The sequence below is a fragment of the Megalobrama amblycephala genome, linkage group LG14 (assembly GCF_018812025.1).
Source record: "Megalobrama amblycephala isolate DHTTF-2021 linkage group LG14, ASM1881202v1, whole genome shotgun sequence".
Taxonomy (NCBI): Eukaryota; Metazoa; Chordata; class Actinopteri; order Cypriniformes; family Xenocyprididae; genus Megalobrama; species Megalobrama amblycephala.
The window spans coordinates 33,215,089-33,343,670 of NC_063057.1; the positions used below are offsets into that span (position 1 = coordinate 33,215,089).

Below are 128,582 nucleotides of genomic sequence, written 5' to 3' on the forward strand. Positions count from 1 at the left end.
GACAGATTAAACATCAAAATGATCAACATGACTGATGGCAATCTGATGGCGACCACTTTGTCTAAAGGGGACAGAACACAAATGGGAGGGAGTGACTGGAACCAACAAATATCATGATTACAGTTCAGAAATAAAAAGCAGCATTATAGTACACTCCTGGGCAAAAAAAGGGCCAAGCCCAAAATGTCTAAACAGTAAGCTTTTTATTGTCTTAAAGGATTAGTTCACTTTAAAATTAAAAGCTTTACTCACCCTCAAGCCATCCTAGGTCTATATGACTTTCTTCTTTCTGATGAACACAATCAGAGTTATATTAATAAATATCCTGAGACGTCCAAGCTTTATATTGGCAGTGAATGGGACCAATAGAGTATGTAGAGCAGGGTTCCTTAAAAGGTAGCCCGCGGGCCGGAGAGAAAAAATGTTTGGCCCGTGCTCGAAGAGTGTTGTCAAGGTAAAGTCAGCATAAGAACATCGCTGGTGCGTGGAGCAAAACGACCATTCTCAGATCATTCCTATGAAAGTTGAGCTTCACGCTCGTGTATGAACGTGAAGCTCAACTTGCACAAGAATGAACTGAAAATGCTCGCTCTGCTCTACTCTCTCCACGCCAGTGGATATGCATCGCTCTCATAAGTGACGTCTGTGCGTCTCCACTCTTGAAAAGCACCACTTTCCACTGAAATGGGTTCAATTAAAAAGTGCCCATACTTAAAGGCACTCCCATAAAGAAACAAAAATACTTTCATGCCCACTTACTAGTTGAAACATTAGCCTTCGGTCGTCCCTGTTGTGGCTTAAAGAAATGTCCTTTGGGGCTTCGGGTCAAAGAAAGAACAAACTTCTGTCTTTTTCCCTTTGAGGAAGGATGACTGCATTTTCAGTGCTATTTCCTAAACTTTCAGCGAGAGCGCCCTCATATAGCTTATTCATTTCACATACCTTTAGCTTTCTTTTCTGCAGCATTTATTTCTATATAAAATGCAATATATTGCAGGGGTGTGAGAAGATTAAATCTGACTCACTCAATCCACTATCCATTATAATGAAGATGAAGTCCATTCAAGGCCAGCAGATCTGTAGCTTGCTTCCTTAAGAGCTGACTAACATGTTTGTGAAATCAGTAGAGCCTTCTGACCTCAAAGTCAACCCTATAAATGTGTTGTATTCCTATATAAAATTCATAAACACCCTAACTAGGCTGACTCAGAGACCTTTCCATATGAACTGCCCTAATTGGACAGTCCATGTGTGTAATTTTCACATGATACCTCCTACATGCAGTATGTGGTTTCCGTAACATCCCTTTCGGGAGTACACTTTCCCAGTGTTATCCAGAATGTCTCATTGTATGGAGCAGCAGTGCCAGACACTTCTCTGTCTAAGCCCTTTCCTTCATCTGCCTCAGCAGGTGCAGAGGGATTTGGTGGCTTATGCAGGGCACTGGAAGGTGCTGAATTCGTAACTATGGCGTGCTCGCTTCATTTTTCCTCGTGTGACTGATGTATGTGTTTTGCGCATGAGCCGCACACACCTCAAAACTAATCACTCTAATGATGACCTTGCTTAATTGACCATCGGTAAGTTTTATCGATTCAATTATTATCAACAATTAAATGATTGTCAATTAATCGTTAGCACCCCCAGTCTTAACCACAAATTATTGGTCAGGAAATTAGCAAAATATTTGAAAAACTGCTTGCTTCCCACAATTGAAAAGTTGTTATCTACAGAGGAATGATGAGACGTTATTTTTCAACAAGACAATGCCCAAATTGCAAAAACAACCAAGAAGTGGTTTGAGAACAAGTCCATCAGGCTCATGGTTTGGCCTGGTCAGAATACAGATTTGAATCCTATAGTAAATATTTGGTCTCAATTTAAAGTCAAACGAACTGGGAGACATTTTTCAACTACTTATAAACGTTTGAAGCCATCAACATTGAGTGGAACAACACTGACTCTTCTTCCTGTAAAAAGCTGTCTGCAAGTTTACACACACAGCATAAACATTTTAAGAAAACAAAGGGGAATGCTCTTCCAAGTTACTTAATCAATAGTATTTGTGCAATTCTTGCTAATTTCATGACCAGCGATTTGTGGTTAAAATGGTTAAGACAAATAAAAGACCATAAATATTTAGCATTTTCTGGCTTGGCCAAATTATTATTTTATTTATTTATGTATTTTTTTGTGCCCAGGAGTGTATATATTTTGTCATTGATAAGTGACGTCTGTGCATCTCCACTCTTGAAAAGCACCACTTTCCACTGAAATGGGTTCAATTAAAAAGTGCCCATACTTGAAGGCACTCCCATAAAGAAACAAAAAAAACCAATTACTAGTTGAAACATTAAAAGAAATGTCCTTTAAATTCTGTCATGACTGCATTTTCAGTGCTATTTCCTAAACTTTTCATATAGCTTATTCATTTCACATACCTTTAGGCAGCATTTATTTCTATATAAAATGCAATATATTGCACTGACTCACTCAATCCACTATCCATTATAATGAAGATGAAGTCCATTCAAGGCCAGCAGATCTGTAGCTTGAAGAGCTGACTGAAATCAGTTTCTGACCTCATATAAACCTATATAAAATTCATAAACGGACTCAGTTGAAACGGCGAAGGAAGCCAGGGCAGGACTCAGACATTTGACTTGAAAGCAAAACGATTTTGACATTGAACCTGATCAACAAACTTCACCCCATCTCTTTCTTACAGCAGACAGAAATGTAGGCTAGTGATTTCTGGTTGTTGTACAAACAAGAACTGCAGAAAGAGACACAGAAATTATAGTTGTTATAGCTTTGAAAAATCCACTAGTTAATTTTCTAATAGCTCCATTTTCTAAGTAAATTTAATTCAAAATAAAAGGGGTATTTTTAATTTTACCTTTGTCTTGAAAAATAGCATTAGGCCAACTACTTTCAGTTTTTATTTTATATATAATTATTTTATATTAACCATAAAAATATTTGACGGACATATATTGCCATATGTATATAGTGTAAGCAGTTTCATACAACATCTAAGCCAATAATGAAAGCCAAGTTGGTGCAAGACCACTTCAAGTACAAATGAAACTATCCCAAAATCAAATGAAGGACTACTGGATTTGAACACTTTCCAGGGAGATTTTGGCTGCATTTCAATCTAATTTAAAAGGGATCTTCAGAGCTCTTTGGTTCAGTTAACAGAAAGGTTTCCATGTCATCCAGTTAAGTGCTGGATGGGGAAGCATACAGACAGGATTATGTGCAGATATGATAAAGTTCAAGTTTGGAGTCCTCTCAGCACCTTGCAGCCTTGTGTTGTATTTGCAATGCTCATCAACTCTCAGAGGCCTGGTGTGGACTCACCCAGATCATCTCACACACTCATGCACTGATTCAACACTGAACTGATTTCAGCTGAATGGTCAGACTCCTTGGTCAGACTCCTTGTGCATACAGAAATCTTGCTGGATTATTACAATTGAAGGAAAAGTAATGATTGGAAACATAAACTGACATTTCCTACTGACACACTACAGCAAAAGATACAAATAACTGGCTTAAAGGTGCCCTAGATTGTTTTTTTACAAGATGTAATATAAGTCCTAGGTGTCCCTGAATGTGTCTGTGAAGTTTCAGCTCAAAATACCCCATAGATTATTTTTAATTAATTTTTTTAACTGCCTATTTTGGGGCATCATTAACTATGCACAGATTTTTTCAGCACGGCCCCTTTAAGAGATGCGCTCCCTCTGCCCCACGAGCTCTCGACTATATATACATCGCATAAACCTAGTTCACACAGCTAATATAACCCTCAAATGGATCTTTACAAGATGTTCGTCATGCATGCTGTATGCATGCTTCGAATTATGTGAGTAAAGTATTTATTTAGATGGTTACGTTTGATTCTGTGTGAGTTTGAGGCTATGCTCTGTGGCTAAAGCTAACATTACACACTGTTGGAGAGATTTATAAAGAATGAAGTTGTGTTTATGCATTATACAGACTGCACGTGTTTAAAAATGAAAATAGCAACGACTCTCGTCTCCGTGAATACAGTAAGAAACGATGGTAACTTTAACCACATTTAACAGTATATTAGCAACATGCTAATGAAACATTTAGAAAGACAATTTACAAATATCACTAAAAATATCATGATATCATGGATCATGTCAGTTATTATTGCTCCATCTGCCATTTTTCGCTGTTGTTCTTGCTTGCTTACCTTGTCTGTGCACAGATCCAGCCGTTAATACTGCCTTTCCTTGTCTAATGCGTCGAATGGGCTGGCATTATGCAAATATTGGGGTCATACATATTAATGATCCCGACTGTTACGTAACAGTCGGTGTTATGTTGAGATCCGAGTGTTTTCCGGAAGTCTTTTAAACAAATGAGATTTACATAAGGAGGAGGAAACAATGGGGTTTGAAACTCAATGTATGTCTTTTCCATGTACTGAACTCTTGTTATTCAACTATGCCGAGGTAAATTCAAATTCTGATTCTAGGGCACCTTTAAATTTTTTGTGTGTGTGTGAAAACACTAACATGCCTAAGACTTTTGCACAGTACTGTATATGATATATATAATGTTACAGTAACAATTTAAGTCTTAAATTGTTGCCATAATCTATTGCCATCTCTTTAAGTTAGTGCTAGGGATTAAGTCTTCTAAATCTTAAAAACAATAAAATATGCAATATTGGTTGATATGATTTTTAAAAACTCCAAAACTCCAAATGTTTGGAATATTCCTTGCATCAAATATATATATATGTAATATATATATATATATATATATGTAAAAAATATACTACTGTTCTAAAGTTTGGGTCTTTAAGATCTTTTGATGTAAGATCTTTTAATTTTGGACCTTGAACCTGTGACCACATAGCAGTTGAATTCTTTCAAGTTCTTGGGTAACTGCTGACAGTTCACAATTAGACTAATGAACTACATTACTTGGCAGAAGAAATGTTTATTGTGATTTATTATTTAGATGTTGGGGGTATTACACTCATTTCTGGATGTGTACACATCCAGCTGTCTAAAATAAGACAGCGGCTGGCGAATATGCATCAATGTCAAAATACCGTCGAATGAACCCCCTGCTGTCTGCCACAAGTGATTGGAGGCATGTGGCAGCAGAGCCGTCTGTGAGTCAATAAGGATAAGCCTTAAACCAGCCATGACAATACCTGCATAGAAAGCCCATGACACAATCATCATTCAAACAGCCGAGAGCAGAACGTGTCACAGCCTCGGCCCAATTAAACAGTGTGAGCCGCATGCCCACGGACACCACAAACAAATTTTTAAAATCGCTGACTCCATAGGTATGGGGGTTGATTGATTTTGATATAGATAGGTCCTGAGACCCTGACAGGAGCCACAGCGTTCAAATGGCTTTCAACAGCGTGAGACGAGGCTGATTATACGGGAGCCATGAGCATGTTTTGTCAGGACATTCATTCCTACAACCATCTCGAGGCGTTCCTGGAAACTTCCACATTCTGCAGCCGTGATGGCGTGGCAGTCACGGTCCAGAGAAAGAGAGGGGTGAGTCACCCTGAAGTAAACTCCCCTTTATTACCACAGCCACCCACACCTCGTTCTCCCATATCTCCTCACTAGAGCTCTGCAATGACAGCAACCGGTCCTGCAAAAGCCCCATGGGGGATTGTAGGTAATGAGAGAGTGCACTCAGTGTAACACTGAACCCCGGTGTACCACGGTGCCACGGGCACACCTCCAGCTTAAACAAAGACTAAGCAGCCAGTCGTTCATGACAGATCCTCAAAGCATGTAGTCTGTAGATCAGTCATGCCTGTGGCTTCTTTATAATGGGCTTGATTATTGGCGTAATCCTGTCAAAGCAATGTCAATGACAACCAAAATCGTACCGGAATATCATTAGATGTGAAAAATAGACCAGCTTTGAGAGCTGAAGTGTTACTCAGGCTTAAAGCATGAAAGATCAAATAACTCCTCCACTTCTTCACAGTTTATCAATATAAAGGACTGGAAATTATTCATCGCTGAGGTTCAATGATCACACAGGAAACACTCAAAGCGAGTCCACAGGGCGATCTCTGGCTGACCTTGGAGGGATGCTGTTGCTGCTACATCCTTTGATATTTTGATGCTTGAGGTTTGGAGTTTCTCATTTTTGAGTTTTATCTAAAAGTGCAGTTTATACTCTGGATTTAATCATTTTCTGTGAGGGTTCCATAATCCATGTATGATTATTTTATAAATTAGAGCGATTAATTGGTTGATTGAGTACATATTGCGCATATTAAATAAAATAAATATTTAAATATCTACATTTATTTTTATATATATCAGTGGCGTAGCCAGAATTTTATTTTTGGGGGGGCCCATCTAAAAATGAGGGGGCCGCTACACTAATAATGACTACAATGACACTAATAATTCTTAATTTCAAAATCAATCGGTAGTTATTAATAGAATAACGAGACACAAACTTTACATTCAATTGCGTTTGGTCCCATTTATTTTTGATCACAGTGCATACTAGCTATATATACAAACTTTTACTCTCAAAGTGCGTACATTTGTAGAAATACACGTTTACCTCAGATTTCATTAGATAGAATTTATAGAACATGTACGCAGAGTTTCATAATTACAGAGGTAGTTTGTTAGGGGGTACGGGGGCATGCTCCCCCGAGAAAATTTAGATTTCCTTGGTGTAGTACATATGTGCATTTTTAAGACGTTAAGACCAACAAATTGGATAACAATAGCTTTAAAACCATGTCAACAAATACATGAGGCAGCTTTAATCGCATGTTTGGCCATTTCATTTTCAAACGACGGTCATTGCTCGTAGTTTCTATTGCGCTTTATTTAAGCTATAATAAAGTAATTACGCAACGCGCGCCGGCGCATTTGCGCATGCAATTCTTGAGTGCGCGCCACGAGCACAGTATAATGACTGATTTGACAGTTTTAGCGACATAGCCTAACAATATCTCATCTGACCGCAGTTCACTGTTGTTCAACTGAAGCTCCCTCGTCGTCACTTAACGTTACCTTTTCCGCGCTCGTTTGACTTGTGCCTGGCACTGAGGTGAAGTCAGAATGCGCGTCTGAACAGTGTCCCATTTGTTGTGTCATAAAGAGACAGTTCTATATAAACGCATCGTTTTACTTGGCGATGTTTTAAAAAAACGATTTTTATTTTTGGTATTTTATATGCTCTGTTGGTGGTTTGTGGAGTAGCATCACCCGGGAGGGATATTTTTTTTATCCCCACCAGGGATAAAAAATAATTCAGCAGAGGCAGGGATACATAGACCAGACCATAAACCATTTATAAATTAATTTTAAACAATAAAATTTTGTCATAACCTAAAGTAAATTATCCCTACATATTTTGTTTGATTGTGTAATTTGCTTTTTGAATCGTGGAAAAACCGTTATTTCTATTCTAAAAACTACAGATTATCCAGACTCATAACTATTTTGATTACACTCATGCTGATATTGTACTATTTGATGATCAGTAGTGGTTTGCTAAATATAATAATTCAATAAGCATTTAGGCTACAATAAACACAACTTTAAATATATAACTTTAAAAATATATATTAAATAGATAATAAAAATATCTAGATAGCTGGCTGACTAATGATATAATTTGTACATGGAGTTATTATATAAAAAGATACTTAATTTCTTTACAATTTATAGGTGTTATTTTAACAGTCAGTTATGTAAGTTTGATAATTAATAGCTTCTAGAAACATTAAATCCAGGAGAGAAGACAATTCTAGAGAAAAAGCATGTTTGATTTACATATAACAAAGTTTGAGCGCGCACAGCCACACACACAATATCTGAGCGAGAGAAAATAACGCCACGTAAACTGCCTCAAATTAACTATAATGACGAGAAGAAAGCTGTGTGCGCTGCAGTCAGAGGTTCTTGATTCTCTAACGACTTTTTATTGGTTAAAATGAATGGAGAGTTAGGAGCTCGAGCTTCCACCGGATTTCACTGCATTGAGATGCGCGTCCTGGAAACGGGAAGCCTCAGGTGCCGCTTCACATTGCCACTCACCGCATAATAACGAACTCTCACGCGCAAAGATAATAACAGCAGAGGCTACGCGCAACACGTGAAATAATCAAACCAATAAGTCTAAAAACAGCTGTTGCATTTACCGCGCAGCATATGCATCAGTGTAACAAATCAACATGAAAATTTAAAAAAATCGCTCAGAAATCTAGGGGAAACCCCCTCAGGCCCCCCGTGGCTACGCCACTGATATATTGATATATATATATATATATATATATATATATATATATATATATATTGATATATATATATATATATATATATATATATATATATTGATATATATATAAAACATTTGAACCTGGAGCCGTTCTCGTGCGCGCGAGCTCTCTCTGTCTTCAAAGTAAGCACCGTCTTTGCACTCTCTCTACCTCACACATAATAATCTAAATCAACTGACACAATGCTAAAAGTTCGTAAGACCGAATCCATGTTTCACGAGGCGCATTCAGAGAATGTTTTTCCTGAATAACCGCTGTGTGTGAATAGTGCTCAAAATAACGTCACCTCATCTTCTCTGACAGGCGCCCTGCACGTGCAGCTGACATAAATCACACTTTCAGTAAACAAAAAGAAAATCCTATCCAGTGGTGAAGTGTTTTCTGTGTTGACAAATCTTTTGCAATGTCCTAATAACAGTCGCGATTCACACGCAACGCGTCAGCGTCCGCTAATGTCCAATTCGCGACCTAATGACTCATTTGAACAGATTCATTTTAATGAATCATGACAACAACTGATTCTTCCACACGGTCTATAATGAATTATTTACTCAAACAACTCTGAAGTGAGAACACAAGTGTGCTTACTCCATTTAGCAAGAGTGGTTAGTAAAATTAGCCTTAATAATCCACAGTGTTTTCAGGTTTAAATGACAATGAGTAGTATATTAGGCCTACCTATAAAATCAGTTAATTTAGACTGGAGTGAGGTGAAACCAGAACAAAGCAAGTTGTTGTTAGCTAGGTTCATTCAATTGTATATGGTAGAAAATTATATTATTAGTTAATATAACTTCTAAATGCTACTTTTTAATACTTTTCAGGTTTAGCAAAAAAGCATCTTCTCTTACAAAGCTATAAAATCTTTTTTTTTTTTCTTCTTTTTTTTTCTTTTTTTTTTTTTTTTTTCAAAGAGTGCAAGAAAGAATTAAAGTGAGAGTGACGGGTACTTTATTGTCAGTATCGGGCTCGTAGATCTCGTGGGTAGGGCACTTTTTACTGTTTGTGTGGATGACCATGTCTGTCACCACCAAAGACCATTTTTGACCCAGGAAAAACCCTGCATTGATTAATTTGAATTGAAATATTTAATACTTTCACAGCAAAAATTATGTATGAGATTAATTTAGATTAATTAATCACAGAGTATGTAATTAATTATATTAAAATTTTTAATCGATTGACAGCCCTAATATATATATATCTCAGAGGTTGCGTTAGACTTTAACATTGTCCATACGGACAAGGTTGTAAAAATTCCGTCAAAAATCTATTATTACCCATCATTTTAATTTTTATATTTTAATAATAATAACATATATAATTGCTTTTATTTTTGTTCACATTTTCATTTTTAATTATGAACCTACAGGACGATATTGTCACATGTCTTGTGTTTCTGTTTCCCCTGTGACCCAGTTTTCCCCAGTCTGATTAGTTCATTTGATCCACCTGTGTCTAGTTAATTAGCTCATCACCTTGTTTAGTTCCTTTTGTTGGTCTCTTGTATATCTACCCAGTATTCTTCTTCACTCCTAGTCCATTCTCGTTTGTGTGTACATGCCGTCTCTTCCCTGTTGGAATCTCCTGTGTTTTATTAAAGTATTACTCGTATACTCATCTTTGTCGTGCGTTGATATACAGCTACTGTAACAGAAGAACGGACCAAAGCAGTGGGTTTTTGTTTTGTTTTTTTGCTGCGTTTTTCCTCAGTTTTTTGTTTCTTTTTTCCCCTCATGGCTCTACCTACTGTCCAGCTTCTTTGCCTGGAGCAGGGAGACCGCTTGCTGGAACTACACACCAGTGACTTTCTTCAGCTTGCGTGCCAGACTAACTTCCTGGACCGCTCGCTCTGTGTATTTTATCACACCGGCCTGAGCGGTCCAAGGCACGCATTCCAGCGGGCAGTCCAACGGAGGACTTTACCACATACGTGGAGTGGGTGCTGGTGAACAACAACTCTCCGTTCACCATCTGCCCTGCTGAGGATGACACCAGCACCGCTCAACATCCAGAGACCAGCTACCCGCCACAGACTACGTGCACGATGGAGAGACGAGAGCCCACCGCAGACCGTGGAATTCAACCTGCCGGGACGAACAAGATCGAACCTGAGGAGAGGACGGAAGGAGTCGTCACCCCGGGGTGTAAACCACAAGGTGTGTCTGACCAGGTGCGTGAGCCCGTTACATCGTGTGCTGCCGAGGGAGTGTTAGTGGAGTTCGAGGGCTGGGAGGAGAGCCCTGCCCACAACCTCACCGCGGTGGATGGGATCGCTATGGCCACGGAAACTTTTTTCGAGTTATTGGATGTGTTTGAGGAGGTTAATTCCCTAAGTCTCCTTTCCCCGCTGGTTCCGTCCAGCCCTGAACTGCCCGTCTCCCTGCTGGTTCTGTCCAGCCCTGAACTGCCCGTCTCCCCGCTGGTTCTGTCCAGCCCTGAACTGCCCGTCTCCCCGCTGGTTCCGTCCAGCCTGTGTCTCGTATGTTCCCTCCCAGCCTCCCTCTCCCGCCTCCTCAAACTGCCTGATCATCATTTCAGCCTCCTCTGGTACCCTTCAGTCCCTCTTCAGCTCCATCACTCAAGTGTATGGACCCGATTTGAAGCTTCAGGCCACCAGCGCCACCTAGGCCAGAGGATCTCCTGGCTCCGCCTCCAGCCTTCGAACCCAACACTCCACCATGGCCTGTCGATGCGTCGCTTCCGCTGTGGCTCCTCCGGAAACCCTCAGCCTCAAAACTCCACCGGGCTCCCTCGTCCCACAGGCTCCGTCTTGGTCAGTCGTCATCCAGATGGCACCTTCGGTTGCACCTGGCTCCTTCTTCCCCCCGTCTCCTCCTTCATCCTCTGTCGCACCGCCTCTGTCTCAGTCTTCAGGTTCCCGGACTCCACCCTGGATGCTCGTCGTCCCGGCTCCATCTCGGTCTCCAGATCCAGCAGTGTCGGTTGGGCTCTCCGGCATGCCAGCTCCACCTGGATCTCCATCGTCGGTGGCGTCTCCATCGGCTGTCCCCAGGGTGGCGCCTCTCAACTCTCCACTATGGCGTCTCCTGTTCTCGACTCCACCCTGGGGCCTCATCATGGTTGGTCTCTGGACTAACATCTGGCTCCTCCCGCTCCAGGTTTCCCCTTGGCTTCTCCCACCCTCCACTCCCCCTTGGACTATTTTTGTTATTGTTGTGGACTTTTGTTTTTGTTCCTCCGCCCTTCGCCCTCCTCCAGAGCCGCCCCCCTCAAATATAGCAGAACATATAATCATGACATGGAGGCACAGGCGCGATCTCTGGCGCGTGAACTGGAGCGCGTCTTACAGGCTTAAATGAACCGAAAACTCAGCGGCTGCTTGCCTCAGAGACGTGAGAAATATATCTATAGAAAGCCTGAAATATCTACTTTAATGAAATAATTCAAAATGAAAAGAAATAGGCTACTCAGAGTAGCCTATGTAGCCTAAACTGAATGAAATGTGCATTCTCTCTCTAGGCGTGTCCACTGTGAGGAGATGATGAGAGTCAATGTCAACTTCATCTTTGCAGCTGATACTGATTCAGAAAACATTACTTTATTAATAAACAATTAAAATTTCTCCTTGCTGTTTTAGTCACATTCATAAGACCAATATCGATTCGTAAATCCCAGTCGATGTTTTGGCTATATGCTGTTTTCAGTTAATGAATAAACAGTAGGCTACATAGTGAGCCTCCCATCCAATAAATCGCAATCGTCTTAAAGATTTGTGTTGCTTTTGGATATGGAACAAAGTCCAGATTCTGTCCATTTCATTAAGAAATTCAAGCAATAAATACCGTTTTGGCGCTCTTTGAATGTGGCGTGGTAGATCGTTAGCTTCTGGGCACTTGCCTGTGCGTTAGTTTAATTTTTGTTCTGGATCCAGTGCTCTGCTGCTACATTGGAGCTCACTCGCCACCAACTGGACAGAATTACGGTTACAATTTACAATAGATCACCCTCAGTGTAATCTGTCAACGTGATGGACAGCCTTCCGATTTTTCCTTCATTGATAAAAAAAAATTCCGTCAATGACGGATCAATTTTCAGTTAACGTGACCTCTGATATATATATATATATATATATATATATATATATATATATATATATATATATATATATATATATATATACACACACACACACACACACACACAGGGGTTGGACAATGAAACTGAAACCTGGTTTTAGACCACAATAATTTATTGGTATGGTGTAGGCCCTCCTTTTGTGGCCAATACAGCATCACTTTGTCTTGGGAATGACAGATACAAGTCCTGCACAGTGGCTAGAGGGATTTTGTGCCATTCCTCTTCCAGAACAGTGGCCAGGTCACTATGTGATGCTGGTGGAGGAAAAGGTTTTCTGACTTGCTCCTTCAAAATACCTAAAAAATATTAGATCTGGTTGACTGTGCAGACCAGGAGAGATGTTCAACTTCACTTTCATGTTCATTAAATCATTCTGTCACAAGTCTTGCTGTGTGTATTGGTGCATTATCATGCTGAAACATGGCACCTCCTTCAGGGTACAATGTTTGAACCATTAGGTGCACATGGTCCTCCAGAATGGTTCAGTAGTCCTTGGCAGTGATGCACCCATCAAGCACAGTAGGGAATGCCATGATATTGCAGCCAAAACCATCACTGATCCACTCCTGTGCTTCACTCTGGGTAGCAACAGTCAGGATGTTAAGCGTCTTTGGGGTTTCTCCACACTGTAACTCCCACGGATGAGGGAAAGACATTGAAAATGGACTCATCAGAGAACAATACATGTTTCACATTGGTCCACAGCCCGACCATGAATATTGACTCTGTGAAGCTCCCGACAAACAGTTTTGGTGGAGAATCGAGGTGCGCATTTAATTCTGAAGGAGTTTATGTTTTTTGGATACAACCCGGGTTAGTACCCAGACATCTCTTTTAGACAGCTTCCTCTTGCATTAACAGTTACCCCTGTTGGATGTGGTTTGTGGTGGTATGCCGACATTACCCTGATACCATAGCTCTCGATACACCACAAAGACATGGGAAAATTACGTCGGTTAGAGGTTCTGAATTTCGGTTTCGATTACTACAATATGAGAATGTTCCTGTGTCAACCTAGACACTATTGCAAAACGAATAACCATTGACTGTAGCCCAGTGATTAAGTTTAATGAAATGGAACAAATATATTTTAAAAAGTTTTTGTAATGTCTGTTTACTCATTATTTACTCACTCCCTCAATTATGTAATATCTTAAATTGACTTAATTTGTATATTTATCAGTCGAACCAAAGGATAGGTTTAAACTTGTGGGAACGATCAGATGCATCTAATATTGTATGAATCTTCTGATGTCAACAGTTTTGTTCATAGAGCAGGTGGAACAGTGTGAGCTTGCCCATACTGTCTATCACACTGGGCTCCAGCCCTCCCTCAGGGACATCATTCTCTCTCTACCATTGATCATCACATAGTCTTCTCAGTCAAATCAACCATGTCGCCTGAAGCCATCCAGGAGAAACAGCCCTGAGCAAGTGAACAGCAGAACGGGGACTGCTACTTGCTGCTTATGCAGTTTGCTTCTTGGCCAGACACTTACTGACCCTATGTCATATTCATTAGCAGGAAAATCAAATTTCAGCAAAGTTTCGAACTTGAGGAAGGTGAAGCACGCATTATTGTGCGTTTAAAACAAAATTACACCTTTTAAGTGTTTCAGCTGGAAGACAGGATGCTTGTAAATGCCTAACAAGGTCTATAAAAAGTGCGCATCAACAGAGAACAAGAGCAAATGGGATGCAAACTTCCCCTGAATGACAATCCAAGGTCTCATCACAGCAAACATTAATTTAAGAGCATCTTCCCGCAAAAAACAAGGAAGAAAAAACAAGGAAGAAAAGACAGGACATCATCAAGCCAAGTACCCCATTCATGACCCGATTTCTTGATGTCATTATGACAGTTTAGCAAGTTAAATAAGCTACAAACTGGATTACAAGTGAGACCGCTTTAGGTGCATATGACAGAGAAATATGAATTCATAAATATTTATGCTTTTCAAGTGATTTTTCAAAATCTGAATAGAACCGACTAAGACATCAGCATATTAAATTAGTCTTCTACACAAGATATAATGGGCTTTCCATAGAAAAACAATGTTGGGAGATGGCATTAGAAAAACAAAGATGAGTGAGTGGCACACGCACACTATAAGGATGTGGAGATGCATTTTAAAAAGTGGTCTGACATTTACAGTAAATGTTATTTGTAACAACAAATAGACACAGACAGATGTATCTGTCACAACTATGTTAAGATACACAGTGTTGCATTTATTTTATTTATTGATCGATCTATGAATGATTTATACAGTACCAAAAAACAAAAAAAAACAATGAATTAAATTTAGGAAAACTTTACTACGCAATTAAATTAAGACTTTCCCGGCAAGAAAAAATAATTTGTTTCAACAGCCCGCACCATCAATCACTGTTTCTTTGACAAAGTCCCTAATTTAACACAGGAAAAGGAAATATCTGTACATTATTTTTCTTATTTGATAATTTTGTGTCAAAACAACCAAATTTCAGAAACTTTCAGTTTTCGAACTTTGAAAATGAGTAAAATTCAACCATTTGTAAATGGAGCTACATTGAGATCCCCATATCTCTGGTTTAGAACCACAATCAAATCTTCTGGTTTTAGAACTACAATTAAAAAGGATACTGAGAAATCCCTAAGAGTCAGGCATGCGAACGTTGTCCCATTTTTGAACTGTCACTATTGACTACTAACTAACAAGGATTGCTAAAGTCATCAGATTTTACTAAAAACCTTACCAATATCTGTGCAAAAATAAAATAATGATGCTGCCATCATTGTAAAGCCATCCCACAACCCCAGACGCCCAATACTTCTTAATTTATGTATTTCTTTCACCAGAAAATTAAAACTTCTGGTTGAGTTGACACACAATACTCTTAATATATTACAATATATTATGTTCTGTTATATTTTTATTTAAACAGGTTTTACTAAAAAAAAAAAAAAAAAAAAAAAAAAAAGAGAGTGATAAAATATGCATTCTTACAACTAATCTAAAACAAAATATAAACATCATGAAGAGTTTGGACTTTGAACATGCAGTGCTCGCATTTCTTTAAATCATTGCTTTTGATATTTAAGGCTGTATTTATATATTTACCCAAATTTAAGACCTCTTAAATGAAAGCTAAGACTTGTGACATACCATTTAAGCAGGGGTGTAAAATATTTGAGTTTAAGTAATTTTACTTGATTACTATACTTACATATTTTTTTAACCATTTACTCGAGGTCAATTTAATCTGAATACTTGTACTTCTACTTAATTACATTTCCATACCTACTCCTTAGAATTTTATTTTGACCTGGAAAGTACTTGTTACATTTTTGAAGTGGTGTTTTAAGTTTTTTTTTTTTAACATCAAAACCCATTGGTCAGTAGTAACTGTCCACTACATTGCGAATGACAATAAATTCAGCAAGTTTTGATATTTAAAAAGTCATATTTTGATGGCCAATATTGAATGTTTATTTATTATGTGTTATAAATCAAAAAAAAAAAAATTAGCATTTATAAAATGTTACATTTTACTTTGCACTGAGAAAACAAGAAACTCTTCTCTCATTTTTATGCTAGGTTACTTCTATTTTTTAATACTTAATTACAATATAAAGCTGTACTTTTTACATTTACTTATAAGTAATTTAATTTAATTTAATTTAATTTAATTGAGTAAATTTTTAAAAACTCAGTATCCATAATTTCACTTAAGTATAATTTTAAAGTACTTTTTACACCTCTGCATTTAAGATATTTAAGACATTGTGATCTTAAATTTTATAAAAATGAATTTAGGACACCAGGGTCCATGGTATAGGATTACAATTATTATAATATAAACATTAATTTCAGATATCATGATGTATGCAATTTACATCCTTTAGGGCTTGTTCACACAGAACACATCTTTGCGTCTAAAAACGCAGCACTCAGGAATGGTTTTTAAAAAAGCACAGAATGCGAGGGTCTCGAGATGCGCTTTTGAGACGTGATGCAATAATGGCAATAATGAACAAATAAAACAGCTTGCCACATCCAACTCGCTACTGTAAACAGAAGCTAGCAACGCTTGCCCCACCTCCAAGTTCTTCTGATTGGTCCACTGTTTTCGTACTGAACATTAAAGAGCGGCGCTGCGTGTAAAAGTTGAAATTCTTTTAACTTGACATGGGATCTTAAAAACGCAGCGTTCATGCACGAGGCACTGCAAAAGACGCAAGACGTGAGCATAACGGTCATGCACGTCCGTCTAGTGCGTGTTTACATAGAAAAACAATGGAAAAGTAGCGCATTGGAATAGAAAAACGCATTCTGTGTGAACAGCCCCAGTGAACAAAACTCACCTTAACGGTTTGGTCCAGGGATGCGGTGGCAACACGGGCTTGTGGTCCCATCAGGCCACAGTGTATGTCAGTGATGGGGAGGGAGTGGCGGGAAAGAATGTGACGAGGTTCTGGTGTGCGGGACGAATCCAGCTGAACAACACTGAAACATAATACACAATCTTTCATTAACTCGCCATTATGAAGTCTTAATTATAAATGACACGCTCAGGACAACAATAATTAATTATGAGTGTCATCAATCCTATCACAAATTATGTGTGTGATGAGTTAATTAAAAATTGATAAATGTGAAATATTAAAATATGATATACTGGGTGTAAGTGTACTAATAAGATTGATATTCAAACACATCAATGACCTCACAAGCTTGTGGTGTGACCTTGCAAGTACTTGTTTATAACAACTCTCTACAATGCAAGTAAATCACTCACATATGTAACTAAATTTCACGCTAGGCGACAAAAAAGTTTAATTAACCAATGGCTAGTAAATTGTACGATTTCACTCGCCTGTGATTGAGTAAGAGGCAGAAAATAAGTTTAGAGCACATGTAATTTCATTGCCTACTGAGCTTTATGCAGTCGTTTGGCTGAGAGCACCCTCTGTCGCTTTAGAGATAGGCTTACACACGCCATGTAACGAGAATTGACACGCTAGATCTAAATACAGGGCTCAACAATAAGGACTGCCTGATGGCCAAGAGTTGATGGAACTGCCACTGTCCAGACCACGCCAGTGCTGCATCTACATGAAAGTTTATCATTTGCATGTGTTTTTAAGCCTTACCAATTTAAACATTCAAGCGCTTAATTTAACTTTAACTTAATTTGGTACTCGCCCAGAAAGCCACGTCTGACTGCACACGAATACTGAATTGAGTTCTCATTCAAGTCTTCTTTCGTTTGAGCGGACAAATTCACACAAAATTGTCTCAAAATGCCTGTCTTGGTGTGTATCCTAGTAAAGAGGAGAAAGACAACGCATGTGTGTGAACGGTATCAGTATATTGGATCCATGCATTATGTCACAGCAGCCTAATATATTTCTGCTGTCTATTTTTAATGTTAATCAAACAACAAAAGACTCACTGCAAAAAAAAAAAAAAAAAAAAAAAAAAAAAAAAAAATCACTCACTGCTCTTGACTGAATAACTTTTGTATCTTTAATAAGGATTCATCTATATTTAATTTACACAGTGAAGACTACGCAGTATTTAATTTCTGTACCTAATCTACCTAATCTTTATCTAATTACTGTTAGATCTACCTGAAAAACATGAAATGCACAATTTCTTTCATTTGTATCTTTGTTCTATTGTGTTTATTTGTGCGATTGCATGTAGTTTGATTATTTGTTCTTATTTAATTACAGACTGTTTACTTGTCTTTAATAATGTTTGAAATTTATATTTTATATTTATATTTTTATGATACAGATATATGTATATGTATTTACTTTTTTTCTTTTCTTTTTTTTTTTTTTCTCCATTGTTCTTGCATTCCATGTAAAAAGTCTGGCGAGTAAAATGGCGACTCGAGCTTCAGTGTGTCCGTAGAGGGTTGTTATAAAAAGATTCACATATAAAACTGGGGAAATTAATTAGCATATATAAAACATTTTAAGATTTATAGATTTCATGTTTTAATTAAAAATACAATACAATATAATATATATATATATATATATATATATATATATATATATATATATATATATATACATACATACACATACATACACATATATAAAATCAGTCAGCAATGTTAATTAAAGGGGTGGTTGATCAGCTATTTTCGAAGGCTTGATTGTGTTTATGGGGTGCACTGTAATGTGTTCATGCTTTGTTTTTAAAAAATGCATTATTTTTTCGCATATTTTAAAGGTGCCATTGAACGTTTTTTTTACAAGATGTAATATAAGTCTAAGGTTGTGGTTGTAATATAAGTATAAGTCCCCTGAATGTGTCTCTGCAATTGCAGCTCAAAATACCCCATAGATATTTTTTAATTAATTTTTTTAACTGCCTATTTTGAGGCATAATTAGAAATGCGCCGATTCATGCTGCGGCCCCTTTAATTGCTTGCGCTCTCCGCCCCCTCCCGAGCTCTCGACTCTATCATTGCATAAACAAAGTTCAAACAGCTAATATAACCCTCAAAATGGATCTTTACAAAGTGTTCGTCATGCAGCATGTCTAATCGCGTAAGTCTGGTATTTATTTGGATGTTTACATTTGATTCTGAATGAGTTTGATAGTATGCTCTGTGGCTAACGGCTAATGCTACATTGTTGGAGAGATTTATAAAGAATGAAGTTGTGGCACCTTTAACCTCTCCAATGAATTCGATGGCACCTTTAACTTTTTCTATACTGCTGTTTCCATAATAAAGCTTTAGTACAGCATAATACATGATTGCGTTGTAGCATTTTTGTATAATAATCATTTGAATAAGTGTTTGCCTATTAACAAATTTTAGTGTACTCACACACTATTTTTATAAAAAAAATAAACAAACTGAATTAGTGGATATTAAATCAGAAGACCACAGAAACAAAGCTTCATACGCGCAAAAAAAAATCCATGTATTTCATATAATTGTTCTAACAAATGATACTACATTCCTCGAAGGGATTATTTGATTACAGACTGCAGGATCTATAGTGATCGCTACTGACTATATAACACCATTAGTTTTGTCTTTATAGAACGAGTGTAGCCATATATCTGTCACCAGAACTATGAGCCCATTACGAAGACTAATCATGGCTTTACTACAGTAAACAACCATGTTTAGTGTGCATGTAGTCAAATGAACACTACATAAAAGCTCTAATCAAAAAATAATTTACAATGATCACATAAATGACAACAAACACCAACATTCGAAGTTCGCTGGTGGGATTAAAAAGAAGTTTGTAGGTGTTTGCAGGATAAATTTGAATTAGCAATTAGGTAACTGGCTAGCGGAGCCAAACAGTGCTTGTTTATGTCCATGCTACAACATAAAAATAACTATAGAAAATATTAATGGAAAACACATCAACAAAGTTTAAACACACTTACAGGTTGTGGGAACATGGTAACAACTAGTGTTGTCACGGTACCAAAATTCCAGTAGTCGGTACCGATACCATGAAAATTTTACGGTTCTCGGTACCAATTTCGGTACCACAGCAAAATCTGTTGGAATTATTTTACTATTTTATATAGCCTATTTTAAAAATATTAAATATGATTTGGAGTGTGTGTGTTTGTGTGTGTATATAGGCTACCTCAATTAAATACATTTTGAAATATAAAAAAAATAAATACATAAACGCTCAAACATCCATTTTGTACTGTTGAAAAAAACAGCATATGCTGGTAAGGTAGGTTTTGAAGCTGTATGCTGGTCAAATGCTGGTCCTAAACTGGTCCTGCTGGTCCATGCTAGTCCTAAACTGGTCCTGGACCAACATAAACCAGCTCAAATGGCCTATAGGCCTAAACGAGAAACGTTTATAATCCCCTGCCTGAGTGAAGATTTGGGAAAAGAAACAGATGTTCAGTGAAATAACTAATGGAATATTGTTAAATTCTCTGCTAATCAGGTGACCAGATCGCGATTCGGAAAACAGAATACGAAGCTTAAATGTATGGACTCACGTACCTCTCTCATTCGGCATTAACCAAAATGTTTCCATGGCTGCGATGTCACATTTAATTGTTAACCTATTATTTCTTCTGTAAACAAAGCTTTGTGCTTCACTCGTGTCATATTCACATAAATACTGGCACAGCCCTATCAGTGGGTACCGAATATACCCGGATTCTCGGTACTACCGGTACTACAGAAATGCTGGTATCGTCACATTTTCAAAATTTCAGTACCGACTTGGTACCGAAGTACCGGTACTTTTGACAACACTAGTAACAACACTCTACTACATCAAGTCTTCCTCTTCTTGTTGTGGTCCTTAAACAGCGAATTCTTTAGAAGAAAATATCTCCCTTTGCATTTAACTTTGAGCATAGTAACTTTGCAGATGTTGTTTATGCTCTAACAGCAACATTACACACTAAAGTAAGTAAAATGAGTCCAACATCAGCATAATCCAATAAACTGATCACGAGTTATTGCTCACGCAATTACGACACATAAAACCCCACAGGCGCACAGATGCTAACTAAAACTAAAATGTAGCTATAACTTGGCATTTCCACTTATAACTTCATGAAACATGCATAGATTGTAGGAAATGGCACATCATTACTTGCAGTGCATTCTCCCATTGAAATAATTCCAAGATCAACAAAATCCAATAAGCCGATCATGAGTTACTCCACGTGAAATAAGGATTTTAAAAATGCCCATCAGGGGGCACCAATGGATAAACAAAAAGGCTACATTGGTTCCAATTGCAGTTACTTTTGATTTCTTTATGGGATCACCACAAGATCCAGATACAGCGCACATATAGATGAACATCACCAAAAAAGAATTGTCCTCCTACCTTATTTCTTCTCTCTGAGTTATTGCACGTCAAATATGAAATATATGTAAAATGTCCCTTGAGCAAACTTTTATTTTGTCTTTATCAGCAGTTTCTCAGCATGAGAATGTCCAAATTTAATTTATTTAAAAACGTAAAAATTTTTCTTTCAAACGATACCAACCTTTTGACTCCTTGCTAGAGATTTGAAGTTATTAGTCATTATTTGTGTTCATGTCATTCAGAAAACAAACAAAAAAAAAATTAAAAATGCCTAACTTTGTTCCAAATGCTGTAACTTTTGATTTCTTCATGCAATCACCATAAAATTTGATCCAGGACACAGTTCACATATAGAGGAACATCACCAGAAATGAATGACCACACTACCTTATTTCCTTCATGAGATATTCCATTTTAAATTAGAAAGATATGTATATTTTTTTCTATTTTCTGCTTTTTACTGTTTATTTGCAGTTTCTCAGCATGAGAATGTCCAAATTTATTTAATTATTTATTTATTTATTTTAATTTAAAAAGTTTCCTTTCAAACAATACCAGCCTTTTGACTCTCCTTGCTATAGTTTTGGAGTTACGAGTCTTTGGAGTTACTTTTTTGTGTGTCACTCAGAAAAAAAACCTCTGTAAATACCCTCAGGATTTAAGAAAAAGTTGTAAAAAAAAGAAAAAAAAAAAGTTGTTGCTGTTTTTACTACCTCTAGTGTTCATTTCAGCTGTAAACTGCAGTGACTTATATGTACATATTTTGAGTAGGTAAAGCTACGCTTCTCCAATGAGCCTGTGTTGTTGTTGTTTTTTTCATTACTGATTTTAGCTTCTATCTGGTCAAATGATTAGCTTAAAGAAAAAGATGACTGACTGAATAAGAGAAATGGAGAGAAGAGAATGAGATCCAGATGGAAACACAAGAACAGAGTGATATAAGTGATATGAGACAGAATTGAACCCCATTCTGTCAGCACCACTGCATGACGCAGCACCACTGGGTAAACTCAGGGGCCGACCTGTCTTAAACAACATCTGTGATACTCATCTGAGTTTTTATGTGTGAGAGAGTGTGGACAACTGTACACGAGATGGAGCGGAATGCGGAAAATGAAGTATCCCAGGCCCTTAAAGCAACGTTTCTCGACCGGGTTACAAGGAGGTCACAGCATGAACTAAAATGATTTTATTATATTAAAAACATCTAACGTCATTAAATCTAAATGGATCCACATTTAAATATTTTTATTAAAGGGGACCTATTATGCAAAATTCACTTTTACACTTTTAAATGTGTCTCGGCAGTGTGACATCACAAAAGCTTAGGCCCCGCCCATGACTGCTGACAGACTCTTCCCTTAGCATAGACCCCGCCCTGAGTCAGCTGTACACAGTCCGCCAAGTTTATCTCCTCGCCAGAGCATTTAACAGCAGCATTCAAGTAAGAAATTCATTCTTATTAAAGCTGTGAAGTTATTCAGTCAAGAGCAGTGAGTGATTTTCTGTTTTTATTTTGTTGTTTGATTCATATTAACAGCTTATATAGAGGTAGATATTGTATATTACGCTCCTTTCACTTTAATACACAGATCTAATATACACATGCAATTTATTTACTTGCTGTTTACATTCACAGACATAACCATCTGTGTTTATGTGAACTTTGTGTGTATTTGATATAACCTTGTGTGTATCTTGACAGTTTACAAGCAATAAGATGTGAAAGAGAACTTAGTTTAATACTCACAGGACGTGCTGTCTAAAAGCCAGCTTTCTGTGCATGCGCTTCAGATGCGTGCACTCAGAAACCACATGTCAAAAGTTTAGACTGATATGGCTTTAAAACACATTGAGATAATAAAAGTTCTTATGATGATGAAGAGCTGGAATGTCATGTGAGCGTGACCGATATAGAGATGATAACCAAAACCAAACAGATCTTTTATTAGTTTTTGGCAGAGTATCTGCTTCTGGAAAGCGGGGTGGGGAGCAGCAGCTCATTTGCATTTACAGATACATGCATGAAAACAGCATGTTTTTCCTTCCACTCAAAAATGGCCATTTACAACATGGTATAATAAATGATCTGTGGGGTATTTTGAGCTGAAACCTCAGACACATTCTGGGGACACCTGAGACTTATATTACATCTTGTAAAAACGGGCATAATAGCCATAGTGAAAAAAAATCTATATATAAATCATAATGGCCACTGTGACTTAAGCAAGCAATACAGCACTAGCCTCGAGTACCTTATTGCTTTTATAAAACGGTTACCACACAATAAAAATATTAAAGCCAAAAATATGTATCAATGCAACTTTCCATGAAGTAAACTTTCAATAAAAGCCTTCTTTCCTCCGGAAAAAAATAGTCCCTGACTGTGAACAGCAACAGAAGTTACATTATTATGCCATTAGAATGGCAGCAAAGACTGTCTTTATGAGTGTGTCAGTCAGTAGCGAAGACTTTTCCATTGAAAAGACTGAATTGTTGTGAACACGGAACAAGACGCAACTGACAAATGCTTTGACTAGCGCTGTCAGTCACAGGAAAACCCCTTAACTGTTAAAAGGACAAGATAATACATCAGGACATTTATACATTTTTTTATTATGAACATAGGACTGACCTGAAAGAAAATGCTAAATGTGAATGCAGGTAATAAACTTGCTCACTCTATCTCTTTCTCGCAATACTCTTCTACATAATACAGTAAGCTTCAATGAACAATATCAATTGAGAACATACAGTTTACGTTCCTAAGAGTGGTTGCTAAGGGTGTTGTGTAGAGATACACAGAACTGTTGGGTGAAGCGGTCATAGCCTTGTTTTATCGGGAATAAAACAGCTATTGACTAATCAGAATCAAGGACATGAACTAACCATTTTATAAAGGATAATATGTCACAATGAAGGACAATAAGCCACCATGAAGGCCATTATATCATCATAATGGACATTATGACACCATAAAGTAACCTTGTGAGATGGTACAGTAATGATCAGTTTTTATAATGCATTTTTATATTTGTTAGAAATACATGCATTTTCAATTTTTTTTTTCTTCAAAAATTTGCAACAAGCTAGAAATTTTATCTATAATGTAACTATATTTTTATTATAAAGTAAGAGTTCATAAAGACTCAAACTCGAATCCCTTTGCTAAATGATCTCACTGAATCAGTTCAGTTACTGAATCAACTTTCTAAACTGAACGTTTTCTATAAAAAAATATGTATACTGTGATATTTTGTGTAGAAGATATAGTTATCATTAACATTTTTTTAAGAAAATCATGATATAATTACATAGCCTATATGCTCTGTATAGCACATATATTGTACATGGGCAAAATAAGCAAAAACATGATAATGAAAACAAAGATGTAAGATGCTCTGTGACTTTGGGTCGACATAACTTGTAAAAACTGAAAAAACAGGAAGAAGGTGTGAAAACTGCAATCACTTTAAGCTCTCTCACATCTGTCGGTGAGCCCGTGTGCCCCATCACACTTTAGATTCCCCTCGTTCTTCACAGCGCTTCATTCTTCATGCTGCGCTGCACTTGCCGTTGTTCACTCAGCAGCAAGGTCACAGACAACACAAATGGCACAATTCAACTTACAGCAGAAACCTGAGTGCAGAACAGGGGCGACGTTTACGGGCAAACACAATTAAGCTGGTGACAACACGGTCTTAAGGAATCAATAAGAGCCTTGACCAGTGTTGCTAAGAAAAAACATGAATGCCACCAGCAAACAACAAAACGTGATCCAAATGAAGTCATGTAGATCCAAAGATGCATGCGCCAGCTGAACAACTGCCATTGAGTGGGAGAAGCTCTTTCCAGGTAATAGGGTCAATGATATTTAAAGGTTGGGGTAAGCGATTTTCAAAAACGCTGTTGGACATTGTTGATATTTGAAATCAACTTAAACACCTCCTTAGAACACAGTCTAAGGGGCCGTTCACACAGAACGCGTCTTTGCGTCTAAAAACACGAGACGCAGCGCTCAGGAGTGGTTTTAAAAAAAGCACAGCATAGAACGCGAGAGTCTCGAGACGCGCCTTTGAGACGTGATGCAATAACGACAATAACGGAAATAATAGAAATAGGCAAACTGCAGAATTTACAGATACAAGTTTTGACATGGAAAAAAAAGAAAATAAGATAATAATGAGCGCGTCCTCCGCCATGTTGCCATTATATAAAACAGTTGTCATGCCAACTCGCAACGCTTGCCCCGCCTCCAAGTTCTTCTGATTGGTCCACTGTTTTGGAAACTGACATTGATGAGCGGCGCTGCGTGTAAAAGTTGAAATTCTTTTAACTTGACACGGCCGTCTTAAAAACGCGGCGCTCATGTGTGAGGCGCTGCAAAAGACGCGAAGACACGAGACGCGAGCGTAAACAGGTCATGCATGTCCGTCAAGCGCGTGTTTACATAGAAAAACAATGGGAAAGTAGCGCATTGGAATAGAAAAACGCGTTCTGTGTGAACGGCCCCTAAGACTTGCCCAGTCTTAAGCCGGGCACACATAGCTAAAACATTCTAAGGTGGCCGTTCACACAGAACGTGTTTTTCTGTTCCAATGCGCTACTTTCCCATTGTTTTTCTATGTAAACACGCGCTTGACGGACGTGCATGACCGTTACGCTCGCGTCTTTTGCAGCGCCTCACACGAGCGCCGCGTTTTTAAGACGCCGTGTCAAGTTAAAAGAATTTCAACTTTTACACGCAGCGCCACTCATCAATGTCAGTTCCAAAACAGTGGACCAATCAGAAGAACTTGGAGGCGGGGCAAGCGTTGCGAGTTGGCATGACAACTGTTTTATATAATGGCAACATGGCGGAGGAGGCGCTCATTATTATCTTATTTTCTTTTTTTCAATGTCAAAACTTGTATCTGTAAATTCTGCAGTTTGCCTATTTCTATTATTTCCGTTATTGTCGTTATTGCATCACGTCTCAAAGGCGCGTCTTGAGACTCTCGCGTTCTATGCTGCGCTTTTTTTAAAACCACTCCTGAACGTTTCTGTGTGAACGGCCCCTAAGACTGTTCTCAACACATAGCGATTGTTTCCTGCGACTGAAGCAGATTTAAATATAGCTGCAAGCAGCAATTACGGGGCCAAGCACAAAAACGGCACAAGAAGCAAGCCAACACGACTGGGAGCATCAGGCTAACTGCAGCAGTGAGCAATTAAAGACCTATTAAGATCATTTTAGGCAAAAGAGCTGAAAAATGATCAAAAATGAGGATTTACTGGTTCATCACTTTCGACCAATTGGTGGCGCTGTGTCCAAATTGTTGTGGTATGGTCAGAGTGAGGTGACAATGACACTTGCAAAGTTTGGTGTCAATATGTCAAAGCACTGAAGAGATACAGCTTCAAGTGTCGTTTTTGCATCATGCCTCAAATTCTTTGCTCTGTTATACAAAAACCGTTTGACATATCGACTTGAAATCCATAACTTTTTGTCGGCATGGTCTGAAGATGACACGGTTCAATTTTGGTGAAAATCGGAGCAACGGTCTAGGAGGAGTTCGAAAAAGTATGTTTTTAAAGAAAAACAATATGGTGGACAGGAAGTTCAGCTGACTATAGCAAATTTGATATCCGTGTTCTCGGCATGACCCAAGGAATCTACTGAGACCAGTTTCATTACAATTGATTAATATATTCAAACGTTATTAACATTTTTGTAAATTTCATAATAACTTTTGACCACAAGGTGGCGCTGGTCCGAAACTTCTCAGGCTCCTTCAGGGCATTGTGCTGATGACCCATACCAAGTTTCGTAACGATACTTGAATGCGTTCATAAAATACAGCATTTTAGCACAAAATTCAAAATGGCCGACGGCCAAAATGGTTGAAATGGGAAAATTGGATATCATTCGACTCGGCATGACTGCCCGAATCCAACGAGACCAAAGTTATGATTTTTGGACAAACCCATCGGAAGTTATAAGTGAAAATATCAATTTTTCATATTTCCGCACCAGTAGGTGGCGCTGCTCCGAAACACTGCATGATGCCTCAGGTCATGCTTGTGATGACATGTACCAAGTTTTTGTCTGAATAAGATAAAGCGTTGCGGAGATACAGCTTCAAGAGTGTGTTTTACATCATGCATCAAATTCATTGCTCCAGTATACAAAAACAGTTTTACATATCGACTTGAAATCCATAACTTTTTGTCGGCATGGTCTGAAGATGATACGGTTCGATTTTGGTGAAAATCGGAGCAATGGTCTAGGAGGAGTTCGAAAAAGTAGGTTTTTAAAGAAAAACAATATGGCGGACAGGAAGTTCAGCCAACTATGGCAAATTTGATATCTATGTTCTTGGCATGAACCAACGAATCAAATGAGACCAGTTTCATTACAATGAGTTAAAAAAGTTAAAAGTTATTAGCATTTTTGAAAATTTTGTTATAACTTTTGACCACAAGGTGGCGCTGTTCCGAAACTTTTCAGGCTCCTTCAGGGCATTGAGCTGATGAGCCATACCGAGTTTCGTAAAGATACGCTAATGCGTTCGTAAAATACAGCAGTTTAGCACAAAATTCAAAATGGCCGACGGACAAAATGGCTGATATGGGAAAATTTCAGTCGAATCGACATGATGCCCCGAATCTAACAAGACCAAATTTATGATTTTTGGACAAACCCATCAGAAAGTTATTAGCATTTTTGAAAATTTTGTTATAACTTTTGACCACAAGGTGGTGCTGTTCCGAAACTTTTCAGGCTCCTTCAGGGCATTGAGCTGATGAGCCATACCGAGTTTCGTAAAGATACGCTAATGCGTTCGTAAAATACAGCAGTTTAGCACAAAATTCAAAATGGCCGACGGACAAAATGGCTGATTTGGGAAGATTTGATATCAGTCGAATCGACATGATGCCCCGAATCTAACAAGACCAAATTTATGATTTTTGGACAAACCCATCAGAAGTTATAAGTAAAAATTACAATTTTTCATATCTCTGCACCAGTAGGTGGCGCTGTGCCGGAACACTGCATGATGCCTCAGGTCATGCTTGTGATAACATGTACCAAGTTTGGTCTGAATACGATAAAGCGTTGTGGAGATACAGCCTTATGTCTATTTTTGCAAGCGCTACGTACAATTCGTTCGCTTGTTTTATGAAAACGGTTTGAGGAATTGACTTGAATTCCATAACATTTTCTTGGCATGCTCTGAAGATGATCTGGTTAAATTTTCGTGAAAATCGGAGTAACGGCCTAGGAGGAGTTCGAAAAAGTACGTTTTTCAGAAAATTCAAAATGGCGGAAAAATTCTCATGACGGAAAATGACGTCATATAGTGCATTCGATTCGTCTTGAGCCAAGGACTCAGGGGAAAAAAGAATTTTGTTTCTAGCCCTTACGGTTCAAAAGTTATTAACATAAACATAAGTGCAACTTTGGACAGCTGGTGGCGCTAGAGGGATTGAGTTAGAGACTCCAAATTTGCTATGGACAAAGGTCAGACTGTCCTCTAACTGTGTGCCAAATTTCACAACTTTCCCGCAAGCGGTTCTATGGGCTGCCATAGACTTCAAGAGCGGAAGAAGAAGCGGAAGAATAATAAATATAGCTGCAAGCAGCAATTACGGGGCCAAGCACAAAAACGGCACAAGAAGCCAGCCAACATGGCTGGGAGCATCAGATCAACAGCAGCAGTGAGCAATTAGAAAAAAAAAGTTATTCGCATTTTTGTCAATTTTGTAATAACTTTTGACCACAAGGTGGCGCTGGTCCGAAACTTCTCAGGCTCCTTCAGTGCATTGTCCTGATGACCCATACCAAATTTATGAATATTGGTCAAACCCATCAGAAGTTATAAGCAAAAATAGCTATTTTTCATATCTCCACTCCAGTAGGTGGCACTGCGCCGAAACACTGTATGATGCCTCAGGTCATGCTTGTGATGACACGTACCAAGTTTGATCTGAATATGATAAAGCATTGCAGAGATACAGCTTCAAGAGTCATTTTTGCATCATGCCTCAAATTCATTGCTCCGTTATACGAAAACGGTTTGACTTATCGACTTGAAATCCATAACTTTTTGTCGGCATGGTGTGAAGATGATACGGTTAGATATTGGTCAAAATCGGAGCAACGGTCTAGGAGGAGTTCGAAAAAGTAGGTTTTTAAAGAAAAACAATATGGCGGACAGGAAGTTCAGCCAACTATGGCAAATTTGATATCTATGTTCTTGGCATGACCCAACGAATCAACTGAGACCAGTTTCATTACAATGAGTTAAAATAGTCAAAAGTTATTAGCATTTTTGTACATTTTGTTATAACTTTTGACCACAAGGTGGCGCTGTTCCGAAACTTCTTAGGCTCCTTCAGGACATTGTGCTGATGACCCATACCAAGTTTCATAATGATACGCTACTGCGTTCATAAAATACAGCATTTTAGCACAAAATTCAAAATGGCCGACAGCCAAAATGTCCGAAATGGGAAAATTGGATATTATTCGATTCGGCATGATGCCCCAAATCGAACAAGACCAAATTCATGATTTTTGGCCAAACCCATCAGAAGTTATAAGCAAAAACATAAATTTTTCATATCTCCGCACCACTAGGAGGCGCTGCGCTGAAACGTTGCATGTTGCCTCAGGTCATGCTTGTGATGACAGGTACCAAGTTTGGTCTGAATACGATAAAGTGTTGCGGAGATACAGCCTTATGTCTATTTTTACAAGCACTACGTACAATTCGTTCGCTTGTTTTACGAAAACTGTTTGAGTAATCAACTTGAATTCCATAACTTTTTGTCAGCATGGTCTGAAGATGATCTGGTTCAATTTTTGTGAAAATCGGAGTAACGGCCTAGGAGGAGTTCGAAAAAGTAGGTTTTTCAGAAAATTCAAAATGGCGGAAAAATTTTCATGACGGAAAATGACGTCATATGGTGCAGTCGAATCAGCTTGAACCAATGAATCAGAGGAAAAAAGAATTTTGTCTCTAGCCCTTATGGTTCAAAAGTTATTAGCATAAACATAAGTGCTACTTTGGACAGCTGGTGGCGCTAGAGGGATTGAGTTAGAGACTCCAAATTTGCTATGGACAAAGGTCATTCTGTCCTCTAACTGTGTGCCAAATTTCACAACTTTCCCGCAAGTGGTTCTATGGGCTGCCATAGACTTCAAGAGCGGAAGAAGAAGAAGAAGAAGAATAATAATAAGCGTACGGAACGCCAACAATAACAATAGGTGCCTAAGCACCTTCGGTGCTTGGCCCCTAATAAGCGTACGGAACGCCAACAATAACAATAGGTGCCTAAGCACCTTCGGTGCTTGGCCCCTAATAAATATAGCTGCAAGCAGCAATTACGGGGCCAAGCACAAAAACGGCACAAGAAGCCAGCCAACATGGCTGGGAGCATCAGACCAACAGCAGCAGTGAGCAATTAGAAAAAAAAGTTATTAGCATTTTTGTCAATTTTGTTATAACTTTTGACCACAAGGTGGCGCTGGTCCGAAACTTCTCAGGCTCCTTCAGGGCATTGTCCTGATGACCCATACCAAATTTATGAATTTTGGTCAAACCCATCAGAAGTTATAAGCAAAAATAGTTTTTTTTCATATCTCCACTCCAGTAGGTGGCACTGCGCCGAAACACTCTATGATGCTTCAGGTCATGTTTGTGATGACACATACCAAGTTTGATCTGAATATGATAAAGCATTGCAGAGATCAGTATCTTCAAGAGTATGTTTTGCATCATGCCTCAAATTCATTGCTCCGGTATACGAAAACGGTTTGACTTATCAACTTGAACTCCATAACTTTTTGTCGGCATGGTCTGAAAATGATATGGTTCAATTTTGGTGAAAATCGGAGCAACGGTCTAGGAGGAGTTCGAAAAAGTAGGTTTTTAAAGAAAAACAATATGGCGGACAGGAAGTTCAGCCGACTATGGCAAATTTGATATCTATGTTCTCAGCACGATCCACGGAATCCACTGAGACCAGTTTCATTACAATCGGTTAATAGAGTCAAAAGTTATTAGCATTTTTGTAAATTTTGTTATAACTTTTGACCACAAGGTGGCGCCGGTTCGAAACTTCTCAGGCTCCTTCAGGGCATTGTCCTGATGACTCATACCGAGTTTCGTAATGATACGCTAATGCGTTCGTAAAATACAGCATTTTAGCACAAAATTCAAAATGGCCGACGGCCAAAATGGCCGAAGTGGGAAAATTGGATATCATTCGACTCGGCATGATTCCCCGAATCCAACGAGACCAAATTTATGATTTTTGGCAAAACCCATCAGAAGTTATAAGTAAAAATACCCATTTTTCATATCTCCGCACCAGTAGGTGGCGCTGCTCCGAAACACTGCATGTTGCCTCAGGTCATGCTTCTGATGACAGGTACCAAGTTTGGTCTGAATACGATAAAGCGCTGCGGAGATACAGCCTTATGTCTATTTTCGCAAGCGCTACGTACAATTCGTTTGTGTGTTTTTCGAAAACGGTTTGAGGAATCAACTTGAATTCCATAACATTTTGTCGGCATGGTCTGAAAATGATCTGGTTCAATTTTCGTGAAAATCTGAGTAACGGCCTAGGAGGAGTTCGAAAAAGTACGTTTTTCAGAAAATTCAAAATGGCGGAAAAATTTTTATGACGGAAAATGACGTCATAGGGTGCAATCGTCTTGAGCCAAGGAATCAGAGGAAAAAAGAATTTTGTTTCAAGCCCTTATGGTTCAAATGTTATTAACATAAACATAAGTGCAACCTTCGGTGCTTGGCCCCTAATAATTAAAAAGAAAAAGAACGCCAACGGATACAATAGGTGCCTACGCACCTTCGGTGCTTGGCCCCTAATAAAAAGAAATCTAACAGATACAATAGGTGCCTAAGCACCTTCGGTGCTTGGCCCCTAATAATAAAAAAAAAAAGAACGCCAACAATAACAATAGGTGCCTCCGCACCTTCGGTGCTTGGGCCCTAAAAATAATAATAATAAAAAAAAAGAACGCCAACGGATAATTTCATAACTTTCCCGCAAGCGGTTCTATGGGCTGTCATAGACTTTCAGAGCGGAAGAATAATAATGATTAAAAAAAAAGAAAAAAAAAGAACGGCAACGGATACAATAGGTGCCTACGCACGTTCGGTGCTTGGCCCCTAATAAATATAGCTGCAAGCAGCAATTACGGGGCCAAGCACAAAAACAGCACAAGAAGCCAGCCAACATGGCTGTGAGCATCAGACCAACTGCAAAAGTGAGCAATTAAAGACCTATTAAGATAAGTTTAGGCAAAAGAGATGAAAAATGATAAAAAATGAGGATTTACTGTTTCATCACTTTCGACCAATAGGTGGCGCTGTGACCAAATTAATGTGGTATGCTCAGAGTGAGGTGACAATGACACTTGCAAAGTTTTGTGTCAAGATGTCAAAGCATTGTAGAGATACAGCTTCAAGAGTGGGTTTTGCATCATGCCTCAAATTCGTTGCTCCGGTATACGAAAATGATTTGACGTATCGACTTAAAATCCATAACTTTTTGTCTGCATGGTCTGAAGATGATACGGATCGATTTTGGTGAAAATCAGAGAAACGGTCTGGGAGGAGTTCGAAAAAGTAGGTTTTTAAAGAAAAACAATATGGCGGACAGGAAGTTCAGCTGACTATGGCAAATTTGATATCTATGTTCTCAGCATGACCCAAGGAATCTACTGAGACAATCGTTCAATATAGTCAAAAGTTATTAGCATTTTTGTAAATTTTGTTATAACTTTTGACCACAAGGTGGCGCAGTGCCGAATCTTCTCAGGCTCCTTCACGGCATTGTCCCGATGACCCATACCAAGTTTCGTAACGATACGTTAATGTGTTCGTAAAATACAGCATTTTGCCACAAACTTCAAAATGGCCAACAGCCAAAATGGTCGATATGGTAAAATTGGACATCATTTGAGTCGGCATGATGCCCTGAATCCAACGAGACCAAATTTATGATTTTTGGACAAACTCATCAGAAGTTACATGCGAAAATATCCATTTTTCATATTTCCATAAACATTAACATAAGCATAAGTGGAACTTTGGACAGCTGGTGGCGCTAGAGGGATTGAGTTAGAGACTCCAAGTTTCCTATGGACAAAGGTCAGACTGTCCTCTAACTGTGTGCCAAATTTCACAACTTTCCCGCAAGCGGTTCTATGGGCTGCCATAGACTTCAAGAGCGGAAGAAGAAGAAAAATAATAAGAGTACGGAACGCCAACGATTACAATAGGTGCCTAAGCACCTTCGGTGCTTGACCCCTAAAAAGAACGCCAACAGATACAATAGGTGCCTACGCACCTTCGCACCTTCGGTGCTTGGCCCCTAATAAAAAGAAATCTCACGATTACAATAGGTGCCTACGCACCTTCGGTGCTTGGCCCCTAAAAAGAACACCAACGGATACAATAGGTGCCTACGCACCTTCGGTGCTTGGCCCCTAAAAAGAACACCAACGGATACAATAGGTGCCTTCGCACCTTCGGTGCTTGGCCCCTAATAATCCCAAAGAAAACAATAAGGCTTCAGCTAGGGGTGTGATGAGATCTCAAATTTGACATAGTCGGCTGAACTTCTTGTCCGCCACATTGTTTTTCTTTAAAAACCTACTTTTTCAAACTCCTCCTAGACCGTTGCTCCAATTTTCACCAAAATCAAACCGTATCATCTTCAGACCATGCCGACATAAAGTTATGGATTTCAATTTGATATATCAAACCGTTTTCATATACCGGAGCAACGATTTTGAGGCATGATGCAAAACGTCTCGGTTACGTATGTAACCCTCATTCCCTGAAGGAGGGAACGGAGACGTACGTCAGTAGTGACCGACGAATTAGGATATCGCTAGAGAGCCCTATCAGCTTCGAGTGAACTAAAACAAGCCAATGGAATTGGCGTGCGACAGGTGTATATAAATAGGAAGCAGATGCAATCGCCCTCTGTTTTTCACTGAAGAGACAACTGGTGTCCGCGCAGCAGCGAGGGTACAGAAACTGTGGCGACGGGACGTACGGAACCCAGCCAACAGACAACATCAGTGACGGATGTTGGCCTGGCATCAGACACTCCGCAATGTCCGAGCCGAAGGGGGAGGTGGAGGAACTCGACAGGGTTCGCCAAGCGGGGAACGCGACTGGAGTCAAAGATGCACGTATCCGGCCCAGGGGGCGGGAATGGCATTGCAAGCCGACACTTAGAGCGGGCTCAACGCGTCTACCGGCTTGTGGAAGCGAGTACACGGGAAGATACCGACTCTACACGTAGGCTATAGAATCTAGCGAACGTGTTAGGTGTCGCCCAGCCAGCAGCTCTACAGATATCTGTCAGCGAGGCGCCATGAGCCAGCGCCCAGGAAGACGCCACTCCTCTGGTGGAGTGGGCTCTCAAACACAACAAGTGGGCAAGGCACGCCCTGGGATTCGTACGCCAGGGCGATGGCATCCACGATCCAGTGGGCCATCCTCTGCTTGGAGACAGCCTTTCCCTTCTGCTGGCCTCCGTAAAAGACGAAGAGCTGATCTGAGGTCCTGAAGCTTCTCGTTCTGTCTACGTACACACGCAGAGCGCGGACGGGACAGAGCAAAGCTAGGGCTGGGTCTGCCTCCTCCGAAGGCAGCGCTTGCAGGTTCACTACCTGGTCTCTGAAGGGAGTGGTAGGAACCTTGGGCACATATCCGGGCCGGGGTCTCAGGATGAGGTGAGAGTCACCGGGCCCGAATTCTAGGCACGATTCGTCGACCGAAAATGCGTGCAGATCCCCTTCCCTCTTAAGCGAAGCCAATGCAACCAGGAGGACGGTCTTAAGAGACAGTGCCTTTAACTCGACTGATTGCAAAGGTTCGAAGGGATGACCCCGGAGAGATGTAAGAACCAGGGTCAGATCCCAAGAGGGTATGGAGGGAGGGCGGAGAAGGATTTCATCTCCTCGCCCCCCTCAGGAACCTGACGATCAGATCGTGCTTCCCCAGGGACTTGCCATCAACTGCATGGTGATGTGCGGCGATAGCGGCAACATACACCTTGAGGGTGGAGGGAGACAGCCTTCGCTCCAAGCCCTCTTGCAGCAAGGAAAGCACAGATCTGACCGAGCATGATCGGGGGTCCTCTCGGTGAGAGGAGCACCATTCAATGAATAGGTTCCACTTCAACGCATAGAGGCTCCTCGTGGAAGGAGCTCTAGCGGAAGTGATGGTGTCTACAACCGCTTGTGGGAGATCACTCAGAACCTCCGCATCACGTCCAGGGACCACATGTGGAGGTTCCACAGGTCGGGACGCGGGTGCCATAGGGTGCTCCGTCTCTGAGTCAGGAGGTCAAGGAGGTCAATCGGCCAAGGAGGGGCTGTCGTGAGGAACATCAGGTCCGAAAACCAGGTCCGAGTGGGCCAATACGGAGCCACTAGCAAGACCTGCTCCTCGTCCTCCCTGACCTTGCACAGGAGCTGTGCAAGAAGGCTCACTGGGGGAAACACATATTTGCGTAGGCCCCGGGGCCAGCTGTGTGCCAGGGCATCCGTGCCGAGCGTGCCGCCAGTCAGGGAATAGAACCACTGGCAGTGGGCAGTTTCTGGAGAGGCAAACAGATCTATCTGGGCCTCGCCAAAGTGCTGCCAGATCAGCTGGACCACCTGGGGATGGAGCCGCCACTCGCCCACAAGTGGAGGCTGCTGTGAGAGCTCGTCGGCTGCATGGTTGAGCACACCTGGGACATGAATGGCACGAAGCGACCTCAGATGCTTCTGACTCCATAGGAAGAGATGGTGGATGAGTTGCGACATGCGACGGGAGCGTAGACCACCCTGATGGTTGATGTATGCAACGGCCGCAGTGCTGTCCGAGCGGACCAGTACGTGCTTGTCTGACAGCAGCTCCTTGAAGCGGCCCACTGCAAGACGTACTGCTAGCAACTCCAGGCAATTGATATGCCAATGCAGCTGAGGCCCCGTCCAAAGACCCGACACTGCATGCCCGTTGTACGTAGCCCCCCATCCGGTGGCAGAGACATCTGTGGAGACCACAGTGTGCCTGGACACCTGTTCGAGGGGCACTCCCACCCACAGGAATGAGGGGTCCGACCACCGGATGAGGGTGCGACGGCAGTTCGGTGTCACTGGGACACGGAGCGTACCGCGCTGCCACACCCATCTTGGGACCCGGCCGCGGAGCCAGTGTTGAAGCGGCCTCATATGGAGCAATCTGAGCGGCATGACCGCGGCTGCAGATGCCATATGCCCCAGGAGCCTCTGAAAGTCTTTCAGTGGGGCCGCTGTCCTGCACTTGAGCGTACTCAGGCAGGTCAACACAGACTGGACGGGCGACCGAGTCTAGCTCGAGACCGAGATAAGAGATCCTCTGCCCGGGGGCGAATTTGCTCTTGTCCCAGTTGACCCGAAGACCCAACTGGCTGAGGTGAGCTAGAACCATGTCAACTGATCTCGTGAGCTGGCCAGGATCAACCAGTCGTCGAGGTAGTTGAGGATGCGAACGCCCTGTTCCTTGAGGGGAACAATGGCCAGCTCCGCAACCTTCGTAAAGACGTGGGGCGACAGGGCCAGCCCGAAGGGTAGGACTTTGTACTGATATGCTCAACCCTCAAATGCAAACCGTAGGAAGGGTCTGTGGCGAGGCAGAATCGAGACATGAAAGTACGTGTCCTTCAGGTCAATCGCTGCAAACCAATCCTGGGGACGGACGCATTCGAAAATGCGCTTCTGCATGAGCATCTTGAACGGCAACTTGTGAAGATCCAGGATTGGCCGTAGCCCACCGCCCTTTTTTGGTACAATGAAGTAGGGGCTGTAGAACCCCAACTTCATATCGGTTTGCGGGACCGGCTCGATTACATCCTTTGCCAGGAGGACAGCAATCTCTGCCCGGAGAACAGGTGCATTGTCCAGTGACACCTGAGTGTAGCGGACAGCCCTGAAAACCGGGGGACGCCGGGCGAACTGAATCGCATATTCGAGTCTGATGGTGCGAATGAGCCAGCGGGACAGGCTGGGGAGCGCTATCCACGCTTCCAGACACCGAGCCAGCGGGATCAAAGGCACCACAGATGTACCGGGGGTGGGGCAGCGAGGCAGAGTACGGGGACCCGACTCGGACGGCATGGGAGCGGCCCGGAGTGTGGTCAGACTCTGCGAGGCAGCAGTGCATATGGGAGATGGCGCACGGGGCGCGGCCTGCACCATCACACTGCCACCTGCTGGCGAAGTGAGAGGGGGCTGGGAGCGGCAAGGCGGAGCCTCTGTGACCTGGAGTTTGGGGAAACTGCTCTTTTTGTGAGGAAGTGGGTACCGCTGGTCTCCGGAGCGCCAGCGGCGGCAGACATATTCACAAATTCCCCACGGCCCTCCTCCGGGGGTGGGAGAGATGGTGGAAAACTCTCCCGAAGAGCAGGATCCTTCCCCTCCAGGTCACCCGTCTCAGGGCCGTGACTTCCTCGACCGCTTACCACCTGGCTTGGTTGAGACGGGCTGGGCACCACGTCCGTCACCGGCACTCTGCTGTTTGGCTGGTGTTGGCTGCTACTTTGCCAACTTAGCAGAGGCGGAGGCCGACGCAGGCGCGGGCCTCGGCGACGAGCAGGCTGAGGCTGAGCCGCCGGCGGCAGGGTGGAGGCAGCAGCGGACCGCCGGGGCATGATGTGTTTGATAGCCTCAGCCTGCTTCTGTGCAGCGGAGAACTGTTTGGCAAAGCTCTCCACCGCGTCGCCGAAAAGGCCGATACGGGGACACAGGGGAGTCCAGGAACCGATGTTTGTTCGTTTCCCTCATGTCCGCCAAGGTTAGCCAGATGTGGCGTTGCTAGACTACCAAAGTAGACATCGCATGACCAACAGAGTGTGCTGTCACCTTAGTCGCCCGGAGGGCGAGGTCGGTGGCAGCACGCAGCTCCCCAAGCAGCTGCTGGTCAAGCCCTCCCTGGGGCATTTCCGATAGCGCTTTTGCCTGGTAAACCTGCAAAAGGGCCATGGCATGCAGGGCGGAGGCAGCTTGTCCACAGGCTCTGTAAGCTTTCTCTGTCAGTCCTAACGAGAATTTACAGGCCCGGGACGGGAGACGCGGTTCACCGCGCCAGCCAGTGGCCGTTGGACACAGCTGCATCGCAACGGACCGCTTGACTGGTGGGATCCTCGCGTATCCCCTAGCCTCTCCGCCATCCAGGGAGGTGAAGGCGGACGAGGGGCCAGACCTCGCACAAACGCTATACGGCGCCCGCCAAGATCTGGTCACCTCATCGTGCACCTCCGGGAAGAAAGGCATCGGGGTGGGACGCTGGGTTTGACCAGCGTGGCCCGCCCCGAGGTACCAATCATCAAGCAGAGAGGGCCCGGGGCAGGGTGGAGAGTTCCACATGAGCCTGACACTCTCGACCGCCCGGGAAAGCACAGCCGTCAACTCGGGATCGGCCTCGGGCAACGCTACAGTCCCAGAACTCTGTTAGTTCGGTTAGTTCATGGATTGCCTATTCTTCTTTAGCAGGCATTTGTGGACTAAAGGTGCACAGAGCGCCCTCCGGCTGCAAGTATGAATTGAAAACACAGTATCCAGCGTTCGTGATGACAATAAATCCTGAATAAATATTACTCCTCTGTATAGAAAATTGACATAAACATATGAGAATCCATCAATATTTCTCCAAATGTGCATGCTTTTAAGATAAAAGCCTATATGAAATACCATAGAGGTAACATAATTGTTCAGACACTTTGCATCACAGAAATACATTATATTTTAAAGTATATAATAGAATACCATTATTTTAAATTGTAATAATATTTCACAGTGTGGCTGTTTTTTCTGTATATTTGATTTACACCATCATGAGCTTTGAGACATGATCACAGAGGGTTTTTTCATAGCCTACCTGTCTGAAAGAGCTCTTTATGCGATTCTTTAGTCTTCTCAGGTGAGAATCACCCATTATTCATGATGATTCACGCCTCCACGCATACCGTGTTTCTTGACCAAAGATGTTTTAGAAAATTTAAATCTCTCTATTGTTTTATATGAAGTAGTAGGAAGGATAATTTTTACATCATTCTGAAGCAAAAACTCTAGTCTACAACCTCCAATACCCAGAAGTCTTGTGAACACATATATAATATTATTTTTTTGGCCTTATTTCAGTGACTTAAGTTTTTTGTTTTTTCAATAACCACGCATAAACGTTATTCCTTCAAAAATACAAACATGTACATACATGTTTCTCACATATTATTATAGCCTAGTTTGTGCTGAATACAGTATAATGACACTTTTTCCATTAATATGGTTATGAACAACTGAAAAAAGCACAAATGTCAGGGCATGTCAAAACTTCTCCAGGCCCCAAATCAGCCTCAGACTCCAGAGGGTTAAACTCATCGCGGAGCTCCGCGCTGAAACCGATCATATGCGCTCTCCGCGTGTATATCATAACAGTCATATTTTTCATGTGTTCGTATTCAAACTCCAGTTCTGACCGCATCGCGAGCAAAATACAAACAACACGTGCTGTTGTGCTGAAGAAAACATAGCCTACGGCTCGCGTGTTTGAACGCAGTTAGAGCAGGCAGAGGTGAATGAACAGCACTTTTGTGACATTTGAATTCTCCGCTGTAATGCGATCTCATGCGAACATATTTTCCATTTGTGCTGGTAGATTACAGTAAAACAATCCACATACACACAAACCTCTGCTCTGGTCGCGTAGCAGGAAAACACATTGTGTTGTAGCACTGAGGAAACGAACACCAACGATGTGTCTCTGAATGACAACAGACCGAGGTGAGAAAAGTGATACTTCCTCATGCATAATACCGCAATTATAATCTTATGCATACTACAGTGCAGTAATTGGATTAAATGAGCTTTATGTCATGAATATATGCTCAAAACGGTCTACATCAGCATATTCGACCATGCCCATACTTGGGCCGAAAGTACACGATTATGTCAGATTTTGTGACTCAGCTTTTCAAACCGGTAGACAGAAATCGCTCTGAAAAATGCAAAAATAACTATTTTTCACTTATGAATAACATTAATGAGTACCTTTAGTGTTTTCAATGATGTGTAGCCTATACATATCTGTTTACATCTCAAAAAAGTGTTTTGGGGTTTCATGACCCTTTAAGAACCAATTGGAGATGATTCAATATCATTTTAAACAATAAGAATAAAATGTATACTGTGACAGAAATTAGTCTTTGATAATCTCTTAATATATACATTCAATAATACTAACTAAAAATTATCTTTAGCAGTTAAAAATGGTATACGTCCAGATGAATATATCTTAAGGTCTTTTAAGTTATTATTAACAAAATTATTAAACTAATTATATAAAACTATATAGTCAGTGCACTACAAATAAACTAGTTCTATGCCTTTATTTTGTTATACAAATTTATAGAAGAGAAGACCTAAGAGATTTCCTATCCTATAATGCAGTCAAAAGGACACAGCAATGAAAAAGTTAAACCTGCAAGACTCTAAAACGCACACACACACACACACACACACACACACACACACACACACACACACAGGGAGAGAGAGAGAGACAGAGACAGAGAAACACACAAACACACACACACAGACACTTGTTTATGTGGTTTACGGGGACTTTCCATTAACGTAATGGTTTTTATACTGTAAAAACTGTATATTCTATCCCCCTACACTACCCCTATCCCTAAACCTACCCACCACAGAAAACTGCCTGCATTTTTTTAATTTAAAAAAAACACCATTAGTATGTTTTTAAGCCATTTGTTTTATGAGGACACACGAAGTATACAAGAACACACACACACAAATACATGCTATGGGTTTCATGAGAGGAGCCATATACACTGTTTTACCTGGCCTCTGTAGTAGTTCTCCATGGCCTCAATCTCATCTTGGTATTTGCGGTAGTTTTCCTGAAGAAGTTCTTTACTGTGTGCACGCTGCTCTCTCAGATGAGCCTTCTGCAGTTCCAATCCTTCTTCAAAGATCTGCTTGAGCTTCTGAATAAAGACACATTTTTTTCTGTTTATTAAATCATTTGCAGGCCAATCTCTTATCAAAGCAAGAAAAATGTGCATATATTGTGCTAAAAACAACCAGACAGTAAAGACTCATTTTATTCAATCCAAGATGGCCAGTGTGTGGCAGGCAGTCTGCGTCTAAGAGTGTTTTTGTTGATTTTAATTTCAAACATCTCAACTATTCTAATCTATGATCACCAAACCCTTCTAAAATATTCAGTGCACCTGGCTTGGACTTGAGAAATGCATGTATCCCCCCATCCCCCCTCCCATGTTGTTGTCTATACCGGCTTATCTCTGATCAACTTTTCCCTTTTCTGAACTTGTACCTCTTGACTATAAATACTACTTGACTATGGGAGGCTTCACAATGAATTTAAAGAAAAAAATTAGCTGCTATGTTGAAATGAAGGATACCTACCAGTTTTGAAATGCAAGTTTTAAAGATGCAGTACAGGTGCTGGTCATATAATTAGAATATCGTGAAAAACCTTTCATATATTCTAGATTCCCTACATGTAAAGTAAAACATTTCAAAAATTTTTTTTTACATTTTGATGATTAGAGCATACAGCTCATGAAAGTCCAAAATCCAGTATCTCAAAATATTAGAATATTTCCTAAGATCAATCAAAAAATGGATTTTCAAAACAGAAAAGTTCAAGTTCTTTAAAGTATGTTTATTTGTGCACTCAATACTTGGTCGGCAGCACATATTACAGCAAATGACTTGCTCCTAGCACAAATTACAGCATCAGTGAAGTGTGACATGGAAGTGATCAGCCTGTGGCACTGCTGAGGCACTATTGAGCCTTCAGATCATCTATATATTGTTGGATCGACTGTTTCTCATCTTTCTCTTGAAAATATCCCATAGATTCAGGGGTCAGGCATGTTGGCTGGCCAATAAAACACAGTAATATCATGGTCAGCAAACCACTTGAAAGTGGTTTTTGCACTGTGGGCAGGTGCTAAATTCCTGCTGGAAAAGGAAATCAGCAACTCCATAAAGCTTGTCAGCAGATGGAAGCATAAAGTGCTCCAAAATCTCCTGGAAGATGGCTGCATTGACTTTGCACTTGATAAACACAATGGACCGACACCAGCAGACATCATGGCCTAAAAAAAAATGAACTTTTTCACGATATTCTAATTATATGACCAGCACCTGTAGGTGTTGTGGGAAAATAAAAACATTAGCTTGCTAGCATTGTGTATGTCCCACCAGGGGCAGTTCTAGGCCATTTTTAGGTGGGCTTTAGCCCCTCATCTCTCATCTCATCCCCCCTAAAACTATAATCACCTATGAGAATGATCGGACTAGTGCTGCTTCCTCAAGAAAGTTTATCGTTTTCACGTGTTTATCATTTGAAAGAAAACTTGTGCGCTGTGTGTGTCATTATAACGGATCTGTACATTAGGCGTTAAAGTGACAGCAGCATCATATACCTTCTGTTTCAATAATGTTAATCAAACACCAAAAGAAAAATAAATAATTACTCACTGCTCTACTAAGTAATTTCTGTAGCTTTCATAGTATATGTATTACATACAGAAATTTGAGGGCTAAATTTCTGAGGGCTCACTGAGGGCTAAGCCCCTTGAAAATCAAATCCTAGAACCACCCTTCATCCCACCCACCCTGAAAATCACCGTCCAAAGCCATGCCTCCTCGAAAACACATGAACGTGCACAGACCAGAAGCAAGATGACCAGATACATTATTGGATTACATCATGTGTCATTCACCGGTGATAAAAATTTACAGTGCAATGAGTATCAATACAAATCACTATAATAATGAATGTAAACAACTTTTTAAAAATGGAATTAGATGCAGCACATGGATATATTGGACATTTCTTACAGATTTGAACACAAAATAAACAACTTCACTGTCTTTATAACCAGAAAGAAGATAGAATTTCAGCAAAACTACAATATAAACATTGTCAGAATATAAAGCGAAGGAACAACACTAAATTTAAGCTACAAGCAGCGAATGAAAGGACCCTCGCTACCCATTGGCCTTAGAAAAACAGTGAACAGTGGGCGACATGCATGTAAGCGAGTAAATACAGTATAATTATGGCAAAGTCATTTCAAAGTGTCACACTTCCTGCTGCCAATGGGTGGGGCTTTGACTATAACTGAATATTGCCATGTTGATGTCTTCAGGCCAGGACTATTATCAAACATATGAAGTTTGGAGCAGATCGGACATTGTATGCCTGAGTTACAAAAACTTCCTGTTTTGTGACATTAATCGCATACATTAGCACTCAGCCAAGTGTTGCATAATTTAAAATGTTTCTAGTATGTTTGGTACTTCTTGGAATATTAAAATGTGTTTCAGGGAGTGAATTACAGTGTAAAGCATGCCATTTCCTGTTGCCAGCAGGTGGCACTATGACTAACTGAATATTGGCATATGAATGTCTTTAGGCCAGGACTCTTATTACACATGTGAAGTTTAGGGCAGATCAGACACTGTATGCTTGATTTACAACAACTTCCTGTTTCATGATGATAATAGCATGCTTTAACAGTCAGCTAGGTGTTGCTAGAAAGATTTAGAATATTTGTAGCATGTTTAGTAAATGTATTTTAGTATGTTGCCAGTAGTGTACTACTGTATATCAGGTACAGTACATGGCAAATTTTCTGTTGTTACAGGGTAAGTAGTTAATAAAATGCAAACAATCTGATATCTGACTCCGAAACCTTTATTTGAAAAACAACTTTATTAAAAACAGGTCTACAACACTTATTATTATTTTTTTAAATCAACTTTTCATTTCAAATTCTAAAGTCCTGAGAGAAAGTAACAAGGTTGTCCGTTTTTTGGTTGTTGTTGTTTCTTGCTTGGCTTCCTACTCCTCTTGTTTCTCAACTGATGAATCTTAAGAAGGAATCCCATTGCTATTCTGTATTATAAGAAAATACAGTATACCCAGAAATGTTCTCATGGTTTAGGCTATTTATCTTTTCGCTTCTGACCAACTGTCACCAGCACCAGCATGAGAGTCGACTTCGCGTTCGACGAAGCACATTAAATTGAACAACGTGAAGCTTTCTCGTGCGAGATTCATGTGAAACTCACGCGAGAACTGCCGTCTCTGTTATTCTGTCGTTTGTTTCTCATTCTCATTATCTGTTATTCTGTGTATTTTGTTGTGAGCATTAATAAAAAAATAATTTATAAAAAAATTGACGGCATCCAACATCTGCATAAGTTTCTTGGCACGCTTACGTCACGCTTCAAGTTACATCAAGAATGAACTCTCAACCCTCTCATGCACGCACAGAAGACAGTTGGTCAAAAGTTTTAAAAATATTTGTTATTTTTCTTACAATTACGTATCGTTTCACTTCAGAAGACATTGATTCATCCATTGGGGTCGTATGGATTACTGTAGTTATTGCTGTTTGTGCTGTTTGATGCTTCGACTTTTAGGAACACATGAGCTTGCAATATAAAGCGTTCCCAGATGATTTATTTTTCCTAAAAACCTTTTTTGTGTTCATCTTGAGAAGGAAAGTCGTATACATCTCAGATGGCATGAGGGTAAAAAATGAGTAAACGGTGAGCACATTTCCGGCTGTACTGTATTTTCTTTTAATACAGAATAGCAAATGACATGGGATTCTCTCTTAAGATTAATCGGTGGAAAGAAAGAAGAAGAGGAACCAGAGGAGGAGGTAGCCAAGCAAGAGAAACGAATAAGAAGTGTTGTAACTTTAAATCTGTTTTGAAATAAGTTGTTTTTCAAATAAAGGTTTCCAAGTGATATGACTGTTTGAGTTTTTTGTTAATTGCTTACCCTGTAACTACATGAAATAAGAGGGTAACAAGCTCCACTTTAATTTACGGCCCATAATGTCATACTTACCCTGTAACCAGGGATGGACTGGGACCAAAAATCGGCCCTGGCATTTTGGCCCAGACCGGCCCACCAGCACATAAGATCACAAATACCACCCGTCCTTCCACTTTATCTATCTATCTATCTATCTATCTATCTATATATATATATATATATATATATATATATATCTATATCTATATATATATATATATATATATATATATATATATATATATATATATATAAAAACATTTGTGTCAATTTGACGTTGCACATTGTGCAAACTTTCTTAATCAGAATTGTAGCTTTTATATATATTTTAGAAGGGTTTGATTTCATTCCCCTATATTTACAGGTACTTACTGTATAGTTACACTATAATTATCGAAAGGGTCCCACTTTATATTAAGTGCCCTTAACTACTATGTACTTACATCACAAAATAAGTACAATGTACTTATTGGGTTCATATTGAATTGCAAAACACTTTTGCAGCTATTGAGGTGGGATACGGGTAAGGTTAGGGGAAGCTTTGGTGGTATGGGTAGGTTTAAGGGTGGGGGTAAGGTGTAAGGGATGGGTCAACAGTGTAATTATAAATGTAATTACAGAAATTAATTACAGATGTAATTACATGCAGGTGTTTTTAAAATATAAGTACAATGTAAAAACATGTATGAACACAATAAGTGCATTGTAACAAATTATTAATTTAAATGTAAGTACATAGTAGTTAAGGCCACTTAATATAAAGTGGGTCCAAGTTATAATAGGCCTACTAACTTTAAAATTATTTGTACTCCAATTCATTTTTTGAAATATAAACATTTAAATGGTGGCTGTCAACACCATTTACCATGACAGATTTATTAAAATCTATTGAATTGAATGGCTATTGAAGAACATTAAAAATTATAATTATTATATAATATGATGCATATATTTAGCTAAATGCTCCTCTCTAGAATTCATTTTCTAGCTGACTAACGAGTTTATGGTCACTGTTCTGAGGTAAATGTGACATTACGTGACATTGTTTACAAGCTGTTTACGCGATTACACTGATTACGCGAATGCACAAGACATGATACAGATTTCGTTACGTTATACTGTATCTTTTAACATATCTTGTTAATATGTTCATTCATGTTTATTTCACACTGTAACTGGTATTAAAGTGGAGGAGAGGATCAGTTCACGTGCGCTTCACGTTGCCGCATCTCTTGAACTGATGAGGTGCTACAGCTGTCACGACACATTAAAGAGCACCAAAACAGTTTTTTTATTTAGTAGTAAAATGGGCAGAATTGGAAATATGAGACTTTGTTTCATGTCAAAAGCAACAAACCACAAATCTTATTGTGATTTCTTGGTTGGTTACGTATCCTCACGCTTTTTTAACCCTTTAAGACCTGAAGGCTTTTTTAGAGTTTTTTTTTTTTTTTTTCTGAGCGACACACACAAAAGTAAAGACTCATAACTCCAAAACTGTAGCAATGTTTCATTTGATAGAACACTTTTTAAAGAAAATATAACAGAACACTTTTTAAGAAAATATAAATTACATTACATTACATAAAATAAATGACAAAAAATATATACAATTTTTTAAAATAATTTTTCTTTTTTTATTATTTGACATGGAATAACTCAGGAACACAATAAGATCAGATACAAATTCTTTTTTGGTGATGCTCTAGTACATGTGATCTGCATCTGGTTCAAATTTCGTGGTGACAGTATAAAGTTTTTATTTTAATAAATTGCTATTAATTTTTTCCGCAGCCAGGTGGCGCCAACGGGCGGTAAACTCCGGTTTAGAGGCACTTCTCAGCACTTGTTAGGAGTTTTTCAAAATGGTTTAAAATGCATTAAAAAGATGAGATTCTAAGCTTTAAAATGATATCTATTTTGTGTTATTCCACGTTAGAAAACGAACATGGATGGGTCCGGGAACATTGGATACACACTGCATCCTGGAGAGATGAGAGACATGTTTTTAGCCAAGTATGTTAAATCATTCTGTGAGTAATATCTTGTGATCAACACATTATATTATGTTAGGTTCATTCTAATCGTGAGAATCTGCTTTAAATATTGATGTGCCATTTTCTATGATCTGTGCAATTTTAATGAAGTTATGAGCACGTGTAATATACATATTTGTATTCAGTTAGCCACTGTGCTATCTTTGCTTTAAATGCATATTACTCAGACTCATTAGAGGGTGAAAACAATGCAACAGAAGCATGTTGGAGGCTTGATATGAAAGTTTAAAGTCTCTGGTTTTGTATGCAAAAAGAATTTTTGTGCTACCTATATGGATTCAATTTTTATTGGCTCTTAAAGAGAGACACGCAAATGGGAGTGCCGACGCTCCATCCGGTCTTAAAGGTCCCATGGCATGAAAATTTCATTTTTTTTAGGTTTTTTAACATTAATAAGAGTTCCCCTAACCTGCATATGGTGCCCCAGTGGCTAGAAAAGGCGATGGATGTAAACCGAGCCCTGGGTAAATTGAGAAAATGAAAGCTCAGACATTCCAATCTGGAATCTTCCCTATATGTCGTCATACGGGGAAAGGTTACCCCCCTTTCTCTGCTTTGCCCGCCCATGAGAAAATGAGCTACTAAAGTGAGATTCGAGCACAATATTTTTTTTTCCTTGAGAGACATCATGCCTTGTAAATGAGCGAAGCATGGCAGTTGCTCAGTGTTTGGATGTACAAATGAACACCTTAGTATTTTAGTTCCTTCATCCGAGCCAATGAAGAAACAGGACAATTTTATTTTCTCTGGTAATGCGCCGATACAACCTCCCATAGTTTAGTATGTCTGCGCCACACATTTCACCAACGACTGTTTCCTTAATGTGGGCCAATTCAGCCCAGTTACTGTGGCTAATGTAAAGGTAGATAGCATCAAGTGTGTGTGTGAATACATGTGTGTTGTACATTTCTTTGTTGTTTGGATAACCGTTCTGCTGTTGGCGCATGTGATATCCACATTTCCAGATTACAGAGCTTGATGTAATTGTAATAAAATTGTAAAAACTTTTAAGATTTATGAAATATAAAATATGTAAAGAAATAAATGATGAAATAAATGACTAATTTAGTAGCGCTAGTTAGTGTCTATAGCTGTCAGGGTTCATGGATTCACTTACTCGCCCTCGTGTGTTTGTTGTGGGTGTGTGTGTGTGAGTGAATGATTATGTGGGCGTCACCCAATATGGTCCGATTGCGATCTGTTGCCAGCCGTGTCTTGTTAGTGTTTGCTATATATTGTGCGTGTCTTTATGTGGTCTTTGTCAGTTCATTGCAGGCTGTCCCTGTGTCGTGCACTCTGTTTGTCTCTTCCTGGTTCCTGGATTCCTGGATTGTCGTCGTGTGCCCTGCTTTCTGGGTTGGATTATCTCTGGTCTCTGATACCCGCTGTAGCCCTGCGTCACCCTGCTCTGATCACTCTGCACGCCACTGACTCTGCACGCTTCAGTCTCTGCATCGACTGTCCATTTGGAGTGAAGTTATTGTACAGCGCATTCTGTCAATAAATATTGTTATACTTGCAGTTGGATCCTCTGTCTGTGTTCTTTTCCTGACAGAACGAACTGACCAAGAATGGATCCAGCACGGGACGGGAGGCCGCTCGCAAGCTCGTGGATCTGCGACAGGGAGTTCGACCAGTTTCTGACTACGCCATCGAATTCCGCACCCTGGCGGCGGAATGTAACTGGAACGAGGAGGCGCAGTGGGATATGTTCCTGCATGGGTTGGCCGACCGTGTTCATCAGGAGATCTACCCGTTGGATTTGCCCACCAGTCTCAATGGACTTATTGAGCTCGCGCTACGATTTGATGGCCGTTTACAGGAACGCGCTGAGCGTAAGAGGCCAGTAGCACGCGTTGAAGAACTGGATGACGTGGGAATCAGCGGAGGTAACACGGTCGGTCCCCCGTTCGATCCTGAACCCATGCAGGTGGGTAGAGCTCGGCTCTCCCGGGAGGAGAGGACACACCGGATGCAGAAGGGACTGTGTTTGTACTGTGGTGGAGCTGGACACTTTCTAAAGGAATGTCCCGTAAAAGGCAGAGCCCGACAGTAGGACCGAGGTTACTGTCGGGTGGTCTTTCCTTGGAGAAATCCTCATCTGCGACACTCCTCCCGGTGAGACTACAGTGGGTATCGGGGCATCACATCTGCCAGGCTCTGATCGACTCGGGGGCAGAGGGTAACATCATGGACTACGGTCTGGCCGCGCGGCTGCACATACCCATTCGCCCCTTGGAACATGCCATTACTGTTCTTGCCCTTAACGGACAGAGACTACCCACCATCACACACGCCACGGAGATATTAACCGTCATCACATCCGGTAACCATACTGAACAGTTGTCATTTTACATTTCCAGATCAATACTCCATCCTTTTGTTTTTGGACATCCGTGGCTGGTGGAACACAAGCCCAGGATCGAGTGGGGCCAGGGATCCATGGCGGAGTGGAGTCAGCGCTGTCATGCGTCTTGTTTGTTGTCTGCTTGTTCTTCTGTTTCTCGTTCTGTGTTACAGGAGGAGTCGGTGAATCTGTCAAAGTGCCTGAGGAGTACCTCGACCTGAAGGAAGTGTTCAGTAAGTCCCGGGCTGCTTCTCTCCCTCCGCATCATCCCTACGACTGTGCTATAGACTTAAAGCCAGGGTGTTCTCCGCCTAAAGGCAAGTTATATTCACTTTCTAATCCGGAAAGGGAGGTCATGGAGAAATACATTTCTAATTCTCTGGCAGCTGGGATCATCCGCTGTTCTTCGTCTCCCGCAGGGGCAGGTTGTTTTTTTTCGTGGGTAAGAAGGACGGGTCACTGCGGCCATGCATTGATTACAGAGGACTGAACAACATCACGGTAAAGAATACTTATCCTTTGCCGTTGATGTCTTCTGCCTTTGAACGGCTGCAGGGCGCATCTCTTTTCACGAAATTGGACCTGCGCAACGCTTTTCATTTGGTCCGCATTAGGGAGGGGGATGAGTGGAAGATGGCTTTTAACACCCCTAGAGGGCACTTTGAGTAACTTGGTTATGCCTTTCGGCCTTTCCAACTCGCCCACCGTGTTCAATGACGTGTTGAGAGACATGGTCGATCAGTTAATTTATGTCTACCTGGACGACATATTGATATTTTCTTCTTCTCTCCAGGACATGTGCAACATGTCAGGCAAGTGCTCCAGAGGCTGCTAGAGAATGGGGTTTTTGTCAAGGCGGAGAAGTGCATTTTTCATGCATAGTCAGTTCCTTTTTTGGTATCGAGTCGTCCGAGGGGGTGCGCATGGATCCTGACAAGGTTAAAGCTGTGGTGGATTGGCCAATCTCAGATTCCCGCAAGGCCCTGCAGAGGTTTTTGGGATTCGCCAATTTTTACCGGCGTTTTATTCGCAATTTCAGCCAACTGACAAAGCTCCTCTGACCACCTTGACCTCCCCCGCAACGGCGTTCAGGTGGTCGGATGCAGCCAAGGCTGCATTCTCCAACCTCAAGAGCCGCTTCGTTTCGGCTCCCATTCTCATCGCCCCTGATCCGTCACGTCAGTTTGTGGTGGAGGTTGATGCGTCAGAGGTGGGGGTAGGTGCAGTTCTATCCCAGCGTGCCGCCGCAGATGATAAGATGCATCCTTGCGCGTTTTTTTCCCATCATTTATCTGCTGCCGAACGCAATTACGACATTGGTAACAGGGAGCTGCTGGCAGTCAAACTAGCTTTGGAAGAGTGGCGTCACTGGTTGGAGGGTTCGGGGGTACCTTTCATCGTCTGGACTGATCATAAGAACTTAGAGTACATCAGATCCGCTAAATGACTAAACTCTAGGCAGGCTCGGTGGGCTCTGTGTTTTGGTCATTTTTGATTTTATCTTATCGTCCCGGGTCTAAAAACATCAAACCCGATGCTTTATCTCGCGTTTTTGATCGTTCCGAGCGCCCTTCCACTCCCGAGTGTATTCTACCTTAGAGACTCATTGTCTCTTCACTCACATGGGAGGTCGAGTCGAAGGTCTGCACGGCCTTAGAAAGGGTAACGCCTCCGCCCGGGTGCCCGCCGAGTCGATTATTTGTGCCAGAGAGGTTACGTTCAGACGTTATCCGATTGGGGCCATGATTCCAATCCGGCTTGTCATCCATGGGTTAGTCATACCAATTTTTTGGTTAAGCAACGGTTCTGGTGGCCCTGCATGGCTTGCAACGTTCGCAATTTTGTTTTGGCTTGCTCTGTCTGCGCTCGTGGTAAGACTTCCAATCGTTCCCCAGAGGGGCTTCTTCAACCGCTGTCTGTCCCTTCAAGACCCTGGTCCCACATAGTGCTAGATTTCGTTACAGGCCTCCCTCCTTCACAGGGCAATATGGTGATTTTGACCGTAGTGGACCGGTTCTCGAAGGCGGCACATTTCATCCCCTTGCCTAAATTACCTACTGCCAAGGAGACAGTGGTTACTGTCATCAATCACGTCTTCCGCATTCATGGCCTCCCAGTAGACGTGGTTTCTGACAGGGGGTCCCAATTTACCTCCAAATTCTGGAAGGAATTTTGTGCATTCCAGTGAATTATTAATGGGATATATTGTAAATTATATAGAGATTATATAGAGAGAACAGACCACAAATGTGCAGCATATCTTGTCCTTTTTCATACTATTACAGCGGTATGCAAAGAGACAAAATAAAATAATCGGGAGGATAGAAAGCAGCTGCTGAAAAGAGCTCTTGCCATAGATATTCTTGTTATAACGTTATGTTACAATACCAAGCGTTACGTAATTCTCATGATGTCTGAAAATATAACATGAAAGAAAAATTGACAGCTCGTTCAGTCAAGCTGACAGATAAGATATATTTGTAGGGCAACCTTCTGATTTGAAATGATCATGTTTTTTTGAATGGAAGTTCCCAAAACCGGAAGTGGAACCCATAATTCAGAACGCAGTAGGCTAGTCAGGAATAAGGTCAATAATCCTCACACTTCTCTTCATGTTTTTTGACCTCCCTGAGCTGTTGTTTGTGTATCAATCTTATGCACCAAAAGCATGCTTTCATTTAATTTTAATATGTGTGGTTAGGGTTAGGCCCTATTGTTTTCTTTAGGATTATTATTAGGGCCAAAGCCCTAAGGGCTGAAGGCCCTTTTGTTTTCTTTAGGATTATTATTATTATTAGGGCCAAAGCCCAAAGGGCTGAAGACCCTATTGTTTTTTTAGGGCCTGAGCACCGATGGTGTGAGGACCCTATTGGAATTGCTCCGTTTATTAGGGCCCGAGCACTGATGGTGTGAGGACCCTATTGTAATTGCTCAGCCAATTATTCTTCTTCTCCAAAATGAATCGCATTTTTGAGGGCCTAAACGTTCTCAAAAACTCATGAAACTTTGCACACGCGTCAGAAGTGGTGAAAATTTACATCTGATATGGGTTTCAGAGTTAGGTGTGGAAAAATGGCTCGATAGCGCCACCTACAAAATTTCAATTAAGCGCCCTTCGTGCTACGTTTCACATACAGTTATGAAATTCGGTAGACAGATGTAACAGCCCAATACCAACAAAAAAGCCCCTGGGTGCAAAGTTTGTAAACCCAACAGGAAGTGAGATATTTTGAATTTTCTCTACAAAATCTTGAGTGATTTTGAGGCTCTTAACATGCTTCAAATTGCATGAAACTCGACACACACATCAATATTGTCAACCAGTAGACATGGATAAAGCCATAAAAATGGGCGTGGTGGAGGGGCTCAGTAGCGCCACCTTTTGACAAAAGTGGGTGTCACAGACACGTCAGGTTCCAACATCCACCAATCACAGTGCACTCCATCCCCAGAGTACTGATCACCGCCACCTGCACCTCATCATTGCACTCATCAACAGCACTATAAAGAGCACACACACACAGCACTCCATGTCCGGTCTCGTTTGCAGATATTCACGTAAATGCTTACCTCAAGGACTCCCTGCTTCATACCTACCAGTCTCCAGCGTGTCTCCTTCCCTCTGTGTTCCTCGTCTCCTGTGTGTGAGTGCTCTACCTGTCTCCAGCGATCTCCAGCTCCAGCGTGTTCACAGACTTCCATACCTGAAAAGGAAAAGGACAGTAACTATCTCCATTCTACTCATATATCCATCTACTATTCCATCTCTGCTTACCTGCTTACTGCATTCTGCTCAACTGGTGTCAATAAACTCACATTACCTGTTTACGTCTGTGTCGGACTCCTGTGTACCGTAACAGAAGACCGGACCAATACCGCAGACCCAGTATGAGCCAGCCTGACCCTTTCCAAGCCCTGGTGGATGCGCTTCAGCGAACTCTTACCACCAATCCACCGTCACCATCTCCAGCCACTTCTTCACCTGCACCAGCGAGCACCTCAGTCAGCACCGCCAGCTCTCCTTCACCTCCGTTGTACGCCAGTCCCATGGCCAAACCAGCGCCCTACTCAGGATCGGCGGAGGACTACAGCGGGGATTCCTGCTGCAGTGCGAACTGGTCTTGGAGATGCAGCCGCATCTGTACCCGAGCGATACTTCCAAAATAGCGTTCCTCATCTCCCAGTTAAGCGGCAAAGCATTAAAGTGGGCCGATTCCATCTGGTCACAACACGGTGCAGTCACGCAATCATACCCTGCGTTTATTTCCCATTTCCGGGAGGTGTTCGGAAAGCCGATCACAGATTCGTCTGCTGGTGAGAAACTCTACAATCTTATACAAGGGTCTATGTCTATTTACGATTATGCTTTGCAATTCAGGACGCTTGCTGCTGTTAGCGGATGGAACGAACAAGCTCTGATAACCACATATCGTCAAGGATTGGAACCTCGGGTACGGCTGCATCTCGCTGCATACGAGGATTCCATCGGCCTCGAGAAGTTCATCCAGCTTTCCATCCGCTGCGCCACTCGTATGCAGGCATGCCTCCAAGAGCACCAGGACCAGTCTCTTCCCAACATACTCCTCTGCCGGTCCGAACCCATCAGCTCCCCAGAACCAGCCAACGTACCTATGGATGTAGAAAACTCTCGTTTAACCCCTTCTGAGCGCCATCGTTGGCTGACCCTGAACCTGTGCTTGTATTGTGGCGCTCCCGGGCATGCGATTGCGGCGTGCCCCACACAACCTCCTCGACCCATGGTGAGTGCCATCATCCCTTCTATTCAGAAAATGAAACCACTCACCACTGTCGTCAATCTGATTGCCGCTGATATCTCCCTTACAGTGGTTGCGCTCCTCGACTCAGGGTCAGCCGGCAACTTCGTTTCCGGCGCCCTCTGCTGGCAGCTTCATCTCAAGACCTCTCCGTCTCCGACGATCTACCAGATCAACTCCATAACTGGCAAGCCTCTCAGCTGTAAGCACGTCCGTACAGTGGCAGGACCTCTCAAGTTGCAAGTCGGTCTTCTACATCAAGAGGAATTACATCTGGTGGTTCTGGAGGATTCCACCGCTGACGTGGTTCTGGGGCGCCCCTGGTTGGAGCAGCACAATCCCACCATCTCCTGGAAAACGGGCGAAATCCTGAAGTGAGGCGAAACCTGTTTCTCTCAATGTCTGGCTGAACTTCCTGTACCACGAACTCCACCTTCTAATCTCTCCCTCTGTGCAACATCCACCGAGAGCCCTGTTGAGAAACGCTCCATCGACATTCCCAAATGTTACGCCCCCTTCAGCAATGTCTTCTGCCCACAAAGGGCTTCCAAGCTGCCTCCACACTGGCCATGGGACTGTGCCATCGATCTGCTTCCGGGTGAACCAGTGCCAAAGGGTAAGATCTACCCATTATCCATCCCGGAGAAGAAGGCCATGGAGGATTACATCAAGGAGGCCCACGCTCAAGGATACATCCGGCCGTCTACTTCCCCTGCTGCTTCCAGCTTCTTCTTCATGGCTAAAAAGGACGGAGGCTTGCGGCCCTGTATCGACTATCGCTCACTCAACAAGATCACAGTAAAATTCAGATATCCCCTTCCTCTCGTCCCAGCGGCCCTGGAACATCTCCGTGGTGCCACTGTGTTCACGAAGTTGGACCTCCGCAGCGCGTATAACCTCATCCGGATACGTGAGGAGGATGAGTGGAAGACCGCCTTCATTACTCCTACTGGCCACTATGAGTACCTCGTGATGCCGTATGGCCTGGTCAACGCCCCCTCTGTATTCCAGGACTTCATTCATGAGGTGCTCCGGGAGTTTCTCCATAGTATACATCAACGACATACTCATCTACTCCCGGAGCAAGGCCGAACATCGCCGACACGTTGCGGAGGTCCTTACCCGCCTTCGTCAATTCCACCTGTTCCTCAAAGTGGAAAAGTGTTCCTTCCATCAGCCTACAGTGTCGTTTCCTGGGATACATCATCGACCAGAGTGGCATCCGGATGGACGAGAGGAAGGTGGAATCCATCACAACCTGGCCAGAACCCTCAACCATTAAAGAATTACAACGCTTCCTTGGATTCGCAAACTTCTATCGCCGGTTTATCAAAGACTACAGCTCCATCACCCATCCTCTCACCAGTCTCCTCAGAAACAAGCCCAAGTCTCTGTCCTGGAATCCAGCAGCCACCAACGCCTTCAACCGCCTCAAGGAAGCCTTCACCACCGCTCCCTTACTCGTCCACCCCGATCCAGAGCTGCCCTTTATCGTAGAGGTGGACGCCTCTACCACCGGAGTGGGAGCGGTGTTGTCACAGCAGCAGGGGACGCCAAGTAGACTCCACCCATGCGCCTTCTTCTCCCGCAAGCTCAGCCCGGCGGAAGTCAACTATGACATCGGTGACAGGGAACTCCTTGCTGTGAAACTTGCTCTGGAAGAGTGGAGGCATTGGCTGGAGGGAGCCAAACATGCATTCCTGGTTCTAACAGATCACAGAAACCTAGAATATCTCCGTGCTGCCAAAAGTTTGAATCCAAGACAAGCTCGTTGGGCCATGTTCTTCTCCCGGTTTAACTACACCATCTCCTATCGACCTGGCTCAAAGAATACAAAAGCGGATGCTCTCTCCCATCTCCATGCTCCTGAAGAGAAAACGGAAGAACCTGAGTCAATCATCCCGAGCTCACTCATCGTAAGCCCCATCACTTGGTAAGAAGAGACCATTCCCTCCTCCAATGCCTCCACAAACCCTCCGCCGGGCTGTCCACCTGGCTTGCTTTACATCACCCGGACACGACGCACTCCAACCATCCACTCAGCTCACACGTCAGCTTACACGTCAATAATTTACATTCATTAGCTCCGACCAACAGGAAGTCAGCTATTTTGGTTTGAATGTAATTTTTTTGAAAAAACAGGCTATGAATTTTATAATACTACTCCAACAAGGTTTATACAATTTACACCAAACTTTTTTAACTTGGTGGTAACACATTGAAGTTGTTTCATTGCAAACGGATTTTGGATATCTCAAACGGTTTGGCCGTGGCAAGGCAATGAATTTATAGTAAGAAAAGGGAAACAAAGTGTTATAACTTCTGCATACATTAATTGATTTTGATGAATCTTCAGCTGTGTGTCTGTTGTACAAGGCTGATCACATAGATGTGACTATTGTGAGTTAAAGTTATAGCGCCACAAACTGGCAGCAGGAAATGTGTTACTTTCAGCATGCTTTGAGATCACCATCTTATTTTTACCCTATTTGCTTCAAACTTCATTTAAATAATGTCAAAACATGACAGATGTAGACCTTTGAAAAGAATTGTGATATCTCAAACACAGTTGCCTTGGCAACGCATCAAACTTTAATATTCGTTTTGAATGCTTTTGAGACTCTTAGCATGCTTCAAACTGTTTGAAACTCCACACACACATCAGGATTGTTAGCCAGTAGACATGGGCAAAGCCTTAGAAACGGGCAGGGAGGAGGGGCTCTATAGCACCACCTTATAGTGCAGTAAATGTGGTGTGAATTTGACATAGTCCTTTTATGCTTAACTGTTTTAAATGCCCATTGTCCGCTGTGCACAGTTGCCCTGAAGCCACCGGGGTGGCGGTGCCACAGGGCTTTGGCCCGTCATCGCTGCTCGCAGCTATATTTATTATTATTATTATTATTATTTTCTACGTTTTTGGGGTTTTTGGGGCCCTTAACATGCTCAAAAACTCTTGAACTTTTGCACACTGGTCAGAATCCGCGGCCATCAGGGCCGGGTATTTTGTGTTTATAAAGCAAAATACAGTTGTATTTTTTTTTTTGAAAATGACAGAACGTGTCCATAGATAAGTCCCTTATTCCTCGTCTGGTATCGTTTAAAGCCCTTTGAAGCTGCACTGAAACTGTAATTTTGACCTTCAACTGTTTTGAGGCCCTTGAAGTCTACAATAAGGAGAATAATCATGGAATGTTTCATCACAAATCTTAATTTCTTTTTGACTGATGAAAGAAAGACAAGAACATCTTGGATGACATGGGGGTGGGTAAATGATCAGGAAATGATTATTTAAAAGTGGACTAATCCTTTAACACTCTGAGGTCTGAAAACGCGCCGGCGCGTTTTGCAGGTTTTTTTTCACATTGCAGCAAAACAGACTTAAAATACTCCATTTTTTGTCATAGAGACATAAGTAATATATCAATTGAAACTATAGAATATCTTCTTTTATTTGTATACACTCAGAGTAAAAACAAAATGTTGTGCTTTTTGTAAAATAAAGAAAACTAACATGATGCATGATTTCTCCTCTCCCTCTGAACGAAGTCCAATCTGATAGTTCTCAGAAAATGAACTGTAACTTAGTGAATACTAATCACAGAAAAATTAAACTTATGTCTAAAAAAACTTTAAGATGTCAGGTTTTAAATCATGTAAGTCAAATCGAAAACAAACCTTCTGTGTTTATGTAATCTGTATGAAAAGAGAGCCATGTCAGAAGTCCGTGATTCAGCTCATTATCTGCTAATGCGGCCACGCCCACGGAGCCAGCGCTATTCAGACGCAAATTCAGAGGCAATACATGCATTCATCGTCTCAATCGTGTATTTATTGTCTTGAAAAGTGTTTATCTGGATGTAAAAGTCATGGTTAGCGAGCTCTAGAAGACATGCAGTTAGTTCCTGTTTTCTTTTCTTCTATAGATGAATTTTAGATGAGTTTTTGTTTCTTTAGCGCCCTCCAGCTGCAGTATGAATTGGAAACTCCATTCATGGAATAGCCTCTTCTTCTTTTAGATGAATTTGTGGACTAAAAATGCACAGAGAGCGCCCTCCGACTTCAAGTATGAATTGAAAACACCAGCGCTCATAGTAATGACAATGAATATTAAATAAATATAACTCCTCTGTATAGAAAATTGACATAAGCATATGAGAATCCAATATTTCTCCAAATGTGCATGCTTTTAAACTAAAAGCCTATATTCAGACTCTTTGCATCACAGAAATACATTGTATTTTAAAGTATAATATAAAACCATTACTTTATATTGTAATAATATTTTTCTGTATGTTTCATATATCATGATGAGTTTGAGACATCACAGAAGGTTTTTTTCACAGCCTACCTGACTGAAATGCCTCATTAATATGCAAGTCATTTCAGCTCATTACTATGCAATTCTTTTGTCTTTTCAGGTGAGAATGGCCCATTATTCAGTGGTGATTCACGCCTCCACGCATACTGTGTTTCTTGGCAAAAAGTGTCTTACAAAAACTAAATCAATATATTGTTTTATATGAAGGAGTAGGCAGCATAATTTTTACATAATTTTGAAGCAAAAACTCTAGTTTACAACCTCCAATACCCTAAAGTATTGTAAACACAGATTTACTATACTTTTTTTGGCCTTATTTCAGTGACTTAAGTTTTTTGTTTTTTCAATAACCACGCATAAATGTTATTCCTTCAAAAACACAAACATGTACATACATGTTCCTCACATATTATTGTAGCCTAGTTTGTGCTGAATACAGTGTAATGACACTTTTTCCATTAATATGTTTATGAACAACTGAAAAAAGCACAAATGTCAGGGCATGTCAAAACTTCTCCAGGCCCCAAATCAGCCTCAGACTCCAGAGGGTTAAGGCTGGATTAGATTTCTCAGAGCACAGTGGATTTTGCACAAATAATAATATATAATTTGCTTTTACCATGGCAGTCTCTGTACTATGCAATGGCCGAAAGCCAGACTGGAATTTTTCAAACAAGCTATTTTTTTAAGAGGTGAGCGTGAACCTGAGATGCAACAACCTTTTCCAAGATTTCTGAAAGAAAAGGTAGATTGGAAATTGGACGAAAGTTGGAAAAGTTATTAGGATCAGCACCCGGTTTCTTGAGTCTTGGAGTTATAACAGCAACTTTAAAAGATGAAGGAACAACCCCAGAAGTTAGAAAAGAATATATAATATCAGTTACTATACCAGATAAGGTGGATAAGCAGGCTTTAACCAAGTGAGTAGGGAGTGGATCTAACTGACAGGTGGAAGACTTAGATTGTCGTCATGGTAAAGCAGAAACGACAGATCACATGCCATCTTATTTTGAGGAGTCAATTGTTGATGGATATTGTCAAATTTAGTAATAAAATCAGTCATAAATTTGTGATTTACACAAATCACTAGAGTATAGGTGGGAAGGAAGGGTATCAGGAGGCCATAAGATGTTATTTACTGTGGTAAACAAAGATCTAGTGTTCCCTTCCTCTGACCTGATTATAATAGAATAGTAATCAGATTTAACGATCAAAAGAGCATTCTTGTAAGAGAGCATGTGATATGCATACATATCTTTATGAACAGTAAGTCCAGTTTTAAAGCATAGAAATTCCAAGCCACATCCCTTAGTTTTAAGTTGCCTCAGTTCAGGTGTAAACTAAGGTGCAGAATGAGAAAAATATACAGTCTGACTTTTTAGAGGTGCAAGTGTATCAAACACACTATGCAGTCCCTCATTATAATAGGAAAACAGGTCATCCGAAGTAGAAAAGACATCTCTCATGAAGAAATGATCAAGTCCATCAGAAAGAGCAGATAGATCAATGTTCTTAACATTCTGAAATGAGATGGAACAACCCATGTTGATTTTTTTCTACCATTAAGTTAACACTGAATGATATTAACTTGTGATCTGATATGGGCAAGTCCAATGCAAGACAGTTAGAAGGGGTTACACCAGAGCAGCAAATAAGGTCAAAAATGTGACCTTTACAGTGGGTTGGAAAATCAACAAACTATTGTATTCCAAAACTATCAAGACATTATATAAAATCTCTGGTGAGAACATTATTGACATTATCCATGTGTATATTAAAATCGCTCGATATAATAACATTGTGAGATGCGGCACACAGTAAAGTTAAAAATAAAGAAAAATCTCTTTACAAATTTGTATTGCTCCTAGGTGGACGATAAACAGTAGCTACAACAGTAGGAACCGTTAATTTGTAAAACAGTGGACTCAAATGATTCATACAGAGGCACAGTTATGGGAGAGACTTCCCACTTCACATTATAAAGTATCACAAGCCCTCCTCCTCGGCCAGAGGCACAGGATTTACAGGTGTAAACAAAGCCAGGAGGAACCGTTTGATTAAGTTGCGAGAAATCATGAAGTTGTTGCCATGTTTCAGTCAAACAGAGGAAATCAAACTTATTATCAGGAGCTCATAAATAAGAGGTCCTTTCTTTGTTAACGAGTGAATGTTGAATAAACCAAAAGTTAGTTTGTTCATACTGGATTTGGTACTAGTTGTCCTGGCTATGTTGGCTGTCTGTCTTGATTTGATTTCTTTGATGGATGTAAGGTGGATGACCAAAATGATTGTATTGGACCTGCGTCATCATAGATATAATTCTGTTGTGACCCGCGATGGATGTACTTCTGCCGAGGATAGTATATAATATCCTGGTGAGATTGAAGGGTCAGCTGTGGTTGGGTGACACAAAATCGCAATGAGCAAAGTATCGATGTCACAGGATGGTAGATGAAATAAGGTATAATCCACATGAGAAGTCGGCTGATCCACATTGTTGCAAACAAACTCCGGGATAGCTCCTTGAGAAGGAAGCGATGCCAGAGGCCGTGATAAAAAGCGGCGGACGAGTCAGATACACGTTAGAAGTTACTGAATAGAATTGACTTTGTTTCTTGGTAGCATCTGATATGAATTAACTAACGTTACACGTTGAATGTAGCAAATTTGTCAAAAACAACATATCTGCGGTAAAACATAATATAGCTTAATAAAAGTGCCATGTAAGACAGAACATTCTCTAATATGTATAATATAAAACCTATTTATAGGTAATGTAGCAATTCATTCTTTTATACACTCATGTATTTTAAACACGCTTCACGTGGTGGTGGTGGGAGGGGTCTCGTACCTGTGGTAGTGTGTGATATCCGCCATGTTTGTGTGAATTGGAGCAGACGCAAGCAAAACAATGGATTATTTACCAAGAGATATTAATGTATGGGGTCATTTCGACAAAATAGTTCTGGAGAGCATCGACGCATATTTACATTTGTAGCATTTTTACTTAGCAGACGCTTATTAAGGAACTTGCTAAAGGTTAACTTCACGTGACTGCTGCGAACGTGGCTTTCTTGCCTTTCCTGAAAACTTTCAGTATGCCACTTCCGGACGAAATGGACAAAATCTTTTTCATCTTTGATCTAAGCATTGTTATGTGGATCTCGATAGTTTACGCTGCACTAAACTTTGACGAGCAACACTCCGATCTGCAAACAAAGAGCTGAGGAAGAGGATGATGACGGTCCTGCATACACAAGGAGAAAGAGCAGGTTTGTTTGTTTGTTTTTAGTTTCCAAGCTCATATATTTTTATAAATGCAATTGTAATAAGCAAAAGTTGTTTTATTCCATGTTTCTTCAAGAGGGTGAGTGAAGAGGATTTGTTTATACTGTCACAGAAGATCATTGTTTTCAAATAACCTCAATTAACTAAATACATAGGCTAGTTACATAAGCTAGTTTCACTGAAAAATTCATTTTTGTTATGATGAGAATGTACTGTAATCCTATGCATTAGTATGTCTGAGATCATCTTCAGTTGCTAAATGTATACAGATTTTACATGCTCATGACTGCTAAAACATGTACAACACAAACACAGCATCACAGCTATTGTTGCTACTAGCTGCTTCTTCACTCAGCATGTTAAGACACACAGGAATAAGTGATTCCCTTTCGATACTTCACTCGTACTGCGTATGGGGAAAAGTCTCCCTTTTTCCCCGCTACTGAAGCCTTTTCAATAACGCAGTGTAACTGCACCGTCATTGGTTAACTCATAGACAAGTTGTCGAACCAATGACAGCGTGGCATAGCTGCGCGGCCTATGGCGACAAAGCGCGCAAACTTTCCCGCCGAAAGGGGCGGGGTAAAGCCCTATATAAGTGAACATTTCGCCATAGGCCATCAGTCCTTTCTCCTTCAGCGACGACAATGCATCTCTTCGCTGATCCCCGCTGAAGCCTGCTGGAAAGAAGCTCGCCGCCTAGGAAGAAGCTTGCCGTCGTCGAAAAGGGTCCTGCAGCGGACCCAGCTGAGCCGCCGGTTCGAGCTAGCGCCCGCACCCTCGTCGATTGTCGCCTGGAGCGCCGTCTACGAGATGCCCGCCTCCCGCTTCCGGCCGCCTTCTCAGCGTGTCTCCTGCAGCCATCCGGCGCACTTAGAAGAGCTTTTTCCCATGGTTTATTTAACCGCTTTAAGAGCAAATTTCCAGCGGTTCTACCGCTCTAAAAGAGCTTTCCGCGGCCCTCACCGCTCTAAAAGAGCCCCTCAATCGCCGTTTTAACGGCAGCGGCGTTTGTCAAAATGCCGCGCCACTCGTGTGGCACGTGCAGAGCCCCTCTGCATGAGAACGCCAGGCACGACGAGTGCGTTGGATGCCTGGGCAGTTTTACTGCTCATGCTGAAGGCATGCTCGCCGGGGCCTCATGCCCGCACTGCGAGTGCATGAGGCCGCCTTCTTCAGGGAAGGCAACCCCACCGCTTGCGCCCTCCCGTCTCTTTCCTCCCGCGAGCCGGCTAGCTCGGAGTCGTGCGAGCTCACGTCGGCCCAGCACCCGCGTGCCTCGCCTTCTCCCACCAGAGAACAGTCCCCCGTCATGTTCTCTCACCCGGAGCAACGTCCCTCTGCGGATGCGAGTGACCTTGTTTCCTTCGGCGGATCGGATGAAGAGCCGCTCGACGACTCCATGTCTCTCGCGGCCTCTGAGATGGAAGGATGGGTTGGCGAGTCGGACGACCCCACCCCCTGCCTCTTATGGAGCCCATTGATCACGGCGCGGGCATGGACGCCGAGCTTTTCCGCGTCCTGTCTAAAGCAGTGGAGGATTTAGACCTCGAGTGGGCCCCGCCGGAGGAGCCATCGCGAAGCTGCGTGGACAAATGGTTCCTGCCAGGTCGTCGTCAAGCCCCTCGCCAGCGCACCGCCCCGTTTTTTCCTGAGGTGCACGAGGAGCTTACCAAGTCGACCCACCGCTCAGCCCTCACCACTGTAGACGGCTCGGAAGAGAAGGGTTATGAGCACTTGCCGCCCCTGGATGAAGCAGTGGCTGCTCACCTCTGTCCCCCCGTGGCTGTGGGTTGGAAGAAAAGAGGGCCCTCCTGTCTAAGCCCTGCAGGACCACCTCCGCCCTGGCTGGAAGAGCTTACTCGTCTGCGGGCCAAGCCGCCTCAGCGCTCCACTCCATGGCGATCTTCCAAGTATTTCAGGCCAAACTTCTCCGCTCCCTGGACGAGTCTGGTATTGATGCGCCCACCTTTAGGGATCCCTGCAGCGCCACCGACCTAGCCCTGCGGGCCACTAAGTCCACGGCCCAGGCGATTGGAAGATCCATGGCCAGCCTGGTGGTTCTTGAGTGCCACCTGTGGCTCAACCTGACCGAAATCAAAGACCAGGATAAGACGGCCTTCCTGGACACCCCGGTCTCCCCGTCAGGTCTCTTTGGGCCAGTGGTAGAGGGTTTCACTGAGCGTTTTACTGCAGTGCAGAAGTCATCTCAGGCGATGAGACACTTTTTGCCCAAACGCTCCAGCTCCGCATCTGCTTCAAGCCCATAAATGCTGCGTCCTCACAAACAGTTGTGACCAATTTTTTACTTACCAATTTTTTTATTTTTTACTAAAAGGGCAAATTTCTTCTTCCACTCAACTCGGTGTATGGCTCCCTTCCCGACAGCCCGTCATTCGACATCATTCTACCCCTTGCCACTCAGGCCGAGGCTTGGCAGGCCATCCCCGGGGTGTCAAGTTGGATTCTAGGGACCATAAGTCGGGGCTACTCACTCCAGTTTGCCTTCGGCGGGGTGCTTCAAACCTCTGTAAATTTGGATGATGCTCATGTCCTCTGAGTCGAGGTCATGACTTTGTTGGGGAAAGGGGCTATAAAAATAGTTCCCTTCCCGGAGAGCAAGTCAGGTTTTTACAGCTGCTACTTCCTGGAAAGATGGCGGTCTCAGACCCATCCTGGACCTCAGGCTCTTGAACCATTCCCTCATGAAACGGAAGTTCAAGATGCTAACGCTGAAGCAGATCCTCGCACAGATATGTCACGAGGACTGGTTTTGCTCACTGGATCTGAAAGACGCATACTTTCACATCCAGATAGCCCCCCATCACAGCCGATGCTTGAGATTCGCATTCGAGGGTGTGGCATACCAATATACGGTCCTTCCCTTCGGGCTGTCTCTGGCTCCTCGCACTTTTACCAAGTGCATGAACGCGGCGCTTTCCCCTCTGAGACAGAAGGGAATCCGGGTTCTGAATTATCTTGACGACTGGCTCATTCTGGCCAGTTCGCAAGCAGAGCTGGAACACCACAGATCCGTTCTCCTCAGCCACCTAGAGTGCCTAGGTCTCAGGATCAACCTAGCCAAGAGCTCACTGCTTTCCACTCAGCATATCTCGTTCCTGGGTGCAGTCTTCGACTCAGTCCGCATGACGGCAGTAGTCTCGCCAGAGCGCGCTCTGGCCATTCAGCAGCTTGCGGCTTCCGTCAGGAACAAAGCCCTCCCTATCTCCCTCTGAAGCTTTTCCAGAGATTGCTAGGGCTGATGGCTTCTGCTTCCCCAGTTCTTCAGCTCGGCCTTCTTCGCATGCGGCCTCTGCAGTACTGGCTGAAGTTTCGGGTCCCTCCTTACGCTTGGCGGCGTGGCTGCCTGCGTCTCAAGGTCAATCAGGCTTCCCTGGTTGGTTCAGTCTTGGGGTACCCCTACAGGCAGTTTCGCGGAGGACGGTGCTTTCAACAGATGAGTCCAACTCGGGTTGGGGCGCTCTGTGCGAGGGCAGACCGGCCTTCAGCTCATGGTCCCGCGAGGAAAGCCATCTACACATCAACTGCCTCGAAATGCTGGCAGTGATGCGAGCCCTTCACTCGTTTCACGCTCATCTGACGGGACGCCACGTCTTAGTCCAATCGGACAGTATGACAGTGGTGTCATACATAAATCGCCAGGGAGGTCTTTCGTCCAGCCGCTTATGCGCTCTGGCGAAGCGTCTCCTGGAATGGGCATTACCAAGGATTCAGTCGCTCAGGGCGACGCATATACCTGGGAAGAACAATCTGGGAGCAGATATGCTATCTCGGAGCAATGTCCCCTCGGACGGGTGGATGCTCCACCCCCAGGACAGTTCTCAAGATATGGGAGACCTTTGGGAAGGCAGAGGTAGACCTCTTTCCCTCGAAGACAACTCTCATTGCCCAACTTATTTTTCGAAGGAGGATGATGTGTTGGCCCACGTTTGGCCCAACACCCTCCTTTACGCTTTTCCCCGATCGCTCTGATCCCGCAGGTCATCAGACAAATCAGGGAAGACAGACACAGAGTCCTCGTAGTGGCCCCGCTCTGGAGGAGCCAAGTTTGGACCTCAGAGCTGTTGGCCCAGGCAGGACCTCTTGTCTCAGGCGAACAGGACAATCTGGCACCCGCAGCCAGAGCTTTGGGCTCTGCACCTGTGGTCCCTCGATGGGAGCCAGTTGACCTCCCCAGGGACGTGCTAGATACCATTTCTCAAGCAAGAGCTCCGTCCACGAGACACCTCTACGCTCAGAAGTGGTCGGTCTTTGTTGACTGGTGTTCTACACATAACATAGACCCGATGGAGTGCGACGTATCTCCGATACTGTCTTTCCTCCAGGAGCGTCTGGATTTGGGGCGAGCCCCTTCCACGCTTAAAGTCTACGTAGCAGCCATCACAGCGTTTCATTCTCCTATCGCTGGCCAGTCAGTGGGACGAAATAGCCTTATAGTGCGTTTTCTGAGGGGTTCTAGGCGATTGAATCCACCTCGTCCCCTCACCGTTCCTGCCTGGGACCTCTCACTGGTCCTCAGAGCCCTCAAAGGACCTCCCTTTGAGCCACTGCGCTTAGCGGATCTCAGGCCCCTGTGATTGCAGCCTTTCCGGCAGTCAGATCAGCTCTTTGTTTGTTTTGGTGGCTGCACCAAAGGGTCTTCGGTTTCAAAACAGCGTCTCTCGCGTTGGATAGTCGACGCCATTGCTCTCTGCTACACCTCTGTGGGCATGGATTGCCCCATTGGAGTTAGAGCCCACTCCACTAGAGGAATGGCTTCATCTTGGGCCTGGTCCAGTGGGGTTTCGATTAAAGACACCTGTGAGGTGGCCGGCTGGTCCTCGCCGTCCACTTTTGTCAGGTTTTATCAGTTGGACGTTCCGACCTTGCAAGCTCGGGTATTTTCGGTGTGACTTTGCGGCCTCCATAGAGCTCCGCTTCTCGCACAATCAGGAGTTTCTCCACTTGTAGTGTAACAGGGTTCGGCGGCTCCGGCCTTCTTATTTGTCCTCTGGGCCCCTTATGGCGCCCGGACAAGTCCAGTCGTTCCCAGCCGTGGCACGGCGCGGTTGAATTCGTTCCCCATACGCAGTACAAGTGAAGTATCAAAAGGGAACGTACTCGGTTACTAATGTAACCTCGGTTCCCTGAGATACGGAACGAGTACTGCGTTACTTGTCGTGCCACGAGGCTGCGGCTTCAGTGTCATCGCTTCAGTCGATATTGCCTGATGGCCTATGGCGAAATGCTCACTTATATAGGGCTTTACCCCGCCCCTTTCGGCGGGAAAGTTTGCACGCTTTGTCGCCATAGGCCGCGCAGCTATGTCACGCCGTCATTGGTTCAACAACTTGTCTATGAGTGAAACAATGACGGTGCAGTTACACTGCGTTATTGAAAAGGCTTCAGTAGCAGGGAAAAAGGGAGACTTTTCCCTATACGCAGTACTCGTTCCGTATCTCAGGGAACCGAGGTTACGTTAGTAACAGAGTACGTTATTTCTCGTAACATAAACTGATTTTAATATTTCTCTGTTTTGTAGTAATCAAGAGAAGTGTTATCATCGCTGGAGAAATGGCAGATTTTAATCCCCAGACTGAAGAAATAAGACCATAGATATCATCTTTATTATACTTCTCTGACCGAACTAGCAAAGAGCTGTTGCAGCCAATGAGAAAGCTGGTAAGTTCAAGTAAAGTTTGGCAAATTGAGTTAGACCATGTTACCTTTATTAATAAATACTTGTATACTATTTGCTCTTTACAGGTGGAATGTAAACCTGAGTAAACACATCTACTTTAATGATTATTTCTAAGTTTACTGAGCAATGTAAACTGCTGTCATCCACATCACATCATTGCCCTAACTGACGTTACCAGAAGAATCCTTTCAGCGTGGCAGATATTGGAGCAAACTTATGTAAGTAAACCAAAACATTTCTGATTTTTTTTTTTCTTTTCTTATTTGCTTTTGTATTTGCTGTCACAAAGCTCTGTCTATAATGTTCATTTCCACTAGATGTCGGTTGTGTACTATTCTAATTTTGTATATTTTGACAGTTTATATGTTTTTATGTGTTTATTGTGATTTCTATACTGAACTGTTGTTTATTTGTGCAAGATCTATTCTTTCTGAGAGTGTTTTCGTTGTGTTTTGTTTGGTTCCCATCATGCTTTTGTATGTCACTTCCTGTTTTGTCGTCCACATGAAGAGATGAAAGGATGTAATCATCGCAAAGTTAGGCATTTCTCTCTATAATCCTGAGCCATCCAACCAATAATTTTCAAGATATAACCCCCTCTCTTAGCTCACAAGCAGGCAAAAGTGGTATGTGAATATATTTTTTGTGTATTTGCTAGTTTAATGTGACATCTTTGTTTTCCATGTAACTGAATGTGTGACTGATGTTATGTTGTATATTTCATTTTTTTACTCCGTTCTATGGTGTTGGTGTTGGTGTTGATGTCTATATTGGTGTCTGAGTGCATTAAACATCTGTGAAAAAGGAACCTCAGCCTTCGCATTGTGATTAAGGGCGGCATAGTAGAACACTTCACTGCGTCTGTGAAGGCCAAGAACATCAGATGGTAACGCACACAAGGAAGTCGGCCAACAAGAGGCGCTACATATCGGATACGGGAAGTACACCTTTTAAAGATTGCAATTGACAGACTGAAGAAGCCAGTGGCCAAGTAAAGGCTGAACAAGCAAGCACTTTTAAGTTAGTGACTTGGTAGCAGCACAAAGTCTTGTGAACTGTGCTAAAGTTTCAGTTGCACTGGTATTTCCATCACCTTAATTCCAAGAAAAAGTTGGATATTTTTCTATTATTGGTTGGCTTATTAGGAAACTAAAGGACTAAACAAATAAGCAGTTGTGCTGTATTATTGAAAAAAATTGACTAAAGTTAACATTAAACATTAATTGATCGCAAGAACTTGCCAGCCCAGGAAAAGCTCTTCTTTCTTCGCAAGTATGTGAGTGGTCAAGCCAAGAGAGCTATTGAAGGACACTTCCTGGTTGGAACAGAGACCGCTTACATGGCTGCTTGAAACATACCTGATGACAGGTTTGGCAATCCGTTTGTAGTTGGCAAGTTGTATTGTGACAAAATACAGTCATGGCACAAGATTGCTACCAAAGAAACCAAAGATCTCCGTGAATTTGTAGATTTCCTGAGCAGTGTTGAATTGGCCATGCCTTATGTTCAAGGTTTACAAGCTCTAAATGACTGTGTTGAAAATCAAAGGATCTCAGCCAAATTGCCAGAATGGTTGAGTTTACGTTGGAATAGAGCAGCAACCAAGTTCCAAGATGAATTCAGAAGATTCCCTGATTTCAAGTACTTTAAGAAATTCAACAAAGAAGCTAGAATCGCATGCAACCCTATCACCTCACTGCAAGCAATAAAGCCAGCAGAGCAAGAAAGAACCAAGCACAATGATCAAGATAATAAGTTTCAACGGAATCGCAACTCAACTGCCAAGACATTCACCACTAGTTCCAGTGAAAGGACTAGTATTATGTGTGTCTTTTGTAAGAGATATGGCCATACTCTTCATAAGTGTCACAAGATTATGGAAAGACCAATTGAAGAAAGATTGAAGTTTGTACAGTTGGAGAAGTTGTGCTTTGGTTGTCTTAAGACTGGTCATAACTCAAAGGGCTGCACCTCTAGGAGTGTGTGTGAAAAATATGAGAAGTGTCACCCAACGTGCCTACATCAGGATCGTGTAAATAAATACTCAGGACAAAGAGCTAGAACCAATCAAGATCAGTCAAAGGTCAGTCATGGATCTGCAGACAGAACAGCTGAATCCCAGAAGGTACGAGAGTCTAAGCCTGTGACTTCAAACAGAGTAGTTCAAGAAAGGAATGGCATTCATACGTCATTGATCATTCCAGTATATGTCTCAACAACAGCTGAACCAAAGAAGGAGATTTTAGTGTACGACACTACTTTCATTTTAAAGGATACAGCTGAGACACTTGATATCAAGAAAGAACCAGATTTCTACAATAACTTCCAAAACAAAGGTTGTCCAGTCACAAATTGAATGGACTACAAGTAAGAGGTAGTAAGTCAGAAGTGAAAATCAAACTTCCAACGACCTACACTAGAGACTACATACCTGTCAATAGATCTCATATACCCACATGTGAAACCACCAAAAACTGGCCTCATCTAGAACATCTGGCAGATGAAATGGCTCCTGCACTTGACTGTGAAGTAGGTTTGTTAATAGGCTATAACTCAATTGTCCTCAAGCCTTACTCCCCAGAGATGTTCTCAGTGGTAATGAAGATCAGCTGTTTGCACAAAGATCTGTGTTGGGTTGAAGTACCATTGGATACAACCACTGCGACAGAGACTATGAAGATGAAATCGGTGTGAGTCATAGGATTATCCTGAAGCAAGTTCTTTCAGCTGGTGAACCATCTCACAAACTCAGGTCGGAAGTTTGCTTCATACACAGGAACAAGGTTAAGGAGATGATCACTCCAGCAGAGATACTGAAGGTTTTTTGAGTCTGACTTTGTTGAAAGGAATAATAAGGAAGTCTCTACATCGCAAGAAGACTTAAGGTTTTTGGCAAAGTTAAACAAGGGCATTAAGCAAATTCAAGACGGGCACTATCAGATGTCATTGCCGTTTAAGGGCGAGACCAGACTTGCCAAATAACAAAGCGTGTGCAGAGCATCGACTCAAATCCTTAGAGAAGCGTTTAAAGAGGGATGAGCAATACCACAAGGACTACCTGGCTTTCATGAAAGACATAATAGCAAGAGGTGATGCTGAAAAGGTCCCAGAGATGGAGTTAAGCAATCAGCCAGCATGGTATATTGAATGAGCATGTACTGACTGTGCCTGACCTCACAAACACCCTTGTTGGGGTCTTGTGTCGTTTCCACAAAGGGCAAGTTGCCATTATGTGTGATGTGGTGCATATGTTCCACCAGTTTTATGTTGCTCCTAAGGATCGGGACTACCTCAGGTTCTTATGGTGGGAGGAAGGCAACATGGAAACCCCACCAGCAGTTTTTCGGATGAAGGTCCACTTGTTCGGAGCTGCCTCCTCACCTGGATGTGCAAACTTCGGGCTCAAGTACATTGCTGCACAAGGTGAAGTCAAGTTTAATCAAGCCACAGTGAAGTTTATACAACATAATTTTTATGTTGACGATGGCTTAGCAAGTGTGGACACCAAAGCAGAAGCAATCCAGCTTGTAAAGGAAGACAGGGATCTCTGCAATACCGGGAAGCTCCGCTTGCACAAATTCATCACCAACAGCAAGAAGGTGACTGCCACAATTCCAAAGGAGGAATGTACTGAAAGTGCGACTGACTTTGACTTTGCCCTAGGAGAACCTAAAGTAGAGAGGGCGCTTGGTATTCAATGGTGCGTAGCTTCAGATGAGTTTCATTTCAGAGTGCTAGTAAAAGAAAAACCTTTTACTAGAAGAGGAGTTCTGTCTACAGTTGCTTCCATCTTTGATCCTCTTGGATTCGTTGCTCCCTTTATTTTAGTTGGGAATATAATCCTACAAAGGATGTGTCAAGACAAGACAGGCTGGGACGAACCACTTTCTGATGACCTCAAGCCACATTGGGAAGCTTGGCTGCGATACCTTCATAACCTGTCTTCGATAAAGAGAGCACGTTGCTATGTACCATCAACATTCAAGGATGTTCAACAATATGAGCTACACCATTTCTCTGACGCCAGTGTGTCAGGCTATGGAGGATGTTCATACTCAGATCTGTGACCAAGTCTGGAAAAGTCTACTGCACTATCATTATGGGTAAAGCTAGGGTTGCTCCAACAAAGGTAACAACAATCCCCAGACTGGAGCTCTCAGCTGCTGTTGTCGCCACAAGAACTGGTGATCTGCTCAAAAGAGAACTAGAATTGGATGGCATTCATGAATACTATTGGACCGACTATAAGGTTGTCCTTGGTTATATTAACAACGATGCACAGCGGTTCCATGTATTTGTAGCCAACCGAATTCAGCAGATCAGAACAAGCACTGAGCCTAGTCAATGGAGATACGTTGCTTCAGATCAAAATCCAGCTGACCACGCCTCTCGGGGGCTCACTGTAAGGGAACTCATGGAATCGAACTGGTTTCCTAGCCCAAGTTTCTTGTGGCAAAGAGAACTTCCTAAGGAGGACATTATAGTAAGAGAGGTTGACGATGGAGACCCAGAGCTCAAAAGGGCACAGGTTCTTATGACCAAGGCAAAGGAAGAGTGGTCTCTTTCAGATCGCCTGCAAAGGTTCTCAGATTGGAAGAGAGCAGTGAAAGGCGTAGCGATACTCAAACGTTATGCAAGGATGGTGAAAGGTTTGGTAGAAAGATCGAACAAATCCACAACTCTTGAAGAAAGGAAGGATGCTGAACAATTCATCATTCGTACAGTCCAAGAAGAAGTGTTCAGTGACGAAATTAAGTCTCTAAGACAAGGGAAAGAAGTTAATTCAAATCAGTTTAACAAGCTGTACAAGTTAAGTCCGTTTATTGACGATCATGATATCCTATGGGTTGGAGGAAGATTGACGCAGGCAGAACTTCACCCTCATATCAATCATCCAGCCATTCTTCCTAAAGGGCATCATGTATATCGTCTACTCATAAAACACTTCCATGAGAAGGTGCAACATCAAGGTTGTGGCATGACCATCAATGAAATCCGCTCCAATGGTGTTTGGATCCTGGGATGCAGTAGTGAAGTGTCATCTCTCATCTACAAATGCATTAAGTGCAGGAAGTTAAGGAAATGCAATCAGGAGCAAAGGATGGCTGACCTGCCACCAGAAAGGATGGAAGCTACCCCTCCATTTACTTATAGTGGCATGGGCTGCTTCGGACCGTTCTATGTTAAAGAGGGAAGGAGAGAGTTGAAGAGATACGGACTCTTATTCACCTGCATGTGTTCACGTGCTGTTCATCTTGAGGTGCTAGATGATCTTAGCACTGATGCCTTTCTTAACGCACTGTGTAGCTTTATTGCTATACGTGGCAATGTAAGTCAACTTCACAGTGATCAAGGTACCAACTTTATTGGATGGACCAAGAACGTGTGAAAGAGTTAGGCTGTACCTTCGTCATGAACCCACCTGCTTCCAGTCACATGGGTGGTGTCTGGGAGAGACAGATCCGGACTGTAAGGAGTGTATTGACGTCCATCCTAGACCAGTTTGCAGCGAGACTAGACAGTTATTCCTTGAGAACATTCATGTATGAAGTAATGGCGATCGTAAATAGTCGACCATTGACCTCAGAACACATCAATGATCCTGTGGGACCAGAACCGTCGACACCAAATCATATATTAACAATGAAGCCTACTATCATTGCATCACCACCTGGAGAGTTTGTAAGGGAGGATCTCTATCTTCAGAAGAGATGGAAAAGAGTTCAGTTTCTGGCAAATGAGTTTTGGACCAGGTGGAGAAAAGAATATCTGTTGAGTTTGCAGCAGAGATGTAAGTGGAGTAAGAGCAGGAGAAACGCCAAGATAAATGATATTGTTCTGCTCCAAGATGACTTGGCACCACGAAATCAATGGAAGCTAGCCAAAGTGGTAGAAGTCTTCCCAGGAACTGATGGAAGGGTGAGAAGACTTAAACTTCTTGTTAGTGATGCAACACTAGATAGCAAGGGTGCACGCACAAGTAAGTCAGTCTATCTAGAAAGACCCATACACAAAACAGTGTTACTACTTGAAGCTGATTAAAGGGTTAAGTTTGACAAGAATGTTTAACTGTGTATGCTTAATGTGTATAAAATACTTACCCTTAATGTTTATAAGTTCATGCTGAGTTACTTGAGTATTTACAACTTCAATTAAGAATCACACATTGTGTGATGGTGGGAGTGTATTTGCTGTCACAAAGCTCTCTGTCTATAATGCTCATTTCCACTAGATGTCACTTGTGTACTTCAGCACTCATTTACTAAAGCTACTTTTGACTATTCTAATTTTGTATATTTTGACAGTTTATGTTTTTATGTGTTTATTGTGATTTCTATACTGAACTCTTGTTTATTTGTGCACGATTTATTCTTTCTGAGAGTGTTCTCGTTGTGTTTTGTTTGGTTCCCATCATGCTTTTATATGTCACTTCCTGTTTTGTCATCCACACGAAGAGATGAAAGGATGTAATCATCGCAAAGTTAGGCATTTCTCTCTATGATCCTGAGCCATCTCACCAATAATTTTCAAGATATAACCCCCTCTCTTAGCTCACAAGCAGGCAAAAGTGGTATGTGAATATATTTTTTGTGTATTTGCTAGTTTAATGTGATATCTTTGTTTTCCATGTAATTGAATGTGTGACTGATGTTATGTTGTATATTTCGTCCTTTTACTCAGTTCTACGGTGTTGGTGTTGATGTCTATATTGCCTTCGCATTGTGACTAAGGGCGGCATAGCTTTTGTAAGGATATCTTAATGAAGAAAATGTATGGCAACAATGTTAACGTTAGCTAGCATTTTTTTTTTTCGTCATCACAGTCGTACATTTTATAAGTGTGTTGCTGCTTTTTGCTAAGCGCACTGATCTGAGAAATGTGATTTTATTCCTACATTCATGTGAATAAACTAACAGTAGCTTTATATACAATTAGTAAACATTTACAATCTTTCTTTACTTGCAGTCTGAACTGGAGGGTAACTGAAAAGTGAGCTTCAACACTTAAGGTAAATTCAATTGAGTTGAAATGCAAGTTGTGTGATGTCTCCTCAGATAACTGGACACAGACTTTCTCTTTTCTTCATCCACTGTTGGTTATACACTTGTGTGTTTTTGTACAAAGTTACACCATATCACTGAAAACGGCACACATCAACAAGATTTCAGAGACTCTGCGTGACATATTAAATGTTTATGATCTTCGGGTGAGTTGAAATTTGTCAACACTAACTACCTCCATCACTGTCTTCACTGTATATAAAATAAAGTTGGCTTGCTTGACTTTGAAGGGTGTGCATGATGTCAACATGAAATGCACTGCAGCCTTCCATGCTCCTCAGTGTACCTGTGAGGAGGACCCACAATTATTCAAGACTTGAAATGTAAGTATTCAATGCATTAACAGAATTGCTAGTATCAGTGAATGTATCTGTCTACTTTTAGTCTACTAAGTGAAACTTACAGTTGGGCCCTCTATGCTTATTTCAGGAGGTGTTAGAAGAGCCACACATCACTGATTTTGTCACTGTGGTCAACGAAAGAACAAGTCCTTCAAGCACTGCAGTTGTTATAGAAGATGATCTTCAGTTTTAGCATGTTCAGATTCAGAAGCACTTGTTCACACAGTCACAGGGTTTTAAAAATAAAAGACTGATCTTCATAAAAAATCTTCAATTGTACAGCTGAGGGTTTATTTATTTATTTTATTTTTTTTTAAGGTTTTGTTGTTGTTGTTTGTTTTTTGAGTTAGTACTTTTATGTAATGAAGTATTGCAGAGGTGCCTGATCCTGTTCCTGGAGATCTACCTGCCTGCAGAGTTCAGCTAAGTTATTGAGCTAATTATTTTGCTAAGTACAAAATGTGTTTAACAGCAAAACTTTTTCAATTTGTGTTTAAAATATTTTTTAAAGTTTGTCTATACTATTTAAATTTTACAGTCTGTGTAAAAGTAAATACTGGTGTATAATTTTTAAAAATGTGGTAAATATTTCATTTACAATAATTGTATAACAACTGCTGTTATTTGATGTAATATAGTTTTGTAATTGTTTTGTAAATAAAATGCCTTCATGCCAATCAGATCGAGTTCTTTACAAATGGACATATAATTGCTTTCATAATAATGTTATGTTTGTATATGTCACTGTTCCCTTGTTTCCCGGACTCCATTTCCCATGATTCTCCTGTCTCCACACCTGCACTCACTTCCCTCGTCATCTCCCCATCTTCACGCATCAGCTGCACCTGTTCCTGATCATCTGCACTCCCTATATTATGGACTCACTCCCTTCACTCCTTATCTGTTCTTAATGTTGTTTAATATGTGTATGTGGTATTAAACATCTCCTTCGTTGTCATTAAATACCCATCATTGTGAATCTCCATGTACGCATTATCTCTTCACACCGCTACACCGTAACAGTATAGATTTAAGTAATGTTATTTATGTAATATAATTTATGTAATTAAAATGTAAGTAAATGTTTTGGCTTGGTATCAAATTTAAATGAAAAATGTAAGAACAGTATGGTAGATATTTAAACAGGGCTGGGCCGTGTCTGGTGCGCTGTGCCCATTTGCGATGGGCCGATACCAGCTTGATTGCAGCGGTGTCGGCAAGGTAATGGCTACCGCATCTGGCCCAATTAATTCGGGCTGGAATCGGGCAGTGAGTACACAAGCATCCGGCCCGATCGCAGCAGACAGAAGCGGGCCGAGTGGTAAGAACTGGGCAGAGTGTATTTTGCTATCTGGGATTTTTCTAAACTTATTAGATGTATGCATAACCTTTTAGGTCAAATTCTAACATTCAAATTAAATTATATTAGAAAAATAGCACAGTATAGGGATTTTATTACCAATCAAATAAAATCATTACAAACAAAATCCATCTTTGCAATGCAGATTGAATTGCAGATTGATCCCATGTATCTTGAATTTTGAGGGCATATAACTGCCATACATCATGCAATGAAAGCGTGAGTGACAAACTCAATGTCAGCTCGTACATCGTTAAAACATATAATTACGAGATCATCACAGACAACACTTATCACACAACCCTACGCACATAAAGAATGAACTTACAATGGTTATTGAACTTACATTTACTCATTTTCTTCTGCTCTCTTCCTTTCGCTTACAGGAGACAGTACATTATAAGCTGTTGTAAATGCCGTGAGGCCTGCCAATTGTCACATGAACAAGCAAATCCACAAAGAAAAATAAAAGAAAAATAATATGTACGCTAATTAGATAGTCTTAATTTAATAAATGACTTAGATATGTCTGTCAAATTGTCATCTGAAATTTCAGACCTCTCATAAGTAAAGACTTTTTAAGACTTTTTATGGCCTTTAATGGCCTTTTATGGCTTTTAAAATTTTAAAAAGTCTTAAATTAGATTTTTAAAATTTAAGGATCGGAGGGAACCCTGATAATATAAATAATATTAACATGAGCAGTACTGCAGGATTCTGAACAGCCTCCTGAGTCGTAGCTGGGCGCACCGGTGTGTTTTACCTAGCATTCGTATTAGTGCGTGTGGATTTGGCACTTACTCGCTCTTCTTGTGTCTTTGCTTGCATCAGTCTGGAACGTAGCTGGACGTGATAGATGCTGTAGTATTTTTTAGCACGAGCAAACTGTTGACGCTGTTCTCGTAGCTTATTCTGAGCAAACTTCTGCTGTTGGATCCTCTCCCTGAACTCTCTCTGAAACATAAGATTCAGATTCATTGAGAACTTTTAATTTTGTGTGATTTTGTCTTTATGTGTCTTTATTATGTGTTTGCTCTTACCAGGCGACGATTGTGTTCCTGTTCTTTGCGGATGAACTGCACCAGCATGTCATGTCTTTTCTGAGCTTCGTCCAGCTACAAATACAAATAAAGTAAACCCACTGCATTCAGTGCTGAAACCTGTGAACCTGGGCACACTGATCAGAAGTGGTCAGCTGAGACATATCATTTTAAATCGAACATACGTTAATATGTTATCTTTCGCCACAACATTATCCCATTGTAAGGCTTCAGAAGACTTGAAATATAGTGCCATATGAACTATTATATTGCTTTTCCTTGACAACCTTAGTATTCTTTCACCATATGAAAGAGAGTACTCCTTTTAGATATTACTACTAAAACTGAACTGAAGAAAAAGTCACAGTTTTGAAAAAACATTGGGGAGTAAATGACAGAATTCATTCAATTTAATTTTTCATGAACTATCATTTTAAAAACATTGGTTGTCCAACAACAAAACAGTAAAGATGAATGAATTTTTTTTTTTTTTTACATTTAGACATTTTTTATTTTGATATTACACCAATCAGGCATAACATTATGACATCCACATGGCAGGACCCAAGGTTTCCCAGCAGAATATTGCCCAAAGCATCACACTGCCTCTGCCGGCTTGCCGCCTTCCCATAGTGCATCCTGGTGCCATGTGTTCTCCAGGTAAGCGACATACATCCACCCCGCCATCCACGTGAGGTAAAAGAAAATGTGATTCATCAGACCAGGTCACCTTCTTCCATTGCTCCGTGGTCCAGTTCTGATGCTCACCTTCCCACTGTTTGGCGGTGGACAGGGTCAGCATCGGCACCCTGACTGGTCTGCAGCTATGCAGCCCCATATGCAACAAACTGCAATGCACTGTGTATTCTGACACCTTTCTATCAGAACCAGCATTAATTTCTTGAGAAACAGTAGCTCGTTTGTTGGATCAGACCACACTGGCCAGCCTTCGCTCCCCACATGCATCAGTGAGCCTTGGCCGCCCATGACCCTGTCGCCGATTCACCACTGTTCCTTCCTTGTGCCAATTTTGATAGATACTGACTACTGCAGACCAGGAATACCCCACAAAAGCTGCAGTTTTGGAGGTGTTCTGACCCATTCATCTAGCCATCACAATTTGGCCCTTGTCAAACTCACTTAAATCCTTACGCTTGCCCTTTTTTCCTGCTTCAAACACGTCAACTTTGAGGACATAATGTTTACTTGCTGCCTAATATATCCCACCCACTAACAGTTGCCATGATTGAGAGATAATCAGTGTTATTCACTTCACCTGTCAGCGGTCATATTATTGTAGTGAACAGCAGATATAATGGCACCAGAGCTTCACAACAGACATTCTTTTGTCCCACTTTGATTAATGCAAAAGTGTGAGATAGGACCCTCAGCTACAACTAAATGACTATTGTAATCAGCACTGCCAAAGGTGGAGGACAGGAAAGATGACATCAACGGCCCATTGATCACAGGCTAATCTCATCACAAGTTGCCTTTGTTCACCTCAACTCTCCATGCCTGAGTCCAAGGTTATGGCCATGGATTCCTAGGGCTACCAAACTGGTTCTGGCAAGAGCACAGCAAGAACAAAGAAATGTCCCAAAGAAAGAAATTTCTAAACATATTGGCTTGAAATCACCAAAAATGGACAGGAATACTATAAGGAACATGTCCTATACATCTTTTACTCATTCAGGAAACTGTGCACACAGTGGAAACTGCACATGGAATAAAAGCCAATGCAATTGCACCCACTGAGATAGAAATGTGATATCTCAACCAATTCACATCAAGTTTGGACTCTACGGGTTCAGAACACTGCCACAAGGACTTTGAGAAAGGTTTGAAAAAGAAATAAAGCATTTCCAAGGTCCTAAAGACATTGTTTTATTTAACTGTGTATTTTGGGACAATGTAACAAGTTCTACAAGGTGAAAGGTGGGCGTGATGGGCAGACACATGGAATACTGTGACCCAATCGCATCACCACATCAGGAAAGGCAGGGATTAGTAACCCCTCCCTATTGGGAAGGAATAAAAGCTTGAACAAACCCTTGTTCTGAGTTTCTGACCTAACGAGGAAAGAACAACAGCACGACCAAGGTGATATGTTTGCGAGTAAACCTTTCACCACATGGACCTTCAAGCAGCCCAATGGCTTCTGCAGAGGACTTTGGCTCCTGACCTGCATAACTCAAGTACCTCCAACCTCCAGAAGATCCTGCGGACTGACCACCATCTGACCTACAGTTCTCTGGATTACACAAAGACCTCCAGCACTCAGTGCATCTCTGCAACTGTTGGAAAGCAATCCAGTCTCACACTGCACACGGAAGGATACCAGTGGACGACTTTCCTATTCCCAGACTGATCACCTGACCAAGTGAAATGTAAATATAAGCTAACCAAACCTTTTCCCAAAGGCCTTGGCATTAGGTTGTTGCTATATGAGATTGCAATTTGTGTAGAGACTGTTTATCTAGAGTCAGCGTACAAAGATACATTAGACACGTTATCTGTATTCATAGTAAATGCTTATTTACTATTTCATACCAGCATCCAGAAAGACCACATTTGACTCCCCAATAGACTGCTAATTACCCATTCATTGCTTCCATTGTGTTGATAATCAGAGGCTCTACAAGCTCTAAAAGCTTTTATATTAATATTAATATAAAATATTAATATTAACATTTAAGACCTTAAATAACTACATTTGTGGCCCTTGTGTGAGGCTAATCCAAAATCACTACAATGTTATGCCTGATCGGCGTATAGAGGCAGTGCTTTAATTGGCATGCTGACAGTATTCTGATAATACTAAATGTAAACGGGGAAATAAAACTACTTCATTTAAATTTAACAGCCTAATGGGCCATAAAATCTGTGTTTTTGTGTGTATTAGATTTCTTACCTGGTTTAAACGTTTAGGCAGTGTGTGTCTGCTCTGGTTTTTGGAGGAATTGAGCTGGTCAATCTGTCTGAGCTGTTGTTTCCACATGCGGGACAGAGTGTGAGGAGAGAGCTGCACCTGTGGAAACTCATCCAGTAGAATGGGAAGAAGATTGTTCTCCTTCACTCTCACTAGGTAAAATGTAAAAACATATGAAGCAAATTGTTAAAATGTATTCATATAGTAAAGAAAATCTGATAAGAACAAGTAAGAATTAGTGGATGCTGTTCTGCAGTGCTGTTTATGTTTGGGTGTGTGATCTGGCATACATGCTTACAAGGACACATTCTGTGTATGTTTCATTTTACAATATGTGTAGTGAAGAGCAGACATGCTGGCAAAAGGGTGTGACAACTACTGTAATCGGGACTGTCAAAGGAAGAGGGCAGGAAAGACGACATCAACGGCCCATTGATCACAGGCTAATCTCATCACGAGTTGCCTTTGTTCACCTCAGCCCTCCATGCCTGAGACCAAAGTGTGAGCGATCATGGACTCCCAGGGCCACTAAACCAGTTCTGGCTAGAGCACAGCAAAAACAAAGAAAGGCCTCAAGAGAAAGACAATCTCTAAACACACTGGCTTGAAACCACCAAAAATGGACAGGAATACTGTAAGGAACATGTCCTGTACGTCTTTTTTACTTATCCAGGAAATGGTGTACACACAGTGGAAACTGCACAATGTAACAGCCAATGTAATCTCACCCACTGACATAGAAATGGATATCTAGGTGATACATCAATCATTTCACATCAAGTTTGGACTTTATGAGTTCAGAACACTGCCAAACAGACTTTGAGAAAGGTTTGGAAAAGAAATAAAGCTCTAAAGGCACTGTTTTATTTAACTCTGTATTTTGGGACAATGCAACAAGTTTCACATGATGGAAAGGTGGGACGTGATGGTAGGAGACCTGGAATGTTATGACCCAATTAAACCACCACTGCAGGAAAGTCGGGGATTTGTAATCCCCTCCCCAAGGGGAAGGAATAAAAGCTTTCCCAAGCGAACACACTGTTGTTCTGAGTTTCTGACCTGACGAGGGAAGAACAACAGCACGACCAAGGTTATACTCTTGCGAGTAAATCTTTCATCGAATGGACTTTCAAGCAGCCCAACTGCTTCTGCAGAGGACATTATCTCCTTTTATTTCTCCTTCTCCATATAATTCAAGTACCTCCAACCTACAGAAGATCCTGCGGATCAACCATCATCTGACCTTCAATTCTCTGGATTACACAAAAGACCCCCAAGCACTCAGTGCAGCTCTGCAACTTTTGGAAAGCAATCCAGTCTCTCCCACTGCAAACAGAAGGATACCAGTCTCACTAAATCCTTCAGATTGGTCAGATGACAAACTTCCTCTAATTTATTCTAATAATTCAATTAATTAAACAATATTCCATGATTGTTCTTTATTGTCAAGGTGAAATTCCTTGATGGTGGCCTGAAATATAGAAAAGAATCATCTGACACTCTTACACTCACCTTAGGTGATGTGTGACCAAAAACTTAATATTAATATTAATACTAAGTATTAATATTTAAGACCATAAATCACTACATTTGTGATGCCCTTGTGTGAGGCTAATCCAAAATCACTACAACTGTAACAGAATGTCAAACTCAATCTCCAGACTCCAGAAAACTCCAGACTTCCCTTTCGAGGGAACTCGCGCTGCGTCTGATAGGATCGCTTTGGGAACGCCCCCAGCATGATAGCGTCTGATGCATGTCTGTCAACTAGTCCAATGGCGAGAGTGAACGTCACGTGCGGGTAACGTCACGACCAGGAAAGGATAAATACACATACGGCGAGACCGGCTTCAGCTCCAGTCTTGTCTATTTATTGTTGTTTGTCTCGAAATAGTACAGCTCAATATACAGTTATTATGGCGACTCAGGCATTTAAATTGTGCGTGATGTGTTTGGGAGCGGAGCATGCTCTTTCAACCTTCGAGGGGGCTGAATGCGAGCATTGTGATAAGCTTCCTCTGAGGACGCTCCGCTACCGGCAAGCGTTCCCCACAGCTCTGGACCCGTGGCTGCCGAGGCAGCACGGAGAAAGATGTCATGGGGTTCGCAGATGGATCTGTCAGCGGGGCTTGAGACGGGAATGAGTGCTCTTTCTCAGCCTTCACCTGGCAGATCCGCCGCCCCCTCTCTGGTGTCGGAAGCCTGCCTAGCGGCTTCTTCCACCCAGGAAGAGGGCTCGTCACTTCAACACTCTAGTTCTGAGGAGGTAGATGTGTTGAGCCTCGATATGGGGGAAGATGATTCGCCATCACTTTCCTAAGAGTATGAGGAGCTGGTGGAGGTTTTATCTCACGCCGTGTCTAAGTTAAACATCAAATGGCCAGCCAAGAAACAGGGCGCTCGACTTAAAAGCAAGCTGGACGAGCACTTTTTGTCATCAAATAAAGCACCTCCACCAAGCATCTCCGCGATGAGCTAGCGAGATCATGAAAGAAACCATATTCATCATGTTTGTTCAGCCCTCATGTGAAACACTACTCTGATATAAGAGGGCTGAAAGAATATTGAAGAAGAATTATGAGGCGATGCCCTGGGTTGAAAAGACACTTGCGAGCTATCTGTCCCCGGGCTCAGCATCGTCCCTGAAGGCCCCCACGCTTCCCACAAAGCCACTTAAAGCTAGATCAGGGCTAGTGGGGAAAGCATATACGGCAGCAGGTCAGGCTGGTACGTGCTTGCACACTATGGCTATTTTGCAAGCGTACCAAGCAGACCTGCTGAAGGATTTGGATGGCGGGGAGGGGATTGGCCCGGATGCAGTTCGAGAACTGTGTCGAGCCACAGATCTGTCTCTTAGAGCCACCAAGGCAACCGCCAGAGCAGTTTGGTGGTGGCAACAGAGAGGCACCTGTGGCTCAATCTGTCTGAGCTAAAGAATAAAGACAGGGCCTTTCTCCTCGACGCCCTGCTTGCGCTATCTGGTCTGTTTGGCGACGCTGTAACCTCAGTCGTCGACAGGTTCCAGAAGGCTAAAGCCCCGATATACTTCAAACAAAGTTCTTTTTCGTTCTTCGTTTTGGGGTAAAACGAAGTTCGAAATGCATGACCAGTGATATACTGTAAACGAACATCCAACACCGCCCACACTGCTGAGATCGACATTTAGATGAATATGTAAATATGTGCCGTGCACTTTCTTCTCAGTAACAAAATAAACAACAAAAATGAAAAAACAGCAAACATTTATTATAGAAAGCAGAAGAAAAGCGTTTGATCATAACAGCATGGGAATGTTAGCACGAGCTCTGCAAAGTAGCACACCAGTCACATCACGTCTTCATATAGCACTTTATTCAATAGATTGCTTAAAATCAAGCAGCTGTAGTATCAAACATGAAAAACAGTGTTAGTGCCTCATTTTATCAGAAGCACAACTTCATTTTGTATTATAAAGCGGCTATCCAGTGTGTTCATGTTTTCAACCGCAGAGATCTTACCTCGACAAACTCAAACACACGAAATGAGTCAAAGACGCGTCCCACGCGAGTGAAGGCAGAGCCTCAGCACACAACTCCTATTACGTTATCGTCACTGACCAATGGTAGTACGAAGGTGTTTTGCAGCTGGAGCAAACTTTTGCTGAAAGTTCGCTTTGGCAAGCCGTTTCGAACTTCCAAAAAGAACACGAAACGAACTTCATTTTGGCCTGATTTTGTTCGAAATTATGTCACATCAGTTTGTTCTTCGATTTCGTCTGAAGTATACCGGGGCCTTAAGAAGCAGGCAGAGGCGTTCAAGAAGTATTTACCATGCCACCATCCATCCTCTGGGGTTGCTGGGTGTGAGCAACCCCAGCCGTATAGCTCCTCATACCGAGCGCAGCAAAAAGAGTGTCGCCTCTCGTGCTCCACCTCAAAGACAAGGTGGTCCAGGACGGCACTCTCAGCCCAAGCCTTCTAAGCCGAAGACAGACCTGAGGGTTTTGCTTCAGGCGAAGAAGGCTCGGCAGAAGAAGTCCTGATGCCAGTGGTGTCAGACTTCTGAGGGCAGCCCCACACGGGGTGGTGTGGTATAGTATATGTATATGTTCAGTATATGGTGCTCGTCCCACCTCGTGGCCTTCAGGGGGCCATTCTGCCAACCCCGCCACCTCTGGTGCTTCGGGGCGCAGCGGTTCCCACCGAATTAGTGACGCAGAGTTCAGAACAATACGATGCTGCATCACATTCAAATCCTCTGAGGAGGATAAATTTACATCAAAAATGTGCTGTAAACAATACACTCGAGGCCAGCCTCGAGATGCTGGTTCCCTTAGTACATTTTTCGGATAGAGTGAAAATCTCTTCAAATATCTCACGTTGGGTCCTGCAAATTATAGAGAAAGGTTACAATTTTTTTTGTTTTGGTGCCGCCCACCTCTATTCAAAGGAGTGCTACAAACGACAGCAGGCTCTGGTGTTGGAGCAAGAAATAAAAACCTTATTAGCAAAAGAGGCTATAGAGAGGGTTCCAGTTGCCGACAGGGAGTCTGGGTTTTACAGACGGTATTTCTTGGTTCCAAAAAAGGATGGGGGGTTATGCCCTATTTTAGATCTATGTCATCTGAATAGAGCAGTACGAAAGCTAAAATTCAAGATGCTGACGATGTCAAATTGTGACCCAAATCAAATCTGAGGATTGGTTTGTCACAATAGATCTCAAGGACGCATACTTCCATGTCTCCATCCTTCCACAGCACAGGAAGTTCCTGAAGTTCGCTTAAGGGGGCGAAGCGTACCAATTTCAGGTTCTTCCGTTTGGCCTAGCTCTTTCACCCTGCACATTCACAAAATGCGTAGATGTAGCGCTGGCCCCGCTCAGGCTGCAGGGCATACGCATCCTGAATCATATCGACGACTGGTTAATATTAGCACAGTTAGAGGAGATGGCGGTTCGGCATCGAGATTCATTCTAGTCGTTCTCGCCCATATTCAGAAATTGGGGTTGAGACTGAATGCCAATAAAAGCGTGCTTACTCCACGACAGAGAACTACTTTTCTTGGTGTCGTTTGGGATTCAGTGACAATGCAAGCATGTCTCTTACCAGTTCGCATCACTGCTATTCTATCAGCCATGAAAGAATTGAAGCTAGGCCAGTCACGCACTGTAAAACAGTTTCAGAGACTGTTGGGTCAGATGGCAGCAGCGTCCACCATGATACCTCTTGGCATGCTGTACATGAGACCCTTACAGTGGTGGCTCAGGACCAAAGCGTTCACCCCGAGGGGCAACCCACTTCGTATGATCAAGGTCACGTGGCGCTGTCTACATGCCTCGATAATATGGAAGAAAAATTGGATCCTGTCCCAGGGCCCTGTGTTAGGAGCTCGATGTCGTTGTGTCACTCTGACGACGGACGCTTTTCTCACAGGCTGGGGAGCGGTAATGGAAGGACGCTCAGCTCAGGGTCTGTGGAAGAGTCATCAGCTCTTGTGGCACATAAATTGCCTGGAGATGATGGCGGTCTTCAATGCGTTGAAGTTCTTCCTTCCAGACCTGAGGGGCCATCATGTGCTTGTCAGGACAGACAACACATCGGTGGTCTCTTATATAAATCGACAGGGGGGTCTGCGGTAGCATCCACTATACAAACTGGCGCAACAGATCCTCCTGTGGTCCCTGGGGAAGATGCTCTCCTTGAGAGTAATCTATATTCCAGGGACACAGAATATAGAAGCAGACATCCTGTCGAGACAGGGGCTGAGGCCAGGGGAATGGAGACTTCACCCAGAGGTGGTGAAGCTCATATGTGAGATTTATGGCCAAGCGGAAGTGGATCTGTTCGCGTCTCAGGATAAGACGCACTGTCCACTTTGGTTCTCCCTAACACATCCAGCTCCTCTTGGACTGGATGCCATGGTACAGATGTGGCCGAGGCCTGTATGCTTTTCCCCCAGTTGTTCTGCTCCCAGGAGTTCTGGAGAAAATTCGCCAGGAAGGGATAAGTCTACTGCTAGTAGCACCTCACTGGCCGAGCTGGATATGATAGCTCTTCTTGATGGCTCACCTTGGAAGATCCCGATTAGGAGGGACCTCCTGTCTCAAGCGGGGGACATGATTCATCACCCCCATCCAGAAATGTGGAATCTTGTGGGTTTGGCCTCTGAGGGGGCCAAATTCAGAGAGGCTGGTCTCTTAACTGAGGTTGTAGAGACCATTCTTCACTCCAGAGTTCCTTCAACGAGGAAACTATACATCCTGAAGTGGAAACTTTTCACTTCCTGGTGTCAAGAACGACAGTTGGATCCAGTCTACTGCCCAATAGGTTCAGTACTTGAGTCAAGTCAAGTCACCCTTATTTATATAGCGCTTTTTACAATGCAGATTGTGTCAAAGCAGATTTACATTGATAATTGGTATATAATTTTTCCTTTTAAAGAATAGTGTCAATGCAGGCAGATCAAAAGCACTGTTGAATAAATGTCAAGGATACTGTTGAATATCAAATGTCAAGTCAAATTAAATTAAATTAGGGCTGCACGATTAATCGTATTTTATCACGATAACGATATCTGCTTCTCTCGATTGATTTTAAATAATCGTCACGATATTGGCCCGCTCTATGAAAATGAACATAATTTGGAAATATTGGAAGTAATATTAGGAATTTCGCTGTTTTATCTTTTGAAGTTCCTAAAGGTTTTACCAGTTTTCATAATGTTGATCAGCTAGAAATGATTTTTCTTTGCTTTACGAATTTGTCGGGCAATTTGAATCTGGTTTGTCTTATTGCAAACGAATTGTGTTGCTTTAAAATCTAATGTGAATACATATTACAAAGCGCTCACTAAAACCATGTTTTGTATTGATTTACCATCTAACGAAGTTATCATAGTTGGTTAAATTTAAGTCTTTGTGCCACCTACAGGCCTTTTGGGTGAAGTGTAGGTTGGTAAAGAACTTGCAAAATAGCCATAGTTTCATTACTCTTTTGATAGAATAAACATGATTAATAATCGTGATTATAATTTTGAGGAAACTGTGGCACTGGCTGTCGTGTTGATGATGTCTTCACAATGGATGATCTAGTCGACTCGATCTCTGCTGATACAGGGCTGCGTTGTGGTCGTGTCAAGGCACCGGTCCTCGGTCTCATCTGGAAACGGCCCCGAATCCGGTTGACTACGGTAAACCTCGGGATAAACAGAAAGACTAATATTAGCGTAGATGCCATTCTTTTTCTGATGTAACAAGTACATCTGGTGTTATAGGAAGTGTTCCCGGTTCCGGCTGAACTAATTTATGCAGCCTAATAATCCTTTAACGGATTTGAAAATATAAATATATAATGTGTTATGTGTATGCCAGGTTAAAGAGATGTGTTTTTAGTCTAGATTTAAACTGACAGAGTGTGTCTGCATCCCGAACAATGCTAGGAAGGTTGTTCCACAGTTTAGGTGCCAAATAAGAGAAGGATCTACCACCTGCGGTTGATTTCGATATTCTAGGTATTATCAGCTGGCCTGAATTCTGAGATCACAATAAACGTGAAGGACTATAATGCATTAAGAGCTCGCTTAGGTACTGGGGGGCTAAACCATTTAGTGCTTTGTAAGTAATTAACAAGATTTTAAAATCTATACGATGTTTAACAGGAAGCCAATGCAGTGACGACAGAACTGGGCTAATATGGTCATACTTCCTAGTTCTAGTAAGAACTCTAGCTGCTGCATTTTGTTGCTGCATCGAGCTGTAGTTTATTTATCAAGCGGGAGGAACAACCACCCAGTAGAGCGTTACAGTAATCTAACCTTGAGGTCATGAACGCATGAACTAACTGTTCTGCATTCTTCATTGAGAGCATATGTCGTAGTTTAGATATATTTTTAAGATGGAAGAAAGCGGTTTTACAGATGCTAGTAACATGGCCTTCAAATGAAAGATTGGTATCAAAGAGCACACCCAGGTTCCTAGCTGACGACGAAGACTTAACAGAGCAGCCACCAAGTGTTAGACAATATTCTAGGTTATTACGTGAAGAAGTTTTTGGTCCAAAAATTAGAATCTCTGTTTTTTCTGAATTTAGTAGTAGGAAATTACTGGTCATCCAGTTTTTTATATCAGCTATACATTCTGTTAATTTTGTGAATTGGTAAGTTTCGTCAGGGCGTGAGGAAACATAGAGCTGAGTATCATCAGCGTAACAATGAAAACTAACACCATGCTTCCTAATGATATCTCCCAAGGGTAGCATGTACAGAGTGAAAAGCAATGGTCCTAGTACTGAGCCTTGCGGTACTCCATATTTAACTTGTGACTGATATGACATCTCATCGTTTACTACTAAAAACTGATAACGGTCAGATAAGTATGATTTGAACCATGCCAATGCAATTCCACTAATGCCAACATAATTTTCAAGTCTATTTAAGAGAATATTGTGATCGATAGTGTCAAATGCAGCACTAAGATCCAGTAACACTAATAGAGAGATACAACCACGATCTGATGATAAGAGCAAATCATTAGTAACTCTAATGAGAGCAGTCTCAGTACTATGGTACGGTCTAAATCCTGACTGGAAATCCTCACAGATATTATTTCTTTCTAAAAAGGAACATAGTTGTAATGAAACTGCCTTTTCTAGTATTTTTGACAGAAAAGTAAGATTTGAGATCGGCCTGTAATTGACTAATTCTTTAGGATCTAGTTGTGGTTTTTTAATAAGAGGTTTAATAATAGCCAGCTTAAAAGTTTTTGGTACGTATCCTAATGACAAAGATGAATTAACAATATTAAGAAGGGGATCTATGACTTCTGGAAGCATCTCTTTCAATAGCTTAGTTGGTATAGGGTCTGTTGTTGATTTTGATGATTTAACAAGTTTAGACAATTCTTCCTCTCCTAAAGCAGTAAATGAAATGAATTTTTCCTCAGGGACACTACAATGCAATGTCTGACACGGTACTGTAGTAGACGGTTGCATGGTTATAATTTTCTCTCTAATATTATCAATCTTGCAAGTAAAGAAGTTCATAAAGTCGTTACTGCTGTGCTCTTTGGAAACATCAGAAGTTGAAGCTTTATTTCTTGTTAATTTAGCCACTGTATCAAATAAATACCTAGGGTTGTGTTTATTTTCTTCTAAGAGTTTTGAAAAATAGGCAGATCAAGCAGTTTTTAAGGCCTTTCTGTACTCAATCATTTTCTCTCTCCACGAAATGCGAAATACTTCTAGTTTTGTTTTCTTCCAGCTACGCTCCATTTTTCTGGGTGCAGTTTTTAGGGCCCGAGTCTGCTCACTGTACCATGGCATTGGATTAAATTCCTTAATCTTTTTTAAACGCAAAGGAGCGACTGAATCTAATGTGCTGGAAAAGACAGAGGCAATAGTTTCTGTTGCAACATCGAGGTTTTCTAAGCTGTCTGGTATGCTAAGGCGATGAAACTGATCAGGAAGGTTATTTATAAAGCGATCTTTAGTGGTAGAAGTGATGGTTCTACCATATTTATGGCAGGGAGGCAGTTTAGCCTCTTTAACTAAATGTAGTATACACGAGACTAGATAATGATCTGAGATGTCGTCACTCTGCTGCAGAATTTCAACGGCGTCAATATCGATTCCATGTGACAATATTAGATCTAAAGTATGATTACGACAATGAGTGGGTCCTGACACGTGTTTTCTAACACCAATAGAGTTTAGAATGTCCGTAAATGCCAACCCCGATGTAGTGAATTACAGGGCCCAGTTTACGGCCGGGCCCCTCTCTCTCTGTAACAGTGGACAAAGGTTTGCTACATTTTGATTGGATCTCGGTGGACTAACACAAACAAATTGTCCAACGCCATCAGATAAAGATGTAAGGACAACATCCAGACCTCTCTTATAGGGTAAGAAGAAGACCTCTTGTACCAAGCCTGGGAAGGACAAGACTTCTCATTGGTCCACAGGCAGTTATTACCCTTCACCCATCTAAACACTACTTCCTAAAGTTGGCCAGAGACTGCCATAAAAATTCCTTGGGACCTTGGCAGAAATGGGTGAAACAAAGAAAGATCACAAAGATCCATCCGAATCCATTAAAAACTATGTTTGAAAACCTTAGAACTGATGCAAACTACACATCCATTTCACACTTATTCACAGAAATAAGTATTCTCAGTGACAGCCATTTGTAGTGCAACATCTGATACAAATTCAGCTGTTAATGTACAATTGAATGACAGTTCAATCTTTTTTCATCATGTTTAGTCTCTATTTGTTTAGAATATTGCCAAAGGTATTCTGGTGGTGGTTTGGAAAATGAGAAATGCATTGGTAAACTTTAAAGACACTGTAAAGACTTCCAACTTTGTGCTTTATGCAAATGAGTTCCACAGGAGAAAGAAGGGTGGGCCACACTCTGTATGTCCCCTCTGATGCCAGCAGCCAATCACAGCACTCGAATGGAGAAGCGCCAAATGCAATCTCCTCCTCATCGGAAAGGGATAAAGGTACCCTTTCAACAGACACTCCTTGTTCTGAGTCTCCCATCGGGTGAGACATAACAGATATTGTTCTGAGTCCCGGCTTGCGAAGCTGAGACACAACAGATACACGGTTCTGGGTCTTAACTCTGTAAGGAGTGAGACATTAACAGATATACTGTTCTGAGCCTCTGGTCCATCCAGAGAGACAACAACTGATCCCATGATCTTAGTCTACAGCTTGTGAGGCAGCAACAGAGACGACCACATTCTGAGCCTCCAGCTTGTGAGGAAAGAGACATTAACAAACACTACGTTCAGAGTTTCTGTCCAGCGAGACAGTGACGACATCTGCAACAAGGTTAAGCTCAGGAGAGCAAACCTTCACTTCAAGGTACCTTCGTCTGCATGTTCCAGATTGTTAAGGACCTTCTGCACCTACACCAGGGCCTCATCTGCGTGTTCCAGATTTTAGGACCCTTTGGTGCTCCAGGAGATCAGCATCCCACAGAGCTTCGTGTTCAAGACTGTTGAAACAGATTCTGGCTCCTCTCCCCACTGCATTGTCACCCAGCACAACCAGTGGAAGACGTCACTGTCATCGGACTCAACCAAGTGGAATGTAAATATCACTTAACCAAACCTCTTTCCAGAGACCTTGGCATTGTTGTATACTATCAGTATATAGTTTCCTAATTCCTATTAGATTCAATATAGCTGATGTTAGTCAATAACAAATAATCTCTAGTTTATTTGTTTGTTGCATAATAAGGTTCTCCACCTTATTATTTTCAGAGAAACAGTTTATCTTTCCCTAAGATAACGTAACTCTTCCATAGCCACACTCAACTTAATCACTTGTATTCTATGTATCTTATGCACTTTATTCCTTTATCATTCATGGTATTCATTTAGTAGTTGTGTTAGTTATTCTTGTTTATCTTTTTGTTATTAAAATTTATTTTATTACACTTGTGTCTTCCTTGTGCTGATAATACAGAAAAGGTTCTACAAGTTAGCAATATCACCAATCTTTCAGATAAATCAGCTGACCACTTTACGTTAATTCTAAATGAATGAAAGCCCCTGTTGGGAGTGTTCTCATACTGCCAAGGTAACAACCCTTGACTGGTGCCCTGAACTAGGGAAAAAGGGGAAAGTGGTAATCTGATGTACTCATGACCAACTCTTAAGAGACGTGTGTCCAAAAATCACAACGTCAGCGGTGACTTGAGTACCAATCCCTATTTTACTTTGTGTCCTTTGATGGACAAAGTAAAAATCACTACACCAATGAGTCTTTTTTATTATCTACATGGATATTAACAACAAGGACTTTATCTGCAGCTAGTACTAACTCTGATAGAAAATCAGCAAATTCTTTAATAAAGTCTGTATGGTGTCCTGGTGGCCTGTATACAGTAGCCAACACAAATGTCAACTTACATAATGTTACGTAAAGCACCATCACTTCGAAGGAATTATATTTGGAAGACTTTTGACTAATACTGTAAATATTACTATAAATTACAGCAACACCTCCCCCTTTGCCTTTCTGTCGAGGATTGTGTCGATAATCATAACCTTGAGGGCTGGACTCATTTAAAGTAATGTAATCATCCGGTTTTAGCCTGGTTTCTGTCAAACACAGCACATCTAGATTATTGTCTGTGATAATATCATTTACAATAAGTGCTTTTGAAGAAAGTGATCTAATATTTAACAATCCAAGCTTTATCATTTGTTTATCATTATTATCTCGATTTTTTATTTGTTGAACATCAATTAAATTTTTTCCATTAAATGGGTTTGGAAGTTTTTTGTTTTTATTAATTCGGGGTACAGACACAGTCTCTATGTGATAATATCTAGGTGTAAGAGTTTCTATGTGTTGGGATTTATCTGACTTCTGTAATGTGAGGCAGCTAGCAGACGGTCGGTTTAGCCAGTCTGTCTGCTTCCTGACCTGGGCCGTAGTTTGTCATGTTTCAGCTCTAAGACTATGTGCCATATTACTAGAGAGAAGAGCAGCACCATCCCGGGAGGGATGAATACCATCTCTTTTCAACAGGTCAGGTCTGCCCCAAAAACTTTTCCAATTGTCTATGAAACCTATATTATTCTGCGGACACCACTTAGACAGCCAGCCATTGAGTGATGATAATCTGCTAACTATCTCATCACTCCGACGAACAGGAAGGGGACCAGAGTAAATTACTTCTCCTGACATTGTACTTGCAAGTTCACACACCTCTTTAATGTTAATTTTAGTGATCTCCGACTGGCGAAGTCGAACATCATTTGTGCCAACGTGAATAATAATTTTAGAGTATTTACGATTAGCATTAGCCAGCACTTTTAAATTTGCTTTGATGTCAGGTGCTCTGGCTCCCGGCAAACATGTGACTATGGTGGCTGGTGTCTCTATTTTCACGTTCCGTGTAATAGAATCGCCAATAACTAGGGCACTTTCAACAGGATTCTCAGTGGGTGCGTCACTGAGTGGGGAGAACCTGTTTGATGTTCTTAATAGAACGGAAGAGTGGTGTTTTCCGCGACTAGGCCGCCTCACCGTTACCCAAGTGCCCTGCTGCGTGGGCTCTACAGCCGGAACTGAACAATGTACAGAGTTCACTAAACTAGTCATATCCAAAACAGTATCTGAAGCCCCTGCATTCTTACTATCCTCGATTAAAGTTTGGATGCGTGTCTCTAATTCTGAGATTCTCTCTGTCAGCCTGACTATTTCCCTACATTTATGACATGTAAATCCCTCATCGCTGACAGAGAGGGCTATGCTAAACATGTGACAGATGGAACACGATATAACACTGGGAAAGGATGACATAACTCACCGTGTTTGTAGACTGATCCGAGTTGCCACAGCTGTTTGATGAACGCGTTGGAAGAGGAGCGCGCGAGACTGATGACAAGTTAAAAAAGCTAGCGAGATGCAAACGCGTTGTAACAGCGATTTAGATTCAAAGATTACAAGCTGGCGACGTCAGATTAGTGTGGTGGGCAATAGTATATATATATAAAGTAATGATAATATAAGCAACAAAAAGTACGAGATTCAATAAAAGTAAGAGAAAACAAAGCTATACGGAGATACAAAACACTGAGCAGCGAGGCAGACAGGAGCAATCGAGCCTTGAGTTACTACAGTGTTCTTCTCATCTGGATTAACCCCATCTACACTTAAGGTTTATGTTTCAACTATATCTGCTTACCATGCCCATGTGGATGGTACTACTGTTGGGAAAAAACCATTAGTTATTCGTTTCCTCCGTGGCACCCAGAGGCTGAGGCCTGCGATGCACATGAGGATCCCTGCTTGGGATTTTGCTATTGTGTTAGAAGGCCTATCTACAGCTCCATTTGAGCCACTTGAGTCAGTCTAAGATAAGTTCCTGACACTTAAGACTGTCTTTCTTCTCACCATCTAACCCCTTTAAGAGAGTAGGAGACCATCAGGCCCTTTCAGTGTCCCCAACTTGTCTTGAGTTTGCACCAGGGATGGTCAAAGCCTTCCTTTACCCCAAACCTGAGTATATTCCGAAGGTTTTGACTAATGTTCCGAGGCCTATAGTGTTGCAAGCCTTTTGTCCTCCTCCATTTGTTACCCCAGACCAGGAGAAACTGAATCTGCTGTGTCCAGTGCTCGCACTGGACACATATGTCCACAGAGCTGCCCCGTGGAGGAAAGCAGACCAGTTATTTGTGTGCTTTAGACCACATAACAGGGGTTGTCCTGCATCCAAACACATTGTAAGCAAGTGGATAGTCGAGGCTATTTCACTCGCTTACGAGGTCTCTGGCCAGCAGTGTCCATTAGTTGTCAGAGCTCACTCGACTAGGAGTATGGCGGTCTCCAAGGCCTTAATTGCGGGGGTTTCCCTCAAAGAGATCTGCGATGCGGCCGGTTGGTCCTCGCCTCTCACAAAGATGTACTATGACCTTGACCTGGACACGGCTCCAGGATCATCAGTTTTGCTGTCTTACGTGTGCCACAGTTTCACACAGACAGGTATTTGTGATTATGGCGTTTTGGTATATCATTCCCAAAGCGATCCTATCGGACACAGCGCGAGTTCCCTCGAAAGGGAACGTCTCAGGTTACGTATGTAACCATAGTTCCCTGAGAAAGGGAACAAGACACTGTCGCGTTGCCTGACATTCTACTCGGAGATCGCATCCTCAGACTCAGAATTATGCATTTCTATGCCAACGTTATCAATGCCAAAGTGAATCTGCAGCGGGTCAGGTGGTATAAAGGTACAGGTATAAAGTCCTTGATATTCCTTGATGAATTGATTATTAAATTGTTTAATTAAGGTTTATACATGCTAATTTCCAAGAAAGAGTTCAAGATAAATATTTTTTTTACTACTGGAGCTGCCAGTTTGCTAAGTTTCAAATGATTATTAAACAGCAAGCACAAACTACACAAAAGCGGCAGCCCTTCCAGTGCATTCAGTGTTCAAATTCACTCCTTCAAGTGAACTATATTAGAGGAGTCATTTAGGGACTAGTGAATGAGTCAATAGGAGGCGATTTTGTACACAGCTCTAATATTAATAATTTTAACAAAATAAGGGATCATAAAAATTACTATTATTTTAATAATTTAATTATTTTTTTATTTACTGTTCTGAATAAGCTGTTATGTATAACACAAAATAATAACTGAAATAATTTACACAAAATAAGCCATTTCAAAAGTTTACATACCCTTAAATCTTAATACTGTGTGAAGTTACCTGGATGATAAACAACTTTTTTTGTGTTTTGTGATAGTTGTGATAACAGGTCCTTCTATGGGTGTAACGGTACACAAAAATTATGGATTATAATGGTTTATAATGATATAATCAATACTCACATAAAAATTGTTTGCAAACATGTCAATTTAATATAAGGCAGTTTTTGCATTAACTTCTAAATCTAATTATAAAATTATGTTTCTACTCCAATTCGTTAAAATATATTCATTTACACAGTGGCCGTCATAACTTGTTTTCATGACAGATTTATTTAAACATACATTAAATATATACATTAAATAATTAAGACAGGTTAAATAAAATAGAATGAATATATAGGCTAATATAGTGCATGTAGTTCATTTCTCTAGCGAACTAACAAGATGTGGACACTGAATGGCTTTTATGAGGTAAATGGTACATGACATTGTTTACAAGCTGTTTTATTGGTTTTATTTATTTATTTTGGTTTTTATTTATTGGTTTTAAAAGAATTTGAGGGATGAGACTTATCAAATGTAACAAACACAGAGCTTACTGCGATTATTGGTGGTTAAAAGTGGTTCATGGGCTACAACTCTGTATTCGTCGGTACACGTGTACCGAACCAAAAGACACATACCGAAAATTCTCGGTACGAATAAGTGCACCGTTACACCCCTAGGTTCTGCACATTATTGGTTTTCTACCTTCTTCTGCATTTTTGCATCTTTGAACCCTTTCCAAGAGTGACTGTATGATTTTGAGTTCCAACTTTTCACATTGAGGACAACTGAGGAACTCATTCAAAGCTATTTCAAAAGATGAAAACATTAACTAATGTTCAAGAAGGCAACACAATGCATTAAGAGCTGTGTGTGTGTGTGTGTGTGTGTGTGTGTGTGTGTGTGTGTGTGTGTGTGTGTGTGCGCGTGTGTGCTCGCTCAGTGGTTGCTGTCTTACAGGAATGTGTCTCTCTTCTGGCTGTCTGCTGGAGTCTGGTTTGGGAAGATCGAGAGCAAGATGACTTGATACAGGATCTGGGAACAGAAGGAGCTTCTCTACACACTGCCTGGTAGTATTCAAGCTCCTACACACACACAAACACACCACACACACAAAAAACAAACAAACAAACAAAAAAACAGTAATAACTAGATTTGTACATATAAAGGTGATCTTAAGGTTTTTGGTTTAATGTTTTGTGTAAACAAGAGAGAAGATTTAACACAAATAATAATAAACTATTTTCTACAGCACCTTTAAAGGTGTCATCGAACGTTTTTTTACAAGATGTAATATAAGTCTAAGGTGTCCCCTGAATGTGTCTGTGAAGTTGCAGCTCAAAATACCCCATAGATTTTTTTTTTAATTAATTTTTTTAACTGCCTATTTTGAGGCATAATTAAAAATGCTCCGATTTAGGCTGCGGCCCCTTTAATTGCTCGCGCTCTCCGCCCCCTCCCGAGCTCTCGACTCTATCACTGCATAAAGAAAGTTCACACAGCTAATATAACCCTCAGAATGGATCTTTACAAAGTGTTCATCATGCAGCATGTCTAATCGCATAAGCATAGTATTTATTTGGATGTTTACATTTGATTCTGAATGAGTTTGATAGTGCTCCGTGGCTAATGGCTAATGCTACACTGTTGGAGAGATTTATAAAGAATGAAGTTGTGTTTATGCATTATACAGACTGCAAGTGTTTAAAAATGAAAATAGTGACAGCTCTTGTCTCCGTGAATACAGTAAGAAACGATGGTAACTTTAACCACATTTAACAGTACATTACCAGCATGCTAACAAAACATTTAGAAAGACATTTTACAAATATCACTAAAATATCATGTTATCATGGATCATGTCAGTTATTATCGCTCCATCTGCCATTTTTTCGCTGTTGTCCTTGCTTGCTTACCTAGTCTGATGATTCAGCTGTGCACAGATCCAGACGTTAATACTGGCTGCCCTTGTGTAATGCCTTGATCATGGGCTGGCATATGCAAATATTGGGGGCGTACACCCCGACAGTTACGTAATAGTCGGTGTTATGTTGAGATTCGCCTGTTCTTCGGATGTCTTTTAAACAAATTAGATTTATATAAGGAGGAGGAAACAATGGAGTTTGAGACTCACTGTATGTTATATCCATGTACTGAACTCTTGTTATTCAACTATGCCGAGTTAAATTCAATTTTCAATTCGATGGCACCTTTAAAAGTTGCATCTCAAATCGCTTTACAAGAATAAAAGAGAAATACATTCATATAAGAAAAATGCATTCATGAAAGAGATATGCATTCTGATACACAATTAAAATGAAAAAGCATGCTATTAAAACAACAAGAAGAAAACAGTATAGAATAAAAACAATTACAAAGTAATCAAATAAAAGCTACCCTAAAAAAAGTGAGTTTTAATTGAAGATTTTAAAACACTGTTGGAAACTTTTTCCCTCGTCGAAGCAGAGACCAGGAGACGTTGGGATATCTTTCAAGCAGAAGTTACTCTTTATTGAGAAACGCGCTGTGTGTGTCGCTGCAGTCATCCACGTCTAACTAAGGCAGTGTACTTGGTAGTTCATATTACATTCAAGGGGGAGGGTGGAGACAATATAAACAAAGCATGCAAATGCAGTACAGGAATCAGCCCATTCCCTCCATTTCCCAGCCATGATCTAATCAGCATAAATGCGTCATTCAAATGCATAGGTGCTAATCCAATAAGTCTGACAGTATCGCCCATACCTTACATTATCATAGAGACAAAGGCACCGCTGTATCTTGAGCTTGTCATGCCAAATGGTCAGGAAGACAAAAGGTTAATGTCACAGACACCTGGGCTGCCTGCCTTGATCTCCTCTAGAATGTCATTATCTTTAACCTCAAAATGTAAAACAAATGTACATAAAGTTTTCAGTTCATATACTATTACATTGAAACCTAGATATAACATAGTACAAATTTGTAATCCCACAACACCAAGAGATTCCGCATGTCTAATCAAAGAGGGCAGAGAGTTCCATAGTTTTGGAGCAAATGAAGAGAAAGTGCTATCACCTAAAGGTGATACAGTTTCAATGGCAGAACAGTTTAGTTTTGCTTGAAAATCCAGAATAGAGCCATCCACATTTAAGGTTAAATACCCAGCTTTATGTAGCTGGTGGGGTGAGCCAATGAGCATAACCTCAGGCTTGTCACTGTTAAGACAAACAAAATGGAGACATCCATTTTTTCTCAGAAATACCTTAAGAAGAAAAGTACATATTATCACAGCCACATCATCATCAGGTTTTGAATATATGTAAATCTGGATGTCATCTGCATAAAAATGAAAGTTTTTCCTGAGGAGTGACAGATTACACCAAACCAACCTTAGACATGCATCCACCCATAGTAACAAACTGCTTAAGATCTAAAAGGTAGGGCTTAAACCAGTTTCTAAACAGGTGATTAATAGAGAATAATCGACACTGAGATCAAGAAGGATCAAAATTCAAAGACAGCTATTGTCATCATAACACTTAGCACTCACCTGCATATGAGAATCAACACACAGCACAACACCACATAGGCTGTATTTTAACCATGGCAATAAATGGTTATATAAAAATAACACAGTATGCAAAGAGATGCAAGAAAGAAAATCAAATCACAGTTCAGTGTGCAAATATCCCAATGACATCTGTTAGAACAACCATGTGACTCTCCAGGAACTAACAGAGGCCAGATATCGCTATAACATCCAGATAAATACTTTTCAAGACAATAAATACACGACTGAGATGATGTACGCATGTATTGCCTCAGAATTTACGTCTGAATAGCGCTCGTTCCGTGGGCGTGGCCGCATTAGTGGATAATGAGCTGAATCACGGGCGTCTGACATGGCTCTTTTTTCATACAGATTACATAAACAGAATTTTTGTTTTCGATTTGACTTACATGATTTAAAACCTGACATTTCAATGTTTTTTTAGACATAAGTCTCATTTTTGTGTCATTAGTATTCACTAAGTTACAGTTCATTTTCTGAGAACTATCAGATTGGACTTCGTTCAGAGGGAGACGAGAGATCATGCATCATGTTAGTTTTCTTTATTTTGCAAAAAGCACAACATTTTGTTTTTACTCTGAGTGTACACAAATAAAAGAAGATATTCCACAGATTAAAATGGTGTATAGCTCTTAATTGTATGTGCAACATTGACGGAGTATTTTGAGTGTCTTTCACACTGGTAAGAAAAAAAATGAGGTGGTATCGCCGGCGTGACCACCGACCCGAGGGAGTTAAATACGGATGCAAAAATTATTGCTAAAGCTTTGGGAACAAGACTTGAGAAGGTCCTGCCTTTGTTGGTACATTTAGACCAGAACGGCTTTGTTAAGAACCGTCAAGGGTTCCATAATGTTAGGAGGGTGCTCAATCTGGTACATGCGGGGATGACACCCCTGATACGGCCATCTTGTCGCTCAATGCTGAAAAGGCGTTCAACAGACTTGAATGGCCGTATTTGATGGAGGTGCTTGCGCAGTTTGGTTTGAGTGACAATTTCCGTAGATGGATGGGAATTCTATTAGTGAGTACCTCTGCAGTAGAATCAACTAACAACCATGTCTCGCAACCATTTAAATTAAGTCGCAGATCCCAACAAGGCTCACCACTTTCGCCTCTACTCTTTGTTTTATCCATGGAACTGCTAGCAATAGCAATTAGATCACACCCTATAATTCGTGGTATTCATTCAGATGTTTTAGAACATCATATTGCTTTATATGCTGATGATACCATTGTATTTTTATCAGAGCTTCAAAAATCTATACCTTCCCTTCTAAAGCTTATTGATCTGTTTGGTTATTTTTCTGATTTTAAGGTAAATAAGGATAAGTCATCAATTATGTTTCTAAATGAGCAAGAGAGAATAAATCCAAGAGTAGTACACCCATTTGTTAATGCTCTTATTGACTTTGATTATTTAGGAATTAAAATAACACCCAAAATAAGTTCCCTCAGTTCAGCTAACTTTGAGCCGTTATTGTTGAAGGTGTCTGAGGAGACAACTAGATGGATGATGCTGCCCCTGTCTATAATGGGAAGAATAAATGTGATTAAGATGAACATATTACTGAGATTTTTATATATCTTTCAGTTGTTACCACTTGCTCCTCCTCCCGCTTTTTTCCAAAAAGTGAGTAAGCTACTTCCTAATTTTGAATGAATGAATGAATGAGGCATTTATATAGCGCTTTCATATGTACTACTGTACACCCAAAGCGCTTTACAATCATATCAGGGGTCTCTCCTCATCCACCACCAGTGTGCAGCATCCACTTGGATGATGCGACGGCAGCCACAGTACAACGGCGCCAGTGCACTCACCACACACCAGCTGTAGGTGGAGAGGAGAGAGAGTGAAAGAGCCAATTCAATGGATGGGGATTATTAGGAGGCCGTGATTGGTAAGGGCCTATGGAGGGAATTTGGCCAGGACACCGGGGTTACACCCCTACTCTTTACGAGAAGTGCCATGGGATTTTTAATGACCACAGAGAGTCAGGACCTCGGTTTAACGTCTCATCCGAAGGACGGTGCTTGTTACAGTACAGTGTCCCCGTCACTATACTGGGGCATTAGGACCCACACAGACCACAGGGTGAGCACCCCCTGCTGGCCTTACCAACACCTCTTCCAGCAGCTACCTGGTTTTCCCAGGAGGTCTCCCATCCAGGTACTAACCAGGCTCAGCCCTGCTTAGCTTCAGTGGGCAACCGGTCTTGGGCTACAGGGTGATATGGCTGCTGGCTATAATTTTATTTGGAGTAATATAAAAACTTGACTTCGACTTTCTCTTCTGTACCTGCCTTATGACAGGGGAGGGTTACAATTACTAAACTTATTATGGTATTATTGGGCTGCTCAAATAATGTATAAAAGGAGCACCTGGAGAAACAGAAGACATCTATCGTCTTGAAATGCAGAGTCTCGTTCCCTGGTTCTCAGGGAACTATGGTTACATACGTAACCTGAGACGTTCCCTTTCGAAAGGGAACTCGCTCTGCATTTGCAAGAACGCTTTGGGGAACGATATACCCATGCCGCCATGCTTGAGGAGAGTGCATGCCAAAAAATATGGCTGACAAACGTCGAGCAGTTTCAAAGGAAACGCTTAGCAACTCACTCCTCGGGTCACACCAGGCTGTCAGTGGCGGCATTCCCTATGGCCAACAGCCCAAGCTGAGCCTACAGAAGGCCTTCCTCTATAGAGAGAGAAAGCCTAATAAGGCCGCTAGAGCATCTGAGACCAACTTTCCCGTAGACAAAGTGGTCTCTTCTAGGGAATGAGGCCAGAGAACCGAAGGGAACCCCGACCAGTCACTAGAGGGGAACGAAGTCACCCCCAATGCCAACAGGGAGGCCGACCTGGTCTTACATAAGACAAGCTTAGTCTTGGCCAATCCCTGTCTGAACACAGAATCTCAAAAACTAATCCTTCACAGAAGGGAGCGGGTAAAAGTGACTGCAAAAGGGGTCAGGAACAACTCAAACCCACGTGTAGAGACGGGCATCCTGGAGAGCAGAACTCAGCTGAGTGCTATAAACCCTCGTATTGAAAGGAGTATAATCCGCTCATCCTAGGATCTACTCAGCGCTGATAATTTGCACTGAGGAGGCTGTGCGCTAGAGAACCCTGATAGAAAGGAGCACAAACCAGCCTGGGGCTGATCCTCAATGGGAGGCCTCATGGAAGCCTTCACCTAATGATCAGCTTAGGGAGCTAAGCACTATTACACAGACAACCCTAGCAGGGAAGTACAAAGCTCGACCTAAAAGGTAAACCATACTGTGGGCACATAACCATGGAGGCCAGAAAGGGCCTGCATCATGATAGTAATTCTATGTGAAGTAAGACTCACATACATTTACATTTACATTTACATTTATTCATTTGGCAGACGCTTTTATCCAAAGCGACTTACAAGTGAGGAATACAACAAGCGAGTCGCCATGACGAGGCAAATAGACAAGAAGTGCTCATAATAGAAGTTATAGGCAGTGCTCAGATTATCCTAAGATACAATAGAGAGGGATTAGAGGAAGTGAAAGGATAGGAATAAGAAGTGTTTTTTTTTTTTTTTTTTTTAAGATGAGGTTAAGTGCTCACGAAAGAGATGGGTTTTCAGCTGTCTTTTGAATATTGCCAGGGATTCCGCATTCCGGATGAAGGCAGGAAGATCATTCCACCAGCAAGGGACAGTGAATGAGAATGTTCTGGAAAGTGATTTCGTGCCTCTCTGTGATGGTACCACAAGCCTACGCTCCTTTAATGAGTACAGGTTTCTGGTAGAAATGTAAACTCGTAAGAGTGAGTGGAAGTAGGAGGGTGCTGAGCCTGTGGTAGATCTGTAAGCAAGCGTCAACGCCTTGAATTTGATGCGAGCAGCAAGTGGTAGCCAGTGAAGAGAGATGAAGAGAGGCGTGACGTGGGCTCTTTTGGGCTCGTTGAAGACGAGACGTGCTGCTGCGTTCTGAATCATTTGTAGAGGCTTGATTGTGCATGATGGCAGTCCAGACAGAAGTGCATTGCAGTAATCAAGCCTAGAAATGACCAGAGCCTGGACCAGAAGTTGTGTTGCATGTTCTGTTAGAAAGGGCCTGATTTTCCTGATGTTGTATAGTGCAAATCTGCATGACCGAGCTGTCTTTGCAATGTGGTCTTTGAAGGTCAGTTGATCATCAAGGATTACTCCAAGATTTCTGGCCGAATTTGATGGGGTAATTGAGGATGTGCCTAGCTGGATGCTGAAATTGTGATTTAGAGTCGGATTGGCAGAGAAGACGAGAAGCTCAGTCTTAGCCAGGTTGAGCTGTAGATGATGTTCTTTCATCCATGCCGAGATGTCCGCCAGACAGCTTGAGATTCGTGCAGCTACTGTGGGATCATCTGGTTGGAATGAAAGGAAGAGTTGTGTGTCATCAGCATAGCAATGGTAGGAGAAACCATGTGCCTGAATGATGGGACCAAGTGATGTAGTGTAAATGGAGAAGAGGAGGGGTCCAAGAACTGAACCCTGAGGAACACCCGTGGTCAGTTGATGAGCTTTGGATACCTCCCCTCTCCAGGCAACCCTGAAAGACCTTCCTGTGAGATAGGATTCAAACCAGAGAAGTGGAGTACCTGTGATGCCCAGTGATGAGAGGGTGGACAGGAGGATCTGATGATTCACCGTGTCAAAGGCAGCAGATAGATTGAGCAGAATGAGAACTGATGATTTGGAATCAGCCTTTGCAATCTGCAGGGATTCAGTGACCGACAGCAGTGCAGTCTCAGTCGAGTGGCCACTCTTGAAACCAGATTGATTGACATCCAATTGGTTGCTCTGTGAGAGGAAAGATGACACCTGGTTGAAAACAACTCGTTCAAGTGTTTTTCCTATGAATGGTAGGAGAGAAACAGGTCTGTAGCTGTCTACAAGAGACGTGTTTAATGTGGGTTTCTTAAGCAGTGGGGTTACCCGAGCCTGCTTGAATGTGTTAGGGAAAGTGCCAGTGTGGAGAGATGTGTTGATGATGTGTGTCAGTGCTGGTAAAAGTGTGGGAGCGATGGCTTGTAGAAGGTGTGTGGGGATGGGATCTGGAGGGCAGGTAGTAGGATGACTGGAGAGGAGAAGTTTGGATACTTCTGTCTCAGTGAGGGGGGAGAATGAAGAGAGGAGGTGTGTGGCTGTGTGTGTGGTTGGTCTGAGTTCCTGTGTGTGTGGAGCGGAGAACTGACTGCTGATGGTAGATGTTTTGTCAGTGAAAAATGTAGCAAAATTATCAGCAGTAAGGGATGAGGTGGGTGGTGGTGGAGGGGGGCAGAGGAGAGAGTTGAATGTTTTGAAAAGTGTGCGTGTGTTTGAAGCGCTGTTGATTTTGTTGTGGAAATAGGAGGATTTAGCAGCATGAATTTCAGCAGAAAAGGATGAGAGTAGAGACTGATAGCTACATAGGTCAAATTGGTCTTTTGATTTGTGCCACTTCCTCTCTGCAGCCCTGAGTTTGGTCCGATGTTCACGAAGAACATCAGATAACCAGTGATTAGAGGGAGTGGCACGTGCCTGGATGACAGAGGACAGATACTATCTAGAGAAGAAGTTAATGTGGAACATAAAGTGTCTGTTGCTGTATTCACATCCAGAGATGAGAATTGTGAGGGTGAGGGAAGGGAGGATGATACAGTAGAGGAAAGATCAGAAGAAGAAAGAGAGCGCAGGTTTCGTCTGAAGGTAACTGGTAGCGGGGTTGGTGGTGAACAAATGGGGAGTTGAAGATTAAAAGTAATGAAAAAATGATCAGAAAAGTGCAGAGGTTTTACCAGAATGTTGTCGGTGATGCAGTTGCGTGTGTAAATGAGATCAAGTTGGTTGCCAGATTTGTGTGTACTTGTGGTGATGAGCCGATTAAGATCGAATGAGGCTAGAAGAGAGTGGAAGTCTGAAGCATAAGGCTTCTCTAGATGAATGTTGAAATCGCCAAAAACTACAAGTGGGCTACCATCCTCTGGGAATGAGGACGGCAGCATGTCCAGTTCCTCTACAAAGGTACCCAGTTGGCCTGGGGGGCGATAAATTACTACGATATGAATTTTGACAGGAATTGAGATTGTAATAGCATGAAACTCAAATGAATTGTAGTTGCAAAGAGAGGAATGAGTCGAGTATTTCCAATTGTCAGAAATGAGAAGACCTGTGCCCCCTCCCCTCCCAGATTGGCGAGGGGTATGAGAGAAAGTGAAGTTGTTAGAGAGAGCAACAGGGGTTGCTGAGTCCTCTGGACGAATCCAGGTCTCAGTCAAGCCCAAGATATTAAGAGAAGAATTAGTAGCAAAGGCTGGAATGAAGTCAGCTTTGTTAACTGCTGACTGACAATTCCATAGACCCATAGAGACAGAGAGAGGAGTATTAGTGTTAGAAGAGGAGTAAATAGACCACAGGTTAGAAGCATTGCGCTGCCTTTTACGTGGGTTAGTGGACCGTTGCTGAGAGACAACAGGAATGAGTTGAAAGCACATGCTGAGGAAGAAGGAAAAGTGTGAAAGGAGGGAAGAAACTTAAGTGCCTACCGGTTTCGTTGCTCAGTGGAGTCGCAGGTCTTTACCTGAGTCGGTCTTCACACGAGGAGGCTGAACGCTCCCGCTGACGCTTCCGCGGCAGCGCGCACACACAATTAATATACTGCTTATTAACACGTGATTGAAACGAGCTAGGCCCGCCTTGCAAATCAGCACTGCAAAAGCCTAAACCCGTGAATGGCTGAAAACCGAAACTAACTAAAGCTTAAGTGCAGGCAATAACACCAATAAAGTCTGCAAACGCGGCTGTTATTCTAAACAAGTACAATTAAAATACAATTATAGTCGAGGTAGGAAATAGGACAAACACAGATACGAATGAAATCCTTCCTAGCAGCAAATAATAAACGAAGCAACTGACCCAGAACAGATATTAAGCAAAACACTTACGCGCTCTTGCGTCCGTCACCACTGCCAGCTCGCTAGTCCTGCTCACTTCTGAATTACACGAGTTTAAGTATGCTTACCCTCGCCAGGCCCGCCTTGCAAATCAGCACTGCAAAAGCCTAAACCCGTGAATGGCTGAAAACCGAAACTAACTAAAGCTTAAGTGCGGGCATTAACACCAATAAAGTCTGCAAATGCTAGAATACGCTAGAATATAATTTGTCATGACAGTAGGGCATTCAATGGTGGCCTGCGAAAGCCACTGAACACCCATCTTGCTGTAAGCAAGAAAAATTACTTCAGCATACAGCAAAATGAGACTGTGAAGTACCCACATAACAGTCCACCTAACACAATCCAACAAGCAGTGTACTCGGTAAAAGGAACCCTTTTTACTCTTTAAAGCAAGAGGAGTACAACATACGCCATCACAGACTAAGGAAGCCACTGAACACCCATCTTGCTGTAAGCAAGAAAAATTACTTCAGCATACAGCAAAATGAGACTGTGAAGTACCCACATAACAGTCCACCTAACACAATCCAACAAGCAGTGTACTCGGTAAAAGGAACCCTTTTTACTCTTTAAAGCAAGAGGAGTACAACATACGCCATCACAGACTAAGGAAGGCCCCAAAGATGGGCCTAGATAAGTAATTTGGCTGTGATCTAATAGGGGTGTTATTGGTTTGTCTCTCTCTCTCTCATACTGTACAAAATACAATGAGTTTCAATGGAGGGACTCAACATTCCTTCGTTACTAGTTATAAAGTGATGTTTTATAATTAGTAACGGAGCCTTGGTCAAACTGTCAACTTGAGATTTGAATCCGTGGCGGAAGGAAGTAGTTCTGCACAAAAGAGAGTTTTAAAGACACTCCGTTGTTATTTATTTACACACTCGTGCCATCGAACTGTTGTATAAATGCAATATTGCACTGGTAGCTGAGTGATCAACACGGCTCTGATTCGGCTGTAGGTAATCACAGCGTGCTGATATACAGCCATATTGCAAGGCTACTCGTGTGATATTGTTCATCTATATCTGTGTATATATTATATATATTCTGTGATGCGTAGGTTCAGGAGGTTCAGGTGCAGGGTTAGTGTAAGGGGTAGAATATGCAGTATGTACGGTATAAATATTATTATGCCTATGAAGAATTCCCGTAAACAACATATGCCAACATGTATATATGTTTGTGTGTGTGCTTAATGAATTTGTAAACATTTTAAGGAACACTGCATATAAATGAAATTATTGTCTAATTGGTTTAAAGCACTTAATTAATAACTTTTTTTCCTCATTTCTAAAGTGAGAACTATTTACTCCTAATAACCAATTAACAATTTCTTTATTATGAGCTAATTAAACAATAATTGTGTTAATTACAGTGAAAATGAATAAAGAACTCTTTGTATATTTGTATACTATTTGTATATAGCCCATTAATATATTTACAATGTAGAGACTACAATATATTTACTATGAATTAACTAGAAACAAATAGTTTGTTAATGATTTGTGAGTACTTTATTACTGAATATTTATTATAAAGTGTTACCCATTTTGCTATGATGTGGGATGTACCTGGGTGTTCTTGTGCCGTAACTGGCTATGCTTAGTATTGTATGAGTCTCGGATCAGAGTATCTTGCTGGAAGGAGCGCTCTGCAGGTGGAGGGGAGTCCAACAATGTATGAGCCCTAGCATGGCATGAACCTAGATAGAAACACAGGCATGTTTAGTTGTCTGGTGTACTTTCATAAGATGGCAGTGGTGTGAAAGGACCTGACATACCTATGTTTTTAGGAGTGCCTCTGCACTCCACGATGCTGTCACTATGATGAGACTGTTTATCTTCCTCTTCTGGCTCACACATCTCTCCGATCTCACCCAGAGCACGCTTCAACATCTGCACCACAAAGCCAGTTTAACACAAATACAGTACAGTACACTTTATAAAAAAAAAAAAAAAGAATAAAGAAATTACTTGATTAAAATGAGCTAAAGCAACACAATTGCTATAAATTTTGTCCCGACTTAATTTAATTGTGTTCAATCGACCAAATTGAAGTTAACTAATATGAACACAACAAGTACCCTGTACTTATTTTTTGATGTATGTACATAGTAGTTAAGGCCACCTAATGGGGGATAGGGAGGTAACACTTTATAATAACTGCCCGCTATGAATCATTAGTTAAGCATTAGTAAATAGTCAATTCATCATTTATAAAGCATTGTCCCAACATTAATAGACATTAGTAAGCAGTTTATAAATGCAGCTATAAATGATTTGTTCTTGATTTAAGCATATCTATAATGTTTAATAAATGTATTTTCATACTTTATTAATGATCAATTTATCATTTCTAAATTAAGTATTACATTACTTACAAACCAGTTATTTAGGAGTTGTCAGTGGTTCACAAGATCATTTAGAAAGTATAAGTAAATGATTAATAAACTATTTATATGTACATTTATACATATTATTTAGACATAGTAATAGTTACCCAGTGTTAATAAATGCTTTATTAACACATATTCCTAGTGTCAAAACTACCTCAGTACTAACTTTAAAACATTAGACGACAGCAGTGCAGAAGATCACTGAACCTTTAAATCTCATTTATAAAAGCTTTACAAAGCAAAAATAGTCCTCACTTTACATGACCTCACAGAAATAGTTAATTGACCACTTCTAAATGTTTTATAATTACCGAAATTAATCATGAATTGCAGTAGGAATATGTGTTAATAAAGCATTTATTAACACACTATGTAAATATTACTATAAGTCTAAATAATAAGATGTATAAATGAATGTTTAAATAGTTTATTAATCATTTATTTACACTTCCTAAATGATCTTATGAACCACTGACAACTCCTAAATAACTGGTTTGTAAATAATGTAATACTTAATTTAGGAATGATAAATTGATTATTAATAAAGTATGAAAATACAATTATTAAACACATTACAGATATGCTTATAAATCAAGAATAATGCTTACTAATGTCTATTAATGCTTTATAAGTGATGAATTAACTATTTACTAATGCTTAAAGGGTTAGTTCACCCAAAAATGAAAATTCTGTCATTTATTACTAACCCTCATGCAGTTCTACACCTGTAAGACCTTTGTTGATCTTTGGAACACAAATTAAGATATTTTAGTTTAAATCTGATGGCTCCGTGAGGCCTCCCTGAAGCGACGAGAATATTTTGGGTGCGCCAAAAAAAGAAAATAACGACTTATTTAGTGATGGCCGATTTCAAAACACTGCTTCAGAAAGCATCAGATCATTGCTCCCTATGGAGGCCTCACTGAGTCATCGGATTTCAACTAAAATATCTTAATTTGTGTTCCAAAGATCAACGAAGGTCTTACGGGTGTAGAATAGCATGAGGGTAAGTAATAAATGACAGAATTTTCATTTTTGGGTGAACTAACCCTTTAACTAATGCTTCATAGCGTGCAGTTATTATAAAGTGTTACCACTATTTTTGTGAGCTCATCTGAAGTGAGGACTATTTATACCTCAAAGCTTTTACAAAGGAGATTTAAAGGCCCAGTTATCTTCTAAACAGAAAAAGGAACAAACACAACACAGTGATACAGAACATAGATATATTTATTTCAAGATGTAAAAAAATGAAACTGTACTACTGTACACTTGATATAAAAAATAAACCTCTGCACTGTCATAGAAAATACAAATTCCTGTACACCTCCAGAAAACACAACTGTGCAGTAAAATGAAAATAAGCCTTTGCAATCTGATTTAAAAATAAATTTCTATATAAGTGCAAACATTGCTGAATAAAATTTTACCAGTGCCAACACCAGTGACTAGTATGAGGCATACAAGCTTTACAAGGCACAGACCTCACTTTAGACAAGCTCACAAAAATAGTTAACTGACAACTACTGAATTACATTAGAAATATGTGTTAATAAAGCATTTATTAACACACTATCTATTACTGTATGTCTAAACAATAAGACAATAACATTACCAAGCAGCAACCTCCCCCAATTTCTCTTGAAGCCAATATGGAAGTGACTTATAGCACTTTACAGCAGAAAAAAAAAAAAAAAAAAAAAAAAAAAACATGTTTACAGCCTGGTACAAATTGTGGTTTTGGTCTATACAGCTAATTTTGCCCTTCATGACAACTCTGAGGAGGGTGATTTTTTTTATAACTCATCTGTTTAAATTATATTAAGCCTTAAAGTTCAGCAATAATTAAGAGCATGGCCACTTGAGTGACAGGTGGATTGCCGCTGCTGTCTGTGAGCCGTCACGTTATCTCAGCTAATTCCAGCCGCTGAATTTGGCATCTCTCGTGTTTGTGCTTTTTTGGGGGATTATTTCATACAATTATCAAATAATATGGCTTGCTGTGCGGTTTATGGTCCGGACAGATGTGCGTCTGTGTACACGTGCACACATGCGGAAGATAAACAGAATCTTGGATCGTCTTGGCATTGGCTAAAAGTTTTGTTCGTCATATTTACAACAGTGACAATGGCTGGAGAATATGCCTCTCAAGACACCACAAAATCTGACAGCACTGCTTGGATATTGTAACAAAGTGCTGCACTTTTTTGAAAAATTATACTTTGGACGTGGGCTCATTTGTTTGTGAAAGTCCAATGTATATGATCATATACAGTTTTACAACATAAACGCTGCTTAGATTGCATAATTTGTTGAAGAACGATGATGGAGAGCAGATCATTCAGAAGAAATGTGATGCAAACAATGGAGAATATATAAATATTTCATTAATTTAATGCTTTTGTAGACAAAAAGTGCTGTTGTTTGTTTTTCAATGGACGCTCACTGACATTTTACCCAAATGCAACCGATTGGATTCACCTCACAATCGCTATTTCATTATAAAAGTATGAAGTCCCGTTTTGATTTTGCGTGTTGTCATTTGCACAAGGACACAGATTACAATATTACTGGTGCTGGAGCATTTATATCATAAAAAAGACACCGTAGATTGAGAGTAAACATTTAGAAATTTCAAATGATATAACTTGTTATCTTCATTAATATTTTAGATAGTGTCTAAGATAGATAGATATCTCCTTAGCCTGCTAACATGATCATGGTAGGCGGGCCTGGTTTCAGCAACCAATAACCTCAGTTCCAACCATGTCTTGCTATTTGCCCATTTTCAGTTATCCGGGAGTGACATGCGATGACACGCTGCCAAGATGGCAACGGCCGCTTTTGGGCTTCAAAAAATGCTCTTCAGAAATCTATGGGTGATGTCACGGTGTCACAGACATGTCAGGTTCCACCTCACTTCCTTACCCACGCACTCAATCACCAGCTTACTAATCACCGCCACCTGAAGATCATCAGCACCGTCATCACCACCAGCACTTAAGCTCCACACTCACACACACTCACTGTCCGGTCTCGTTTGCACTACAGCCAGTTGTATGCTTACCTCAAGGACTCCAAACTCTATACTTACCTGCCTCCATCGTCTCCATCGTCTCCAGTGCTCCTCGTGTTCCTACCTGTCTGTGTGTGTGAGTGTTCCAGTCATCCGTCTCCAGAGCTCCTTCCACCATCACCTGCAACACAACAAAAGGACAGTATTACCTCTTATTCATCTCCAAGATCATCATACTCACCATTCACTTACCTGTTGCTCTGCTGATTGTCTCAATAAACCACCATTACTGCTTTTATCTCTGCCTCCGGTGTCTCTGTTGTAACAGAAGACCGGACCCTACCAGCTATACATCAGCATGAGCCTCACCGATCCATTCCAGGAGCTCGTGGACACTTTGCGCCGAGCACTCACCCCACAACCACCGTCACCCTCCGCTGCTGCTGCTTCCGCATCCACCTTCTCCACTTCTTCTCCTGTGTTTACCGCCAGTCCCATGGCCAAACCTGCACCCTACTCAGGATCGGCGGAGGATTGCAGCGGATTCCTCCTTCAATGTGAGTTGGTCCTGGAGATGCAACCACACCTCTACCCCACCGACACGGCTAAAATCGCGTTCGTAATCTCCTAACTGCAAGGTAAGGCCCTTCAATGGGCGGATTCACTCTGGACTCAAAAAGGCTCAGTTGTAAAGTCTTACTCTGCATTCATCTCTCACTTCCGTGAGGTCTTCGGAAAACCTTTGGCTGATTCTTCAACTGGTGAGAAACTTCACAATCTGAAACAGGGAAATAAAACCGTTAACGATTATGCCTTACAGTTCAGAACGCTAGCCGCCACCAGCGGATGGAATGAACAAGCCCTCATCACCACCTTTCGTCAAGGATTGGAGCCTAATGTGCGGTTGCATCTCACTGCATACGAGAACTCCATTGGACTTGAACGCTTCATCCAACTCGCCATCCGCGTGGGTTCTCCTATGCAGTCGTGTCTCCTTGAGCACCAGGGCCAGCCACTTTCCAACACCCTCCTCCATCGGTCCGAACCTGTCAGCTCTCCAGAACCAGCAAGTGAACCCATGCAAGTGGATAATTCCCGTCTGACATCTGCTGAAAGACAGAGAAGGCTGACCCTGAATCTGTGCTTATACTGTGGATCTCCGGGGCATGTAATCTCCACATGCCCAACTCGTCCTCCTCGGCCCGTGGTGAGTGCTATCATTCCCTCCATTCAAAAAATGAAACCACTCACTACTATAGTAAACCTTACTGCTGCTAATGTTCCAGTGGTGGCGCTCCTCGATTCAGGGTCAACAGGAAATTTCACCTCCAGCGCCTCAAGCTCAAGACCTCGCCTTCTCCGATTAACTACCAGGTCCACTCCATCACGGGAAAACCCCTAAGCCGTAAGATGATCCGTCGATGTGTGGGACCTCTCCAACTACAAGTGGGTATACTTCACACGGAGAACATCCATCTGCTGGTTCTGGAGGAGTCCACCGCTGACGTGGTTCTAGGGCGCCCATGGCTAGAACAACACAGTCCCACCATCTCCTGGCGCACGGGCGAAGTCCTGAAGTGGGGCGACCACTGCTTCTCCAACTGCTTCCCAGTACTTCCTGTTCCAAGATCTCCTCTCTCCAAGAATATCTCCATCAATGCCACGTCCATCGAAAGTCCTGTTGAAAAGCGCTCTGTGGATATTCCACCCGACTACGCCCCCTTCAGTGACGTCTTCTGCCCGCAACGCGCCTCCAAGCTACCTCCACACCGGCCATGGGACTGTGCCATTGATCTGTTACCGGGTGAGCCAGTGCCTAGTATACGCATCTGCCCCTGTCAGTACCGGAGGAGAAGGCCATGGAGGAATACATCAAAGAGGCCCTTAACCAAGGATACATCCGCCCGTCTACTTCCCCTGCTGCTTCAAGCTTTTTCTTCGTGGCAAAGAGGGACGGAGGCTTGCGGCCCTGCATTGACTATCGCTCACTGAACAAAATAACTGTCAAGTTCCGGTATCCACTTCCCCTCGTCCCAGCGGCCCTGGAACATCTCCGCGGTGCCACTGTGTTCACCAAGCTGGACCTCCGCAGCGCGTACAACCTCATCCGGATACGCGAGGGGGACGAGTGGAAGACCGCCTTCGTCACGTCCACCGGCCATTATGAATATCTGGTAATGCCGTATGGCCTGGTCAATGCCCCCTCCGTATTCCAGGATTTCATCCACGAGGTGCTCCGGGAGTTTCTCCATAAGTTTGTGCTGGTGTATATAGACGACATCCTCATCTACTCCCGGAGCTTGGCCGAACATCGCCACCACGTTGCGGAGGTCCTCCAACGCTTACGGCAATTCCATCTGTTTCTCAAAGCAGAGAAGTGCTCTTTCCATCAGCCCTCTGTCCACTTCCTGGGATACGTGATTGATCACAGTGGCATCCAGATGGACGAGGGGAAAGTCTCTGCCATCCAGACCTGGCCAACTCCAACCACCATAAAAGAACTCCAACGTTTCCTCGGATTCTCCAATTTCTATCGCCGCTTCATTAAGAACTACAGCACCATTGTCAGCCCACTTACCAACCTGTTACGCAAGCAGCCCAAGTCTCTGTCCTGGTCCCAGCCTGCCACCAATGCCTTTGAGACCCTCAAGAAAGCCTTCACCACCGCTCCCCTCCTCGTCCACCCAAACCCGGATCTGCCATTCGTCGTGGAGGTGGACGCCTCCACCACCAGAGTGGGAGCGGTCCTGTCGCAGCAGCAGGGGACACCAAGTAGACTCCATCCATGTGCCGCCTTCTCCCGCAAGCTCAACCTGGCGGAGGTCAACTATGACATCAGTGACCATGAACTCCTGGCAGTCAAGCTTGCCCTGGAAGAGTGGAGGCATTGGTTGGAGGGGGCTAACCATCCCTTCCAAGTTCTCACTGATCATAAAAATCTTGAGTATCTGAAAGCTGCTAAGAGACTCAACCCTCGCCAAGCTCGATGGGCCATGTTCTTTTCACGGTTCAATTTCTCCATATCCTATCGTCCAGGTTCCAAGAATATTAAGGCTGATGCTCTATCTCGTCTCCATGCTCCAGAGGAAAAGAATGAAACTCCCGAAACTATCCTGCCTGAGTCTATCTTCATGAGCCCCATCCAGTGGTCGGAAGAGACCTTACCCTCCTCCAATGCCTCCTCACGCACTCTGCCGGGTTGCCCCCAGGGCTTGCAGTACATCACACGGACACGACGCACTCCACTCCTGCACTCCGTTCACTCTTCACTTGGCACTGGCCACCCGGGGGTCGATGAGACCCTCTCGCTGCTTAAACAGCGCTTCTGGTGGCCCAACATGGCCAACGACGTCAGGAGGTACGTGCAGGGCTGTGGCTATGTGCCATCTCCAAGAGCCCACGCCATCTTCCCACCGGCAAGCTCAATCCTCTGCCCGTTCCTGAGAGACCCTGGTCACACCTGGGGGTGGACTTCGTCACTGATCTTCCCGAGTCTGATGGTCACACATGCATCCTGGTAGTCGTAGACCGCTTCTCCAAAGCCTGCCGTTTGATTCCTCTGGGAGGTCTACCTACCGCCATGACTACTGCAGAACTAATGTTCAACCATGTCTTTCGTCACTATGGAATCCCCGAAGACATAGTCTCTGACAGAGGGCCCCAATTTATCTCCCCAATTTATCTCCTGGAAGGTGTTCTTCTCCCTCCTGGGTGTGACCGACAGCCTGTCGTCCGATTACCATCCTCAGTCGAACGGGCAGACAGAACGGAAGATCCAGGAGATCGGCCGCTTCCTGCGTACCTTCTGTCACGGCCACCAGGACTCCTGGAACCAGTACCTGGGTTGGGCCGAGTACGCACAAAACTCCCTCCGACAAGCCACAACTGGACTGACACCTTTCCAGTGCGTACTCGGCTACCAACCCCCACTCTTCCCCTGGGACAGGGAACCCTCCAACGTTCCGGCAGTCGACTACTGGTTCCAGGAGAGCAAGAGGGTATGGGACTCAGCTCACCACCAACTGCAGAGGGCCCTGTGCAGACGCAGAATGACAGCCGACCTTCGGCGCTCCAACGCTCCTACCTACCAACTGGGGCAGAAGGTCTGGCTGTCCACCAGGGACATCAGGATGCGTCTGCCCTGCAAGAAGCTGAGTCCCCGCTTCATTGGCCCGTTCACCATCCTTCGACAGATCAACCCCGTCACATATCGTCTTCAACTCCCTGCACAATACAAGAGAATTCATCCTACCTTTCATGTTTCACTATTAAAGACTCACCACCCTTCTGTTCTTCCCTCCACAGAACCTGACGTGGCAGCCGTCGAGCCCCCCCTTCCACTCATCCTGGACGATGGTACTGCCTACGTTGTTCGTGAAATTCTGGACTCCCGGCGCCGTGGTGGTCTACTGGAACATCTGGTAGACTGGGAAGGTTATGGCCCCGAGGAACGCTCATGGGTCCCCAAGAATGATATCCTTGATCCTAATCTGTTACAGACTTTCCACACCAACCACCCGGACAGACCTGCCCCACGCCCTAGAGGACGACCACCACGACGTCGGGGTCCTCAGCCCTCAGGAGCGGGCCGTGGGAGGGGGGGTACTGTCACAGACACGTCAGGTTCCACCTCACTTCCTTACCCATGCACTCAATCACCAGCTTACTAATCACCGCCACCTGAAGATCATCAGCACCGTCATCACCACCAGCACTTAAGCTCCACACTCACACACACTCACTGTCCAGTCTCGTTTGCACTACAGCCAGTTGTATGCTTACCTCAAGGACTCCAAACGCTATACTTACCTGCCTCCATCGTCTCCATCGTCTCCAGTGCTCCTCGTGTTCCTACCTGTCTGTGTGTGTGAGTGTTCCAGTCATCCGTCTCCAGCGTCTCCTTCCACCATCACCTGCAACACAACAAAAGGACAGTATTACCTCTTATTCATCTCCAAGATCATCATACTCACCATTCACTTACCTGTTGCTCTGCTGATTGTCTCAATAAACCACCATTACTGCTTTTATCTCTGCCTCCGGTGTCTCTGTTGTAACACACGGAGACTATGTCCATATTTTTTTTTACAGTCTATGGTTTTGTGAGTTATAAATTGTTACTATATCTTCTTTTGTGTTTAGCAGAAGAAAGGTTTGAAACAACTCAAGGGCGAGTAAATGTCAGAATTTTCATTTTTGGGTTAGCTTTCCCTTTAAGTTTGGACATAAATATGTCAATTAGCCAAAACAGGTGACACATTAGACGAGTAAGTCTCCAACATGGTGCCCACGTGGAGCCTGTGAGTTGCCCGCCAAGCACATTCTATAAATATCCCTAACTTGCAATTAGTGATCCACTGTAAATCTGTCAGGGTCAGTTGCAAACAAGGAGAGGATGCAGGATCTAATTTGTAGGAACAGAACAACCAACTAAACATTGACGAGGACAGACAAATGAGTGCAGCAGGAGTAAGTCTTTAAAGGGAGTGCTGATGAGGATGTGCAGGTGTAGGGAATACATGATGAATGAGATGACGAGCTGACTGGGTGCAGGTGTGGATCAGAAGGGATTATGGGAAGTGGAGTCCAGGGAAGGTGAGACAGACGGTGACTGTGACAAAATCAGGGCTTTAGACTTAGACTTAAATTGTACCATTTTGCGACCTTTTTTTGTGCTGGTCTTGGGATAATGCATGGCAAGTGTGAATTGAATCAACAGCCTAGGAGAAGTTAGAAAAATGTGTTTTTTCATAAAAAAGCTAAATTGTGGAAATGGTAATGTAATAATGGTAAACAAAATGTAGGGTTTGACTCCAGGATTCAGAGGAAAAAGAGTTTTATTTCTAGCCCGTATAGCTCTAGAGTTTTGAAATAAAACAGCAGAGAAACTCTCACAGATTGAGTTACTGACCAGATCAAGTTCCTCCAGACGTCGAGACAGTTTCTCTGACATGTCATGCAGTTCTCGCTCTGCCTCCTTATTCCTTTGGCTGAGCAAAGACAAAGAACTATCTCCATCACTTTTTAGCCTGAGGGAAAGAGAGAAAAATGGAATACTAAAACACTTATTTCTTGATGTTGGGAAGCTGTTCCCCTGTCTCACTGAACAGCATTCTAAGTGACAGGAGTGAGTGAGTGAGTGAGTGAGTGAGTGAGTGAGTGAGTGAGTGACTGATTGTATTTGAGTTTAATGCCATGGTTTCAAAGGCTATTTGATAGCAGCTACAGGTAATCAGACAACTGATAAATACAGCACATAAAAGGATCAATCAATTCAACACAATTCACTTTTACAATTCTATAAAATATTATTTAGCTGTAATTGTGATAAAAAAATATACATAATAATAATATAATAGATTTGACTACAGTGAAATATTACAGTGACTGCAGTGTTTGAAGTGTGCTTACTTTTTACTGCACCATAACAGCCTGTATTTTACATTATTACAAATTTTACAGGTGTGAATTATTTTTTATATAATAGAATTTTGGGTAACACTTTATTTTCGGGTCTAGTCGAGAGGAGCATTCTGCTAATCCATATATTACCATATATCCACTATATTACATATTTTTTACTTAACCTGTTGATGTCTTATTTAATATATGTTTGAATAAATCACAGTGCCATGAAAACAAGTTTTGTCAGATACTAAGTATGGAATAATCCAAGTCCAGCTGTGCATTAAAATATTTCACCCGTGGAGGCATCTTTGAAATGCCTTTTGGGCAGCTATTTCAGTCATGCAAGTACAGCTCCTTCTCTATGAATGGGAAAACATCAAATTCTCCAAAGTTGTTCACCAAGCTTATGAATAAATTTCATATTTTAAATCACCAATGAAATCTAACAACAATTCTCATAAATGTTTTTTCTACAGTAGCCTGCTGCTTTAAAATCCTCCTGTGAGTGTTTGATCTGATACTGTATGTCAAATGAGCTGTGTATTAAAGTCAATCTAAAGTCAAATTTTCAATCAAAATTGAAGTTTTTTTGGCTTTTAGTGTATGTTCACCTTACTGTTATCTATAAGCTAGTGTGCTCCGAAACAATGACAAAATTTGCACGTAGAAGATATAAGCAATCAAATGTCTCCCACTTCCTCCAATATGGATCAACGATTTTGATGACATTTGTCATTTGGACCTTTCTGTATTACAATCCGCCATCAAAATAAGTTTAATTATTCCAGCTGCTGTGAGAAAAGGCTATAGATGATCTGCTACCAGCAGCATCCTCACATGCCATATAGCCTACTAGCTGGGACTCCTCCTTTATGTAAACAGACGTGACGTAATGACGCAAAGACTAATGGCTGCATGCTCAAATTTCCCGTGGAAACCCACAAGTACCGATTTTATTATAAAACATTCTTACAAACTTACTGTTGTGAATCGGGCTAAGGTAAGGAGATAGTTTTGAACACTGGCTGGTTATGTACTTGCTCAAAAATTAAGTAAAAACGGAAGCTCTGCACTGCATTCACTGCGTCAACTGCATAGAAGACTGACAGGGAAGAGGGAAAAAAATTTGAATAAAGTCATTATTTTTGTTTTGTTTTTGTGCACAAAAAGTGCACTGCACTGCAATAATCTTAATTTGTGTTCCAAAGATGAAAGAAGGTCTTGCGGGTTTGAAACGACATGAGGGTGACAGAAATAAAATTTTTAGGTGAACTAACATCTCGGTTACAAAGGTAACCCTCGTTCCCTGAAGGAGGGAATGGAGACGTACGTCGGACAGACCGACGAATAGGAATCTCGCTAGAGAGGCCAATCTACTTCGAGTGTAACTAAAACGAGCCAATGCACATTGGCATGCAATCATATGCATCAGCTGCTCACCTCGCAGCGCAGGTATTTAATGAGCAGCAGGTGCGTTGCATCTTCAGGTTTTCGCTGAGGAGCCGAACAGGTTAGGCGGCAGCATCAGCGGGGTACAGCGACTGTGGCGACGGGACGTACGTCTCCGTTCCCTCCTTCAGGGAATAAGGGTTTCCTTTGTAACGTCACGTTCGACGTATGTCGGACAGACCGATGAATAGGAATCCCTACCAAAGCGCCACAGGAGCTGCCACCTTCCAGCGCTCTGTAGTAAGCCACCTGACCCCCTTGCCTGATGACGGTGGGACAGGGCTAACACAGAGAGTGTCGATCACTGCTGTTCCCAAAACCCATTCAGTGAAACTATTGGATAACGCTGGGAAAGCGTATCCTTTTGTTGGGAAAGGAACGCTGCGGAAGCCTCAGAGGAGATCGAAGGACTCAACAGGGTCTGCCTTTTAGGAACTCTCTGAAGAAAAAAGCGCACGTAGCGCAGCAAGCTGACATTAAGCCGGGGCCTCTCCGTGCCTCTGACCTGAGGCAAGAACACGGGAGCAGACCGGCTCGACACAAAGGCTATAGTATCTAGCAAACGTGTTAGGTGTCACCCAGCCCGCAGCTCTACAAATGTCTGTCAGCAAGGGGCCACGAGCCAGCGCTCAGGAGGATGCGACACCTCTCGTGGATTGAGCATGCAACCTGAGCGGGCAGGGCACGCCCTGAGCTTGGTAAGCCAGGGCGATGGCATCCACGATCCATTTAACCGTCTCGCCCCCCTAAGGAACCTGACGACCAGGTCGTGCTGACCAACAGATTTGCTATCTATGTGGTCGTGGTAAGCGGAGATAGCAGCAGTATGGACTTTGAAGGTGGAGGGGGACAGCCTACGCTCCAACCCTTGCTGCAAGAAGGAAAGCAAGACTCCGATCGAGCATCTTCAGGGGTCTTCTCGGCGAGAAGAGCACCACTCGATGAACAGGTTCCACTTCGAGGCGTAAGCACATCTCGTAGACGGTGCACGTGCCGAAGTGATGGTGTTAAGTACCTCGGGGGGTAAGTCACCTAGAACCTCCGCGTCCCATTCAGGGACCAGACATGGAGTTTCCAGAGGTCTGGACGCGGGTACCAAAGAGTGCCCCGTCTCTGAGAAAGAAGGTCCTTCATCAGAGGAATGGCCCAGGGAGGGGCTGTCGCGAGGAGTGAGAGTTCTGGGAACCAGGTCCGGTTGGGCCAATAGGGCGCAACTAACAAGACCTGCTCCTCGTCCTCCCTGACTTTGCACAGGGTCTGTGAAAGTAGGCTCACTGGGGGAAATGCATATTTCCGAAGGCCCCGGGGCCAGCTGAGTGCCAGTGCATCTGTCACGAGTGTTCCCTCGGACAGGGAGTAAAACAACTGGCAGTGGGAGGTTTCTGGTGAGGCAAACAGGCCTACCTGAGACTCTCTGAACTCTCTCCAGATCAGCTGGACCACCTGGGGGTGGAGTCGCCACTCTCTTGGCAGCACAGCTCGTGATAGCTCGTTGGCCACAAGGTTGAGCACACCAGGGACATGAATGGCATGAAGCGACCTCAGATGCTTCTGACTCTAGAGGAGGATATGGCGGGCGAGTTGTGACATGCGACGGGAGCGTAGACCACCTTGACGGTTGATGTACGCAATGGTTGCAGTGTTGTCCGTATGGACCAGTACATGCTTGCCCTGTAGCGGCCCTTTGAGGCGGCTCAGAGCAAGGCGTACTGCTAGCAACTCGAGGCAGTTGATGTGCCAATGCAGATGGGGTCCCGTCCAAACCCCTGACACTGCATGCCCGTTGTACGTGGCACCCCAGCCGGTGGCAGAAGCATCTGTGAATACCACAGCATGCCGGGACACTTGTTCTAGGGGCACTCCTGCTCGGAGAAACAAAGGGTCCGACCACGGACTGAAGGCTTGGCGGCACTCCTGAGTGATTGACACCCGAAACATGCCGCGTTGCCACGCCCATCTCGGGACTCGGCCGTGAAGCCAGTGTTGAAGCGGTCTCATATGAAGCAGACCGAGCGGGGTTACTGCCGCTGCGGCCGCCATATGCCCCAGGAGCCTCTGAAAGAATTCAGTTCAGGCAGTTCAACACCGACTGAGCACGTTCCTCTGTGAGACGTGCTATCTGTTTGACTGAATCCAACTCCATACCGAGAAAAGAGATCCTCTGCACAGGGGAGAGTTTGCTCTTTTCCCAGTTGACCTGAAGACCCAACTGGCTGAGGTGTCTGAGCACCAAATCCCTGTGTTCGCACAACTGCTCCCGAGACTGTGCTAGAATGAGCCAGTCGTCGAGATAGTTGAGAATGCGAACACCCTGTTCTCTCATGGGAACAAGGGCTCCCTCCACGACTTTCATGAAGACGCGGGGAGACAGGGCCAGCCTGAAGGGTAGGACTCTGTACTGATATGCTCGTCCTTTGAACGCGAAACGCAGGAATGGCCTGTGTCGCGGAAGAATCAAGACATGAAAGTACGCGTCCTTCAGGTCGATTGCTGCAAACCAATCCTGGGGACAGATGCACTCAAATGCATTTCTGCGTGAGCATTTTGAACGGTAGCTTGTGAAGGCTCCGATTCAAAACTTGCAGATCCACGATAGGTCGTAACCCACTGCTCTTCTTGGGTACAATGAAGTAGGGACTGTAGAACCCTGACCTCATATCGGCTGGAGGGACCGGCTCTATCGCGTCCATCGCCAGTAGGACAGCAGCAGAGACGGGAGGTGTCATCTCCCCGCAACGGACACAGTAGAGCAGGCTGGGCCGGAGTTTTTTGCAGGGGATGACACCCTTGGCAACGAGCAGACTGAGGGGTGGCCCAAGAGGAACTCAATGGTTTGTCATGGGAAGCTCCCCGGTCTGCTACTAACTGAGGAGAACTGCTGGGCTCAGTCCTCGACAGTGTCACCGAAAAGGCCACCTCATGAGATGGGAGCGTTGAGAAAGCATTTAGCTTGACAACCTCTCGCACCTCACAAGGTAAGCCAGGGGGCGCTTCTGGACCACTGAGGTGGACATCGTCTGGCCGAGGGCCTGCGCCGTGACTCACGGTTAGTAACAAGCGCAGCTCAACCCCGGCTCAGAACTACCCTCATGCATAAAGAGTGCCTTGGCCTCACATGCAGGGGGGGTGTGGTCTGTGTACAGCCACCCTATCCAAGAGGGCAGTTAGAGAGGAAAAACTTATGCAGATTTTGGCACTCTTGGCGTTCCATATTTATAGCACCAAAATAGCTCCATACTGCAAAGTTTTCCATGCACATCCGGAACCCCCGGGACAGCATGGCTGTAAACTCTGAATCTGAGTCAGCATAAGCACACACCATTACAGTGGGCAGCGTCACCCTCATTTCCAGAGCAGAACAGCACTCTCTCCGATGCTGCAATCGACGTCTGACCCTCAGCTAGAGCTCTGAATGAAATGCTAGGTTCCCCTATGAGAAGGACCAGCAATCCAATCCAGAAACTGCACAGCTTGCAATGTGCTGGAGAGGGAGGGGCCCTAGGGGGTTGGTTCCCCAAAGGAACCCCTCAACCTCATGTCACCCAAGCCATATCAGCAAGGTAGACCTCTTCTGGTGCACCAGAGAGGGCACTACAATGGAGATTAGTCAAGGGAACCACGCATCTAGAGTGCCGAGCGAGCGCTGGGTTGCCGTGACAACCCGCGCTACAGCCCGACAGCTCGATGGCACATGACATGCAGAGGAGCGAGAGTTTTGCTCTCGCTGATCTCCACAGTCTCCCAGAGTGTTGAGCAGACCCGCGGCTGTGCTTTTACACACAAGCGGCAGCTGGCCAACAACAGAGGGGACTCAAGCTTCCCAGGGAAAGAAGAGTCACGACCGGCGTGTCGACTTGATCATGTAGCTGTCAAAACAGCTATTTGCTCAATAATGGCAAACGAAACAAAAAACAGAAAATAAAGAGAGGACTTCGACCCCGCTGCTGTGCTGTTTGCCCGCACTTGGAAAAAAGAGAAGTTCAACCAAAAAGCTTGACTCGTCTTTTAGCAGACACTTGCTTGCAGAGAACAGGAACAAACACCGTTCGGCTCGAAGCGAAAAGCTGAAGATGCAATGCACCTGCTGCTCATTAAATACCCGCGCTGCGAGGTGAGCAGCTGATGCATATGATTGCATGCCAATGTGCATTGGCTCATTTTAGTTACACTCGAAGTAGATTGGCCTCTCTAGCAAGATTCCTATTCGTCGGTCTGTCCGACGTACGTCGAACGTGACCGACTAAATGGGAACCCTTTAATGCACTGTGAACTAACATGAACGTAAACATTAGTAAATACTGTAACAAGTTTAATAAATATAGTAACAAATGTATTGCTCATTGTTAGTTCATGTATTAATATATTAATATATTAACTAATGTTAACAAATGAGAAAAGTGATAAAGTGATAAAGTGTTACAAATGATAAAGTGTTACCAAATAAATAGACCTGCCACTTTTGCTATGTAATGTGTAATGTGTAACTTTGCCATTCATTTTATGACTAACCTTCAAATCAATCACTCAGTGACTTTTTACATTTAAATTTACAGATTTTTTTAAAATCTAAAATAGTTTTAAACACTTAGTTTTATGATCTGTCCTGACAGGGATTTTTTTTTTTTTTAATTCACAAATAAATAGTATAAGTTAATATTACAAACAGTTTATTTGCATTTATTGTGTATTTATTGCCAGTACTGGGCTTTGTACTGTGTGTGGATGACTGTATTTGTTGTCTGTCACCACCAAAGACCATTTCAGACCCAGCAAAAACCTTGTTATTAAGTGAATTTATTGATTAAATGTAAGAATTTGACATAGAAGCAAATTTCCCCTAAAGATAAAATGCCCATGAAAATCATTATAAGGGTGGCAAATATGTCAAGTAACCTTTATTAAGTTGGCTTGAAAAAGCCAACTTACTGATATGCTATATAAACTTATTAAGTTGGCTTGAAAAAGCCAACTTACTGAAATGCTATTTAAACTTATTAAGTTGGCTTGAAAAAGCCAACTTACTGATCTGCTATATAAACTTATTAATGGTGCTTGCCAAAGGCAAAGCATCCATTATTGTTATTCTAAATACTTATTAATGGTGCTTGCCAAAGGCAAAGCTCCATTCTTATTCTCCTGCATACTTATTATTATTAATGGTGCTTGCCAAAGGCAAAGCATCCATTATTGTTATTCTAAATACTTATTAATGGTGCTTGCCAAAGGCAAAGCTCCATTCTTATTCTCCTGCATACTTATTATTATTCTGCTTCTTCTTCTTCTGGACAAAATTTCGGCGCGTAACTAGTCCCGCAGCTTTTGTCCTAGACCCACGAATGAGGTGTCAAATTGTGCGGATTATTCGGGAATGGTGTGCTATGACTTTTATAAGCGATCGGGTGTACGATGTTTGTCCGGCGGGCGAAAAATACCATTGACTTAACATTGCGACGAACTTTGACGAGTCATAGCTCCTAACGAGAATTTCGTAGAAACATGTGGGTCACCACGATTGAAGGGGCTGACAGGTTCTGTCAGACCATACCTCAAAATGGGGTGTAAGTTGTACCCCTGGGGGGCAAGAGCTGCCCAAATTTGCCCCATAGACATACTACAGTGAAGCCGTGCCCATGAAACAGTGTGTTTTTCCTACTATGGGAAATTACATAAGGATTTTGTATTGAACATAACTCTGGATCACAATGTCATAGAGACAAGGGGGTGGGCTCATTTCACTCAGGCAGCCAATCAGTCTCTCAGGATCATTGTGAAGCTATCAAGCCACGCCCTAGCAACCATATAGAGCACCATAGCAACAAATTCCATAGACTTCCATTGAAAAAGATCAAAGGAATATCTTTGGATAGGAGTGTCATAGAAACATGAGGGTGGGCTCATTTGACTCGGGGCAGCAAACGGCCAATCACGAATCACCTTCAACACTTCATAGCCACGCCCTAGCAACCATTTAGAGCACCCTAGCAACCCAAAGCAAAGAGGGATATCTTCAAATCTGAATATCATAGAGGCATGGGGGTTGGTTTATATCATTCATACTGGCAAGCAGCCTTTGGTTTATCATTACTGGCAGCTTCCAAGCCACTCCCTAGCAACCAAACAGAGTACCCTAGCAACCGTTTAGCAAGATCTATATCTCTGCATCAGAACATCGTAAAGACATGGGGGTTGGTTTATATTGTCAAGCAGCCTTTGGAGTATCATCATTGGTAGCTGCCAAGCCACTCCCTAGCAACCAAACAGAGTACCCTAGCAACCGTTTAGCAAGATCTATATCTCTGCATCAGAGCATCATAGAGACATGGCGGTTGGCTCTTTTGACTCATGCTAGCAAACTGGACTTCCAACATGCTACACATGCTAGCAGTGAATAGCTACATGCTAATATTGATTAGCTACGTGCTAAAGTGGGCTAAGAACATGCTAAGAACTCTATAGAAACTTCATAGTAACTATCTGTGACAACTACCAACCACCTAGTAACACCATAGCAACCACCCAGGTTACCATAGCAACCACCTAACAACCATCCAGAACACCCTAGCAACCACCTAGCAACACCATAGTGACCACCCCAGGTACCTTAGCAACTGCCTAGCAACAACCTAGCAACCACCCAGGTTACCATAGCAACCGCCTAGCAACCCCATAGTGACCACCCCAGGTACCTTAGCAACTGCCTAGCAACACCCTAGCAACCACCCAGGTTACCATAGCAACCACCTACCAACCATCTAGAACACCCTAGCAACACCTTAGCAACCACTCCAAGCACCTTAGCAACTGCCCAGCAACACCCTAGCAACCACTCAGGTTACCATAGCAAACCGCCTAGCAACCACCCAGTACACCTTAGCAACTGCCTAGCAACACCTTAGCAACCACTCCAAGTACCTTAGCAACTGCCTAGCAACAACTTAGCATCCACCCAGGTTACCATAGCAACCGCCTAGCAACCACCCAGAACACCCTAGCAACCGCCTAGCAACACCTTAGCAACTACCCCAAGTACCTTAGCAACTGCCTAGCAACACCCTAGCAACCACACAGAACACCCTAGCAACCACCTAGCAACACCTTAGCAACCACCCAAAATACCTTAGCAACTGCCTAGCAACCGAGGGGCGAGTATTGCCACTGCAAGCACCATTCACATTTTCTTCAGGAAATGTACATTCTAGTTAATGGTGCTTGCCAAAGGCAAAGCATCCATTCTTATTCTCCTGCATACTTATTATTCTTCTTCTTCCACACAAAATTTCGGCGCGCTACTCCTCCCGCAAATTTTGTCACAGACCCATGAATGAGGTGTCAAATCGTGCAGCTTATTGAGGAATGGTGTGCTATGACTTTTCTAAGCAATCGGGTGTACGATGTTCGTCCGGCGGGCGAACAAGTAGCCGAAAAAATCCCATAGACTTTGCATTGCAACAAACTTTGATGAATCATAGCTCCTAACGAGAATTTCGTAGAAACATGTGGGTCACCACGTTTGAAGAGGCTGACAGGCTCTGTCAGACCATACCTCAAAATGGGGTGTAAGTTGTACCCCTGGGGCACAAGAGCTGCCAAAATTTCCCCATAGACATACTATGGTGAAGCCGTGCCCATGAACCAGTGCGTTTTTCCTACTATGGGAAATTACATAGGGATTTTGTATTGAACATAACTCTGGATCACAATGTCATAGACACAAGGGGGTGGGCTCATTTTACTCAGGCAACCAATCAGTCTCTCAGGGTCATTGTGAAGCTATCAAGCCACGCCCTAGCAACCATATAGAGCACCATAGCAACAAGTTCCATAGACTTCCATTGAAAAAGATCAAAGGAATATCTTTGCATAGAAGTGTCATAGAAACATGAGGGTGGGGTCATTTGACTCGGGGCAGCAAACGGCCAATCACAAATCACCTTCAACACTTCATAGCCACGCCCTAGCAACCATTTAGAGAACCCTAACAACCCAAAGCATAGAGGGATATCTTCAAATCTTAATATCATAGAGGCATGGGGGTTGGTTTATATCATTCATACTGGCAAGCAGCCTTTGGTGTATCATCATTGGTAGCTCCCAAGCCACTCCCTAGCAACCAAACAGAGTACCCTAGCAACCGTTTTGCAAGATCTATATCTCTGCATCAGAACATCGTACAGACATGGGGGTTGGTTTATATTGTCAAGCAGCCTTTGGAGTATCATCACTGGTAGCTGCCAAGCCACTCCCTAGCAACCAAACAGAGTACCCTAGCAACCGTTTTGTAAAATCTATATCTGTACATCAGAACATCGTAGAGACATGGCGGTTGGCTCTTTTGACTCATGCTAGGAATCTGGACTTCAAACATGCTAGCAGTGAATGGCTACATGCTAATAGTGATTAGCTAAGTGCTAAAGTGGGCTAAGAACATGCTAATAACTCTATAAAAACTCTATAAACTCCAATAACTCTATAAACTCTCTATAGTATCCATCTGTGACAACTACCAATCTATCTATCTACCAATCTATCTATCTATCTATCTATCTATCTATCTATCTATCTATCTATCTATCTATCTATCTATCTAAACTACTTTACTAAAACTTAAACTTTCAAACTGAAAACTTTTAAAACTACTTCAAACTTTCAGGACCGGCTTTTTCAAGCCAACTTAAAGTTTGTCCTCAAACTTTTTTATCTAGTTAAGTTGGCTTTGAAAAACTGATATTGTATCAGTTTTACCAGTATCATCACTGGTAGCTGCCAAGCCACTCCCTAGCAACCAAACAGAGTACCCTAGCAACCGTTTTGCAAAATCTATATCTCTGCATCAGAACATCGTAGAGAGATGGCGGTTGGCTCTTTTGACTCATGCTAGCAATCTGGACTTCCAACATGCTACACATGCTAGCAGTGAATAGCTACATGCTAATAGTGATTAGCTAAGTGCTAAACTGGGCTAAGAACATGCTAAATACTCTATAAAAACTTGATAGTAACCATCTGTGACAACTACTAACCACTTAGCAACATCATAGCAACCAACCAGGTTACCATAGCAACCGCCTAGCAACCACCCAGAACACCCTAGCAACTGCCTAGCAACACCTTAGCAACCACCCAGGTTACCATAGCAACTGCCTAGCAACCACCCCGAGTACCCTAGAAAC

General features: G+C 42.3%; 1 protein-coding gene and 1 pseudogene across 1 annotated transcript; both read right to left on the reverse strand.

Moving 5' to 3' along the window:
• Positions 1-41,082: 41,082 nt before the first annotated feature.
• LOC125244870 (centrosomal protein of 95 kDa-like) lies at positions 41,083-118,818 on the reverse strand. The gene is made up of 8 exons (XM_048155230.1): positions 117,467-118,818; positions 107,925-108,039; positions 107,716-107,846; positions 96,589-96,715; positions 80,414-80,583; positions 77,500-77,574; positions 77,261-77,413; positions 41,083-41,327 (listed from the first exon to the last, which is right to left on the reverse strand). The coding sequence occupies exons 1-8, from the start codon at positions 117,506-117,508 to the stop codon at positions 41,151-41,153; spliced, it is 990 nt and encodes a 329-aa protein (XP_048011187.1). The 5' UTR covers positions 117,509-118,818; the 3' UTR covers positions 41,083-41,150.
• LOC125246488 lies at positions 101,315-101,431 on the reverse strand (annotated as a pseudogene).
• Positions 118,819-128,582: the final 9,764 nt, after the last annotated feature.

What these genes read in the sequence shown, in the direction of transcription:
- LOC125244870 (XM_048155230.1), bottom strand. Translation starts at nt 117,508, where the DNA reads ATGTCAGAGAAACTGTCTCGACGTCTGGAGGAACTTGATCTG. An exon ending in CAGAAGAGAGACACATTCCT is followed by an intron (nt 80,584 to 96,588) that starts GTAAGACAGCAA and finishes CATTTTACCTAG; the next exon opens with TGAGAGTGAAGGAGAACAAT. An exon ending in TGCCTAAACGTTTAAACCAG is followed by an intron (nt 77,575 to 80,413) that starts GTAAGAAATCTA and finishes TTGTATTTGTAG; the next exon opens with CTGGACGAAGCTCAGAAAAG.